At 34.7% G+C, this 132872-nt stretch overlaps 14 protein-coding genes and 3 pseudogenes across 16 annotated transcripts; 16 read left to right on the top strand and 1 right to left on the bottom strand.

The window, feature by feature from the left end:
• Positions 1-21332: 21332 nt before the first annotated feature.
• On the bottom strand, positions 21333-23248 carry LOC125186032 (ferruginol synthase-like). Its single transcript, XM_048082334.2, has 2 exons — positions 22370-23248; positions 21333-22123 (listed from the first exon to the last, which is right to left on the bottom strand). Exons 1-2 carry the CDS (start codon positions 23246-23248, stop codon positions 21512-21514), a joined length of 1491 nt encoding a protein of 496 aa, XP_047938291.1. The 3' UTR covers positions 21333-21511.
• Positions 23249-24974: 1726 nt separating this feature from the next.
• Positions 24975-26130, top strand: LOC125190019 (putative F-box/kelch-repeat protein At1g12870; annotated as a pseudogene).
• A 643-nt stretch (positions 26131-26773) lies between these two features.
• Positions 26774-27946, top strand: LOC125190020 (F-box protein At3g07870-like). The gene has a single exon (XM_048087221.2). The coding sequence runs from the start codon at positions 26774-26776 to the stop codon at positions 27944-27946; it is 1173 nt and encodes a 390-aa protein (XP_047943178.2).
• A 720-nt stretch (positions 27947-28666) lies between these two features.
• LOC125191204 (F-box protein At1g11270-like) lies at positions 28667-30615 on the top strand. The gene is made up of 2 exons (XM_048088713.1): positions 28667-28737; positions 29264-30615. Exon 2 carries the CDS (start codon positions 29282-29284, stop codon positions 30494-30496), a length of 1215 nt encoding a protein of 404 aa, XP_047944670.1. The 5' UTR covers positions 28667-28737; positions 29264-29281; the 3' UTR covers positions 30497-30615.
• A 2528-nt stretch (positions 30616-33143) lies between these two features.
• Positions 33144-35017, top strand: LOC125190435 (F-box protein At3g07870-like; annotated as a pseudogene). Its single transcript, XR_016130490.1, has 2 exons — positions 33144-33242; positions 33726-35017. The product of XR_016130490.1 is annotated as an F-box protein At3g07870-like (transcript).
• Positions 35018-37551: 2534 nt separating this feature from the next.
• LOC125186166 (F-box/kelch-repeat protein At3g06240-like) lies at positions 37552-39564 on the top strand. The gene is made up of 2 exons (XM_048082511.2): positions 37552-37619; positions 38151-39564. Exon 2 carries the CDS (start codon positions 38169-38171, stop codon positions 39441-39443), a length of 1275 nt encoding a protein of 424 aa, XP_047938468.1. The 5' UTR covers positions 37552-37619; positions 38151-38168; the 3' UTR covers positions 39444-39564.
• A 5961-nt stretch (positions 39565-45525) lies between these two features.
• Positions 45526-47285, top strand: LOC125186173 (putative F-box/kelch-repeat protein At1g12170). The gene is made up of 2 exons (XM_048082515.2): positions 45526-45635; positions 46001-47285. Exon 2 carries the CDS (start codon positions 46037-46039, stop codon positions 47159-47161), a length of 1125 nt encoding a protein of 374 aa, XP_047938472.1. The 5' UTR covers positions 45526-45635; positions 46001-46036; the 3' UTR covers positions 47162-47285.
• Positions 47286-47786: 501 nt separating this feature from the next.
• Positions 47787-49902, top strand: LOC125191126 (F-box protein At3g07870-like). The gene is made up of 2 exons (XM_048088598.1): positions 47787-47872; positions 48379-49902. The coding sequence occupies exon 2, from the start codon at positions 48398-48400 to the stop codon at positions 49652-49654; it is 1257 nt and encodes a 418-aa protein (XP_047944555.1). The 5' UTR covers positions 47787-47872; positions 48379-48397; the 3' UTR covers positions 49655-49902.
• Positions 49903-54177: 4275 nt separating this feature from the next.
• Positions 54178-56113, top strand: LOC125187646 (F-box protein At1g11270-like). Of its 2 annotated transcripts, none has more exons than XM_089058460.1 (2): positions 54178-54296; positions 54752-56113. In XM_089058460.1, exon 2 carries the CDS (start codon positions 54770-54772, stop codon positions 55910-55912), a length of 1143 nt encoding a protein of 380 aa, XP_088914586.1. In that variant the 5' UTR covers positions 54178-54296; positions 54752-54769; the 3' UTR covers positions 55913-56113. The 2 variants fall into 2 exon arrangements, with proteins under 2 accessions (XP_088914586.1, XP_047940232.1); XM_048084275.2 differs by having other exon boundaries at positions 54207-54283.
• Positions 56114-60117: 4004 nt separating this feature from the next.
• On the top strand, positions 60118-61227 carry LOC125190022 (F-box protein At3g07870-like). Its single transcript, XM_048087222.2, has one exon. It carries the CDS (start codon positions 60136-60138, stop codon positions 61225-61227), a length of 1092 nt encoding a protein of 363 aa, XP_047943179.2. The 5' UTR covers positions 60118-60135.
• An 8423-nt stretch (positions 61228-69650) lies between these two features.
• On the top strand, positions 69651-70850 carry LOC125190024 (F-box protein At3g07870-like). The gene has a single exon (XM_048087224.2). It carries the CDS (start codon positions 69654-69656, stop codon positions 70755-70757), a length of 1104 nt encoding a protein of 367 aa, XP_047943181.1. The 5' UTR covers positions 69651-69653; the 3' UTR covers positions 70758-70850.
• Positions 70851-74336: 3486 nt separating this feature from the next.
• Positions 74337-75470, top strand: LOC125190025 (F-box protein At3g07870-like). The gene has a single exon (XM_048087226.2). It carries the CDS (start codon positions 74337-74339, stop codon positions 75468-75470), a length of 1134 nt encoding a protein of 377 aa, XP_047943183.2.
• Positions 75471-78157: 2687 nt separating this feature from the next.
• Positions 78158-78802, top strand: LOC125190026 (F-box protein At3g19890-like). The gene has a single exon (XM_048087227.2). The coding sequence runs from the start codon at positions 78158-78160 to the stop codon at positions 78800-78802; it is 645 nt and encodes a 214-aa protein (XP_047943184.2).
• A 6066-nt stretch (positions 78803-84868) lies between these two features.
• Positions 84869-85957, top strand: LOC125190027 (F-box protein At3g07870-like). The gene has a single exon (XM_048087228.2). It carries the CDS (start codon positions 84872-84874, stop codon positions 85955-85957), a length of 1086 nt encoding a protein of 361 aa, XP_047943185.1. The 5' UTR covers positions 84869-84871.
• Positions 85958-105952: 19995 nt separating this feature from the next.
• LOC125190028 (F-box protein At3g07870-like) lies at positions 105953-106597 on the top strand. Its single transcript, XM_048087229.1, has one exon. It carries the CDS (start codon positions 105953-105955, stop codon positions 106595-106597), a length of 645 nt encoding a protein of 214 aa, XP_047943186.1.
• Positions 106598-116332: 9735 nt separating this feature from the next.
• On the top strand, positions 116333-117386 carry LOC125190029 (F-box protein CPR1-like; annotated as a pseudogene).
• A 3256-nt stretch (positions 117387-120642) lies between these two features.
• Positions 120643-121695, top strand: LOC125190030 (F-box protein At1g47340-like). Its single transcript, XM_048087231.1, has 2 exons — positions 120643-121112; positions 121176-121695. The coding sequence occupies exons 1-2, from the start codon at positions 120643-120645 to the stop codon at positions 121693-121695; spliced, it is 990 nt and encodes a 329-aa protein (XP_047943188.1).
• The last annotated feature ends 11177 nt before the right edge of the window (positions 121696-132872 follow it).

Raw genomic sequence — 132872 nt, 5'->3', positions numbered from 1 at the left:
GAATTGAATGGTACCTTACTGATGCATCCCGACTTTTGTATTTTGCAGGATATTCGGACGAGGAGGATACTTGGGCACGGCACTGAGAACAAAGGACTCTACTACGTGGACGAGATAGCTCAACAAGGAAGTGTGATGCTGGCTCACGGGTCCACAAAAGGGAGATTTGGCTTTGGCACCAACGACTGGGACACCCCTCCCCTGGTTATTTTAGTTTACTTTTTCCTAAACTTTCTATTCCTAAAGATTTTGCTTGTGAGACTTGTGTTTTGGCCAAGAGCCACAGACAATCGTTTAAACCTACGAATACTCGTATGAATTCCATTTTTTCCCTTGTTCATGCTGATGTTTGGGGTCCTGCACCCGTTATTGGTGGGAATGGTTTTAGATACTTTGTGATATTTGTAGACGATTGCACTAGGATGACATGGATATATTTTCTAAAGCACAAATCTGAGGTGTTTGATAAATTCATTCTCTTCTTTAAACTTGTTCAAACCCAATTCCAGACCACTATAAAAACCCTTCGATCTGACAATGGGAGGGAATTTGTGAACTAAAAAATGAATGACTTTTTTACCGAAAAAGGGCTGATCCACCAAACTTCCTGCCCATATACACCTGAACAAAATGGGGTAGCTGAGAGAAAAAACCGAACCATCCTTGAGATCACCCGAGCCTTAATGATTGAATCCAAAGTCCCCAAATCTTTTTGGCCCGAAGCTGTAGCCACCTCGATTTTCCTTATAAACAGACTCCCCACAAAAATTCTAAACAAAAAAACACCTCTTGATATTTTGACCAAGCTTACCAAAATTCCCGAACATTTGAACCTCCAGCCCAGAGTTTTTGGATGTACAGTATATGTCCATATCCCAAAACACGAAAGAACCAAATTATCACCTTGTGCCACCAAATGCGTCTTTTTAGGTTATGGGATTAATCAAAAGGGGTATAGATGCTATGACCCAATCACACGAAAAGTCGTAACCACAATGAACTGTGATTTTTTGGAAACAAAATTCTTTTACCACACCAACTTTAGTAGTCAGGGGGAGAGTGAGTCAGAAAAAACATTTGACTACCTAAGTTGGTTTGTGCCTCGGTCAAATCTCTCCAACGAGGACTCAACAGAAAAGGTTAGCACGGCCACCGAGCATGTCTCAACCACGGAGCCCTCTCAACCACCACCGCCTGATGATCCTCCTCAACCGGTATCCGAGGCACCTGAGGTAATTCTCGATCCTCCTCATGAAATTACTCTTCCTAACCCCGTTGATTCAGAAACTGCTCTAGATGAGACCACCGGGAGGTACATACTTCCCTATCGCATCACTCGGGGGGTCCCCCCAGAAAGATATTCTCCGGAAAAGATAGGAAGAAGGAGTCAGTATGCAATTGCAAATTTTGCACAGGCGAACCTAACCAAGATGGCGAGAGCCTTTGAGGCGGCTCTCTACGAGGAGGAAGAAATTCCTTATACTGCAGAAGAGGCTTGGCAGAAAAAGCATTGGAGGGATGCAATGCTTGTGGAGATGGATGCACTGTTGAAAAATAAAACTTGGGAGGTCAGCAAACTACCCAAAGGAGCCGCAACTGTGGGATGTAGATGGGTGTTTACTATCAAAAGAAGACCAGATGGGTCTATCGATCGATACAAGGCTAGGTTGGTAGCGAAAGGATACACCCAAACTTACGGCGTGGATTATGCTGAAACCTTCTCACCGGTAGCTAAAATCAACACAGTGACGGTGCTATTTTCAATTGCAGCTAACCGAGAATGGCCTCTTCATCAATTTGATGTAACAAATGCATTCCTACATGGCGAGTTGACCAAGCCTGTCTACATGGAACCTCCACCAGGCTTTGAAGGAGATTTTTTAAATGGGGATGTTTGCAAACTAAAGAAGACCTTGTATGGTTTGAAGCAATCTCCGAGAGCTTGGTTTGGAAGATTTACTGAAGTGATGAAGAAGTATGGATACAAACAAAGCAACTCGGACCACACCTTATTCCTCAAGAAGAGAAATGGTAAGATTACATGTCTTATTATTTATGTTGATGATATGATTATTACTGGTGATGATAAAGAGGAGATAAGTCAGCTAAAGAAGAATTTGTTTAAAGAATTCGAGATGAAAGACCTTGGTGCCTTAAAATACTTCTTAGGCATTGAGGTAAAGAGATCAAAACAGGGTATCTTCATCAATCAACGGAAGTATGTGCTTGACATCCTCGCAGAAACAGGAATGATAGATTGTAAACCAGCGGACACTCCAATGGTTCAGAATCACGGATTACAGATCCGAGAAGGAGCTAAGCGGGCTGATCGGGAAAAGTATCAAAGACTAGTGGGAAAGCTCATTTATCTATCTCACACCAGGCCGGATTTGGCCTATGCTGTAGGAGTGGTAAGCCAGTTCATGCATGCACCTCAGGAAGAACATTGGGAGGCTGTATTGAGAATAGTACGGTACTTGAAGGGCACACCAGGACATGGAGTGTTGTTCAAGAAGCATGGCCACTTAGAGATACATGGATATACAGATGCGGATTGAGCAGGGAATCCGAATGATCGCAAGTCAACAGCTGGGTACTTCACCTTTGTAGGGGGAAATCTTGTTACATGGAGAAGCAAGAAACATAAGGTAGTAGCTCTGTCCAGTGCTGAGGCAGAATTTCAGGGGATCAAGAGTGGGTTAACCGAAGTACTATGGCTTAGGAGACTCATGACTGAGTTGGAGCTCAAATCGACCCAGCCATGTCGATTACTGTGTGATAACAAGGCAGCCATTAGTATCTCTGAGAATCCGGTTCAACATGATCGAACCAAACATGTAGAAGTGGATAGACACTTTATAAAGGATACAATTGATGCCAAGATCGTGGAGCTACCGTATGTCAAGTCAGAAGATCACTGGCAGACATCTTGACGAAGGCTGTGAACTCCCAATCTTTTCATGGAGTATTAGACAAGTTAAGAATCGGTAATCCTGTCACTTAACTTGAGGGGGAGTGTTGGAAGAAAAGATCCTACACAATCAAGGGAGATCCTACACAATCAAAGAATGAGAGAATAATTAGTAATTGATTGATATCTTTTGTATACCTTGTTTAGAATTAGGTATAGCATTAGTAACTTACCATATGTGGGAGAAATTGGAGCCTATATGAGGCGTGTAAATCATTGTAATTCTCAACAAATAATGAAATCAATTCCCTCAAAACCTAGTTATATCACTGCTTGGAGAAGAGAATTTCCGACACGGCGTTGGTTGTGGTGATGAACGAGGCCTCGGAGAAATTAAGGGCCCTGCCTTCCTCCGAGCATTTCTGGGCGTGGTCGAGCAGCTACTGCAGCTTCTGCTTGCGGAGGTCCTGGCTTCTCACCAAGCTCTGGCTCGAGAACATCTGCTCCTTGCATAACTTCCTCATGTCGCGCCACTCGTCCCCAATGGGAACAAACCCCAAGGAGGTCTCCACGTGGTCGTGCACACGCATCGCCTGCACCGCGGTTCGCCCGGAGAATACCTGCCCATTTTTTAGCAGGATTTCCTTGGCCATCTCCGGGGAGGAGACCACAACGATGTATTGGCTGCCGAGGTGGATGGACATCAGAGAGCCGTATTGCTTTGATAATTTAGTGAATGTCTCGTGGCGTTGGGGCCCGAGCTGCAGCATGTTTCCGATGATGGGGAGGGGCGTTGGCCCGGGCGAGAGGCTCCTCCAGCGCCGGAAGGAGATCAACCATGTTGCGGCGGTGATGATCAGGATTACAGCAGCCAGGAAAGGGAAGGAATCCATTTTGTTTTTTATAGGTCTACCAACTTGGTGGGATTGCCTTAACTTTTATAGCTGATTATGTTATGTTGGTACCACTTATGTGCCTAACAAATTTAATTTACATGTACAGGGATTAGAGATATGTAGGTTGCACAGACTACACATCAGTCCACCTAGCTGGTTACTGTGTTCTGGCGAATTACTTTGTTAAACACGATTTTTAGAAAAAGAAAAGGGCTAGGGTTTGCATAGACTACACATCATTCACACCTACCGCCCCCTACACTTTACACATTCCAAGAACACTTTTGAGAGAGAGATTTGAAGATTAAAGACTCTACATCAGAAGATTGAAGCTTCACTCCATAGATCTATTTCACAGGAGTAATTAGTACTCCCTTCGTCCCATAAAAGATGTCACACTTTTGGGACGGCACGAGATTTTAGGAGGTTTGTTTTGTGTGTTAAATAGAGAGAGAAAATATAATTTTCATATTCATGTGAGAGATAACTTTTTCCATAAAGGAAAATGCGACATCTTTTGTGGGACAAACTAAAAAGGAAAGTGTAACATCTTTTGTGGGACAGGGGGAGTAGTATCTTTTATTCATGTATTTGTTGGATTCCTTGGTGTTAAACTTGGTTTTCTCCATGAATATGAGTAGTTTGGTGGTGATGCACTAATTTCATAGTGTTTATTTTGTAGTTGTTTGATTATTCTTGGGTTTATTCCTTTCAATTGCTTGATCACTACTTGATTGTGTAGGATTAGTTAGATTAATCGGGAGGTGAAATAATTAATTTGGAAAAAAGAATATTTCACACCTTAATTCAATAGAACTCGAGAGAGTTGAGGTTTTGAGTGAGGTCTTCGATCTTTCGTGCTTTTGAAACTTAGGGGTTTAGGATTAGAAGGGGACTTCAATCCTAGCAACTAATCACAGGTTTCTCACCTCGGGAGGGGGTTTAATTTATAATTGTGATCGACCTAATAACTCTAGGGACACTAAAAGGTAAGACAAATTGATTGGATAAGAGCTTGGAATTGTGCATCGGATCCTTGAGTTTTACAATTTCTCCATATTATCTTTTCACTACTTGTTTATTTGTTCTTATTTGTTTACTTGCTTATTTTATGCTTTCATTACTGATATAACCAACCAAACCATTTTTTGATTGTCTAGATAGTAGTTGAAATTTGTTCGTAGTACTTAAGTTGATACAAATTTGTTTAGGTCAGATATGATACTCTTTCTTACTAATTGCTGCACTAGCCCCGTACACTTGTAGGTATTATTTGTGTTAAAATAAGTTAAGTCAAGTTTTTATCGCTTAGTCATTTGATTGTATGGGTTTTCTTCAATTATCACTTAAATTTATATTTATTTTGTTCCACTAAACAAGGGACCCTATATTACATGCGATCTATTGAATTACCATATCTAAGTTACTTAGGATAAATCTAGATAGATATGATCTATCCAATCCCTTAAATTTAGGTACTCCCTTCGTTCCAAGGAAGATGATTCGTTTCTTGAATGACACGAGAATTTATGAAACTTTATTTTATGTGTGAAGTGGAGAGAATAAGTAAAAGAGAGAATAAAGTACAGAGAAATGTGTTTTCAGTTTTAGTAATGAGTCATTTTGATTAGGACAAACTAAAAAAGAAAGTTAGTCATCTTCAATGGGACGGAGAGAGTAACTAATTCAAATCCGTCTCATTTAGAAAGTCCATCTTTCCTATTTATTTTGTCCTACCAAAGATGCTCACTTTTTATATTTGAAAATAAATAACTCTCTCTTCTCTTCTCATTAGAATATTCAATAAGCTTTTCCAATTTCATTTCACACAACTACTTCACCTAGAATCGTATGATTCAAGAACGTGGACATTTTGATTTACGGCTCATTTATTGCTAGAAATTAGTTATACTCTATAACTAGGGTGGGTTAATTGGTGGCCATGGAGCTAATTTGTAGATCAAATTTTTGGTAAATATAGTTGCAATAGTAATGTTTGTATCATCTTAATTAAATAGGGAATAAATAGAAGAGCATAGGATATGAACAGTTCTAACCTTAGCAAGATGATATTTCTAGTTTCAAAGGCCTTGGATCACTACTACGTATAGATTCACCTAAGTTTGGTATATCATAAATATAGTACGGATATAAACAATTCTAACCTCAAGCAAGATGATGTTCTAGTTTCAAAGGCCTTGGACAACTACTGCGTATAGATGTATTCACCTAAGTTTGGTAGTATATCATAAATATAGTACTGATATAAATAGTTCTAACCTTAGCAAGATGATATTTCTAGTTTCAAAGGCCTTGGATCACTACTGTGTATAGATTCACCTAACTTTGGTATATCATAAATATAGTACGGACATAAACAATTCTAACCTTAGCAAGATGATATTCTAGTTTCAAAGGCCTTAGATCACTACTGTATAGATGTATTCACCTAAGTTTGGTAGTATATCATAAATATAGTACTGATATAAACAGTTCTAATCTTAGCAAGATGATATTTCTAGTTTCAAAGGCCTTGGATCACTACTGTGTATAGATTCACCTAACTTTGGTATATCATAAATATAGTACGGATATAAACAATTCTAACCTTAGCAAGATGATATTCTAGTTTCAAAGGCCTTAGATCACTACTGTGTATAGATGTATTTACCTAAGTTTGGTAGTATATCATAAATATAGTACTGATATAAACAGTTCTAACCTTAGCAAGATGATATTTCTAGTTTCAAAGGCCTTGGATCATTACTGTGTATAGATTCACCTAACTTTGGTATATCATAAATATAGTACGGATATAAACAATTCTAACCTTAGCAAGATGATATTCTAGTTTCAAAGGCCTTAGATCACTACTGTGTATAGATGTATTCACCTAAGTTTGGTAGTATGTCATAAATATAGTACTTGATATAAACAGTTCTAACCTTAGCAAGATGACATTTCTAGTTTCAGCTAAGTTTGGTATAGCGTAAATATAGTACTAATATAAAATCTATACATATATAAAGGGGGAGTTTTAGGGGTATTTATGATATTACCGAGGAGAGTTTTGGGGTATTTATGAAATTACAATTTAAGCTTAAATATATAATTTAGATACTATAATGTAGACATTTAGACGTTGCCTTCCCATGCTTTGAATCATTTCACGCTTTCCATTCAATATTATTAATACTGGAAAATTAAATAATAAGTTTTTAATTATATAATAAAGTTTAGACGTTTTCCATTGATTTAATAATAAGTTTTTAATTAGCTAATAAAGTTTAGGCATTTTACGTTATAAATTTTTTTATGACTATTGAGAAATCATGTAACCGCCTATTCCATGGCCCCTTTGAAGTTTGGACCAATCAATTGACAATCTATACATATAATTTTGAATGATTTCAAGCATGAATAGAATATTAAAAAATTGTAACAAATTGATAATATGAAATGCTCCGTATAAATTTGGGACTCATGTGCATAAATGGCGTGAGTAATGGAATATGATCATGGTAGCCCTTTGCGTTTTCACCTCTTTTAAACTTAATTATCTTAATTTTATTGTTTAAGGCGTGCCTTTCTATATTCTTATTTTATGCCTATAAAAGGCTAGAATTGTATAAGGAATACACACCACTAGAAGCATCCTTCCTCATTTCTCAAGTGTTCTACATTGCGTATTTTATAAGGAGCACTATATTGCTTGATTTTCAGAGTTCCAACAACTTTTTCAGCGCGTAGCGGTTTTGAGGTGTTTTTACATGCTAGGAGGAAGTCATTTTATTTTTGGAGATAATACGTCAATCCGAGAGTTTTAGCACAAAATAATTTGTCTTGTGGAAAGATGACTTTCCTCGACTCGACTTACAGTTCGTATTTTTTTTTTTTAATATTTTCATTATACTTTTAATTCCTTGTACGATTGCTTTTTTTCAATTGTAATAGTTAGAGTATCAATTGTATATGGTTAAAGAATATTATCTAAATATTTCTAACAATTCTTAAGGGAATTGAGACATCCCTAATACATGTTCATCTTTACGCAATTTATTAGTAGTACTATTTTTTATTAAAATTGAGAAAGCGAAAAAGTTTTAATATTTAAATTTTTGATAATTAGAAAAAAGTAAAGTGGAAAAAGTTTTTAAAGAATTTGTCTAGAATATTAATAGAATATTAATTGAGTAATTCTCATAAATTTACTAAGTACATACTTACAATTTACTAGAATGATTTCATAATTTAAATGTAAACCCACCACAATTTTAATCTTCTTTTTGGATACAATAATTTTTGTGTATCTACTAAAAATATTTTTATGTACCCAAACTTGCAAAGTATAGTTTAACATACGTATTTAATACAATGTTATAAACTTACAATTTCTCATAGAAAAATATACTTATTTATTTAGATAGTTATATACATATATACTTATTTACTTCTGAATATCGTAGTATATGAAAATGAAATTAGTAATTTAAAAAATTTGTACATCTAAGACCATTTTAAAGCTTAAAGTCGTGAGAAATAATTTGGTGACGTTAGAACTATTTTTAATTTATATCATAATGAAACTATCACTTTTAAATCATATTCGGAGGATCATTCTAACTGATGTTAGTTCATATTTAAACTTTTTTTTACAAGTATAGCTTCAACAAAATACTACTTCGGCTCCAATAAATAATACCATTGGGTGAATAGATGCTTGGATGAATGCAAGCAAGATTTTTTTTTTTTACCGTTCACATAGCTCTATTGTAAAACACTTTCTTGATATGAACATTTATAGCCAAGATTCAGGTAAAAAAAAACCTCTACTATCAGTAAGGATTATCAAGTAGGCCGACCCAGTGTAAGATATCGAATATCGAATACAGATCTAAAACCTCAAAATAGATAAGTGATCAACAAAGTAAAATTGAACTGGGACAGAGGGAAAATTTTATTGATATTTGGCTCATTTGTTGGTCATGATGAGTATATTTTAAAGTTAAGGGTTGAGGATTTAGGTTTCAAGGTTAGGGTTTTTAGTGTATAGGGTCACTATATTGCAATGAAATGAAGCTCGACTATAATGGAGTATCTTTTTATAAAATAGATTTCTTAAGAATAAGTAATGTTTATACACTAATAAAATTTACTACTTTTATCAAATGTATTATTGTGAGTATATGTTTATAATAAATTTACATTTATAGATCCACATAATAATATTTTTTTTTATTTAAAATAAATATCTCATATTTTGAAGAAAAAAATAAACCCATATCTATATCTATAATTTATATAAAAGGGGAGTTTTGAGAATAATTACATGAATGCCATTGATAGTATTGAATTTAAATATTGTGTTAACTTAAATGAAATATTAATACTATGACTCTTATTTTTTCCATGATTAACTACCCACTAATGACATTCATTGACACTTACCCACTAACTTTCATTATAATAATGATTTAATAATTCTATTTCTCCTTAATTCGTTTGCATATACAATAGAGAATTCCTCCAGATTTTGTAGATAAATTTGGTGAGAATATTCCGACAAGATGCAGGATGCGAGGGGAAAGAGAGATGAGTTGGGAAGTTGATGTGAAGAAAGTGAATGATTGTTGGTTTTTGGAAATGGGTTGGCCTAATTTTGTACAAGAAAATTCTCTACAAGATGGTGATTTTTGTGATGTTCCTCCCCCTTTTTATCTCTTCAATTATTCCATTTCAATCGTTTTTCTATGTGATCTCATTATATTCCTTTTGTTTTATTGATTTTTGAGCGTTTGTATTTATACACACATTTGTGTTCTGACTTTGCAATTGCGGGATGATTTCGAAGATGAAATTTTTAATTCTTATTTTTACAACTTTAATAATTGCGTGTGTGAACTGTGAACTGCATATGCTTTTATGCTCTGTTTACCTTATTTTTTCTTTTAATACTGCTGCTCTTTAATGGTTGATCATGGTTGATCATCAATCGTGTTGTTTATGTTGTTCTCCTTGCAGGTTTTTATGATGGAAGTGATGTATGTTTTGAAGTGTCGAGTTTAATTATGTGATTGTTTTTTCCTTTTCTTCATGTACTATTATAAAGTGTCAAATGTATAAATTTTTCATGTAGTACTTTATATGAATATTAGGTTGGTGGCAACTCTTATTCATTTGTTTTTCTTGGACATGGTATGGGTGGTAGATGCGGGATATTTTATTAGGGTATGCAACCAATTTTTGTTGTTTTTCGGCTAAATGCATGCATATTGATATCGGTTGTATATTCCATGCTATTTTGTTGTATTTTTGTTGATGCTTTTGATCGATATGGCTATCTTCTAATATATATTTATATATTGTTTTTATTGACATGTGTTTGTGATTGATCTTTTGTAGTATGAATCTAAAAGTGATTTAAATGATACGTGATTTGTGTGCAATTTTTGGGTTATAAACTTATTTGGTTATATGAGTTTTATGGGTACAATAAATTGCTATTGTATAAATTTGTGATTTTAGAACTTGAAATAATAATATTGTTTCTCATTCGGTATATGTGTTTTTTTTCTTTGTTTGATTTTATATTTTTTAATAATTGTTTTTATTTTACATATTTATGATTTCAGATTTCATGATATTTTTATGAATTTATAAAATCATTTTACAGCATAAAATAAGTTTAAATAAAAGAAAATGAGTCGTGCATCGTGCATCGCACGTGGGTGATACTAGTTAATATAAAATTAGGAGTAGTGATTTTAAGACATAATGTTTCTATGCCATATATAATATCATTTTTTTTCCCCATAATTACGATTTATATTTTGCGTATTATGCCCTCATTTCCACCATACTTATCATGTACCTTAATTCTACCATATTCATGTACTCCTCAATATTCTCTCCATTCCGACCACACCTCCGAAGAAGGATCCTCTGTTGTTTTGTAAATCACTGCACGACCTGTTGTGCATTAAACGCAAGAAATATTGAATGAAACGATAGAAAATGTGACTTATAAGTTTCTTTTATTTTTAATCGTTCCATATAATTATTATCTTTAGGCAATTAGTAATTCAAACATCATTCCATCCACATTAAAATTAAGATATAAAATTTTAAATAAGGTAAATACTAAATATCAATAAAACAAATGAGTTTTTAGCTGTTAGTTAATACTCCATCTATCCGCGAATAGGAGTCTCATTCCATTTCGGTACGGATTTTAATAAATGTTAAGAAAAATGGGTGGAAGAGATTTAGTCGAATATGGGTTCCACTTGTGTATATTAGTTTTAAATGAATGTGAGTGGAATGAGTAAGTGGAATGTGAGTATATTAGTTTTAAATGAATGTGAGTGGAATGAGTAAGTGGAATGTGAGCTCCCTTTACCATTTATGGTAATTATGAACCGGGACTCCTATTCGCGGACGGAAGGAGTAAATGAAAGAGGTATAGGTTCGGTGAGGTGGGCCCATGTGGATGGAATGATGTTTGAATTACTAATTGCCTAAAAGCATCTCCAAAAGGAAAGGTAAATAAAGAGATAAAGTCACATAACTACCATATTTACTTTTTTCTCATAAAAAAGCTTCCTCCAAAGGAAGAGATATTTGAGAAGGTATTATACATTTTCTCAATTTGAAGAAGTATCTTTACCTCTCCAGGTAAAATCTTAGACTACCATATTTGTCTTCTTTTCACGAAAAACCATTCTCCAAAGAGGAACGTATTTGAGAAGGTATATATACTTTATGTTTTTCAATGCATTTTGTAGTACTCCCTACGTCCCACAAAGATTGTCTCACTTTGACCGAGCACGGATTTTGAGAAATAAAATTAAAAGTAAGTTGAAAAAGTTAGTGGAATGTGGGTCCTACTTTTATATATTAGTTTTATAATAAAATTTACGTAGGAGTGAGTTAGTGGAATATGAGGTCCACTGCCAAAAATGATAAAAAAAAATGAAATAAGACGAATTTTATGGGACGGACGGAAATGGAAAAAATGGGACAATCTTTGTGGGACGGAGGGAGTATTATATTATTTTTTTAAAATTATTTACCTTTCTATATACTTCCTCCGTCCCGGATAATTCGTCTCAGTTTTCCATTTCGGTCCGTCCCACATAATTTGTCACATTTCACTTTTACAATTTTTGGTAGTGGACCCCATATTCCATTAACTCATTCCTACTCACATTTTATTATAAAACTAATATATAAAGGTAGGAGTCACATTCCACTAACTTTTTCAACCCACTTTTCATTACAATTCTTAAAACCCGTGCCCGGTCAAAGTGACCCGAATTATCCGGGACGGAGGGAGTACCTTTTCTCTTTGGAATGTGCATGATACTTTTTAGAAGGGTAAATTTCAATTTTGAAGAAAGTAAATACATGATATATCTTTTCTATATATCTTTTCTCCTGGACATGCTCTAAATATTATTAAATGGAATAACAATTAAAAATGAAAGAAACTTATAAGTTACATTCCCTACGTTTTATTCAATACTAGTGTTAACCCACGCGATATGCATGACTTAGAATATTTTCGTACTATTATTTTGATATTATGAATAAATAAAATAAGTCACAATATTATTACATAAGATTAAAAAATTGTAAAAGTCGAGAATCACTCAACGATGGCTTGATGACCAGACGCGATTAAACGGGCGTCGTGTTCCCACTCCCCAAGTATACGATCAAAGAAATTTATAAGTTCCCTTTTTGGAAAGCCTTCCTACATACTATTGGCTAGTACTCACACTGTTCTATAATAATAGAGTCATTTTTCCATTTTGGAAGTTTCATAGTAGTAGAGTCATTTCCTTTTTTTAGTAAAAAGTATCACATTTTCTCACTCTTACTTTTTCATCTCTCTACTTTTACCTCTCTTCTACTTTATTATCTTTTTATTTAATACTTTCTCCGTCCCAAGGAAGATGATCCCTTTCTTGGACGGCAATGTAATTTATGCAACTTTATTTTGTGTGTGGAGTGGAGATAATAAAGTAAAAGAGAGGGATTAAAGTAGAGAGAAAGGTATTTTCATTTTTAGTAATGGGCCATCTTGGTTGGGATAACCAAAAAGGAAAGTGTGTCATCTTCAATGGGACGGAGGGAGTACATTACACACCTTTTTCTTAATTTTCGTGCCGGAAAGAAATACCTCTACTACTATAGAACAGAAGAAGTATAAGGCAAGCCGGGATGTCAAACCCACAAAGAACGGTAACTCTAGCATAAGAGGATTAATCGCGGGAGGTGGTTGGCAGTGCAGCCACGCTTTATCTTTTTGGTTTCGTTTCTAATTGACTACCTAGACGGGAACTGATCAATAGAAAAGGTAACAACTTGGGCAAGTAAATTAACTAGGCAAGAACATGTGAGAAAGTACTAACACTTAAGCATTTAAGGAAAGAAGTAAAGTTGGGCTCGTACATGTGAATAGACATGCTAACTAAAGTGTGCCGATGGTAGAGAGTAGACATGTAGTCACATACAGTTGCAAACATTGGACATTGCAATGTACCTTGAGGTATGAAAGGGAGTAAAATGCGGAAAAGAAAAAGGTACTGAGTTACGGTGAACAGTGGGCGCAAGGTTCCACGTCCGAAAAACAAGGGGAGCAGCAAATTGTGCTGTCCTTCATGCTGAAATTAAGGAAACCCTAATTAACACCTAGGAAAACACGAAAATATACTTTGAAAGGATTTAAACACATAAATTAACTATAACGAAGAACAATCAATAATGTCTTCATCACTTTAGATATGAATCTTGAAGAAAAGAAGACCTAAACGCAAAGTGAGGCACGAAACGTTGACCAATTCAACTAACAGAAGCAGTTTACGCTAATCTAATCTACTCCATCTGCCTGCCACTAGGAGTCTCATTCATGGGTGGCACGGGATTTAAGTAATGTTAAAAAAAGTGGGTATAAAAAAGTTAGTGGAATAGAGGTCCTATTTGTATATATTAATTTTAAATAAAATGTGAGTGAAATGAGTTAGTGGAATGTGAGACCCTATTACCATTTATGGTAAAAGTGAACCGGGACTCTTATTCGCGGACGGACTAAAATGGAAAAACGGGACTCCTATTCACAGACAGAGGGAGTATCTAGAACATGAAAATACATATACTAATTAACTATGCATTGCGAGAAACTTGAAGTAAATGTTGAACAGAGACTTAACTACCAAACTTTGAGCTTTTAAAACTGAAATCGGTCGTCGTGAAAGCATTTAAGATTTCTACTAGAAAGCATAATGAATCACATAGCACGAAACATAACAACATGCATAGCTTGAGCAGAAATTGAATAAATTGGCGAAAGCTTGTAAACTTGAAATCTAGAGAACGATCTTGAAAACGTAGAGAATGCTTGTAGATAAAAACTAAGAAATCGAGTAAAGAAAGCTTGTAAATTAACTAAGAAAGCACATTGAAAGTTTAATGCAAGTCAAGTAGTATGTTACTAAATTTAACTAAGGAAAACGATTAAAAGTCTTCTTGAGCACACCCTCTTATATAGTTTTCAGCCAAGAGACAAGGAGCCCGGATCACGTGTGTCGCACATCCAATAGAGAGCACAGTCTTCAAGAAGTCCACCCTTTTAGTTTGCAGCTAGAACCGTTTGCTGGATTGAGTTCATGCCCCAAGTTGGCCAACTCTCTTGGCTTGAGCACCTGGAACCACTTGATCATCCTTCATTAGCGTGCAAAACCCTTCAATCTTCTTCTCTATCCCGGATCGTTCTATTTACCTAGTGCTTTCACATATCCTTCCCTTTTCGCACTGAAACCTTGCATCTAAACATGTAATTAACCTCATTATAGCGCAGAAGTGAACTAAAATACGTGGCACAATTCATCCTATCACTTGACATGACTTTATTTTATGAAAATATACTCGACATAAGTTCAGTGAGTGCATCAAGTACTCAGCCTTGCATGTGTTTATGAACGTGCAGGTTGACCTGTGACGAGCGCAGTGGGTGTTGAGCATAAAAGTAATGGAGATGCCTGTCAAATGTTCAAATATGTTGTATCTTCGAACATGACATTATTCTACTCTCGAATGCTTCCACTAAAGTTGTTTCATTTATCGTTTGATATTGTTGAATATTGTTTCTTTTAGTTGTTGAAGTACTGAGATTGGATACTCTAATTTGAATCCAAGTTTCGTGCCCGTTGATTGTTTTTTCCTTTCTTTCCCGCTTTTTTAGTCCCACACTAGTCACGATCAACTGAACTTTCTACCCTTAGAAAAAGAGCGATCTTGACATGATTTTACTTACCTTGAAAAGTATGAACTCTTTCTTTTTTAATCCGTCCCTCAAAAATATAAACATTCTAATTTTGGAAATAAATCACTCTCTCTTCTCTCCTCATTAAAATCCAATCACCTTTTTCAATTTCATTTCACACAACTACTCCACCTAAAATCGCATCATTCAAGAATGTGGACATTTTGAATGAGACGGAGGAAATACTAATTTTGAATACTCCTCCCGTCCACGTTTCTTGAAGCGTTTTTTTTCATCACGGGATTTTAGAAAGTTGTGTTTAGTGGGTTAAATAAAGTAGAGAGAGAATAAAGTAAGAGAAAAAAGAGAGAGTAAAGTAAGGGCATTAGCAATGGGGGCCGATCCCCATAGCCAATGGATCAACCCCCCACCCCCCCTGCCTTCCATGGGTCACCATTGTGGGGAGGGATCCCATCTCCCTTCCCCTTCGCCTCCGCCCTTCCGCCGATAAATCGGCCAAGCCGATGCCCCTATCGGCTCTGCATCGGCCCGCGATAGGCTTCCATTGCAGAAACTCGGGCCGATGACGGAGCCGATTATCTTTTTTTTTTAATTAATTTTTTAATTTTTTTCTCCTATATAAATACCTCAATCCTCTTCATTTCACACACCCACATGCTTTACTTCACAATTTATCTCACTATAAATGTTTAATTTCACCTACAATTCGGATTCCGATTCCGACATTGACATGCGCCAAGCCGAAGCCCATCATGCACTCCAACGTGATATGATTGAAGAACTTTGGTCACGGAGGGGCTGATGTTTTATTTAAATTCGTTTCTCATTGTATTCTGTTTCCCAATATTGTAAAACATCGAAGAATGAATTTATTAGTTTTTGAAATGAAATGAAATGAGATAGGCTCTGGGATGGGCTCTCCATTGCAGGGAGATAGGCTCTGGGATGGGTCTGCTGACGTAGCAGGAAAAAATAGAGATAAGCTCTGAGGTGGGCTCCAGAGAAGGGGCCTTATAGCTAATGCCCTAAAAGAAAAAATAAAGTAGGTGAGATTAGATGTTCTGTTTTTAGCCAAAAAAAATAAATGACTCAAGTTGTAATAGCCTGGATTTCTAGGGTATAATAAATATGGCGACTGCTAATAAGGCGGACTTAAAAGCAATAAGGACATAGGCTAGAGTTTCATTTAAAGAGATTTGACCAAGGTATTAAACGAACTATCAAAGCAATAAGTCAATGGTTTAATCAAGAAAATCAATGAAGAATAGATATCATAAACTATGATAAAAAATCAAGGGTTTGACATAAATCCAACAAAACACAATATGTCTCAATCTTCTAATTCAAAAGGAACAAGTTCAAAACAACCAAATGATAATAAGTTTCATATTTAGCGGAAGCAACCAAGAGAAAAGTGAAGAACGTGTATGAAGACACAACTCTACTTGATGTTTCAAACGATCAAATCATTATTCAATTTATTAGCTCAACACCGCCACCCGCTCGTCATTGCTCAACCTACACATAGGGAAAACACATGCAGGGCTAGAGGTGGCCAAACCCAACCGGACCGGAGGTTAACCGCCGGTTCCCAACCGACGGGTCGGAACCGGAACCGAAACCGGACGACGGTTCCGGTTCGAAATCCGGTTTAGGGTTTATAACGGGCCGGTTACGGTTCAAAAAATATGAAACCGGAACGGGCGGTTAACCGCCGGTTAACCGGGAAAATATAGCCGTCGCCGGTAGGTTCCTAGGGTTGCAGACGTAGGGCTGAAAAAGGTCGAAAAACCACCGGTTTGTGTCGGAAAACCGCCGGTTCCCGACGGTTCAGGGCTAGGGTTGCAGGTGTAGGCGTAGGGTTGCAACGTAGGGTCTGAAAAGGTGTCGGAAACCGCCGGTTTTTGGTCAGAAACCGGCGGTTTTATGACACAAACCGACGGTTTTCGACCGTTTTCAAAGTCTCTTTGGATTTTACTATAAAATTTAAAAGTTATAACTATAAGATTTAAATAAAAAATAAAAATAAAAAATAAATAAGAACCGGAACCGAACTGGAACCGGCCCGGAACCGCCGGAACCGCTGAAAAACCGGCGGTTAGTAACCGGAATCGGAACCGGCGGTAACCGGCGGTTAAACCGGAACCGGATAACCGGTATCCGGGCCGGTTACAGTTCAAGCATTCGACGAACCGGAACCGGCGGTTTTTGAACCGTGGTCATGTCTATGCAGGGCTGAGTATTTTAAACATACTCAATGGACTCGTGTCAAAACATTTTAATAGTTATGCCACCCTTACCATAGTGAACTCGAGTTTGCATTTATTTAAAAGAATATCATCGAGTATCACAAAATAATCTCATGGACTGGCCAGTCAAACAATACCTCCTATTTTCTCATCCATCAACAATTTCATGGTGCGACAAAAGTATGATTATCATATCACTTTTATTCGCAAGTAAGTCTCAATCATTGATCAAAATCATGCATGTTCTCAACGTTTCCCGTTTTCCTATTAATTCATTTTAATATCACCATTCAAAATCAAAGTATGATTATCATATCACTTTTATTCGCACCACAACTCCAGATCTATCATCAAAATATGTCACGCATGAGTGTTTCACAACACACTTCACACGCACATACATGTGCACGCACACCGAGGCATGCACACACACACACGGTTTCACACACACACACACATATGCATCCCATTCATCAATTAATTTCCCCTTCACTCAATCTAAATGCATGTGGACTCAAGAACACCGATTAATCGGTAGATGAAGAAAAGATCAAAATATAAATACCTTTTTCGATAGAATGAACGCTAGAAACAAAGTAGTAGCCTTGATTCTTCAAAGATTCTTGAGTTTCAACTTCAATTCTTCTCCAAAGATGAAGAAATTTTGGTGAATAGTAGAACAAAATTTTGAGAGAGTGGGGAGAGAGGGGAGAGACGTGATTTTGGGGTGTGGGGCGTTTTTTTGTGATCTAGGGTTAGGGTTTTCACTCTTATTTATAGAGTGCAAGATATAATCCCATAATTAAATAAATAAAAGATTTGGAAGAGATTTGGGAGAGGGATGGTGTTAAATCTGGTGAGATATATGGGGATTTCGAATTCCTATGCTATTTATTAGCATATGATTTAATTTGGATATTTCATGGAGTAGAATAAAATATCACGGAGCAGAATAAAAATAATAAATCCCCCACTAAGAATAGGAAATAGGCGTGATTTATTGATTCCTCCACAAAGAATAAATTTCAAATATTATTTAAAATAAGATATGGCAAGATCTCCTTAGATATGGTAAGATATGCTAGGATATTTGAATTTATTTATGGAAGAGAATAAACAAGAGATCAAATAATATAATAAAATAATCCCTTCTCCCATAAATAGGAGATTTTCGAAAATCTCCTTGAAATCATCATAGGGGTCGAATTCCATGTAAATAAATAATGCTCCTAATCAATTCTCACTCATCCCTTAGGAAAATAATTCACCCCAATATTATTTCACCCCGTATCAAAGTATTCACATATTCGCATCACAAAATCCACCATTCAAATTTCACCTCCACGTCACCTTTTCATCGACTTTGACCACGGCCACGTCATATTTTCCACAATATTGACTATTCAATAGCCACGTCATATATTCAACAAGTTTGACCATTCAACTCCATCTCAACTCCAAATCGCAATTAGGTCACAAGAAATCATGCAATAAATTACTCATAATTAAATCCACATATATCATAGCATTAAAAGCATTTAATGCAAAAAATTTCACGCCTCAAAAATTAGGGTTCGAAAAAGTGGGATGTTACACAAGTAACTTGGGACAACCCAAAATGGAGTATGACTCAAGTAACTTGGGACGGAGGGAGTACGATTTAGTGAACAATTCAAAATTTATCGACAAACGATACGAGGACGTCTCATCCGCCATCACACATGCAAACATGCAAGATGCCGCATCATGAACTGCGGTCGTTTGCAAAGCACAGCAGCTGTGCCGCGCAGCTCTCGGCCTGCTCGTTACACCTCGGTACAACCCTCAACAAGGACTTCCGGCAGCTCCCATTACAACCGCTGTCATCAACATCTATTGCACCGATCAGCTCTCTGTGTCCTTGATACGAGCATTATTTAGTTAGTTAAATTAGGGATTTGCGTTGTTTTTCTATATCTTTGTTTTCTTGTTCATTAAGTTAGTTACTAGTGTTAACCCACGTGCGATACACGACGAAATATTTTTTGGTCATACGATTTTAAATTGTTAATCGATTAATTAAAATAAGAAAAAATATAATTATATAAGATTTAAAATGGAAAAATATACTACTATATAATAAAAAATTCAATAAATATATACTCCTCAACTCATTTTACATCTAAAGACATTAAATTAAACATATTTAAAATGGAATTAAGACAAATACAATTATTTGGACAATGATAAAGAGACTATATTAAGTGTTGACATTTTTGAAATATATGTTTAGAACAATCCTTCATATTTCTCTACTAAAAATAATAAATTGTGTAAAGATGAAGATAAATACTATGTATGTTTGAGTTAAGGATGTTACAATTCTTCCCTCTCTAAGAACTGTAAAAAATATTAGGAAAAAATTCTGGAACTATATACACGCGGTACTCTAACTATTGTAATCAAAGAAAAAAACAACAATAAATGAAATGGAAATTACAATGAAAATTAATCAAGAAAAATCCTCTTTCCGCAAGACAAAATTACATCACGGTTAGTGCTCTCGGATCGACGTATTTTCCCCAAAGATGAAACGATTTCCTCCTAGTGTATATAACATCTCAAACCTGCTAGGCACCTATAAACTTGATGGGGCTCCAAAATCAAGAAAATCAATGTTCCTAAAATGTGCAATAAAATGTTGAGAGCTTGAGAGAGAATGAAGAATGTTTTATTAGTGTGTATTTCATCCAGAACTCTATGCCTTTTATAGGTACAAAATTAGTACATGAGAGATCATGAAATTAAAACATCATAAATTATAAAATCAAGACAATATAGGTTACAAAATTTGTTAAATGATCCTTATTCTATTTAAATATTTGTAACCACCAATGAGTCTTGTAGTGCTTTAAGAATTAGTCAAATGCTCATTAAAATATCTAATAAATATTCATAAGAGTTACTTAAAATGTTCAAATTGGTCCATAACTTATAAATATTCCATAATAAGGACAAAACATATAAATATTTCAAAAAAGACCAAAACTCGCATTTTATATATGTATAGATTAGCATTATATATAGGAGTTATTGTAATAATTTGAAAAATCAATCAAGAATATCAGTATTATTTTTCATTCTCTTCTCCAAAGTGAGAAAACCGTCTTGCCCGAAGGGCGAATCGGGCACTCACCCGCGACATATATTTATCGATCGCCGATCAGCCCGATAGGAAGTTTATCCTACCAGTCCTCGCCATCTACTTATGTTGGGAACTGGCACGTGCCTAAAAAATTTGATTTACGGCTCATTTATTGCTAGAAATTAGTTATAGTCTATATAGGGTGGGTTAATTGGAGCTATAGGGTGGGTTAATTATACTCTATATAGGCCATGGAGCTAATTTGTAGGTCAATTTTTTGTAAATATAGTTGCAATAGTAATGTTTGTATCATCTTAATTAAATAGGGAATAAGTAGAAGAGCATAGGATATAAACTTTTTCTATCTCTCTCTTACTTTCTCTGTCCGTCTTTTTCTATCTCTCTCTTACTTTCTCTGTCCGTGAAATGTTGTCCACTTTATTTTATTTTTTTCTTTTTCCATTTTTGATAAATGGATTCCACTTTCCACTAAATCATTACACTCACATTTTATTATAAATATAATATATAAATGTATGGCCTACATTCCACTAACTTTTTTATTCACTTTTTTTCACATTTCTTAAAATCCTTGCCGAGTCAGACTTGGACAATATTTTGTGGATGGATGGAGTACTTTACTAATTAAGAATTAAAAATTATGCAAAACCAATTGTTCATACTTTTTCAGGGACATCAGAGGGAGTATTGTACTACACAAGTGCATTTACTATAGTGGGACGGGGGTAGTAATATTTTTGATAATAGTCCTCATTTCCATTATATTTCTTGAAACTCGTACCCAATCAAAGTGTGATAAGCCGGAGGGAGTAACTATATTTTACAAAACCGGATCGAACGGATTTATTCGAGAATGTATAAATTGCTAAAAGGTGAGCTTTCGAATTTCAATTTACATATGTTACGTTGTCGTACAATGCTTATACATGGAAGTGTAAATAGAAATTCAATTACATGAGGGTAAATAGTAAATACAGATATTGAGGTTGAATAAAAATTTATTTAGAGATGGAAGTGGAAACATCATGCCTTGTTGTTATATGGGATGATCTTGAGCGGACGTGCCCGGCGAACCGAAAACCCACAAAACACACCCTTGGCTTCGTCATTGCTCGCGTCCGGCCGCTCAAGTTTCCAATCAAAGTTGTGAACCAGAGTTGCCGGCACCGTATGCAGAATCCTGTTGGCCAACGGCATACCCGGGCAGACCCTTCTACCCGACCCGAACGGAATCAGCTCGAAATCCTGGCCTTTAAAGTCTATCTTCTGATTGAGGAATCTTTCCGGCTCAAATGCAAGCGGATTCTTCCAGATTCTGGAGTCCCTCCCCATAGCCCACGCGTTGACCAGCACCTGTGTTCCCTTGGGAATGAGGTAGCCGTTCACCACTTGATCGCTCTCTGCTTTGCGGGGAACGAGCATAGCAGCCGGAGGGTGGAGCCGCAACGACTCCTTCACCACTGCCTGCAGATACGGAAGCTTCGATATCTTTGATTCCTCCACCACCTTCTCCTCCCCCATCACGCTCTTCAGCTCCGCCTTCACCGTTGCCATTTTCTCCGGGTGCGATACTAGCTCTTGCATTATCCACTCAATCACCGTCATGTTCGTCTCTGCTCCTCCAACGAACAATTCCTGATCCATCCAACACAATTTAAGATTACGACTCACGATTTTTTACTTTTTTCGCGTAATATCATATTTTGGTCGTTATGTCAAGCTAAATTGGTAGTAACTTACAATCATTTGAATTATTTTTTTGTGATGATTTCAGGTTAGGTTAGGATATGACCTTATTGAGTTAGATCGATATCGATTTGACCTAATAGCTACCAAATCCACATGATTTGTGTAGAAATAATTTTTTTTAAAAAAAATTACCAGCAAGAGATGGTTAAAATGTGCAGCCGTCAAGTTGTTATCTTTGGCCTGAAGAGAATCCACAATGACATCCAAGAAGTCATCCTTCTTGGGAGCATTGGGATTCTCTCTTCGGAATTGGATCCTCTCATCGAGATAGCCCTCGATTAAATCCAGTAATCTACCGAACTTAGCCTCGGACAAACGCTTGACCCCCTGCAGGTCGAACGGCCTCAAGATGGGGAAGTAGTCGGCATAGTTAGGCACGCTGGCGATGCTGGCGACGCCTTCCATGATCTCCTTGAACTCCATAGTGACTTCGGAGTCGAACTCTGTGGCCTGCATCGAGAACAGAGTGGCTGACATGAGGTTGAGCGTGGTGATGAATGCGGCCTCGTTGATATTAACGGCCCTGCCTTCCTCCGCGCATTTTTGGGCTTGGCCGAGCAGCTGCTGCAGCTTCTGCCTGCGGAGATCTTGGCTTCTCTCCAAGCTCTGGCTCGAGAACATCTGCTCCTTGCATATCTTTCGCATGTCGCGCCACTTGTCCCCCACGGGAATGAACCCAATAGAGATCTCGCTGTGGCCGCACGCCTCAAGTGCCTGCACTGCGGTTCGCCCCGAGAATACCTGCCCGTGTTTGAGCAGGATCTCCTTGGCCATCTCCGGGGAGGAGACCACAACGGTGTATAGGCTGCCGAGGTGGATGGACATCAGAGAGCCGTATTGCTTCGATAATTTGGTGAATGTCTCGTGGGGTTGGGACCCGAGCTGCAGCATGTTTCCGATGATGGGGAGGGGCATTGGCCCGGGCGGGAGCCTCTTCCGGCGCCGGAAGGAGATCAACCATGTTACGGCGATGATGAGGAATAAAGCGGCCAGGAAAGGGAAGTAATCCATTTTTTCCTCTTTTCTGTCTTAAGGACTAGATTTGACTTGTTTTATAGAGGCACATAGGCCACCACACTATCGTCCTAAGGAGTACTTATTGTCATACTTACATGTGATTTATATGTGATTTGTTTTGACATAGGGTGGGCTGATTGGTGGCCATGGACTAATGAGTAGCCTTAATTTTCTACAAATAGAGTAGCTTTATTTAAGCGAGCTAAGGGAATAAACCATTCTCATTTTAGTCAAATACTCTCTCTGTCCCACTAAAAATGAAACGTTTTCGTTTTTGGGTTGTACCATTAAAACTATAACGTTTATTAAAATAGAAATAACTTTCTCTCTACTTTTCTTTCTCTCTTACTTTACTCTTTTTTCTTTAAGTCACAAAACAACACTAAATAAAATCATATCCCGAAAAGCAAACGTTTCATATTTATTGGGACGGAGAGAGTAATATTCTAAAAGTAATTCTCATCATGATCATTTCGTAATTTTTGATGCGACACGATAATCTAGCATGAATGCGTTTCAATTTTTGTATTATTAAAAAATAATTTTTTTTAGTCTGAGTCTGACATAAACAAACAAATACTCATGATATGCTATGTATAATGCTAGCTTAATGTTTCTGTTTAAATTCTAGCTGATGATGTATGGGCCTAATTAAATCCTATTTATACTTAATGTGGTATAAAATACAATCACAAAAGTATCTATCTATTCCTTTTCTTTCAATATCTTACATACAAAATTTCACGAAAATATATTAGTATTTCTTATGAAAAAATAATCTTATTTTTCTATTTAGATCTATCCATCAAAACAAATCTCAATCTATTAATAATAAATTTCTCTAATAAAGTGAGTCCAATTTTTCCACTAATATATACATAACCACTTTTTTTTCTAAATATTTTTCATATACTCCTCAGCGGCGCCGCTCTCAAGATCCGCCTCTCCACTGCATTCAACACGAAGGTGAATCTCATTACAATAAGCTTCCTTATTTCACATTTAAGTTTTTCTTATATTCAATTTTGTTGTTATCATGCAATTTGCTGCTATAATATTGACATATTTTGTTGCTCCATTTTATGCATATATAACCTAGAACCGATTTCTTTTAAAGAGAGATTTCGGAAAAAGAGATTAATTTCACCGATCTTTCGAAATTAGGGATTAAATTCATCGACTTTTCAAAATATGGGATCGAGACATGCGAATTTTTCAGAACAGGGGTTTTTTGAGTTTTTCTCTTTTTTCTATTCTTTTTTCTTATTACTTTACTAACAAAATATATGAAATGACCAAACTATCCCATAAATTATTGACCCCAATAATTTATACATCACTCAGGTAGGTCTGCAAATAGAATTAGGGTGAATATATTATGGGATAATTTGGTCATTTCATATATTTTGTAAGTGAAATAATAAGAAAAAATAATAGAAAAAAGAGAAAAACTCAAAAAACCCCTGTTCTGAAAAATTCGCATGTCTCGATCCCATATTCTGAAAGGTCGACGAATTTAATCCCTAATTTCGAAAGATCGGCGAAATTAATCCCTTTTTCCGAAATCTCTCTTTTTTAAACGGCTTAGGGATTTGGCCTAGTTTCAGTTTATTGTAATATTAGGATTTGGCGACCTAAATTTTGTTTGATGTTGTAAATTAATATTTTGGTGTTGCCCTGTTTTACTTTTTTTTTTTTTGTTAATGATCAAGGGGTTATGCAAAATGGGCGAAGATTTCTTCCAATATCTACCATCAGATATCATAGTAAATATCCTCTCAAGACTCCCCACTTATGCTGCTATGCTCTGCAAGTGTGTTTGTAAGTCATGGCGCGTTCTTCTCGCTTCCCCCGAGTTTGTGAATTCCCATATATCTAGATTAGTCCTGTGCATTGCCGTTGAAACACACTCAAAGTCATACGAAGTCATGGAGATCGTGGATGAGCTTGCCGACTTTGATGAGGAGTTTAGTTGGTGTGCAGACTTCAACTTCGAACTCCCCTTTGATGAGCCAATCCATAGTTCGGTCAATGGTTTGATCTTTCTAAGAGGCGTCGGTCATGAAGATCTTATCATGTGCAATCCAGTCACACGTGACTATTTCAAGCTCCCTCGACAAACCACCTCAAAAGATCAATTTGCGTTGGAGAGTTTTGGATTTGGAGTGAGCAGAACGACCAGGCAGTATAAGGTGGTTAGGGTTTTCGAGGAAAAACCTAAGTACAAATTCAAGTGCCAAGTATACACTGTTTGAACCGGAACGTGGAGAAAGGTTTCCTCTGGTAGCTCTCACAGGCTTTTTGATGGCCGTGGAGGGTTACTTTTTAATGGAAATCTTCATTGGGGGTACTTGAGAAAATTGCGGGTGATTGGGTCGAACGGATTTCTTGCCTTGATCTTGAAACGGAGCTCTTTAGCACCTTTTCTGCACCTTATCCGTGTGATATAATACCTTTTTTTGAAGACACTATGTGATCTAGAGCTTGCAATTTGGTCGATGAAGGAATATGGAGATGAGAAAACTTGGACAGAGGAAGTTTTAACCGGCGATTCCTTAAGGGGGCATGCTGTACATCATGTTTGCCCAATCAAAGTTTTCAAAAATGGTGACATCTTGCTAGAATGTGATAGGGACAAACTATTTTACTACAACAAGACGAAAACTCACTATGAGTTCTTTATTCAAGAGGATAGTGATGTGTATATCTCTACGACCGGGTATTCCCCAAGCTTTCTCACTCTCAAGAATTTTGTGACGGAGAATGTGAGCTCGTTTTGAGCTGTGACTGTTGTTTGATGAGATACATGGATGGTGAGGGGCATGCTTGTAACTCTTTTGCTAAGAAGATAACTAGTATTTGTATTTTCTCAGATTTTATAGTGATCTATTGAGTAGCTGTCTTGCCTTATTAGTTCTATTATGGAGTTCACAAAATTGACATGAATTTCGAAACTAATTGTATACATATATTACATATATCACTATTGCATTCAGAGTCTTGCACTCTTGCTATTTAAAATTTCACGTAGCATTGTAATGTGCATTCAAGACTTGGAGGCTAAGCAAGTCTATTTTATATTTATTTATTTCCTAATTAATAGAATTGGTATATGGAAAAATATTAAAGTTTCCTTTCCAGTTTAATTTTTTCCATAAGTTTGATTTTCTTTTGCTTATATAAAGATCTTATTGTTGGACTACAAAGCCATAGCCATACCTTTGAATAATAATTTTATTATAGAATTTAGTCAAACGATCCAATCTCCTGCCGTGTTCTTCGCTGAATCCTCGGTAAGCACATCACTCTCTTTATTTTATTTAATTTTTACTTTGTTCTCTTTATTTAACTTTTCAAACAACATTGCTTGAGATCTTAAACGAGATGAGTGTCCTAATTTTAGGATTCTATTCAATTTTGTAATCTGCAAATTTTGTAAGACCAAAGCAATATTAATATTTTGCTGCTGCTCTCATTTCACTTTTTTGATAATGATGAAGGGTGTTATTAAGTTGAGAAATGAAAACTGTCGATAATTCCAAAATGGGTGAAGATTTCTTCAAATATCTACCATCAAAAATCGTAGTAGAAATTCTCTCAAGACTTCCCACTCGAGCCGCTATGGCCTGCAAGTTTGTTTGTAAGTCCTGGCTTAGTCTGCTGGCTACTCCCGAGTTTGTGAATTCCCATATTTCTAGATCAGTCCCTGGCCTCCTTGTTAAAACACACTCAACAAGCTCATACGATGTCATTGAATTTGTGGATGAACTTCGCCTCGACTTTGATAAGGAGCATCGTTGGAATGTAGCCTTCAACTTCAAACTCCCTTTTGACGAACCAACTCATAGTTCGGTCAATGGTTTGATCTTTCTTAGAGACTTTGGTCGTGGTGATCTTATCCTGTGCAATCCAATCACTCGTGAATATATCAAACTCCCTTGTCCTCCCAAAACTACCACCGCAGTTGATCTTGAAATGGATACTTTTGGATTTGGGGTGAGCAGAACGTCTGGCCAATATAAGGTGGTCAGGGTTTTCGTTGAAGCACCACGAAAAGAGGCATACAAACATGATCACCTATTACCGTTTGCATGCCAAGTATACACCGTTGGAACCGGATTGTGGAGAAATGTTCCTTCTGGAAGCCCGCCGCTTAGGTTTTTTGACTTCCATGGCGGGGTACTTTTGAATGGAAATCTTCATTTGATGGCATTGGAAATGACAACAGACGGCTTGGTTGAACGGATTTGTTGTTTTGATCTCGAAACAGAACTTTTTAGCACATTTTCTGTACCTCCTCCTTGTGGTATCGGTGAACGCTATTGTAAGACGCCATCTGTTTTCAGGGATTGCCTCTGTTTAAGCCATATTTCATCCGATGGGGAGATTGTGATCTGGTTGATGAAGGAATACGGAGATGACAATTCTTGGACAAGGGAAGTTTTCGTTTGCGAAGTTGATATAGGATTTGTTGGTGAGCGTCATGTTTGGCCAATCAGAGTTTTCGAAAATGGAGATATCTTGATGGAAGAGGAAGACAAGCCATTCTACTACTCCAACAAGACGAAAACTTTCGACAATGACATCTCGTTTCGAGGGGATCGTGGTTCTTACTATACCTCTATGACCATGTATGCCTCAAGCTTTCTCACTCTGAAGAATTTTGTGACGGAGAATGTGAGCTCATTTTGATGGTGACACAAATTGTGTTATTTCACTAGGAAGAAGACTTAGTTTTATTTCTACAACAAATTTTTGCCTTATTCATTTCTGGTTTTTGCTTTTAGCTTTTTGTTCTGTTTCCAGTCCCTCACCTTTTAAATTTCTTCTACTTCAAATACAATTTTATTGATGTTTCACCCACTTTTGATAAATTTCAAATTATGATTACAAATTATCTATATTAAAGCGTGAATATTGTGGAACAAAGATGTGCTACCATGACTCATGAGGATTATAAGATTATTAGTTATTCCATTCTTATTTAGAAGATGATAATTATTAACAATTTTTTTAGTAAATGTCGAAGGGGAACTGCTCAATCTATGTTACAAATAGGAGTAATTTATTGTCACAAACTTTAATATATCCTCATATAAAATTGAAGGTTTTGAATTTAATCGATTATGCAAAATTCATGGCAAACTTTATGTTTTCTTCAAATGTAATCAACTTGCATCTGTATTTAAAAAATGATTGAAAACTTGCAAAGGTTTTAATAGTTCTATTCAACTTCTCCCGGTATTTTCTTTATTAGTACGACTATTTTATACCCATAATACTCAATATTAAAATTGTCGTCATATTTATTAAAATTTGCGTCATATTTAGAAAGCATTTATCTATTAAAAAAATTCATTTTTTTTCTCATTTAAAGTGGCGGAAAAAGCGTCATTTTAAAATCTCATAACATTTCGAACCATTTTCACTGCAGCGGCGCCGCTCTCACCAGCCGCCGTCTCCACCGCATTTTCCACCAGAAGGTGAATGAACTTTCTTATTCAACACTCCACACTTTCTATCACTCTGTTTTTAGCTCATTTCCTATCTGCTATGCCTTTGTTTTTGGGATTTCGCTGCAAATTGAAGGTTATTTTACTCTTTTTTTTGCCGTTTTTTTTGTAAAACTACAGCATCCTTGTATTTTGATTGTTGTAGAAATTGTTTTAGCAGTAACAAATTTTCCAATTTAAGTATTGTAGAATGCGTTAGGGTTTTAGGCTGATATTCAATTATGTTGTAATCCTGCATTTTGATGTTATAATACTCAATTAAGATTATGTTGCTGCAGATTTTAGTATATGTATAACCTATAACCTAAAGCCGAGTTAGTATTGCATTATTTGTACTTTGGTTTGGGACCAAATTATTTTTTTGGGGGAATGGATTAGGGATTAGGCCTAAATTCAATTTTGTCATAGTATTAGGATTTGGAGACCTACATTTTGATGTTGTAAATTACACTTGCAAGTGTGTTACTCTGACTTTACTTTTTTGTTAATGCTGAAGGTGTTATTAAGCTGAGAGATGAAAACTGCTGATAATTCCAAAATGGGTGAAGATTTCTTCAAATATCTACAATCAGAAATTGTATTAAATATCTTCTCAAGACTCCCCACACGAGCAGCTATGGCCTGCAAGTGTGTTTGTAAGCCATGGCTCAGTATGCTCACTACTCCTAAGTTTGTGAATTCACATATGTCTAGATCAGTCCCGAGCATTGCTATTGAAACAAACTCAAAGTGTTACGATATCATTGAATTTACGGATGAGCTTGACCTCAACTTTGATGGACCAATTCGTAGTATGCCTAATGATTTTGATAAGGAGCATCGTTGGGACGTAACCTTCAACTTCGTACTCCCTTTTGATGGAATACTTCAGAGTTCAGCTAATGGTTTGATCTTTCTAAGAGACTTTGGTCATGATGATCTTATCCTGTGCAATCCGGTCACACGTGACTATCTCAAGCTCCCTTGTCCTCGACAAACCTCTCCAAAAGTTCCGAATGCAATGGATAATTTTGGATTTGGAGTAAGCGGAACGCCCGGACAATATAAGGTGGTTAGGATTTTCGCTGAAGCACCTGAACGACGAGAGGGTTTCAAAAATGCTTGCCAAGTCTACACAGTTGGAACCGGATCGTGGAGAAATGTTCCCTTTGGTAAGCCGCTCGGGTTTTGTGACGACATTGGAGGGGTACATCTGAATGGAAATCTTTATTGGATGGTAGCAAAAACAACAAGTGGCTTTTGTAGATGGATTTCTTCCTTTGATCTTGAAATGGAACTTTTTATCACCTTCGCTGCACCTCCTCCTCGTGGTAGAGATTTTCTCTTCGGTAGGTCACTCTGTGTTTTGAGGGGTTGCCTTTGTGTAAGCGACATTTCACACAATGGGCCCGACATTGACGATGATGAGGACGACATTCCAAACGATGGGCATGTTATAATCTGGATGTTGAAGGGAGATGACAACAGTTGGTCAAAGATATTTGTCATCCCTAAAGTTGAACGGTCTGCTGGTTTAGGTAATGTTTGGCCGATTATAATTTTCAAAAATGGTGACGCGTTGATAGAATGGGACGATGGCATGATATTCTTCTACTCCAAAAAGAGGAGAAATTTTGACTGCGAGGTCATGTCTCTAGAGGGTCGTGAACCGTTCACCTCTACGATCATGTATGCCCCAAGCTTTGTCTCTCTCAAGAGTTTTTCGATGGAGAATGTAAGCTCATTTTGAGTCGTGACTGTAGTTTGTGTAGCTTCTTTCATGTCTGGTGCTGTAATGCATGAATGGTGAGGAACATGAGAGATTAAACCTCTTTTGCCAAGATAATATTATTAGTTTCTTGGGTTTTATTTGTGATCTGGAGTAGCTTTCTTGCTCTATATATGTGAAAAATAGATTGATGAATTAATTAGTGTTTATTTACACCCATATATATGTGATTCAAAGAAATATGAAATTTTATATAGGAAAAATATAAAAACTAATGGATATTGAATCTTATTATTAAATTTTTATCATTTGTTTAGATATAATATTCTGTGTAGCAGAAGCATGACGATCATCAGTTCAAAAGAATTGTGTGTTTTGGTGTGGCGATAAAGTAGTTAGGGATATATATTTAAGTTAATAATCGGTTCATAATATAACCCTTTTAAATATTGTAATTATAAGAAAAACCCAATGAATAAATTTCAAACCTCTAGTAATGAATATATTAATTTATAGTTTATTGAATCGTATTTCTTATTTTTTATACTTTTCAGAGGAAGATAAATCAATTTAATTTTTGGCAAATGTTAACATTTTTAATCATATCTTATTACTATGTGTCAACACACAACATCACACTGGGATGGGAGAATATGTATTTTTAATTTTTTACTCCACCATATATTCCACTGTTTTCTTTACCAGTGTTAACACCTGCACTATGCACATGACAAAAGATTTTTAAATAATAAAGATATATTAATTTAAAATAAAGAATATAAAGTAAATAAGTATAAAAATATATTTACAAATAAGTACTAATTAAAATAAATATTTGTAATATTATAAGCAACAACAAAAAATTATTTGTACAATTGTACTTCTCTCAACCCACTCAATGAAACATTTCATATTTTAGTAGATGATTATATACTATTTTAATATCTGATATGAGTGTAGTATAAAATAAAAGAAATAACAAAAGAGGAGATGTGTGGATGACACAGAATAAGACATACAAATAAAGAAAAATGTAATACTGTTTACAAAAGAATAAAAAAAAGCAAACTATTTGAACGAATAAATAGTAGTAGTCAAATAAAAAAACATATTATATAAAATTTAATAAATAGGGAGTAGTAGTCAAATAAAAGTACACAACAACAATTAATGTTATGCAATATTGTTCTTTGTTTGATAATGATATTAATTTAGTTTCACTTTATATCATTATTTATTGGTGTTTCAAAATAATTTGGTTTAGCCATATTTGAATTCAATATAAACATATTTCAAATTTTTGGGAAGTAAAAAAGAATAGAAATTTGAGTAAATCTAAAATGAGAAATATGAATAATCAAAGTTAACTCAATTCTAGCTATATACCGTGAATTTAATTACTTAGTAAAAAGACTTCAAAATTTATTTTTCCTCTTAAGTAGAAATAACACCAAGTGTATGATCTAACATCAAGAAACTAACACATAATAAATCAAAGTCAACTCAATCCTAACTATATATAGACTTAATTACTTATTGAAAAAAATAATTTAAAAAATATATACTACTATATTATACAAAGTCCAATAAATTAAATCTTCACTTTCTAGCCCATCTATTTAAAAGGGGTTTAAATCTTCTTCAAGAAGTTTGCATTTGATTGGATTCATTTTTCCTCAATAGGAGTTGTCTTTTTTCTATCCAATCGTCGCTATTTTTCAAAATGACCAAAAGGATAAACAAAATAGCTTCACAATTTCCCTCCAAAAAGGTCAATATTGACTTTCTATCTAACTCTCCCTTTCAGTAGTATAGATTACTACTACTAATCAAAACACTCGAATCACTTTTTTTTTTTCTTCGATTCTTCCTCTGAAATTACCCCTGGAAGGTGAATGCACTTTCTTATTCAGCACTCGATTGTTTTCGATCTCTCTGATTGAGTCGTTGAGTGGATGGGGCGAGCGATACACTAGGACTGAAAGGCGAGGCCGGGGCAACTGGTGTGGCAGCGACATTTTCCTCTATTTCCAATACAGTTTTTTTTACATGTAGGCGCAATGCAACATGCTAACATCTCATTTGATAAATAATCCATTTTCTACAAACTGGCTATGTGATTTAAAAATTGAAGGGTTTGAATTTAATCAAAAATAATGTCAGCCTTCACATGTAACCAACTCCCAATAGTTCTAAATTCTAATCAACTTCGCAATATTATAATGGGATATTGACATCTAATATCATGAAACTTTTAAAAAGTTGGATTTTTCTCACGAACTTTAAAATTGGCAAATAATATCATAAACTTTACCCCGGGTTTGTTTTTTCCCACGAATGAAAAAATTTATGTTATTTTAATAGTATGAAGAACAATTTTGGAGGGTGTGATTCAAGAAAAACTATCTTTAAAGATTGAAAAACTTGAAGCTTTCAAAATTGTTGTCGAGAAATTACGAAAAAAAATCCTTATCATAATATTATTTGTGGGAATTTTTTTTTTCGTGGGAAGAAAAATACGGGATAAAATTCGTGATATTATTTACCAATTTTAAAGTTCATAGAAAAATCCAACTTTTTAAAAATTTCGTGATATTAGATGCCAATATCCCTATTATAATCTATGTCATATTCATTAAAATTTGCGGCGTTTAAATTACATTTTCTTATTATAAAGTGGAGTATTTATTATATCTCAATGACACAGACACGACTGCAGCGGCGCCGCTCTCAATATCCGCCGTCTCCACCGCATTTCCACCGGAAGGTGAATGAATTTTCTAATTCAACACTCGACAGTCTCTATCACTCTGTTTTTAGCTCATTTCCTATCTGCTATGCCTTTGTTTTTGGGATTTCGTTGCAAATTGAAGAGTGTTTCTCTTTTTTTTGCCGGTTTTTGTAGAACTACAGCATCCTTGTATTTTGATTGTTGTAGATTTTGTTTTAGGAGTAACAAATTTGCCGATTTAAGTATTGTAGAATGCGTTAGGGTTTTAGGCTTATACTATTCAATTATGTTGCAATCCTGCATTTTGATGTTATAACCTAAAACCGATTTAGTATTGCACAATTTGTACTTTGGTTTATACACAATTTGGTTTGGCACCAAATTATTTTTTGTGGAATGGATTAGGAATTTAGGAATTAGGCCTGAATGATGTTGTAAATTGCACTTGCAAGTGTGTTACTTTGACCAGATTAATGATTTTGCTATTTCTCTGATTTCACTATTTTGTGAATGATGAAGGGTGTTATTAAGTTGAGAGATGAAAAGTGCCGATAATTCCAAAATGGGTGAAGATTTCTTCAAATATCTACCATCAGAAATCGTAGTAGAAATCCTCTCAAGACTCCCCACTCGAGCAGCTATGGCCTGCAAGTGTGTTTGTAAGCCATGGCTCGGTCTGCTCGCTACTCCTGAGTTTGTGAATTCACATACGCCTAGATCCGTCCTGGGCATTGCTGTTGAAACACGCTCCCTGTCATACGAAACCATTGAATTTGTGGATGAGCTTGACCTCGACTTAGATGAGGAGCATCGTTGGGATGTAACCTTCAGCTTCAGACTCCCTTTTGATGGACCGTTATCGTAGTTCAGCTAATGGTGTGATCTTTATAAGAGACTTTGATCGTGGTGATCTTATCCTGTGCAATCCGATCACACGTGACTATATCAAGCTCCCTCGTCCTAGACTAACCCCCCCACAAGTTCAGGATGAGTTGGATAATTTTGGATTTGGAGTGAGCAGAATGACGGGAAAATATAAGGTGGTTTGGATTTTCTCTTCAGTAAGCCACTCTGAAGATCCACCGCTAGGAGCATATTCCCGAAATGCGTGCCAAGTATACACAGTTGGAACCGGATCATGGAGAAATGTTCCCTTTGGTATGCAGCTCAGGTTTATTGGTGACAATGGAGGGGTACTTTTTAACGGAAATCTTCATTGGACGGTAGCGAAAAGAAGAAGTGGCGTTGATAGATGGATTTCTTGCTTTGATCTTGAAACGGAATTTTTTAGCACCTTCTCTGCACCTCGTCCTCATGGTAGAGGTTATTACAGTAGGTCACTCTGTGTTTTGAGGGATTGCCTTTGTCTAAGCGATATTTCAAAGGAAGGGTGCGTTATAATCTGGTTGATGAAGGAAGACGAGCACAGTTGGACAAAGATATTTGTCATCCCTGAAGTTGATAGACTTCCTAGCAACAGCGAAGCTGAACGACTTACTGGCGCTGTTCATATTTGGCCTATTAGAATTTTCGAAAATGGTGACGCCTTGATGGAATGGGAAGATGGCACGCTATTCTACTACTACAACAAGAGGAAAATTTTAGACTACAAGATCATGTCTCTAGGGGATCGTGATCCGTTCACCCGTACGATCATGTACGCCTCGAGCTTTGTCTCTCTCAAGAGTTTTGCGATGGAGAATGTGTACTCGTTTTGAGTTGTGACTGTGTAGTTTCTTTCATGTCTCATGGTGATGAATATGAGAGATTGTACATCTTTTGCCAAGATAAGTTTCTTGGGTTTTATTTGTGATATGGAGTAGCTTTATGTGTTTATTAAATTAGTTACACCCATATGTGATTCAAAAATATTTATATATTGCCACATGATTTAAAATTCTAACTATACTTATTCTTCCGAGCAAATAAAACTAGATCAAAGTGAAATTCCAATTTTGGAATAGCTCAGTTCATCAATGGCTGATCAATTGCATCGTCTATGATGCATGATTTATGAACTGATGAAAGAAACAGAGAAAAGAGGGTGATGATGTGGAATTTATTTTTTATTTCTTAAAATTATTTAAATTAAAATCACATCATTTTGTTTGTCACATATATTCTATTTTGCCACATTAGTTATCATTTTTTTTGTTTTGAGGACAATTAGAAAAATCTAAAGATCATGTATATGCACTGGCGGACTCAGGACTTTTAATTCGGGGTACGACTTTTACATTGATTTAGAGCATTAAAATTCGATCGATCATTTTGCTTCGTTTTATTAGATGTGAATATCGTATATCAATATTTTTATTAATTGTGAATGAATTATATATATAAATAGATAAAAATATAATAACTTTGTTCCATACGTTCCAAGGAAGATGACCCCTTCCTTGAGTGACACGAGAATTTATGCAAATTTATTTTTGTGTGAAGTGGAGATAATAAATTAAGAGAGAGGGAATAAAATAGAGAGAAGGGTGTTCTATTTGTAATAATGGATCATTTTAGTTAGGACAAACTAAAAAGGAAAATGAGTCATTTTTAATGGAACAGAGAAAGTACAAATAGATAGAAACATAATAGCTATGAAATAGAAAGAAAAAATAATAATAAATAGAATGAAATAAGAATTAAAAGAAAAAAAATGGAGCAAAATACCTAATATTTACAAATAGCAAAGCACAAATCAAAATGTGAGCATACTAGAGACTAGAATGCCCCACCGCTAGGAATTGACCTCGGATCTTTAACACAGACTTAGCACATTCCTACCGCTGGGCTAAACTATAACGTATACTCCCTCTGTCCGCCATTAGGAGTCCCATTCATGGACGGCACGAGTTTTAAGAAATGTTAAGAAAAGTGGGTGGAAAAAAGTTAGTGGAATAAGGGTCCCACTTATATATATTAGTTTTAAATAAAATATGAGTGGAATGAGTTAGTGGAAGGTGGGGCCCTATTACCATTTATGGAAAAAGTGAACCGGGACTCTTATTCACGGACGGACTAAAATGAAAAAATGGGACTCCTATTCACGGACGGAGGGAGTGCCTGTTATTAATGTCTAAGCAATATAAAGTAAGAGCGTCTCCGGTGGCGCTCTTCCCACTAGGACTTCCCACAAAAACTTTTTGTCACGTCATCACTAGCCCCTCCCATTTTACTGCCACATCACTAGGACTTCCCATGCACTAGAACTCCCCGCAATTATTCAATTTACGGACTTAAAATTTACGGAATTAAAATGTCGACTCAGAATACAGGAGAATTCGAATACTTCATTAAAAAAATTACATAATTAAAAAAAAATTACATAATTTTAAAAAAATTTACATAATTTAAAAATAAAATTACATAATACCTAAAAATTACATAATCATAAAAAGTCGAGAAACACAACCCTCGGCTCTCACTCGTCCCCGTCCTCATCCCCGTCGCCCGTGCCGCTGCCGCCTCCGACGTCCACGCCCGCAATCTCGACGCCATAATCATCAATGGGTGGTATTCCTAAATCGCGCCGACATGCATCGACCACATCCTTGCACAACCTTTTGTACACAGGATCGTGCGTGCTAAACCACCTACTCGTGCTCTGCATCAGGGTCTTCGTTAGCTGCGCGCGGGCGAGACGGTCGTTACCTGGGCCTTCTGGGGCCTCCGATTCGACCTCGTAGGACCCGCTGCCGCTGCCGCTTCCCCTCGCCCTCCGCTACGAAGCCTTTTGTCCCATCGGGCGACGACGACGGTGAGAGTCTGATCGTGGCAGCAGGGCCACTTCCTCGGCTTCGGGGAGCTCGTGCGAACCAGCACTGCTGCTGTATCCACCGGAAGAGTTGATCTTCGTCCGCTTCCAGCCCGAGTCGACACCCACAGCAAACTTTTGCGAATCCCTGTCCCCGAGAAAGGCTTCCCATTGGTCAAAATGTTTGAACTTCAATTTTTTGTCGGGATACTGGACCAAGGCTCGTTTCTTCACATCATTTGGTATATTTAAAAAAACAAATTAACTAATAGTATATTATTTGGTGGTATACCAACAATGAAAATACTTTTTAATTCGTTGGTGGTATATTTAATTAGATCAAGTATTAAATCTCAAAGACAACTATATAGAAACGGCAAATCCTGCTTGATTTTGAAATTATAATTTTGGATAGTTCTATTCAACTTCTTTAACTCCCCCTATTTCATACCCATAATAATACTCTATTTTAAATTTCGCGTCATATTTATTAAAATTTGCGTCATATTTAGAAAGCATTTATCTATAAAAAAAATCATTTTTTTTTTCATTTAAAGTGGCGGAAAAAGCGTCGTTTAAAATCTCAAAACATTTCGAACCATTTTCAGTGCAGCGGCGCCGCTCTCACCAACTTCTGTCTCCACCGCATTTTCCAGCAGAAGGTGAATGAACTTTCTTATTCAACACTCCACACTTTCTCTTGTTCTGTTTTTAGCTCATTTCCTATCTGCTATGCCTTTGTTTTTGGGATTTCGCTGTAAATTAGAGATTATTTTACTTTTTTTTTGGCGTTGTTGTAAAACTATATTATCCTTGTATTTTGCTTGTTGTAGATATTGTTTTAGCGCTAACAAATTTGTTGAGTTAAGTATCTTGGAATGCGTTAGGGTTGCAGGATTTTATTCAATTTTGTTGTAATCCTGCATTTTGATGTTATAATGTTAAGATTTTGTTGCTGTAGATTTTTGTTTATGTATAATTGTAACCTAAAACCGATTTAGTATTACATAATTTCTACTTCACTTTCTGCAAAATTTAGTATGTCATCAAATTTGCCTAAATTCAGTTTTATTAGTGATAGGATTTGGAGACCTACATTTTGATGTTGTAAATTACGCTTGCAAGTGTGTTACTTTGACCAGATTAATGATTTTGCTACTTCTCTTATTTCACTTTTTTTGGTAATGATGAAGGTGTTATTAAGTTGAGAGATGAAAACTGCTGATAATTCCAAAATGGGTGAAGATTTCTTCAAATATCTACCATCAGAAATTGTAGTAAATATCCTCTCAAGACTCCCCACTCGAGCCGCTATGGCCTGCAAGTGTGTTTGTAAGCCATGGCTCGGAATGCTCACTACTCCCGAGTTTGTGAATTCGCATATGTCTAGATCAGTCCCGAGCATTGCTATTGAAACACACTCAAAGTGTTATGATATCATTGAATTTGCGGATGAGCTTGACCTCAACTTTGATGCACCAATTCCTTGTGGTGTCGACTTCAACTTCCTACTCTCTTATGATGGACCAATTTATAGGATACATAATGATTTTGATAAGGAGCATCGTTGGGACGTAACTTTCAGCTTCCGTCTCCCTTTTAAAGGAAGAATTCAGAGTTCAGCTAATGGTTTGATCTTTCTAAGAGACTTTGTTCATGATGATCTTATCCTGTGCAATCCGGTCACACGTGACTATCTCAAGCTCCCTTGTCCTCGACAAACCTCTCCAAAAGTTCCGAATGCCATGGATAATTGTGGATTTGGAGTGAGCGGAACGACTGGAAAATATAAGGTGGTCAGGATTTTCGCTGAAACAAAAGAACGACGAGAGGGTTTCAGAAATGCCTGCCAAGTCTACACAGTTGGAACCGGATCGTGGAAAAATGTTCCCTTTGGTAAGCCGCTCAGGTTTTGTCATGACATTGGAGGGGTACATCTAAATGGAAATCTTTATTGGATGGTAGCGAAAACAACAAGAGGCTTCTGTAGATGGATTTCTTGCTTTGATCTTGAAATGGAACATTTTAGCTCCGTCGCTGCACCTCCTCCTCGTGGTAGAGATTTTCTCTTGGGTAGGTCACTCTGTGTTTTGAGGGGTTGCCTTTGTGTAAGCGACATTTCACACCATGGGCGCGACCATTCCGACGATGAGAGCGACGAGGACGACATTCCAAACGATGGGCATGTTATAATCTGGATGATGAAGGGAGATGACAACAGTTGGACAAAGATATTTGTCATACCCGAAGTTGAACGATCAGCTGGTTTAGGTAATGTTTGGCCGATTATAATTTTCAGAAATGGTGACGCGTTGATAGAATGGGACGATGGCATGATATTCTTCTACTCCAACAAGAGGAGAAATTTTGACTGCGAGATCATGTCTCTAGAAGGTCGTGAACCGTTCTCCTCTACGACGATAATGTATGCCCCAAGCTTTGTCTCTCTCAAGAGTTTTGCGATGGAGAATGTAAGCTCATTTTGAGTCGTGACTGTGTAGTTTGTGTAGTTTCTTTCATGTCTGGTGCTGTAATGCATGAATGGTGAGGAACATGAGAGATTGAACCTCTTTTGCCAAGATAATATTATTAGTTTCTTGGGTTTTATTTGTGATCTGGAGCAGCTTTCTTGCTTTATATATGTGAAAATGCTGGATCTACGAGAAAAAATATAAAAACTAATGGATATTGAATCTATTATTAACATTTGATCATTTGTTTAGATATAATATTCTGTGTAGCAGAAGTATGATCGTCATCAATTCAAAAGAATTATGTGTGTTTTGGTGTAGCGATAAAGTAGTTAGGGATGTATATTTAAGTTAATCATAGATTCATAATATAACCCTTTTAAATATTGTAATTATAAGAAAAACCCAATGAATAAATTTCAAACCTCTAGTAATGATAACCTTGCAATAATATATTACTCCCTCCGTTTCTAATAATTCGTCATCATTTGACCTGACGGGTTTTAAGAAATGTAATAGAAAATGTGTTGAAAAAATTGGTGGAATGTGGATCCTACTTTTATATATTAATTTTGTAATAAAATGTGAGTGTGAATGAATATGTGGAATGTAGGGTCCCTTACCAAAAACAGTAAAAGTGAAAGATGACAATTTTAGGGATGAACGGAAATAAAAATAGGTGATAAATTTTTAGGGATGGAGAAAGTATTATTTACTTCATATAAATATTCCTTATCAAACACATGTCACTAATAATTAATTATTTAACTAGTTTATCATACATATTAAGTAAAATCAATTTGTTCCATAACATGGATCTAAATCTTGATTGGGCCCTACCTTGGGCATATCCCACCAATCAAACGACTCTTTAAAATTGAAAACGTTAAACAATTAAATTTTAAAAAAATCATTATTCTTCAGAAATTATAAATTACAACGCTGAATTTTTTAAAAAAAATTACAAACCCTAAAAAATAAAAAATTATAAATCCTAAAAATTCAAAAATTGCAATTCTTAAAAATTTAAAATGTGAGAAATTGTACTTTGAAAAATTCGTAGGAATAATACAGAAGGAATGAAAATAATGTGGAGTTTAGACATGCAAAAAAATTATATTTTTTTTAAAATGGAGTTGGGGTCTGGCATTGTGCTCACAACTGTGCGTGTGGCCTCAGGCCTCTCCAGCGTCGCCGAGCGCATCTCGGGCCTCTCCACCGCCACTTCCAACTCGCCAGGCCCGGTGCGCTCCAGTCCCATTCTTTTGCCTTGAAACTTTGATTTATTAGTTAGAGGGAAACGTCTTTACTAAATCCTAGAATTAGTGTTTTGATATATATACTCCTTTCTCCGCTAATAGGAGTCACGTTTTTCCATTTTAGCCCGTGAATAGGAGTTCCGATTCACTTTTACTATAAATGATAATAAGGTCTTACCTTCAACTTATAACTTATTCTACTCACATTTAGTTTAAAACTAATATATATGAGTGTGAATCTTATGCCACAAACTTTTTTCTCACTCATTTTTCTTAATATTTCTTAAAACTAGTGCCGCTAAGAAATGTGACTCTAGGTGACGGACCGAAACACAAAAATTAGTACTCCAATAGTTATCTAATGACGTCAGCAGCTTTCAGCACAAATGATTTTGCAGTTTTTTTCTCTAGCGGCGTACTATAAATAATCCTCGTACGTTTAATAACCAGTGTTATTTTGAATGGAAAATCATAAAAACACCAATATCGATTCATTTACTCAAGCATAACTTCTGCCTATAAGGTAGAGAATCTCATAAATATACGATATATTTATAATGCAATATATGGAAACTTATTAAAAGAAAAATCTATATGGGAAGTTTGGGCCTATTCTAGTAAATAGAATTATATGGCCCATAAGTTGGAATTAACAGGCAATCCACAACTGCAATAACCAAATTTCATGTATCCCAAAAAAATAAACAACAAATTAATTTGACCTATATATCCATCAAGTAGATAGCTAACGACACGAACGCTTTGACTACGAAAAATAATTATAAATATTCCACTACAACAAGCTCAAATCCAAGCTTTATTACATTTCCAATTAAGACCCTATATATGAATTATGATATCACCCATGTGTGATGTTTTTGAAAAAATAAGTTTAAACAAGGATATCATCCTCTATATATTTTCAATCTTGAGGTAAAGAGTGGTGATGGGTACACCTTTTGGAAGCAGCAAAGTACAACTCCTCACTGCGTCGCTTTGCCTTTTCTTGAAAATAATTTGAAGCCATTGAAGAATGATCACTCTCCTTCACAATCAAGATGGCCCCCGGCCTAGTCGCAATGCAAGAACTCCATGTATTAATGAGAAGGAGAGCAATGAAGATTAGAGTTCTGAACGACGAAGATGAAGAATAAGAAGAAAACGAAACCATGGTAGAGTAATTTTTAAACTTTTTCATTTTTTAATTTGTTTTTGCTTTTAGAGAATTTTTAGGAATGATGATGAAGAATTAAACTAGGGATTTATATATACATATAAAATGTGGATGATTTTTATTGAGGATTTGTTTTTGCATGGGGGGGCCGAGAATAGGTTAGTCGGAAATGTCATGTCAAGAGTTGAGAATTATCTAATAATTTGAGTAGTACTATATTTATGAAAGTATTAAACACGCAAAAGAGTGTTGAATATTCGTAATTATGAAAGAATTAAACCGTACGTGTATATAATTTCTTGTACGTCAAATATTGTTTCTCAATTTTTTTTGTCTCATATAGGAATAAGTGTGATATTAGTTTTTTAAATTTATACGTGTATTTATTGGATTTTAGATTTTGGTGTAATGGAGGCACGATCACGTGACGAGACATATGGTACTCTTACACTCTTACCCTTACCTATGGTCATCAATTTTCAATGTGAACTACTCCCTCCGTCCCAAGATAAGTGACCTACTTTTTTTGACATGGGATTTAAGGAATGGTATTTAAATAAGTTAAAGTGGAGAGAGTAAAGTATGAGAGAGGGAAAAGTAAAGGAGAGAAGAGAGAATAAAGTATGTGGAGAATAAAGTAAGAGAGATGACTTTTTGCTAAAAATGGAAATAGGTCACTTATAGTGGGACACCCCAAAAAGGAATACAAGTCACTTATCTTGGAACGGAGAGAGTAGTATTTAATTTACAAAAGATTAAGAGCATTAGAGCATCCCCACGTGCTCTTAGCTAAGAGCACGGAGGTGGGCCCGGACCCACTTTACTCCTTGTCCTTAGCTAAGAGCACAACACCCACATCCGTGCTCTTAGCTAAGGACAAGCTCAAGGGTCCCACTATTCTATTATTCAATTTAAATATTTCAATTACTAAAACATTTTTACATTATAAAAAATATATTAAAAAATAAAAATTACATAATTAAAATCCTAAAAAATAAAAATTACATAATTAAAATCCTAAAACATAAAAATACATAATTAAAATTCTAGAAAATAAAAAAATAGTACATAATTAAAATCCTACAAATTAAAAATTCCTATAATTAAAATGTTACGGGAATTTTTTGTGTTGAAGTGAGGGTATTTATAGATGAAAATGTGAATTTTGGGGGAAAAAAATTGAAAAATAAATTAAAAGTGGGTAGAAAACGGATATAATTTTTTGGGAAGTGGAAAAATATTTTTTTTTATTTAAAAACATTTTTTTAAATAAATTTCGAATTTAAAAAAAAAAAAAAAAAAAAATCGAATTTAGCCGTTGGCCAATAAGAATACGCCACGTAGGGCTGCTCAGCGGCACGGACGCGCTCTTAGCTAAGAGCAGCACTGTGCCGCTGGCACGGACGGACGCCACCGCTGCGGATGCTCTTACGTATCTAGGCTACATATCTAATCTTAAGCACTAATCTATCCAAGTGCTTATCTTTCTACATCCATACGTGCATAAGGGCAATTAAATCTTAAGCACTTAATAGTAATCACATTACTTTCAAAAAAAAAAAATTCTTGTTAAAATAATATTATATAAATAAAATAAATAATTTCATTATAAAAGAACAATACATAATTGAACTTACATAATTTCAATGAGAATGAAACTTCAAAACAAAAAATGAAATAATACATTTATTAAACATACGCATATATATGTTTGTGTCATTGTGTGTGTGCGTATACCTATGCCATTATGTGTATATATCTAACTATCAATACACGAGTTCCTTAATTTGCATGTTTGGTGCATTAGCATGAATTTATTGAAGGAAAAAGCTACCAAAAGCTACACATGGGCCACTAATTACGATTAATAATCACTTTACTATTATTGGTTCAAATCTTATCAATCTAAATGAGACTTGTACAAATAATGAAATAAATTCGGTTTGCAATAATCGAAGTTGAATAGTTATAATTATTGTTTAGAATATGATACTTAGCTTGTTTGTTGTATGCGGCAGCTTTATTGACCGTATCATGTTCATACAAAAATTCTCTTTTTTCTTAACTAAATACTCCCTCTGTTCCCCAAAATTCATCGCTATTTGATACGACATGAATTTTAAGAAATATAATAAAAAGTGGGTTGAAAAAGTTAGTGACATATGAGTCCTACTATTATATATTAATTTTAAAATAAAATGTGAGTGAGAATGAGTTAGTGAAATGTAAGGTTCATTGCCAAAAATGATATAAGTGAAAGGTGACAAATTCTTAGAGACAAACAAAAAAGAAAATAAGTGATAAATTTTCAGGGACAGAGTGAGTAGTGAGAATGAGTTAGTGAAATGTAAGGTTCATTGCCAAAAATGATAAAAGTGAAAGATGAAAAATTCTTAGAGACAAACAAAAAAGAAAATAAGTGATAAATTTTCAGGAACAGAGTAAGTAATTAATTGAATCGTATGTCATATATTTAGACTTCTCGAGGAAGATAAATCAATTTCATTTTTTGGCAAATATTAACATTTTTAATCTTATCTTATTATGTGTCAATACACGATTATGTATTTTTAATTTTGAGTGAACCTACATGGTACTTGATCTTTCAATTTCGCACATAAATGGACTTGATCTTTATTTTATATCATTTTTGGTATCTCATGACAAAATAACCTAGATACCAAACATGTGATTTTTTTGTTATGGATGATATTTTTGGAAATTTCAATTGAATAGAACCAAATATGTGAATTTTTTTTCCTCCTTTCTTATTTCTTTTTTTCTTCTTTAGTTTATCCTTCTTTTTTTTTCTTCATATTTTTCTTTCTTTTTAGTATTTTATCTTCCCTTCTTCTTTCTTTTTTTCTCCTTAGTTTATGTTTCCTCTTTTTTTCTTTTCTATTCTTTTTCTTCTTTCTTTTTAGTGTTTTATACATATATCTAATTGCATCCATAATATAAATCAATACCAAAACACCTAATTAAATTAATTGTTTAAATTAATTAAATGGTTGAATATTTTTAATTAAATTATCTATACTCATTTTAGGGTTGAAACACCTAACTAAAATTATTCAACTCTTTATCATTATAAATACAATTCACAATTTTAAATTTTGATGAAGATTATATTGATTAGTTATTAATTTAATATAAAATAATTATTATTATTTATTCATTACTGCTAGTTTTTAATATTATACAATAATATTAATATATTAATTAATTATAATTATAACTATAATTATTATTAAGTATATTTAAATGATATTAAAAATTAAATTAATTATTAATTTTTAACATCAAAATAATAATATTAATATTGATTAATAATAATAGTATAAAGAGTGAGGAGAATGAGAGAAGATATTATAATATCACTTTTGATACTAGTTTTGTCAATGCCCAAAATATCTTTTATAACATAAATGGAAAAATGAATTTGTTTAAAGGGTATTTTGGAGTGAAAATTGCATCAGATATCAAATATATAATTTATATGTACCAAAAATTATATAAAATAAAGATCAAGTACTCTTATCATTTACGTGCGAAAATAAAAGATGTGCGAAAATGAAAGATCAGGCAGGAGTTTTTAATTTTTCGCTCCACCATATATTCAACTGTTTTCTTTATCAAAACACTTGAATCACATTTTTTTTTGTCTTCGATTCTTCCTCTTAAAAATTGTCAGATATATTTATTACTAAAAAAATGTCATCACATTTCGACTTCAGCGGCGCCACTCTGAAGCAACCCCGTCTCCGCCGGAAGGTGAACGCACTTTCTTATTCAGCACTCGATTGTTTTCGATATCTCTGATTGAGCTCATTTTCTAGCTAATATGCCCTTCTTTTTGGTGTAAATTTATGCTTATTTTACTCATTTTCTGGCGTTGTTGTAAGAATAGAGCATTCATGTATTGTTTTTAGGCCATAATTAATTTCATGAACTCAATCTTGTGGAATGCGTTAGGGTTTTAGGCTTAAATTCAAATTTTCAATTGTATCATCAGGATTTGTGTAAATATTTTGTTGCTGCAAATTTGTGTATATACATAACCTAAAACTAAAACCGATTTTTAGTATTCTACGTCAGATTAATATTTTGGTGTTGCTCTGTTTTACTTTTTTTACTAGTGATCAAGGGGTTAATAAACTGCGGGTAATTCCAAAATGGGCGAAGATTTCTTCCAATACCTACCATCAGAAATCATAGTAGATATCCTCTCAAGACTCCACACTCTAGACGCTATGGCCTGCAAGTGTGTTTGTAAGCCATGGCTTGTTCTTCTTGCTACCCCTGAGTTTGTGAATTCCCATATATCTAGATCAGTCCCGGGCCTTGCTGTTGAAACACACGCAAAGACATACAACGTCATTCAATTTGTGGATGAAATTGACCTCAACTTTGATGAGCAGCATCGTTTGAATGTAGACTTCTACTTCGAACTCCCTTTTGATGAGCCAATGCATAGTTCAGCTAATGGTTTGATCTTTCTATGTGGCGACGACCATGATGATCTTATCCTGTGCAATCCAATCACAAATGATTATATCAAGCTCCCTTGTCCTCGGCAAACTTCCCCAAAAGATCTGATTTATGTGGAGACTTTTGGATTTGGAGTGAGCAGGATGACCGGCCAATATAAGGTCGTTAGGATTTTCGGTGGCACATCACTACAGAAGGAGTACAAAAATGAGTGTCAAGTATACACTGTAGGAACCGGATCGTGGAGAAAAGTCCCCCCTGATAGCTCGCTCTGGTTATATGAAACGGTTGGAGGGGTATTTCTGAATGGAAATCTTTATTGGACGGTCGAGAAAGCAACAAATGGCTCTGGTAGATGGATTTCTTGCTTTGATCTTGAAACAGAAGTTTATAGCTCCTTTCCTACACCTCCTTATTTCTATCCAGATGTTCTCTTTGGTAAGACACTCTGTGTTTTGAGGGATTGCCTCTGTGTAAGCGATCTTTCAGATGATGGGACTGGGAGTATTGTAATCTGGTTGATGAATGAAGATGATCAGTGTTTCGTAAAGGAACTAATTATCATCCCCGGATTTGGTTATTACTTTGATCATTATCTTCATGTTTGGCCAATAAGAGTTTTCGAAAACGGTGATGCCTTCGTTGAAGCAGATGGAGATCTATTCTACTACTCCAACACTTCGGGAACTTTTGATGGAGATCTATTCTACTACTACAACAAGTCGAAAACTTACACCCTTACGACTATGTATGCCTCAAGCTTTCTCTCGCTCAAGAGTTTTGTGATGGAGAATGTTAGCTCATTTTGAGTTGTGACTGTAGTTTGATCGTTATGATTGGTTTTAAACCGTAGGCCTCTTTTGTAGGATCGTCTTGGACCTCTTCGAATATTGTTTTCTTTAAGTTAAATTACAGTTCTTGACTTCTTTTTTTCGCTTGGTTCTTGTTAGTTTTGGGTTCAAATATCTTTACTCGATAATAGTTTGGGTCGGTGAGCAATACTGATTTATATATAAATAAAATTATTCAATTTAAATCTTTATGATACCAACAATGAAAATATTACTTTTTAATTCGCTGATGGTATATTTAAAAAACAAATTAACCAATAGTATATTATTTGGTGGTAATACCAACAATGAAAATACTTTTTAATTCGCTGGTGGTATATTTAATTAGATCAAGTATTAAATCTTAAAAGGCAACCATCCACAAACGGCATATCCTGTTTGACTTTGAAATTATATTTTGGATAATTCTATACAACTTCTTCAACTCCCCCTTTTTTATACCCATAACAAAAGTCTATATTAAATTTCGCGTCATATTTATTAAAATTTGCGTCATATTTAGAAAGCATTTATCTATAAAAAAATTCATTTTTTTTTTTTCATTTAAAGTGGCGGAAAAAGCGTTGTTTAAAATCTCAAAACATTTCGAACCATTTTTTCACACACGGAGACGACTGCAGCGGCGCCGCTCTCACCAACCGCCGTCTCCACCACATTTTCCACCAGAAGGTGAATGAACTTTCTTATCCAACACTCCTCACTTTCTATTGCTCTGTTTTTAGCTCATTTCCTATCTGCTATACCTTTGTTTTTGGGATTTCGCTGCAAATTGAACATTATTTTACTCTTTTTTTGTAAAACTACAGGATCCTTGTATTTTGCTTGTTGTAGATTTTGTTTTAGCGCTAATAAATTTGTTGAGTTAAATATCTTGGAATGCGTTAGGGTTTTATCCAATTTTGTTGTAATCCTGCATTTTGATGTTATAATGTTAATATTTTATAATGTTAATACTTTGTTGCTGCAGATTTTTGTTTATGTATAATTGTAACCTAAAACCGATTTAGTATTACATAATATCTACTTCACTTTCTGCAAAATTTAGTATGTCATCAAATTTGCCTAAATTCTGTTTTTATAGAGACCTACATTTTGATGTTGTAAATCACACTTGCAAAACCAGATTAATATTTAGCTGTTGCTGCTCTGACTTCACTTTTTTGTGAATGATGAAGGGTGTTATTAAGTTGAGAGATGAAAACTGCTGATAATTCCAAAATGGGTGAAGATTTCTTCAAATATCTACCGTCAGAAATCATCGTATTAAATATCTTCTCAAGACTCCCCACTCGAGCAGCTATGGCCTGCAAGTGTGTTTGTAAGCCATGGCTCGGTATGCTCACTACTCCTGAGTTTGTGAATTTGCATATGTCTAGATCAGTCCCGACCATTGCTATTGAAACACACTCAAAGTGTTACGATATCATTGAATTTGGGGACGAGCTTGACCTCAACTTTGATGAACCAATTCCATGTGGTGTAGACTACCTCTTCTTACTCTGTTTTGATGGACCAATTCATAGTATGCCTAATGATTTTGATAAGGAGCATCGTTGGGACGTAACCTTCAACTTCCGTCTCCCTTTTGGTGGACCAATTCGTAGTTCTGCTAATGGTTTGATCTTTCTAAGAGAATTTGATCGTAATGATGATCTTATCCTGTGCAATCCAGTCACACGTGACTATCTCAAGCTCCCTTTTCCTCAACAAACCTCTCCAAAAGTTCCGAATGCCATGGATAATTTTGGATTTGGAGTGAGTGGAACGACTGGACAATATAAGGTGGTCAGGATTTTCGCTGAAACACCACAACGACGAGAGGGTTTCAGAAATTCTTGCCAAGTCTACACAGTTGGAACCGGATCGTGGAGAAATGTTCCCTTTGGTAAGCCGCTCAGGGTTTGTGACGACATTGGAGGGGTACATCTAAATGGAAATCTTTATTGGATGGTAGCGAAAACAACAAGAGGCTTTTGTAGATGGATTTCTTGCTTTGATCTTGAAATGGAACTTTTTAGCACCTTCGCTGCACCTCCTCCTCGTGGTAGAGATTTTCTCTACGGTAGGTCACTCTGTGTTTTGAGGGGTTGCCTTTGTGTAAGCGACATTTCACACAATGGGCGCGATGAGAACGACAATCCAAATGATGGGCATGTTATAATATGGATGTTGAAGGGAGATGACAACAGTTGGACAAAGATATTTTTCATCACCGGACTTGAACGATCTGCTGGTTTAGGTAATGTTTGGCCGATTATAATTTTAAAAAATGGCGATGCATTGATAGAATGGGACGATGGCATGATATTCTTCTACTCCCACAAGAGGAGAAAGTTTGACTGCGAGATCATGTCTCTAGACGGTCGTGAACCGTTCACCTCTACGATCATGTATGCCCCGAGCTTTGTCTCTCTCAAGAGTTTTGCGACGGAGAATGTAAGCTCATTTTGAGTTGTGACTCTGTAGTTTCTTTCATGTGTGATGGTGAAATGCATGAATGCTACCTCTTTTGCCAAGATAATAGTATTACTAGTTAGTTTCTTGGGATTAGGCCTAAAACCATTTGGTATTGTGCTTTGCAGAAATTGTTGTTATACATGCCAAATGTACCAAATTATTTTTTGTGGAATGGATTAGGGATTAGGCCTAAATTCAATATTGTAATATTAGGATTTCATAATGAAGACTTGCATTGATGTTGCTAGTTAGTATTTTCTTTCATTTAAATTGCAGTTCTTGTCTTTCTTTTTCTTCTTGGTTCTTTTTAGTTTTGCATTCAATTGTCTTTACTCAATAATAGTTGGTGTGCGGTGAGTGATGGTTGAAACACGTTCCTTCGGTCAAACGGTTGCGTGTTGATAGTTTGGAGAAGGCAGTGGCGTAACTTACTGCTCATGTCTGCTCTTTGGAATTGACTCTTTGAGGAATTCTTTATTGACTTCATGGTTTTGATTTTAAAGAATTCCATAAATTTTTATAGACTGGACTATGCGTTTATCTCGTCAGACAACCCTGGACTTTAAAAATATCTCCAGACAACCCTGGACTAAGCGTTTATCTCAAAATTGGTCCTTTTTCACTGTTTTGTACCGAAAATACCCTTTTAGGGGTTTGGGTAATTCGTCATTTCCAAAATTTGACTTTTTCAGCATGTCAGCACATTAATTGATTGTGCAGGTTGTCTGATTTTTTATCTCTCTCTCTCATACTTCTCTCATCTATTAAATAATCCTCTCATTCTCTCTCTCGCCTTCTCTCCTCCATCTCTCTTCCCTTCTTCTTCCTCCCCTTCCTTCCTTCCTTCAGAAAAGTCGACGCAAAATCTTGACTCAATTCTTTGCCTTCATGTCTTCGCTATCTGTTACAAATTCGTGTGATGGAGGAGGCGAGACTGGTTGTGACAAGTAGATTGTAGTTTGTGGGAAAAAAGTTTGGTGAAGATTGTAGTAGCGCATGAACTTGCCGAAGAATTGTAGTGTTCAAATCAATGTACTTTGATTTTGATTTGTGTGTTCTAAGTACAGAGTATTAGTTTTTTAAGTTTCAATGTTGTTTCAGAAATTGTGATTTGAATAATTTATTTCTAAATTTGACAATAAAATTAACCATTGTTGAATGAGTTTTCTTCGATGGGTATGAAAAGAATATGAAATGAATCTTGTTGAAATAAGGAGTACTAAGAAAAGTTACTGAAATAATAACATATCTAGTATACGGCGAAATAAACATAAAATAATTTCATATTGGATACCTATACCTGATAGTAATATCAGATGTAGTCCAAAAAATAATATCATATTGGGTTTCAAAGAAATATCAGATGTAGTTCCTGGCAGAGTACTGTACATTTTAGGCTTTTGAAAATGGCCGGTTTAATTTTATGTAGTCTTGGTAATTTCATTAACCCATTGCTGTTTTCATTTTGAAATATACTACTAATACTTATGAAAATATTAAAATTTTACTAAAAATTATTACCAAGTACCAACTTACTTACAAATTTGAGAATTCATCCAAAAAAAGGCACTGTCTTGTCTTGATATTAATGGATTCAAATCCACCAACTCACATCTTACAAGGGTGACGGATGGAAAAGCAAGAAAACAGACAATGGATTTTTTTGAAATAATCAAATAAAATTCAAGCGAATCACAAATTTCCCCAAAACTCACGAACTGCAATCTATCTATCAAACCTACTTGCTTAAATTATCCAAATTTGCCCAACCAAGTCAAAATCCACACAATTCGGATAACACCACTGAAAATAAACCTTGTCCTTTTTTCGCAACATTCCATTTGAAGTCGAGATTTTGCGTCGACTTTTGCAGAAGGAAGGGGAAGAAGAAGAAGAAGAGAAGAGAGATGGAGGAGAGAAGGTGAGAGAGAGAATGAGAAGGGTATTTAATAGATGAGACAGCCTGCAACAATCAATTAATGTACTAACATCTGAAAAAAGTCAAATTTTTGAACTACCGAAATTGCCCAAACCTTTAAAAGGGTAGTTTCGGTACGAAACAGTGAAAAAGGACCAATTTTGAAATAAACGCTTAGTCCAGGGTTGTCTGGGGATATTTTTAAAGTCCAGGGTTGTCTGGCGAGATAAACGCATAGTCCAGGGACTATTTTTGTAGTTCACTCATTTTTATAAGTTTGTTGTGATAGAATAGAGCAATTGTATAATTGAGATAAACAGAAACGGAAAGAAGACACAGATTTACGTGGTTCACCAATGTTGCGAACGGAGAACCGATATTATTCAGAGTGTTTTCAGATTACAGAGTTATGCGCCGTACTTGCATATAAATAGGCACACAGACGACGGGCTAGGCCCAATACAAAATTAGGACCTAAAATATTGATTTATATAAAAATTAAATTATTCAATTTAAATTTTAGGAGCATTCACTATAAAAAAACTTTTTAAGTATTTTTAGGACGTAAAAAATGGAGAAAAAATTACACGTGTTGAAATTTTTTGAAAGTATGTCACTTTTTAAAGCTTGTGTGGTATTTTTAAAAAAATAATTAACTTTTTTAATCCCATTAAAAATATCTTAGCCATTTTCTTAGTGATTATAGTCCTACAACTTATTTACACTTGTCTTTATACTTTTTAGATTTGAGTTCAACCTTAATATATGATATCATTTAATGGGCAAGCAAAGCAATGTTGATTGTCTTAGCAATGTTGTTTGTCTTAACGAAATTTGCCTTAGCATTCATTTTTTGCAATCTTCTTCATTTCTTTGAATTCCATGGACCATTTTAAATTCGCATCAAAGTAAATAAATATTGGAGTATTCAAATGTGCATGACAATAAATTGGAATACAATTTAACCACTAGTAATATTGCAGACAAATTCTCGTTACTAATAGAAATACAATTCGATTAAAGCTACCGCCACGAAATATATTTCTTCAAAGATGATTCGGAGTTATCGTGTGCCAAATAAATACCATCGCTCTTCATTGCAAACACATTGAAAGACTTAGTAATATTAGGATCTTCACTCTTGTAAACATCAAAAGCTATTTGTTTCGTATCCCACCAAAAGTGACAGAAGTATAAAGTAGTACCAAAAATATTAGGGCAGAAATTCCATTTAAATTCTTGACCTACAATAATATTGTGAAATCCTAAATCGTCATCACCGACTGCACAGTGCAACCTCAAAGGTTTGGAATTTTTTGGGAGAAGATTCACAATACGAACCCAATTATCCTCGCGTAGTTCCAAGTAACATCCATGTGATGCAAATGGCTGCAAAATGATTGCTATTACAAAAACAACCAAGTGAATCTTGAACATGTTGAAATTGAGAGAGGGTGAGATAATTCAACAATTCACCTATTGATTTCGTTATATATACGAAAATAAATCATTTATTAATTTTTAACTATAATTTTAACACATATCTTAGATTCAGATAGTGCAATTCTTGTTTCATATATATTCAATTAATTAATCAGATCAAGTATTAAATCTTAAAGGCAACGATCCATTAACGGTATAACCTTTTTTGACCTTGAAATTATGTTTTGGGTACTCATACTACCTTTATATTTTTATTCCATAATTATATATCAGGACTAATATGCCCTAATGTTATTTTTATGAACTTCTTTTCAAAATTCAGTTTCTTGCCTTTTGAATTAATTGTCCTTGGATTTACTTGCTAATTTGTTGATAGTGCAAATATTAAGTCAACTTATTCTATATCATACTCATTGTTTTTTTTCTCTTTCCTTTTTTCTTATTTGTACACTCTGAAACTTTTTACATGCGTTCTTCTTAAGTTTCAAATTTTAAGAATTTTAAATAAAGTAAAATTTTGGAAAGTAAAAAATTAAAATAAGAATTATACTCCCTCCGTCCCGGATAATTCGGGTCACTTTGACCGGGCACGGGTTTTAAGAATTGTAATGGAAAGTGCGTTGAAAAAGTTAGTGGAACGTGAGTTCTACCTTTATATACTAGTTTTATATAAAATGTGAGTAGGAAAGAGTTAGTGGAATATGAGGTCCATTACCAAAAATGGTAAAAGTGAAGTGGGACAAATTATGTGAGACGGATCGAAATGGAAAATTGAGACGAATTATCTGGGACAGAGGGAGTAATTTTAAAAAAAAATTAAAATCGTACATTTAGTTAGTATTAATATTATCATATACTATTAAATTTTAATTTATTATATATAGTGAATTGAACTAAAAATTCTAATATTTTATAGAGAAATATAGAAAATATTAATTATGAATTTTTAAAATATTATATAAGTAAGTACGAACATGTAATTATTTTCTTGATCGAGGTTCAACTGTAAAGTTCCAAAAATTAAGAATTTAAAAAATTTAAATATTATCAAAATTGTGTTAGTTGTAGTTTTAGTGATGAAGATGGTATTATGTACTAACATCAAAATTTATTTATTTTTCTATAATACCTAGTATTTATGAACGACCCTTCGCATTTTGCGCAAAAATTGTGACTATTTTTCGAATACTTCACATTTGCATTTGGGCGACTGCGGCGGCGCCACTCTGAAGATCCGCCGTCTCCACCGCATTCCCCCGTTGGTGAATCATTACAGTCAGCTTTCTTATTTTACACTCCATAGTTTTCAATCTCTCTGTTTCTCTCTACAATGCCTTTGTTTTTTTGGATTTTGCAGTCAATTGATGCTTAATTTACTCATTTTTTTGGCGTTATTCTTAGAATGTAGTATCCATGTATTTTGATCTTGTAGATCTTGTTTTATACTCAATTTTATATTCAATTTTGTAATCGTATTATTAGGATTTGTAATTCTCTACTCAATTTTTGCATATATATTAACCTAAAACCAATTTAGTAGTATAACTTTGGTTTCTGCAAAATTTGTTATTAGCCTTAAGATTTTTTTTGTGAATTAGGGATTATGCCTAAAATTCAATTTTGTAATATTAGGATTTCGAAGATGCTGTAAATGACACTTGCAAGTGTGCTACTTTGATCACAATAATATTTTGATGTTGCTCTGTTTTCATTTTTTGTTAATGATGAAGGTGTTATTAAGTTCAGAGATGAAAACTGCTGATAATTCCAAAATGGATCAAGATTTCTTCGAATATCTACCATCGGAAATCGTAGTAAATATCCTCTCAAGACTCCCCACTCGAGCAGCTGCGGTCTGCAAGTGTGTTTGTAAGCCATGGCTTGGTCTTCTCGCTACCCCCGAGTTTGTGAATTCCCATATTTCTAGACCAGTCCCTGGCATCGTTGTTGAAACACGCTCAAGGTCATACGACGTGATTGAGTTTGTGGATGAACTTGGCCTCCACTTTGATGATGAGCATCGTGCAATTGTAGCCTTCAACTTCGAACTCCCTTTTGATGTGCCAATGCATAGTTCAGCCAATGGTTTGATCTTTCTAAGTGGTGTCGACCGTGATGATCTTATCCAGTGCAATCCAATCACACGTGACTATATCAAGCTCCCTTCTCCTCGACAAACTACCTCAAAAGATCAGCTTGCGGTTGAGAATTTTGGATTTGGAGTGAGCAAGATGACCGGCCAATATAAGGTGGTTAGGCTTTTCGGTGAAAAACCACTACATGAGGAGTACAGAATTGAGTGCCAAGTATACAATGTTGGAACCGGATCGTGGAGAAAAGTTCCCTCTGGTAGCATTGATAGCTCGCTTAAGTTATATAAAGACGTTCGAGGGGTGCTTCTGGATGGAAATCTTCATTGGATGGTCGACAAAACAACAAATTTCTCTTGTAGATGGGTTCTTCGCTTTGATCTTCAAACAGAACTTTTTAGCGTCTTTTCTGCACCTCCTCCTATCGGTATAAATTTTCTCTTTGGTAGGTCACTCTGTTTTTTCAGGGATTGCCTCGGTTTAAGCGATTTTTCAGACGATAGGAGCATTTTAATCTGGTTTTTGGTTGAAGATAAGGGGATTTGGGACAAGGACTTTATCCGTGAGTTTGGTAGACGTGATCATTATAATTATGTTTGGCCAATAAGAGCTTTCGAAAATGGTGATGTCTTCATGGAATCGGATTTTGGAAACCTACTCTACTACTCCAACAAGTCGAAAACTTTTGACTATAACGTTGTGGTTCGAGAGGATCGTGATACTTACACCCCTACGACCATGTATGCCTCAAGCTTTCTCTCGCTAAAGAGTTTTGTGATGGAGAATGTTAGCTCATTTTGAGTTATGACTGTAGTTTGATTACTATGATAGTCGTTAAACCGTATGCCTCTTTTGTAGGATTGTCTTGTAACTCTCTGAACATTGTTTCTTGCCTTCCTTTTTTGCTTAGTTTGGAGAAGGCAGTTGTTCAATGTTTTGTTCATGAAAATCTATTAGAAACAATGATATCAATGGAGCTTTTGCTATAAGCCTTCTTTTTTCCTTCTTTTTCTTCTTCATATCTTTATCAAGAAGGCTATGCAAAGCCTCAAACAAAATAATTAATATTGGAGTATTCAAATGTGTTGAGCAAGAAACAGGATATACAGGAATACAAATTAATCACTAGTAATACGACAAATAATGCTAAATAAACTCTCGTTAATGAGTATTCAAATAAGTACTAAAAATCAAAGATGAATAATAGTATAAGATTTATTAGAATACAAATTAATCACTAGTAATACGACAAATAATGCTAAATAAACTCTCGTTAATGAGTATTCAAATAAGTACTAAAAATCTAAGATGAATAATAGTATAAGATTTATTAGAGTACAAATTAATCACTAGTAAAGCTACCATGTGACATATTGCTTCAAAGACGACTGTGAGAGATCGTTTGCAAAGTAAATACCATCACTCTTTGCCGCCCATACATTTAGTGATTTTTGAAGAGTGGATTGATCACCCTTATAAACATAGAGAGAAATTTGCTTCGGAGCCCACGAAAACTGACAATTAAAGAAAGTAGTACCCCAAATATTAGGGCAGAAACTCCAGTGATAGTCTTGACCTTCAGTAATATTATGAAAGCCAAAATCGTCATCGTGAGATGCACAATGTACCGTCAGAGGCAGGGAATTTTTCGGGAGAAGATTTAAGATATGAACGTTGCGCTTCTTAGTACGGAAGATGCAGCCATGAACATCGAATGGCTGCAAAATGTTTGCTATTACAAACACAACAAAATAAATCTTCAACATGTTCAAATTAGATAGGTGAGATGATTCAATAATTCACCCTATTGGCTTCATTATATAAGCGAAAATGAGTTATTTATTTCTAAAATTTATCACAATTCGAAATATTTAGATGCTAAATAATCTAATTTCACATTAATTCAATACAAATCTGGATATTGTATTACTCCCATCATCTTATCATTAAATGTGCCAACTCAGCATAAGGTGTCAGATGAGAAAAAAGGAAAATTGAGATAAATTTAGTTTGCTTGTTTGGTTAATTCTTTAAATTTTGATTGTACAATTAATAATATTGATAGTTTTCTCAATTAAGCTAGTCTATCAAAATTTGTTATTGGATTTGGCCCAATTGAGACCAACCGACGTCCTCGACCAATTTTATTTATTTTATATTTTCATCTATAAATACACATATTCTAAATTTTGTTCTTCCATTATTTTTATTTTTTATTTAATAGGAGTATATACTTAGTATAAATTTTAAGAAAAATTGAATTTAGTAGTATGATTTGATCCTAATAAATGGGCTTCACATGAAGTGTTGGTCCGGTCCAATGAGTATAATTCGAATGTGTGAACAAAATTCCAGATTGGGCTTGTTTTTTCTCGGGTCAGCCTGACCGATACTCAGAATAAAATATTGTGCTAACTTATTTGGTAGTAAATTGATGCTTATTTTATCATTTTTTCGCATTGTTGCAAGATTATAGTATCCATGCATTTTGCTTCTTGTAGATCTTGTTTTAGGCCATAATGATTTTGATAAATTCAATCTTGTGGAATGTGTTAGGCTCGGTTCGGTATCACGGAATTGAACATGCGGAATTGGAATTGGAGCTTCCAATTCCAAATTCAATGTTTGGTACCACAAAATATTTGGATTTGGAATTGAATTACAATTTCAATTCCGCTCAAATCCACAATTTGAATTCCAAATGAGGAGTAGATAATTGGAATTTCAAGTAGTAATAAAATTGCACTTTCACATTGCTACACACACACACCCCTGCACATATACACACACACCTGCACATACACACACACACACACCTGCACACACACACACACACACACCCCACACCCCTGCACGCGCACACACACACACACACACACACACACACACACCTGCACATACACACACACACACACACCTGCACACACACACACACACACCCCACACCCCTGCACACACACACACACAAACACACCCCTGCACATACACACACACTCACACCTGCACACACCTGCACACACACACACACACACACAAACACACACACACACCTGCACATACACACACACACTCACACCTGCACACACACCACACACACTTACACCTGCACACACACCCCTGCACACACACACACGCACTGCGCACACCGTCACACACACACACACACACACCCCTGCAAATACACACACACACACGACACACACCTACACATTCCTGCACACATACACGCACCGCCCACACACACACCTGCCCACACACATAACACATACCATCACAGACATACACACATACACATACTGCATATTTTTTTTGTATTCAATTTCTCATCGATTATCATTTTACCAAACAAAAGATTTGGAATTGAATTATAATTCAAATCTTTCAAATTCAATTCCGTAGAATTCTAATTCCAATTCCATGTACCGCACACACTACATAATTTTTTGAATTCAATTTCTTATCAATTAGGGTTTTAGGCTTAGATTCGATTTTGTAATAGTATCAATGGGATTCGTGTTTCTATATTTTGATAGTATAATGTATAGTAAATATTTTATTGCTGCAAAATTTTGAATATATATAACCTAAAATGATTTAGTACTTTGCAAAAATTATTATTAGCCAAACCAAATTTACCAAATTATATTTGTGGAATGGATTGGGGATTAGGACTAAATTAATTACAGCCATATGTGATGCAAAGAAATATCATATATGGAATGTTACTATTAATATTTTATCCTTTGTTTGCACTGGGGCAAATCTAACCATCTAGAAGTATGAACATCATCAATTGAAAAGAATTACGCGTGTTGGTCTATCGCGCGATATGGTAGTTAATATCAGATATCTAAGTTATTATGATCGAGTCCGTCATCATAATATAACCTTTAAATTTAATGTTGCAGTTAAAAGACCGGCGAATAGTCATCATTATTACGAGTACATAATATGTGACAGGTGGCTTGATGTTCTTCCAACTTGAGGAGACTACACCGGCATATATGAGTCTATGATGCACATACCCGGTGATCTAGTCTCGAATGCAGATGCTTCCTATCGTGTTCTCACAACTGGTATTCCATCAACAATGCATTTTCCTTTGTTCGACGATACAAATACCCTTGATTGGATTGTGAGGGCCGACATAAGTGTGGTTTCAAACTCTCAGGCAATGATACCGTTCGCTCTCGTGAGATAAACTCACTACTGGATTTATATGGTCACACATGACGAGTACAAATAGCATTTGGTTGCAGGAAAGTATTTCCGCTGCGGTCTTAGATATAACCCTACTCGTCACTGTCCTCCAAAAACCGTACAAGTCATCATGGATATCAGAAAGAGTATTCCGATATCCAAGCATGATGGTATCAATCGCACTATACTTTCGTGAACTCGGCTCAAACCTCGAGGACAAGGTTATTTTAATCTCTCTTATTTTATTTAGTAAGTATTTCTAAACTTCTATGTCAGGGGTTTGACGTTTAAGTGGGTCCACAATTGATTCTCTGAAAAAAAACCACTTAAATACAATCACTTTCTTAACATGGTCAGACACATTTATTATTTCAAATCTCAAAACACATTTCGACCTCAGCGGCGCCACTCTGAAGATCCGCCGTCTCCACCGCATTTCCATCGGAAGGTAAATGAATTTTCTTATTCATCACTCACCACTTTTCAATCTCTCTATTTTAGCTCGTTTTCTAGCTACATGCCCTTGTTTTTGAGATTTCGCCATAAATTGTTTTGCTTTTTTAGGCCTTAATAATTTTTGATGCATTCTGTCCTGTTAAATTAGGGTTTTAGTAGATTCAATTTTGCTGTAATCCTGCATTTTTGATGCTATGATTTTAAGATTCTGTTGCTCCAGATTTTTGTGTATATATAATTATAACATGAAACCGATTTGCAATTCTGTTTCAAATTTGTTATAAGCCAAACCAAATTTACTAAATTCAATTTTAATGATGAAGGTGTAATTAAGCTGAGAGATGATAAAAACTGCGGGTAATTCCAAAATGGGCGAAGATTTCTTCAAATATCTTCCATCAGAAATCGTATTAGATATCCTCTCAAGAGTCCCGACTCGAGAAGCAATGGCGTGCAAGTGTGTTTGTAAGCCATGGCGCGGTCTGCTCGCTACTCCTGAATTTGTGAATTTACATCTATCGAGATCAGTCCCGGGGTTTGCAGTTGAAACACGCTCACGGTCATTCAAAATGGTTGAAATTGTGGAAGAGCTTGATGAGGAGCATCGTTTGGACGTGACCTTCAGCTTCAAACTCCCTTTCGATGAAATAATTCGTAGTTCAGTCAATGGTTTGTTCTTTCTAAAAGAATTTGCTTTTGGTGATCTTATCCTGTGCAATCCGATCACACGTGACTATATCATGCTCCCTTGTCCACGACAAACCACCCTAAATGTCAAGATTAACATCGAGAATTTTGGATTTGGAGTGAGTAGAATGACCAGAAAATATAAGGTGGTTAGGATTTCCGGTGAAAAATCATTGGAGGAGGAGTGCAAATATGGGTGCCAAGTATCCACGGTTGGAACTGGATCGTGGAGAAAAGTTCCCTTTGGTGACTCGCTCAGGTTATGTGACGATGTTGGAGAGGTACTCGTGAATGGGAATCTTCATTGGACCGCCAAGGAAACAAGAAGAGGCTCTGGTGAATGGATTTGTTGCTTTGATCTTGAAACGGATCTTTTTAGCACCTTCCCTGCACCTCCTCTTCCTAGTAGTACAGGTAGGTCCCTCTGTGTTTTGCGTGATTGCCTTTGTGTAAGCGATATTTCAACCACTGATGGGTGCATTATAATCTGGTTGATGGAGGAAAATGAGCACAGTTGGACAAAGATATTTGTCATCCCTGATGTTGATAGGCTTCCTATTGTTGATGTTTGGCCGATTAGAATTTTCGAAAATGGCGACGTCTTGATGGAATGCGAGGATGGCACGCTATTCTACTATTCCAATAAAACAAAAACTTTTGACTACGACATTGTGTCTCGAGAGTATCGTGCACCGTTCCCCTCTACATTCGTGTATGCCCCGAGCTTTGTCTCTCTCAAGAGTTTTGCTATGGAGAATGCATGGTCATTTTGAGTTTTGACTTTGTAGTTTCTTTCATGTCTGATTGTGAAATGCATAAATGGAGAGGAACTTGAGAGAGTGTACCTCTTATGCTAATATATTATTTGTAGCTTCTTGGTTTTATTTATGATCTGGTGTCGCTTTAATTTTCTTGCTATATTCTGATGAAAAACAAATTGATGAATAAATTATTAGTATGTTTATTAAATTAGTTGCGCTAATGTATGTTGTCTAGCGATATGGTAATTAATGTCGTACATCTAAGTTAGAGCTAGCAAATCGTGCGGATTGGGTCGCTATCGGGTCAACCCAATATCGACCCAACCATATCGGGTCCCAACCCAACCTAACCCGAAATCATCCTGGTTCTTATCAGGTACAACCCAACAGATTCGTGTTGGATTCGTGCGGATTTCGTGTCATCCAAAAAAATATCAGTCATGTTGGATTCGTGCGGATTTCGTGTCATCCAAAAAAATATCGGTCATTTTTTAACGATAGTAAATTACAATATAGTTCAACGCTATACGATAACGACCGACATATGATATTATATAATTAAAATTTGATATTACACGGTAAAATAAGATATTACAAAATTAAAATAATTAGTTTAAATAATTTTTGAGTCCAAATAATAAGATTGAAGTATATTAAAATTGAATCTAAATAATAAAGTTAAAATAATTTAAATAATTATTTTTTAATAAAATTTAAGTATGCAGTAATATTTTTTTATCATAAAAAAATAATTAATAATAGTATTAATCATATTTTTATTAATACAATTAAAATATAATATTTTTTAATTAATAAAAATAATTAAAATTTAAATTTAAGATATTATTTTAATTAATAAAAATAATAAAAATAATTTTTTTTTCTTAACGGATAATCCAACCCGACCCAAATCCGACCTAACCCAACCCAAAATTTTCGGGTTCTTATTGGGTCGACCTTATAAGGACCCAAATTCTAAATGTGCGGTTCGTGTCGGGTTAACTTCGTTTTCGTGCGGATTAGTGTCGGATCAAAAATTGCCAGCCCTAATCTAAGTTATTATGATCGAGTTTATCATGGTACTATCTTTAAATTTAACCGATCATGTTCGAATGCGGATGCTGCAATTCTGATGAGGACGTAGTGTTCAACTTCGAACTCCCCTTTGATGAGTCAATCCATCATTCAACTAATTAATGGTTTGATCTTTCTACGTGGCATCAATCATGATGATCTTATCTTGTGCAATCCAGTCACACGTAACTATATCATGCTCCCTTCTCCTCGGCAAACTACCTTAAAAGATCAACTTGCAGTTGGGAATTTTGGATTTAGTGTGAGCGGAACGACAGCCTATTAAAGGTGGTTAGGGTTTTCATAAGAAAACCACTTTGTTGACGAGTACAAAATGAATCCATTACCATCGTGCCAATATGAGTGCCAAGTATGCACCGTTGGGATTGACACGTGGAGAAAAGTTCCCTCTGGGCCCACTAAGATTTTTCGACGACCTTAAAGGGGGTATACTCTTTAATGGAAATCTTCATTGGACGTTAATTGAGATATTGCATACAACTGCATTTTTCCTTTGGACCGTTATAGATGAGCAAAAAGATAAAAGAGTGAGAAACTATGAAGATGGATTATTTAATTGTGGAGTAATTTAATTTGAATCACAAAAATCGTCATCGTGAGATGCACAATGCACCGTCAGAGGTAGGGAATGTTTCGGGAGAAGATTTAAGACATGAACGTTGCACTTCTTAGTACGGAAGATGCAACCATGAACATCAAATGGCCGCAAAATGTTTGCTATTACAAACACGACAAAATAAATCTTCAACATGTTCAAATTCAGATAGGGTGAGATGATTCAATAATAATTCACCCTATTGGATTCATTATATAGGCGAAAATGAGTTATTTATTACTAAAATTTATCACAATTTGAAATATTTAGATGCTAAAAAATCTTATTTACATTAATTCAATACAAATTTGGATACTGTATTATCCCATCATCTATCATTAAATGTCCCAACTCAGCATAAGGTGTCAGATGAGAAAAAAGTAAAATTGAGATAAATTTAGTTTGCTTGTTTAGTTAATTATTTAAATTTTGATTGTACAATTAATAATATTGATAGTTTTCACAATTAAGCTAGTCGATCAAAATTTGTTTTCCACAAATTTTCGATTTGGCCCAACTGAGACCAACCGACGTGCTCGATCAATTTTATTTATTTTATATTTTCATCTATAACTACACATATTCTAAATTTTGTTTTTCAATTATTTTTATATTTTAATTAATATATAGTATAAATTTTATGAAAATTTGAATTTAGTGGTATGACTTGATCCTAAGGTGTCCACAATGTTGGCCCCCCTTGGCATGCCCAAGTCACCAAAACTTGGGCAATGCCCAATAAACTTGGCCCTTCCCTTAAAAACATGGCCACCACAATGATGGCCTCCTAGCTCCAAATTAAAATTAATTTTTTGAATTTTTTTATATGTTTTAATTTAACGAGAATAAAAATTAATAGAATATAATAATTAAAAAAAATTACATAATTTAATAATGCGTGAATTGAAACCAAACTTTTGTCGTATTATATATAGGGGAAAATTATAAAACGAAAATTTTATAAAAACACTAAAAAAATGACGCCACCGCCGCGTACGGAGTGGCGTCATCAGAATCCGGCACATCTTCTTCAACACCTTTGTTGCCGCCTCCACCGTCACCACTGCCGCTTGCGTGTCCCGTCTCCGACCCTTTGCCCCACCCTAACTTCGACCTCAGTCTCAGTATGAGGTCGTAGTACATCCTCTTGGTCTCCGGGTCAGTCGACTTCTCGTACAAGGACAAGTTATCCTGAAGTTGCTTCATCATCTGCACCTCTAGGGTATGAGCCAACGCCGCCCTCGGTGTTGAGCCGATTGCAGACATGCTCGTAGCAGAGACTTGGGAGGCGGATCTAGCTTCCCAGACACGCTGGCCCTGCAGACGTGGGCGCCTGGAGAGTGACGAGGGGGCCTCTTCCAAAGCATCGTCGTTCAGGTCGAAGGCACGTGAGTTGCTACTACTGCTGTAGATGCTGGCTACGCCGAGTCTTGTCTGTTTCGCACCAGGAGCACGCTCCTCTTCCTCAATGATGGCCTTGAATTTTGGGAAGTCCCGCAGAACGAGGTATTCATCCCAGTAGGTGAACTTGGGCCACTTTACAGTATTAAACAACTGATGCGACAACGCCCGTACGTCGGCTTCGCTGCGGCCGCTCTCAGCAATGCGGAGTTGGATCTCGTATATGCCACTGAACCTCTTCACCGTTCTACTGATCCTGCTGAACTTCTTCCAGATCTGGCTATGTGTACGCTCGACGGTGCCTGGTGGTTTGAATCTGTTGTACACCCCTAGGACGCGCTCCCAGAAGCAAACGTCGGTCTGATCCGTACCAATGAGGGCATTCGTCATGACCGCCTCCCAGGCCCCGGCTACAGCAATGGATTCCTCCGGGATGTAGAATACCTCCACCGCTTCGCCCGCAACTTCCGCCGGCCCCTGCTCCCCGTCGCTGCCGGCGCCTCACCCACGGCCTTGGCTTCGCCCCCCACCACCGCCGCCTCTCCCACTGCCCCCTCTCTCCATATCCACGCTACCAGATGTCGGGGTCTCTGGTGTCCCCATCAACTGTTCCCATGTGAATCTATCCGATTCAGACAGAGGAGATTCGGTGTATTGGAATTGGGAGGATTGGAATTGCTGAGAAGAGTTGTTGATCGAGTCCATATTGGTCTAGTAGTCACCCAACCCCGATTGGGTACGACCCACGTTCCTCTGCTGATGAGAGGAGGACTGACCCCGGTATTGGGGTGTATGTTGCCCCGGCGAGGGCGATTGCGGACTCCACATATGATTTCGAGGGAGGGTGGGACTCGATCTTCACGGTTGGGAAGATGGAAAGTTTCCGCATCCCGAGTCTCTATAGTCGGGGGAATCATCACCTCCACCTTGCATTTTTGATAGTATGAAAATTGTATAAAAGGAAATTTAGAGTGTAAAAATGAGTGTGAAGTGAAAATTGGATGGAAAAGATATATATAAAAAAATTTTGAAAAAAAATAAAAATAAAATCGGAATGCCCAAGGGCCACGACTCTCGGCCCCCTGCAGTGGAGGGTCGCGCCTCGCGCACAAGGGCCGAGCTTGCGCCCCTCAGTTGGTCAAACCCCCCCCCCCGCGCCTCCATGCGCCTCTAGTAGTGGGGGGCCGCGGCCCTCCCACTGTGGACACTGTAATAAATGGGCTTTACATGAAGAAGTGTTGGTCCGGCCCAATGAGTATAATTGAGCGTCATGGCCCAACATGAAATTGAATGTGTGAACAAAATTCCGGATCGAGCTTTGCTTTTTTCTCGGCCCAGCCCGACCGATACTTCATAATAAAATATTGTGCTAATTTATTGCGCAGTAAATTGATCCTTATTTTATCATTTATTCGCATTGTTGTAAGACTATAGTAACAATGCATTTTGCTTCTTGTAGAACCTGTTTTAGGCCATGATGATTTTGATGAATTCCATCTTGTAGAATGCGTTAGGATTTTAGGCTTATATTCGATTTTGTACTAGTATCATTAGGATTTGTGTTTCTATATTTTGATAGTATAATGTAGTAAATATTTTATTGCTGCAAAATTTTGTATATGTATAACCTAAAATGATTTAGTACTTTGCAAAAAATTTTATTAGCCATACCTAATTTACCAAATTATATTTTGTGGAATGGATTTGGGATTAGGACGAAATTAATTGCACCCATATGTGATGCAAAGAAATATCATAAATGGAATGTTGCTATTAATTTATTATCCTTTATTTAAAGAGTAGTGCTAAATGACCACATTATGACCAACCATAAAAATAAAAAAAATTAATAAAAGATAGTGTATTTAATGCCATTTCGTTGAAATCAATACTTCTAAAAAGTATCAATTTTATTTGCACAATTGTACCCTTAGTTTTGGTGATTGTTATTTGTATCTTACAAGACTAGATCTTTTAACTGTTGATGTCTTGCATCTCGAGCTTGAAAATTAAAGGCCAAAATTGAGTTTTACATTACAATAACTTTTATTGTGAAAATATTTCACACAGGCTGGCATAATAAATTATAGAGTGGTATGAATAATACTATAGCTTAAAAGACCATAAATATTGATGTTGCATTATAAATCATAGAGGAGTTGCATGAATAATATAACTAAAAAGACCATAAATATTGATGTTGCATTATAAATATTGATTTTTACACAATTGATGTCTCTGGCGACGCCTATTAGAAACAATGATATCAATGGAGCTTTTGCTATATAAGCCTTTTTATTTTCTTCTTTTTCTTCTTCTTCTTCTTCATATCTTTATCAAGAAGGCTATGCAAAGCCTCAAACAAAATAATTAATATTAATGGAGTATTCAGATGTGTTGAGCAAGAAACAAGATATACTGGAATACAAATTAATCGCTAGTAATACGGCAAATAATGCTAAATAAACTCTCGTTAATGTGTATTCAAATAAGTACTAAAAATCTAAGATGAATAATAGTATAAGATTGATTAGAATACAAATTAATCACTAGTAAAGCTACCATGTGACATATTGCTTCAAAGACGACGGTGAGAGATCGTTTGCAAAGTAAATACCATCACTCTTTGCCGCCCATACATTTAGTGATTTTTTAAGAGTGGACTGGTCACTCTTATAAACATAGAGAGAAATTTGCTTCGGAGCCCACGAAAACTGACAATTAAAAAAAGTAGTACCCCAAATATTAGGGCAGAAACTCCAGTGATAGTCTTGACCTTCAGTAATATTATGAAAGCCAAAATCGTCATCGTGAGATGCACAATGCACCGTCAGAGGAAGGGAATTTTTCGGGAGAAGATTTAAGACATGAATGTTGCGCTTCTTAGTACGGAAGATGCAACCATGAACATCAAATGGCTGCAAAATGTTTGCTATTACAAACACAACAAAATATATCTTCAACATGTTCAAATTTAGATAGGGTGAAATGATTCAATAATTCACCCTATTGGCTTCATTATATAGGCGAAAATTAGTTATTTATAACTAAAATTTATCACAATTCGAAATATTTAGATGCTAAAAAATCTAATTTCACATTAATTCAATACAAATCTGGATATTGTATTACTCCCATCATCTTATCATTAAATGTCCCAACTCAGCATAAGGTATCAGATGAGAAAAAAGGAAAATTTTGAGATAAATTTAGTTTGCTTGTTTTGTTAATTATTTAAATTTTGATTGTACAATTAATAATATTGATAGTTTTGTCAATTAAGCTAGTCGATCAAAATTTGTTATTCGCAAATTTTGGATTCGGCCCAACTTAGACCAACCGACGCGATGTTCTCGACCAATTTTATTTATTTTATATTTTCATCTATAAATACATGTATTCCACATTTTGTTTTTCAATTATTTTTATTTTTTATTTAATACTATAGTATAAATTTTAAGAAAAATTGAATTTATCAGTATGCCTTGATCCTACTAAATGGACTTTACGTGAATAAGTATTGGTCCGGCCCAATTAGTATAATTGAGCCGCCATGGCCCAACATGAAATCGAATGTGTGAACAAAATTCTGGATTGGACTTTCTTTTTTATCGGGTCAGCCCGACCGATACTCAGAATAAAATATTTCGCAGTAAATTGATGTTTATTTTATCATTTTTTCGCATTGTTGTAACTTGTAAGATTATAGTATCCACGCATTTTGCTTTTTGTAGATCTTTTTTTAGGCCATAATGATTTTGATGAATTTAATCTTGTGGAATGCGTTAGGGTTTTAGGCTTATATTCGATTTTGTAATAGTATCATTAGGATTCGTGTTTCTATATTTTGATAGTACAATGTATAGTAAATATTTTATTGCTACAAAATTTTGTATATGTATAACCTAAAATGATTTAGTACTTTGCAAAAATTGTTATTAGCCATTCTTAATTTACCAAATTATATTTTGTGGAATGGATTTGGGATTAGGACTAAATTAATTACACTCATATGTGATGCAAAGAAATATCATATATGGAATGTTACTATTAATATTTTATCCTTTGTTTACAGTGGGGCAAATCTAACCTTCCGGAACCAACTGAGCTACACCCTGGCATTATCCTTTGCTAACATGTAATAGTACCGTGTAGTAGAAGTATGAACATCATCAATTGAAAATAATTACGTGTGTTGGCTTGATCTTCCTCCAACTTGAGGAGACTACACCGACATCTAAGAGTCTATAACGCACATACCTGGTGATCTAGTCTCGAACGAATGCAGATGCTTCCTGTCGTATTCCCACAACCGGTATTCCATCAACAATGCTTGTGAGGGCCTACATATACTTCATGATCTATAATGTGGATTTCACCATCATGCCTTATTTGGTCCAAACCTTATGTAGATTCAAACTCTCAAACAATGATACCCTTCGCTCTCGTGAGATAAAATCGCTACCGGATTCGTACGATCACATATGACGAGTACAAGTTGCATTTGGTTGCAGGAAAAGTATTTCCATTACAGTCTTAGATATAACCCTACTTGTCACGGTCCTCCAAAAACACTACAAGTCATCAACCTTGAGGACAAGGTTATTTTAATCTCTCTAATTTTATTATAGTATTTCTAAACTTCTCTTAATTAAGTTGGTAAAAAATGTTTCTTTCGGACCAAACATGTGAAGGGTTTGACATTTGAGTGGGTCCACTATGGATTCTCTGAAAAGAAAAACACTTATATATAAAATCACTTTCTTAACATCGTCAGAAACATTTATTATTGCAAATCTCAAACCATATTTAGACCTCTGCGGCGCCACTTGAAGATTCGCCGTCTCCACCGCATTTCCACCGGAAGGTAAATGAACTTTCTTATTCATCACTCAACATTTTTTCAATCTCTCTATTTTAGCTCGTTTTCTAGCTACATGCCCTTGTTTTTTTAGATTTCGCTGTAAATTGTTTTGCTTTTTTAGGCCTTATTGATTTTTGATGAATTCTGTCTTGTTAAAGTTTTCGCTGTAAATAGATGTTTTTTTGGTGGCGTTGTTAGAATATAGCATCCATATGTTTTGCTTCTTGTAGATCTTGTTTTAGGCCTTAATGATTTTGATGAATTCAGTCTTGTTAAATTAGGGTTTTAAGCTTATATTCAATTTTGTTGTAATCCTGCATTTTGATGCTGGAGATTTTTGTGTATATATAATTATAAATTAAAATCGATTTGTAATTCTGTTTCAAATTTGTTATCAGCCACAAACCAAATATACTAAATTCAATTTTAATGATGAAGGTGTTATTGAGCTTTGAGATGAAGAAAATTGCGGGTAATTCCAAAATGGGTGAAGATTTCTTCAAATATCTTCCATCAGAAGTCGTATTAGATATCCTCTCAAGAGTCCCCACTCTAGATGTTATGGCGTGCAAGTGTGTTTGTAAGCCATGGCTCGGTCTGCTCGCTACTCCTGAATTTGTGAATGCACACATATCGAGATCAGTCCCGGGGTTTGCAGTTGAAACACAACCACGGTCATTCAAAATGGTTGAAATTGTGGAAGAGCTTGATGAGGAGCAAGAGTGGGACGTGACCTTCAGCTTCGAACTCCCTTTCGATGAAATGATTCACAGTTCAGTCAATGGTTTGTTCTTTCTAAAAGACTTTGCTTTTGGTGATCTTATCCTGTGCAATCCGATCACATCTGACTATATCATGCTCCCTTGTCCACGACAAACCACCCCAGATGTCCAGATTGACATGGAGAATTTTGGATTTGGAGTGAGCAGAATGACCGGCCAATATAAGGTGGTCAGGATTTTCGTTGAAAAATCATCGGAGGAGGAGTGCAATTATGAGTGCCAAGTATACACTGTTGGAACTGGATCGTGGAGAAAAGTTCCCTTTGGTGACTCGCTCAGGTTATGTGAAGATGTTGGAGGGGTACTTGTGAATGGGAATCTTCATTGGACCGTCGAGGAAACAAGAAGAGGCTCTGGTGAATGGATTTGTTGCTTTGATCTTGAAACGGAACTTTTTAGCACCTTCCCCGCACCTCCTCTTCCTAGTAGTACAGGTGTTTACTCCAGTAGGTCACTCTGTGTTTTGCGGGATTGCCTTTGTGTAACCGATATTTCAACCACTGATGGGTGCATTATAATCTGGTTGATGGAGGAATACGAGCACAGTTGGACAAAGATATTTGTCATCCCTGATGTTGATAGGCTTCCTGATGTTGATGTTTGGCCGATTAGAATTTTCGAAAATGGCGACGTCTTGATGGAATGCAAGGATGGCACGCTATTCTGCTATTCCATTGAAACGAAAACTTTTGACTACGACATTGTGTCTCAAGAGGATCGTGCACCGTTCCCCTCTACATTCGTGTATGCCCCGAGCTTTGTCTCTCTCAAGAGTTTTGCTATGGAGAATGCATGCTCATTTTGAGTTGTGACTTTGTAGTTTCTTTCTAGTCTGATTGTAAAATGCATAAACGGGTGAGGAACTTTGCTAAGATATTATTTGTAACTTCTTGGGTTTTATTTATGATCTGGTGTAGCTTTTCTTGCTATATACATTCTGATGAAAAACTGATCGACGAATATATTATTAGTATGTTTATTACATTAGTTTCACTAATGTGTATTGTCTAGTCTAGAGATATGGTGATTAATGTCGGATATCTAAGTTGTTACGATCGAGTTTATCATGATACAATCTTTAAATTTAACCGTTCATGTTCGAATGCGGATGCTGCAATTCTGATGAGGATGTAGCGTTCAACTTCGAACTCCCCTTTGGTGAGTCAATCCGTAATTCAGCGAATGGTTTTATCTTTCTACGTGGCGTCAATCATGGTGATCTTATCCTTTGCAATCCAGTCACACGTGACTATATCAAGATCCTTTCTCCTCCACAAATTACCTCAAAAGATTAGCTTGCAGTTGAGAATTTTGGATTTGGTGTCAGCGGAACGACCGGCCAATATAAGGTGGTTAGGGTAAAAACAACTTCATTGACGAGTACAAAAAAATCCATTACCATCGTGCCAATATGAGTGCCAAGCATGCACCGTTGGGATTGACACGTGGAGAAAAGTTCCCTCTGGGCCCACTAAGATTTTTCGACGACCTTAAAGGGGGTATACTCTTTAATGGAAATCTTCATTGGACGTTAATTGAGATATTGCATACAACTGCATTTTTCCTTTGGACCGTTATAGATGAGCAAAAAGATAAAAGAGTGAGAAATTATGAAGATGGATTATTTAATTGTGGAGTAATTTAATTTGAATCACAAAAATCGTCATCGTGAGATGCACAATGCACCGTCAGAGGTAGGGAATGTTTCGGGAGAAGATTTAAGACATGAACGTTGAAGATGCAACCATGAACATCAAATGGCTGCCAAATGTTTGCTATTACAAACACAACTAAATAAATCTTCAACATGTTCAAATTCAGATAGGGTGAGATGATTCAATAATAATTCACCCTATTGGATTCTTATATAGGCGAAAATGAGTTATTAATTTATTACTAAAATTTATCACAATTTGAAATATTTAGATGCTAAAAAATCTTATTTACATTAATTCAATACAAATTTGGATACTGTATTATCCCATCATCTATCATTAAATGTCCCAACTCAGCAAGGTATCAGATGAGAAAAAAGGAAACTTGAGATAAATTTAGTTTGCTTGTTTTGTTAATTATTTAAATTTTGATTGTACAATTAATAATATTGATAGTTTTCTCAATTAAGCTAGTCGATCAAAATTTGTTATTCGCAAATTTTGGATTTGGCCCAACTGAGACCAACCGACGTGCTCGACCAATTTTATTTATTTTATATTTTCATGTATAAATACACATACTCTACATTTTGTTTGTCAATTATTTTTATTTTTTATTTAATATATAGTATAAATTTTAAGGAAATTTGAATTTAGTAGTATGCCTTGATCCTAATAAATGGGCTTTACATGAATAAGTGCTGGTCCGGCCCAATGAGTATAATTAAGCCGTCATGGCCCAACAAAATTCCGGATCTGGCTTGCTTCTTTCTCGTGTCAGCCTGACCGATACTCAAGAATAAAATACTGTGCTAACTTATTTCGCAGTAAATTGATGCTTATTTTATCATTTTTTTTCGCACTGTCGTAAGACTATAGTATCCATGCATTTTGCTTCTTGTAGATCTTGTTTTAGGACATACTCCCTCCGTCCCAGATAATTCGACTCAGTATTCCATTTCGGGCCGTCCTACATAATTTGTCCCACTTCACTTTTACCATTTTTAGTAGTGGACCTCATATTCCACTAACTCATTCCTACTCACATTCCATTAGATTTCTTAAAACTCGTGCCGGGTCAAAGTGTCCCGAATTATCTGGGACGGAGGGAGTAATGATTTTGATGAATTCAGTCTTTTGGAATGCGTTAGGGTTTTAGGCTTATATTCGATTTTGTAATGTCATTAGGATTTGTGTTTCTATATTTTGATAGTATAATGTTAGGATTTGTGTTTCTATATTTTGAAAGTATAATGTAGTAAATAATTTATTGCTGCAAAATTTTGTATATGTATAAATCTAAAATGATTTAGTACTTTGCAAAAATTGTTATTAGCCATACCAGTTTTAACAAATTATATTTTGTGGAATGGACTGGGGATTAGGACTAGATTAATTACACCCATATGTGATGCAAAGAAATTATCATATATGGAATGTTACTATTAATATTTTTATGCTTTGTTTAAATTGGGGCAAATCTAACCTTCCGGAACCAACTGAGCTACACCCTGGCATTATCCTTTGCTAACATATAATAGTACCGTGTAGTAGAAGTATGAACACCATCAATTGAAAATAATTACGTGTGTTGGCTTGATCTTCCTCCAACTTGAGGAGACTACACCGACATTGAATAGTCTATGACGCACATACCTGCTAATCTAGTCTCGAATGCAGATGCTTCCTGTCGTATTCCCACAACCGGTATTCCATCAACAATGCATTTTTCTTTGTTCGACGATACAAATTCCCTTGATTGGCTTGTGAGGGCCCACAAATACTTCATGATCAATAATATGGATTTCACCATAATTGCCTTATTTGGTCCAAACCCTATGTGGATTCAAACTCTCAAACAATGATACCCTTCGCTCTCGTGAGATAAAAACGCTACTGGATTCATACGATCCACATGACGAGTACAAGTAGCATTTGGTTGCAGGAAAGTATTTCCGTTGATGTCTTAGGTATAACCCTACTCGTCACCGTCCTCCAAAAACACTAAAGTCATCAACCTTGCCTCAAGGTTATTTTAATCTCTCTAATTTTATTATGTATTTCTAAACTTCTCTTAATTAGGTTGTTAAAAAATGTTTCCTTCCGACCAAACATGTCAGGGTTTGAGTGGGTCCACTGTGTATTCTCTGAAAAAAAAAACCACTTATAAATACAATCACTTTCTTAACATCGTCAGACTCATTTAATGTTTCAAATCTCAAAACTCATTTCGACCTCAGCGGCGCCACTCTGAAGATCCGCCGTCTCCACCGCATTTCCATCGGAAGGTAAATGAACTTTCTTATTCATCACTCTACATTTTTCAATCTCTCTATTTTAGCTCGATTTCTAGCAGCATGCCATTGTTTTTGAGACTTCTCCGTAAATTGATGCTTTTTTTGGCGGCGTTGTTAGAATATAGCATCCATATGTTTTCCTTCCTGTAGATCTTGTTTTAGGCCTTAATGATTTTGATGAATTCAGTTTTGTTAAATTAGGGTTTTAGGCTTATATTCAATTTTGTTGTAATCCTGCATTTTGATGCTGCGATATTAAGATTATGTTGCTGCAGATTTTTGTGTATATATAATTATAACTTAAAACCGATTTGTAATTTGTTTCAAATTTTTTAACAGCCAAACCAAATTTACTAAATTCAATTTTATAGCAATAGGAGTTTAAGATTAATATTTTTGTTAATGATGAAGGTGTTATTAAGCTGAGAGATGATGAAAACTGCGGGTAATTCCAAAATGGGCGAAAATTTCTTCAAATATCTTCCATCAGAAATCGTATTAGATATCCTCTCAAGAGTCCCGACTCGAGAAGCTATGGCGTGCAAGTGTGTTTGTAAGCCTTGGCTCGGTCTGCTCGCTTCTCCGGAATTTGTGAATTCACACATGTCGAGATCAGTCCCGGGGATTGCAGTTGAAACACGCGCACAGTCATACAAAATGGTTGAATTTGTGGATGAGGAGCATCGTTGGGACGTGACCTTCAACTTCAAGCTCCCTTTTGATGAAATACATAGTTCAACTAATGGTTTGATCTTTCTAAAAGACTTTGCTCGTGGTGATCTAATCCTGTGCAATCCGATCACACGTGACTATATCAAGCTCCCTTCTCCGCGACGAACCTCCCTAAAAGTTGAGATTGACATGGAGAATTTTGGATTCTGGGTGAGCAGAATGACCGGCCAATATAAGGTGGTTAGGATTTTCGGTGAAAAACCAGCAGAGGAGTACGAATATGAGTGCCAAGTATACACTGTTGGAACTGGATCGTGGAGAAAAGTTCCCTTTAGTGACTCCCTCAGGTTATGTGACGATGTTGGAGGGGTGCTTGTGAATGGGAATCTTCATTGGACCGTCAAGGAAACAAGAAGAGGCTCTGGTGTATGGATTTGTTGCTTTGATATTGAAGCAGAGCTTTTTCGCACCTTCCCAACACCTCCTCTTCCTAGTAGTTCAGGTTTTTACTCGAGTAGGTCACTCTGTGTTTTGTGGGATTGCCTTTGTGTAAGCGATATTTCAACCACCAATGGGCGCATTATAATCTGGTTGATGGAAGATGAGCAGAGTTGGACAAAGATATTTGTCATCCCTGATGTTGATAGGCTTCCTGAGAGAGAGGAACGGCTTTTTGGATTAGTTGATGTTTGGCCGATTATAATTTTCGAAAATGGCGACGTCTTGATGCAATGGGAGAATGGCACGCTATTCTGCTATTCCAATAAGACGAAAACTTTTGACTACGGCATTGTGTCTCGAGAGGATCGTCTAATTTTCCCCTCTACAATCGTGTATGCCCCGAGCTTTGTCTCTCTCAAGAGTTTTGCGATGGAGAATGTAAGCTCGTTCTGAGTTGTGACTTTGTAGTTTCTTTCATGTCTGATTGTGAAATGCATAAACGGAGAGGAACTTGAGAGATTGTACCTCTTTTGCTAAGATATTATTTGTAACTTCTTGGGTTTTATTTATGATCTGGTGTAGCTTTAATTTTCTTGCTATATTCTGATGAAAAACAGATTGATGAATATAGTATTATTAGTATGTTTATTAAATTAGTGTGTGTTGTCTAGCAATATGGTGATTAATGTCGGATATTTAAGTTATTATGATTGAGTTTATCATGGTATAATCTTTAAATTTAACCGTTCATGTTTGAATGCGGATGCTGCAATTCTGATGAGAATGTAGCGTTCGACTTCTAACTCCCCTTTGATGTAGCTAATGGTTTTATCTTTCTACGTGGCGCCAATCATGGTGGTCTTAAACTTTGCAATCCAGTCACACGTGACTATATCAAGCTCTCTTCTCCTCGACAAACTACCTTAAAAGATCAACTTGCAATTGAGAATTTTGGATTTAGTGTGAACGGAACAACGGCCTATATAAGGTGGTTAGGGTTTTCATCATAAAACCACTTCATTGACGAGTACAAAAAGAATCCATTACCATCGTTTAGGGATTGACACGTTCCTTCGTACCATACTCTTGCGTGTCAATAGTTTGGAGAAGGCAGTGGCGAAGCCTATTGCTCATGTCTGCTCGTTGGATTCGGCTCTTGATGAAAGAATTCACGGTTGTTTTGAACTTGTTCTATGCGGGCATTGAGCTTCAGATGCCTCCGGTCTTATTCCTACAACTATATTTCATCAATAATGCCTTAAACTTTCATTTTTACGACACGGATGCTCTTAGTTGGCTTGCGAAGCTCGACCGATACTTCACAGTTAATAAATCTTCAACATGTTCAAATTCAGATAGGGTGAGATGATTCAATAATAATTCACCCTATTGGATTCATTATATAGGCGAAAATGAGTTATTTATTACTAAAATTTATCACAATTTGAAATATTTAGATGCTAAAAAAATCTTATTTTCATTAATTCAATAGAAACTTGGATACTGTATTATCACATCATCTATCATTAAATGTCCCAACTCAGCATAAGGTATCAGATGAGAAAAAAAGGAAACTTGAGATAAATTTAGTTTGCTTGTTTTGTTAAATATTTAAATTTTGATTGTACAATTAATAATATTGATAGTTTTCTCAATTAAGCTAGTCGATCAAAATTTGTTATTCGCAAATTTTGGATTTGGCCCAATTGAGACCAACCGACGTGCTCGACCAATTTTATTTATTTAATATTTTCATCTATAAATACACATATTCTAAATTTTGTTCTTCCATTATTTTTATTTTTTTATTTAATAGGAGTGTATACTTAGTATAAATTTTAAGAAAAATTGAATTTTGTAGTATGATTTGATCCTAATAAATGGGCTTCACATGAAGTGTTGGTCCGGTCCAATGAGTATAATTCGAATGTGTGAACAAAATTCCGGATTGGGCTTGTTTTTTCTCAGGTCAGCCCGACCGATACTAAGAATAAAATATTGTGCTAACTTATTTGGCAGTAAATTGATGCTTAATTTATCAATTTTTCGCATTGTTGTAAGATTATAGTATCCATTCATTTTGCTTCTGGTAGATCTTGTTTTAGGCCATAATGATTTTGATGAATTCAATCTTGTGGAATGTGTTAGGCTCCGTTGGTATTACGGAATTGAACATGCGGAATTGGAATTGGAGCTTCTAATTCCAAATCCAATGTTCGGTACCACAAAATATTTGGATTTGGAATTGAATTACAATTTCAATTCCGCTCAAATCCACAATTTGAATTCCAAATGAGGAGTAGACAATTGGAATTTCAATTAGTAATAAAATTGCACTTTCACACTGCTACATACACACACACCCCTGCACATACACACACACCCCTGCGCGCACACACACACACACCTGCACAGACACACACACACACACTCACACCTGCACACACACACACACACACTCACACCTGCACACACACACACACACACTCACACCTGCACACACACACCCCTGCACACACACACACACAAACACACACACAGACACACACACACACACCTGCACATACACACACACACACACTCACACATACACACACACCACACACACTTACACCTGCACACACACACACACACACACACTGCACACACAGTCACACACACACACACACACACCTGCAAATACACACACAAACGATACACACCTACACATTCCTGCACATATACACAGCAGCCCCCACACATACACGCATCGCCCACACACACACCTGCCCACACACATAACACATACCATCACAGACACACACACACATACACATACTACATATTTTTTTTGTATTCAATTTCTCATCAATTATCATTTTACCGAACAAAAGATTTGGAATTGAATTATAATTCAAATCTTTCAAATTCAATTCCGTAGAATTCTAATTCCAATTCCTTGTACCGCACACACTACATAATTTTTTGATGAAATAATTCGTAGTTCAGTCAATAGTTTGTTCTTTCTAAAAGAATTTGCTTTTGGTGATCTTATCCTGTGCAATCCGATCACACGTGACTATATCATGCTCCCTTGTCCACGACAAACCACCCTAAATGTCAAGATTAACATCGAGAATTTTGGATTTGGAGTGAGTAGAATGACCAGAAAATATAAGGTGGTTAGGATTTTCGGTGAAAAATCATTGGAGGAGGAGTGCAAATATGGGTGCCAAGTATACACGGTTGGAACTGGATCGTGGAGAAAAGTTCCCTTTGGTGACTCGCTCAGGTTATGTGACGATGTTGGAGGGGTACTTGTGAATGGGAATCTTCATTGGACCGCCAAGGAAACAAGAAGAGGCTCTGGTGAATGGATTTGTTGCTTTGATCTTGAAACGGAACTTTTTAGCAACTTCCCTGCACCTCCTCTTTCTAGTAGTACAGGTAGGTCACTGTGTGTTTTGCGTGATTGCCTTTGTGTAAGCGATATTTCAAACACTGATGGGTGCATTATAATCTGGTTGATGGAGGAAAATGAGCACGGTTGGACAAAGATATTTGTCATCCCTGATGTTGATAGGCTTCCTATTGTTGAAGTTTGGCCGATTAGAATTTTCGAAAATGGCGACGTCTTGATGGAATGCGAGGATGGCACGCTATTCTGCTATTCCAATAAAACAAAAACTTTTGACTACGACATTGTGTCTCAAGAGTATCGTGCACCGTTCCCCTCTACATTCGTGTATGCCCCGAGCTTTGTCTCTCTCAAGAGTTTTGCTATGGAGAATGCATGGTCATTTTGAGTTTTGACTTTGTAGTTTCTTTCATGTCTGATTGTGAAATGCATAAATGGAGAGGAACTTGAGAGAGTGTACCTCTTATACTAATATATTATTTGTAGCTTCTTGGTTTTATTTATGATCTGGTGTCGCTTTAATTTTCTTGCTATATTCTGATGAAAAACAAATTGATGAATAAATTATTAGTATGTTTATTAAATTAGTTGCGCTAATGTATGTTGTCTAGCGATATGGTAATTAATGTCGTACATCTAAGTTAGAGCTAGCAAATCGTGCGGATTGGGTCGCTATCGGGTCAACCCAATATCGACCCAACCATATCGGGTCCCAACCCAACCTAACCCGAAATCATCCTGGTTCTTATCAGGTACAACCCAACAGATTCGTGTTGGATTCGTGCGGATTTCGTGTCATCCAAAAAAATATCGGTCATCTTTTAATGATAGTAAATTACAATATAGTTCAACGCTATACGATAACAATCGACATATGATATTATATAATTAAAATTTGATATTACACGGTAAAATAAGATATTACAAAATTAAAATAATTAGTTTAAATAATTTTTTAGTCCAAATAATAAAATTGAAGTATATTAAAATTGAACCTAAATAAAAAGTTAAAATAATTTAAATAATTATTTTTAAAAAAAATTTAAGTATGCAGTAATATTTTTTTATCATAAAAAAATAATTAATAATAGTATTAATCATATTTTTATTAATAAAATTAAAATAAAATATTTTTTAATTAATAAAAATAATTAAAATTAAAATTTAATATATTATTTTAATTAATAAAAATAATTAAAATAATTTTTTTTTCTTAACGGATAATCCAACCCGACCCAAATCCGACCTAACCCAACCCAAAATTTTCGGGTTCTTACTGGGTCGACCTTATAAGGACCCAAATTCTAAATGTGCGGTTCGTGTCGGGTTAACTTCGTCTTCGTGCGGATTAGTGTCGGATCAAAAATTGCCATCCCTAATCTAAGTTATTATGATCGAGTTTATCATGGTACTATCTTTAAATTTAACCGATCATGTTCGAATGCGGATGCTGCAATTTTGATGAGGACGTAGTGTTCAACTTCGAACTCCCCTTTGATGAGTCAATCCATCATTCAACTAATGGTTTGATCTTTCTACGTGGCATCAATCATGATGATCTTATCTTGTGCAATCCAGTCACACGTAACTATATCATGCTCCCTTCTCCTCGGCAAACTACCTTAAAAGATCAACTTGCAGTTAGGAATTTTGGATTTAGTGTGAGCGGAACGACTGCCTATCAAAGGTGGTTAGGGTTTTCATAAGAAAACCACTTCGTTGACGAGTACAAAATGAATCCATTACCATCGTGCCAATATGAGTGCCAAGTATGCACCGTTGGGATTGACACGTGGAGAAAACTTCCCTCCGGGCCCACTAAGGTTTTTCGATGACCTTAAAGGGGGTGTACTCTTTAATGGAAATCTTCATTGGGCGTTAATTGAGATATTGCATACAACTGCATTTTTCCTTTGGACGGTTATAGATGAGAAAATGATAAAAGAGTGAGAAATATGAAGATGGATTATTTAATTGTGGAGTAATTTAATTTGAATCACAAAAATCGTCATCGTGAGATGCACAATGCACCGTCAGAGGAAGGGAATTTTTCGGGAGAAGATTTAAGACATGAACGTTGCGCTTCTTAGTACGGAAGATGCAACCATGAACATCAAATGGCTGAAAAATGTTTGCTATTACAAAAACAACAAAATAAATCTTCAACATGTTAAAATTAGATAGGGTGGGATGATTAAATAATTCACACTATTGGATTCATTATATAGGCGAAAATTAGTTATTTATTACTAAAATTTATCACAGTTCGAAATATTTAGATGCTACAAAAATCTTATTTCACATTAAATCAATACAAATTTGGATACTGTATTATCCCATCATCTATCATTAAATGTCCCAAGTCAGCATAAGGTATCAGATGAGAAAAAGGAAAATTGAGATAAATTTAGTTTGCTTGTTTTGTTAATTATTTAAATTTTGATTGTACAATTAGTAATATTGATAATTTTCTCAATTAAGCTAGTCGATCAAAATTTGTTATTCGCAAAAATTTTGGATTTGGCCCAACTGAGACCAACCGACGTGCTCGACCAATTTTATTTATTTTGTATTTTCATCTATAAATACACATATTCTACATGTTTTTTCAATTATTTTTATTTTTATTTAATATATACTTAGTATAAATTTTAAGAAAACTTGAATTTAGTAGTATGACTTGATCCTAATAAATGGGCATTACATGAATAAGTGTTGGTCTGGCCCAATGAGTATAATTCGAATGTAGGGTACACTATGGTCCTAATGGCTCCTTAGTGTTAAGTTCAAATTTAATAATAACCTTTAGATCAAGATTATGGGCGGATGAGATGTATTCTACAGGTCATACTCCGTGTTACATTATTAAGAGGCTCTGGCTACATTATGAGGGTAAAATTGGAACATCATAATCATAATTCAGTTTAATAACGGAAGGAGAGACATTTTCGCCATTTAATTTACACGTTCATATCAATCAACATTCCACATACCACTCTCTCTCCTGATTTCTGTATCACATTTTTCACAATCGAAGAAAACCTAATTTCAACATTCTCTCTCGATTTTCAACCCTAGTTCCGTCGACTCTTCGTCTTCTGAAAATCTGGAGGCGGCATTCGGTCATTGAAATCGGAAAAAAAACCTTTCGACGACCGGCAAAGTGTAGCAATCCTCTAAACACGGCGGCGGCAATATCAATTGACTTCTGCGACTGTCGTTGCCCAGAAATCTACATTTCAGGATTGCACAGTACGGCAATTTTAAGGTAATATACACACTTGATTCTATCAACCAACTCCCGTATACATTATTGTATAGATTGCCCGAATTGAAGGGTTCAATTTTATATTTAAATTGATTACGAATTCTAGAATTTTCGTGAAAATTAATAATTTTGTAGTTAAAGCTTTGGTTTTTGTCAGGAATAAGGTAATTTACATTATTCAATATAACTTTGGGTAGCTTTTGTTTGTTTGTTTGCTTTTGGTTATTTGTTTGAACTAGTCCATGGTTTTGATGTTGTGAAGTGACGGTGGGCATGAGTTGTGGTGTTTTGTTTAATTGTGTATTGTCTGTTTGGTGGGAGTTATGTATTTAGAGCAAAATTAATATCGTGTGTTACATTATCAACAAGAATGAGTTACATTATCAACTAGAAAGCATGAAATAATGTATCGTATCGTTGTTAGTAATGTAACTTAGGATGCGCCCTGGATTAAGTTGTGTGTTGACATTCTCTGCATGCCCTTTGTTTCATTATTAACCACCGTTCGATACATTATCCAATAGACAACCGATAATAATGTATTGCATGTTTATCAACACTGTAATCATGCGTATGAGTTATGTTATGCAAAGTGTTTGTGTTGCACATTACATTATTACCCACAATTAGTACATTACAGCAGTCTTTATACACTAATGTATACTATTAATAGCAATAATGTAAACGGGGTGCGTACATTAGTCGCCATGTTTGTACTACATTATTGTGAATTGTTGTGTTCATTTTTTAAGTCTATAATTTACATTATTTACCCCAGTTTGATACATTAATACAGATTCATTTTCAGCATGTCTTTATTTTAACACATATATGACGTACATTGTTCAATATGCGATAATAGTCTCACTTTTATTATTAACTTTTGAACAGGATGGAAGAGGACAAGAGTAGATTATGAAGATAACTTTGATGATTACTTTGAAGAGATGAATATAGAAGATGTAGGGGACGAAGGTCGTCGAAATAGGGATGATGTACTCTATTTTAGGAGAACATGAACAGGATGGAAGAGGATGGAAGAGGACAAGAGTAGATTATGAAGATAACTTTGATGATTACTTTGAAGAGATGAATATAGAAGATGTAGGGGACGAAGGTCGTCGAAATAGGGATGATGTACTCTATTTTAGGAGAACATGAACAGTGTAGCATGATTTTGTACTGTGTTTAGTATTGCAAATGTAATGTAGATATTGTTTTCTGTGTTGACATTATTTGTGGAACATGGTACATTATTTAACAGATTATGTTACATTATAATGTATTCATCATGTATTACAGTTTGTTATCTTAAATAATGTAAACTTATGTTATCAATAATGTAAGTCGTCACAGCTTTGATGTATGAATTGCTAAATTAAAAAAAGTAAGTAGTATATCTTAAAAAATAAAATTTTCTAAGCTTTCAATTATAAATGCAATAACAATTTTATTGTAGAAAGATGTGGTTTAGATTAAGATAATTAATTAAGAAAATCAAATCTTGGTAGCCTTGAATTTAGGAAGCATATATAACGTAAATCATGGAAGGAAACTAACTAAATTTCTCATACCAAATCTACCCTTTCTTGAATTAAAATAATAGTTTTATTAATAAAAGGAGCATGTGTCTTGGCCGTTAGATTGATAAAATAAAGGGATGAGATCAAAATGGATATTTGACATAAATTGGGTTATGGATTTGAGCACTCCCCTGTATGAACAAAATTCCAGATTGGACTTTCATTTTTCTCTATATTTTGATAGTATAATGTAGTAAATATTTTATTGCTGCAAAATTTTGTATATGTATAACCTAAAATGATTTAGTACTTTGCCAAAAAAATTTATTAGCCATACCTAATTTACCAAATTATATTTTGTTGAATGGATTGGGGATTAGGACTAAATTAATTGCACCCATATGTGATGCAAAGAAATATCATATATGGAATGTTGCTATTAATATTTTATCCTTTTTTAAATTTGGGCAAATCTAACCTTTCGGAACCAACTGAGCTACGCCCAGGCATATTATCCTTTGCTAGCATATAATAGTACCGTGTAGTAGAGGTATGAACATCATCAATTGAAAAGAATTACGCGTGTTGGTCTATCGCGCGATATGGTAGGTAATATCAGATATCTAAGTTATTACGATCGAGTCCGTCAAAATAATATAACCTTTAAATTTAATGTTGCAGTTAAAAGACCGGCGAATAGTCATTATTATTATGAGTACATAATATGTGACAGGTGGCTTGATGTTCCTCCAACTTACTATATCGGCGTCTATGAGTCTATGACGCACATACCTGATGATCTAGTCTCGAATGCAGATGCTTCTTGTCGTATTCCTACAACCGGTATTCCATCAACAATGCATTTTCCTTTGTTGTCTTAGATATAACACTACAAGTCATCAACCTTGAGAACAAGGTTATTTTAATCTCTCTAATTTTATTATGTATTTCTAAACTTCTCTGAATCAGGTTGTTAAAAAAGGTTTCCTTCCGACCAAACATGTCAGGTTTTTGAGTGGGTCCACTATTGATTCTCTGGAAAAAAAACCACTTATAAATACAATCACTTTCTTAACACTTTTATTATTTCAAATCTCAAAACACATTTAGACCTCAGCGACGCCACTCTGAAGATTCGCCGTCTCCACCGCATTTCCACCGGAAGGTAAATGAACTTTCTTATTCATCACTCAACATTTTTCAATCTCTCTATTTTGGCTCGTTTTCTAGCTGCATGCCCTTGTTTTTTAAGATTTCTCCGTAAATTGTTTTGCTTTTTCAGGCCTTAATGATTTTGATGAATTCTGTCTTGTTAAAGATTTCGCTGTAAATTGATGCATTTTTTGGTGGCTTTGTTAGAATATAGCATCCATATGTTTTGTTTCTTATAGATCTTGTTTTAGGCCTTAATGATTTTGAAGAATTCAGTCTTGTTAAATTAGGGTTTTAGGCTTATGTTCAATTTTGTTGTAATCCTGCATTTTGATGCTGTGATTTTAAGATTATGTTGCTGCAGATTTTTGTGTATGTATAATTATAACTTAAAATCGATTTGTAATTCTGTTTCAAATTTGTTATCAGCCACAAACCAAATATACTAAATTCAATTTTAATGATGAAGGTGTTATTGAGCTTTGAGATGAAGAAAATTGCGGGTAATTCCAAAATGGGCGAAGATTTCTTCAAATATCTTCCATCAGAAATCGTATTAGATATCCTCTCAAGAGTCCCCACTCTAGATGTTATGGCGTGCAAGTGTGTTTGTAAGCCATGGCTCGGTCTGCTCGCTACTCCTGAATTTGTGAATGCACACATATCGAGATCAGTCCCGGGGTTTGCAGTTGAAACACAACCACGGTCATTCAAAATGGTTGAAATTGTGGAAGAGCTTGATGAGGAGCAAGAGTGGGACGTGACCTTCAGCTTCGAACTCCCTTTCGATGAAATGATTCATAGTTCAGTCAATGGTTTGTTCTTTCTAAAAGACTTTGCTTTTGGTGATCTTATCCTGTGCAATCCGATCACATCTGACTATATCATGCTCCCTTGTCCACGACAAACCACCCCAGATGTCCAGATTGACATGGAAAATTTTGGATTTGGAGTGAGCAGAATGACCGGCCAATATAAGGTGGTCAGGATTTTCGTTGAAAAATCATCGGAGGAGGAGTGCAATTATGAGTGCCAAGTATACACTGTTGGAACTGGATCGTGGAGAAAAGTTCCCTTTGGTGACTCGCTCAGGTTATGGGAAGATGTTGGAGGGGTACTTGTGAATGGGAATCTTCATTGGATCGTCGAGGAAACAAGAAGAGGCTCTGGTGAATGGATTTGTTGCTTTGATCTTGAAACGGAACTTTTTAGCACCTTCCCCGCACCTCCTCTTCCTAGTAGTACAGGTGTTTACTCCAGTAGGTCACTCTGTGTTTTGCGGGATTGCCTTTGTGTAACTGATATTTCAACCACTGATGGGTGCATTATAATCTGGTTGATGGAGGAATACGAGCATGGTTGGACAAAGATATTTGTCATCCCTGATGTTGATGTTTGGCCGATCAGAATTTTCGAAAATGGCGACGTCTTGATGGAATGCAAGGATGGCACGCTATTCTGCTATTCCATTGAAACGAAAACTTTTGACTACGACATTGTGTCTCAAGAGGATCGTGCACCGTTCCCCTCTACATTCGTGTATGCCCCGAGCTTTGTCTCTCTCAAGAGTTTTGCTATGGAAAATGCATGCTCATTTTGAGTTGTGATTCTGTAGTTTCTTTCTTGTCTGATTGTGAAATGCATAAACGGTGAGAAACTTGAGAGATTGTACCTCTTTTGCTAAGATACTATTTGTAGATTCTTGGGTTTTATTTATGATCTGGTGTAGCTTTTCTTCCTATATACATTCTGATGAAAAACAGATCGATGAATATATTATTAGTATGTTTATTAAATTAGTTTCACTAATGTGTGTTGTCTAGCGGTATGGTGATTAATGTCGGATATCTAAGTTGTTACGATCAAGTTTATCATGGTACAATCTTTAAATTTTGCCGTTCATGTTCGAATACGGATGCTGCAATTCTGATGAGGATGTAGTGTTCGACTTCGAACTCCCCTTTGGTGAGTCAATTCGTAGTTCAGCTAATGGTTTTATCTTTCTACGTGGCGGCAATCATGGTGATCTTATCCTTTGCAATCCAGTCACATGTGACTATATATATCAAGCTCCCTTCTCCTCGACAAATTACCTCAAAAGATTAGCTTGCAGTTGAGAATTTTGGATTTGGTGTGAGCGGAACGTCGGCCTATATAAGGTGGTTAGGGTTTTCATCAAAAAACCACTTCATTGACGGGTACAAGAAAAATCCATTACCATCGTGCCAATATGAGTGCCAAGTATGCACCGTTGGGATTGACACGTGGAGAAAAGTTCCCTCTGGGCCCACTAAGGTTTTTCGACGACCTTAAAGGGGTGTACTCTTTAATGGAAATCTTCATTGGACGTTAATTAAGATATTGCATACAACTGCATTTTTCCTTTGGACGGTTATATATGAGCAAAACGAAAAAAGAGTGAGAAATTATAAAGATGGAGTATCTAATTGTGGAGTAATTTAATTTGAATCACAAAAATCGTCATCGTGAGATGCACAATGCCGCCAGAGATAGGGAATTTTTCGGGAGAAGATTTAAGATTGCGCTTCTTAGTACGGAAGATGCAACCATGAACCAAATGGCTGCAAAACGTTTGCTATTACAAAACACTACAAAATAAATCTTCAACATGTTCAAATTCTGATAGGGTGAGACGATTCAATAATTCACCCTATTGGCTTCATTATATAGGAGAAAATGAGTTATTTATTACTAAAATTTATCATAATTCGAAATATTTAGATGCTAAAAAATCTTGTTTCACATTAATTCAATACAAATTTGGAGAAAGTATTATCCCATCTTCTATCATTAAATGTCCCAACTCAGCATAAGGTATCAGATGAGAAAAAAGGAAACTTGAGATAAATTTAGTTTGCTTGTTTTGTTAATTATTTAATTTTGATTGTACAATTAATAATATTGATAGTTTTCTGATCAATTAAGCTAGTCGATCAAAATTTGCGAATAACAAATTTTTGATTTGGCCCAACTGAGACCAACCGACGTGCTCGACCAATTTTATTTATTTTATATTTTCATCCATAAATACACATATTCTAAATTTTGGTTTACAATAATTTTTATTTTTTATTTAATATATAGTATAAATTTTATGAAAAATTGAATTTAGTAGTATGACTTGATCCTAATAAATGGGCTTTACATGAAGAAGTGTTGGTCCGGCCCAATGAGTATAATTGAGCCGTCATGGCCCAACATGAAATCGAATGTGTGAACAAAATTCTGGATCGGGCTTGCTTCTTTCTTGGGTCAGCCCGACCAATACTCAAGAATAAAATATTGTGCTAACTTATTTCGCAGTAAATTGATGCTTATTTTATCATTTTTTCACACTGTTGTAAGACTATAGTATCCATGCTTCTTGTAGATCTTATTTTGCGGGATTGCCTTTGCGTAATCGATATTTCAACCACTGATGGGTGCATTATAATCTGGTTGATGGAGGAATACGAGCACAATTGGACAAAGATATTTGTCATCCCTGATGTTGATAGACTTTGTGAGAGCGGTAGAGATGAATGGCTTTTTGGTTTTGTTGATGTTTGGCCGATTAGAATATTCGAAAATGGCGACGCCTTGATGGAATGGGAGGATGGCACGCTATTCTGCTATTCCAATAAGATGAAAACTTTTGACTACGACATTGTGTCTCGAGAGGATCTTCTAATGTTCCCCTCTACAATCGTGTATGCCCCGAGCTTTGTCTCTCTCAAGAGTTTTGCAATGGAGAATGTAAGCTCGTTTTGAGTTGTGACTTTGTAGTTTCTTTCATGTTTGATTGTGAAATGCATAAATGGTGAGGAACTTGAGAGAGTATACCTCTTTTGCTTAGATATTATTTGTAGTTCTTGGGTTTTATTTATGACTTGGTGTAGCTTTTCTTGCTATATACTTTCTGATGAAAAACAGATTGATGAATTAATTATTAGTATGTTTATAAAATGAGTTTCTCTAATGTGTGTTGTCTAGCGATATGGTGATTAATGTGGGATATCTAAGTTATTATGATCAAGTTTATCATGGTACAATCTTTAAATTTTACCGTTTATGTTCGAATGCGGATGCTGCAATTCTACGTGGCGTCAATCATGATGATCTTATCTTGTGCAATCCAGTCACACGTAACTATATCATGCTCCCTTCTCCTCGACAAACTACCTTAAAAGATCATCTTGCAGTTGAGAATTTTGGATTTAGTGTGAGCGGAACGACTGACCGATGTAAGGTGGTTAGGGTTCGCGTCAAAAAACCACTTCGTTGACGAGTACAAAAAGAATCCATTACCATCGTGCCAATATGAGTGCCAAGTATGCACCGTTGGGACCGACACGTGGAAAACAGTCCCTCTTGTTAGTATGCCTTGAATCTGTATAGGATTAGGTTTCCTAATTGGGATAGGATTATGTTTCCTAGGCCCAGTCTGTCATGTGTGCCTATTTATATGGGAGTAGAGCACATAATTTTGTGATCTGAAATCCAATCAGATCCAATCTGTAGCCATAATCCGAAAACACTCTGAATAATATCTGAACCACGTAAATCTGTGTCCATTTACGTTCTTTTGTTTCTCGATTCACAATTGCCCTATTCTGTCATAAAAAACTGTATCAGAGCCAGGTTAGGTGGCTATGGGTCGGGACGCGACCCATGTTTGTATCGATTGTATCGACCCATTTAAGGTATTTTGACAACCTTAAATGGGGTGTACTCTTTAATGAAAATCTTCATTGGACGTTAATTGAGATAATTGCATACAACTGTATTCTTCCGTTGGACGGTTATAGATTAGAAAAAAGATAAAAGAGTGAGAAATTAAAAAGATGGAGTATTTAACTGTGGAGTAATTTAATTTGAATCTCAAAAAATCTCAAGATTAATAACAGTAATGCGTATAAGATAAATTGGAATACAATTTAATCACTAGTAAAGCTACCACGAAACATATTGCTTCAAAGACGACTCTAAGAGATCATTTGCAAAGTAAATACCATCACTCTTTGCCACCCACACATTTAATGATTTTTGAAGATGATACTGATCACCTTTAAAAACATAGAGAGAAAATTGCTTCGGAGCCCACCAAAAATCACAAAGAAAGAAAGTGGTACCCCAAATATTAGGGCAGAAACTCCAGTTATAGTCTTGACCTTCAGTAATATTGTGATACCAAAAATCGTCATCACGAGATTTACAATGCACCGTCAGAGGCAAGGAATTTTGTGGGAGAAGATTTATGATATGAACGTGGCGCTTCTTAGTACTGAAGGCGCAGCCATGAACAACAAATGACCTCAAAATGTTTGTTATTACAAACACAACCAAATAAATCTTCGACATGTTTAGATTTCAGATAGGGTGATATGATTCAATAATTCACCCTATTGGCTTTGTTAAATAGACGAAAATAAGTTATTGATTTAAAAATCGTCACATTTTTAAATATGTAGATGGTAATAAATCTGGTTTCACATTAATTCAATACAAATTTGGATACTTACTATATTACTCACATCATCTATTAGAAATGGGTCACTCACCCCTTAAAAGGCCTTATAAGGGGGGGTTATCCATACTTATATAGAAGAGATAGGATCATCACCAAGCCGATGTGGGACAAGATATTAGAAATTTAACACGCCCCCTCACGTGTGGGCCGGAATGACACATCGGACTTCCATCACGTGGGTAGGCAAGAGAAGAGAATAAGAGATAAACCATCATCGACTTGGGCCCTGCTCTGATACCATATTAGAAATGGGCCACTCACCCCTTAAAAGGCCTTATAAGAGGGAGGGTTATCCATACTTATATAGAAGAGATAGGATCATCACCAAGCCGATGTGGGACAAGATATTAGAAATTTAACATCATCTATCATAAAAAAAGAAAGCGTGAGATAAATTTAGTTTGGTTAATTATTTAAATTTTGATTGTCCAATTAATAATATTGATAGTATTCTCAGTTAAGCTAACTTACTTTTTTGGTCGGATTTGGCGCAACTGAGACTAGGGCTGGAGAAAAATACCGAAAAAATGATATATCGCTCGTATCGTATTGAAAAATATCGAAAAATTATCGAATTTTCGATATATCGTAATTTTCGATACGATACGATATTGTATCGAAAACTTTCGATACGATAACGATATGAATTTCCTTATATCGCGATATATCGTTTTATATCGAAAATACGATATATATCGAAAATTTTCGATATATCGATATTTTCGATATATATCGATATTATATTTTCGATATATATCGATATATATTGAAATTTTCGATATATATCGATATTTAACGATATATCGAATTTCGATACGATATATCGAAATATCGATACGATAACGATATGAAATTATTTCATATCGATATTTTCGATACGATACACGATACAACGTTTTCGATACGATATATCGTATCGACCCACCCCTAAACACATAGCAACACACTCACACAGAACATACACACAAAAACACATGGCCTAATTCCATTCCATTATACCAAGCATGGCCTAATTAGTTTCCAAACCCTAATTTTGTTTGGGTAATCCTAATAAAGGTACATGTGTAGAATATGGATATTTCTATAGAATTGTTATATTAATATTGAGGTTGCGGTTGGTAGATTGATAGTAGTACTTATGTTAAACCTATAATTTAATGTTTTAATAAAATTATCTTACTTTTAATATTTTGATCAAATAAAAAAATAGAATGTTAATTTATTTTGTCTTTTGTCTTAATTTTGTCACGATTCTAATCTCAATTTTAATCTTGAAAAACTATCAAACAAGTACTATAACACTTTCTATTTGTTTAGAGTGTAGATTGTTTGAAAAAAAAACTGGTCAATTTTATTTTTAAAATAACCAATCATATAGTACTTTTTGCAATCATCTTATTGATTTGAATTTTTAATACTATAAGTTGGAAATTAAATACCTATATTAAATCAAATACATGAAAATACTTTAGTTGAAAAAGCCCATCTCAATAGCTTAATTTTCTGAACTTAAATTTCTTACTTCGCATTTAAATATTTCCATGGAGATAACCCTTCCATTAAATTGAGTCCAACTCGTTTGAATTGTTCAACGGTTCGTGAAGGCATGCTAATTCTCCCCCAACTTCACTCTATTTCTGAAAACTCTTGGAGAAAAATGAGGATTTGGGCTCAACAAAATTTATTTGATTTATTGGGCTCCAAAATTGTTCTTGGGCTCAAATAGAATATGAATTGCATTAATTCAACTGGGCTCAATTAAATAGCTTCCTCAAGAAATAATTGGATTAAAGTGAGTAAAAAAATATACTCCATTCATCCCAACGAAGTTGAATCGTATTCTTTTTTGTGATGTTCCAACTAAATTAAGTCATTTTCCTTTTTAATAAAAAACAAAACATCTAATCACTCTTACTTTATTCCATCACCTACTTTACTCTCTCTTTATTTCTCCTGCTTTATTCTTCTCTCTTACTTTTCAATACAATTTCTTAATATCCGTGTCCAAAAATTTTGTCTCAACTTAGTTGGAACGGAGGGAATATAAAATAATTGTTAGTTCCCAAAAGATCGTTATTCGATTTGGAGTCTATCATTTAAAATAGACAAGTCCAAATGCAAAAGAAATTTCTCTTGCTCGACTATAAATGAAACAAGGATTAAATGAAAAAAATGATGTCGTTTTGAGCTCAACTAAAAAGATGATAGTGATGACTTTAAATAGATACGGCCCTGCTTATTTTCTGTTCTTTTTTTGCAAAATATGGAGAATATTATAGTGACATTAATAATACGTATACTATTATAGTGACATTCAAATTACAAATATTTGTTAAATATAAATACTTGTCCGTGTGCAAAATTTGTGTGGTTTATTGAACAATAGCTACTCTCGTGTGCGTTGATGTAATAAAATATAGGATTAAAAGTATCGGGGAAGATGAGCCCTAGATGAATCAATGTTCCATTTCCAATGTCCAATTCATTTTTGTAAGTAAGAATCGCATGTTTATTGTAGGCTCCAATTCATTGCTATTCAAAAACAACTAGGTAAATGTTGAACATGTTGCAATTCGGAGAGCTGGTGAGATGATTCAAGAATTCATCCCATTGATTTAATTATAGAGGGGAAAAAAAACCATTTATTGATTTTTAATGCTTAATTGAACATAATTCTAAGGTCATCTCACTAAACTCAAACTCATTTTTAGGTATAATGGAGGTGGATCCTGTGCTGTGGTAAATAACACAGCAGAGGATGATGTGCTTGAAACGCAGCATAAAACGAATGAAACGCAGACAATGCATATTTTAGTTTTATTTCCTTTTCCCCTCTATTTACCTGAAGCAAAACTAAATCATATCACACCACCGCCTGGCCCCGCTCTCTCACATACAATAATATTTGAATATATTATGTAAAAACAAGTATCTCACATACAATAATATTTGAATATATTATGTAAAAACAAGTACTACTTCAGTACTCCATTATCATGGACCATGGTATATGAAATTCAAAATTCAGGTGCATGGATTAAAAATTTGTAATAGTATATATCCAAATTTACTATCACGTTATACACAATGGTGGACGCAGAATTTTTATATGGGGAGATCCAACTACTACATGTTTTTAGTGTCAATGCACCCTAAACAATCCTGACATAAACACTACGTGTATAACGAATAATTTGAGAATGGACAATAGTAAGTATAAATTAAAGATACATGCGATGAAATTTGAGAGAAAAGGATTATGTATATGGAGCATAATTATGATCATACAATAACAAGATTTACACAGATTAGAAATAAAATAAAATTTATTCAAATTTACTAGGGTAAAAAACCAAAAAATTATACTCTATAAATGAATTAAATATGAGCATTGGATAAATAAGTTAATTTATCTATAATAAAATCTATTATCATGACTGTGTGAGAAATTAAAAATATATACGTATATAAACAAATTACAAAACAAATGTTGTATCTATGCAAAAAATTTATGGCTTTAATAACTAGGCAAATGATTCTACTCATGTGAGAAATTAAAATTTTAATTATCAAACAAAAGTAGCTATGCGAGACTTAATTACAATACATATGATTAGTGTGAAAAATTAATAATTAATCACCAAACAAACACCATATAATGCAAAAAAGAACTAAAAGAAATTCAAAAAAGAACTAAAAGAAATTAATAATTAATCACCAAACAAACACCATAAAACGCAAAAATAATCACCAAACAAACACCACTAAAAAACGCTGCCACGGGGATATAACCGCCGATCTGTAGGATAAAAGCCGCCTATGGAGACTAGATCCGCTACATGTTACTTTATTAACTTGCAAATGCATATAATATATATAGTCTTATTTCAAATGGTTGGGGGTTCCATGGAAACCCGTGCCCCCAAACGTGAGTTCGCCCCTAGTTATACATATATCTATTTTATCTATTTTGATAGAAACCTAAAATCAATCAGTGATAGGAGGAAGTTTTTTCTTATCTATTTTATCTATTTTGATAGAAACCTAAAATCAATTAGTGATAGGAGGATGTTTTTTTTTTATCTATTTTATCTATTTTGATAGAAACCGAAAACCAATTAGTGATAGGAGGAAGTTTTCTCTTGATACCGATGTGAGACAGTTATATGTTATATTTTTAGTTTCAATTGTCAACACCCTTCCTCAAACCCTTCAAGGTGAACCTTGGAGGTGTTAGACTTTTTTTCTAATCGATTGAACAATTGGCCAAATTTTTTTAAAATCGGTTGGACCACTTGGCCCAAATTATAAAGTCCAGATATACCTGTTGGGTCAGTCATTTTTTCGATTTCGGCCCAGATATACTGCCTGGGTCAGTTAAATTTGACCCACAGTCGGCGACCCGCTCAGATACCATGATAGAAATCCATGGGTTATATCCTAAAACCAATTGGTGGTAGGAGGAGGAGCCCATGAGATTTATACACTAGTTTCAGTTTTCTCTTAACACCGATGTGGGACAGTTATGTGTTATATTTTTAGTTTCAATTGCCAACATATTTTACTCCGTATAATATTCAGAAAGATAAAATAATCTATTCTAGTTTTTTCATTTAAACTTTGAATATTTTTTCTAAAATAGTCATATCTTAATTTCTATAAATCAACTAACCCTTATACTTCACCCGTTTCAATAAAATAGACTAGTTTAATCATTTTGGGTCGTCCTCTAAAATTATATAAAGTCTAAATATGGAAAGTTTTCAAAATAATAATCATATACATCATTTATAATATGGATTCCACAATCTACCAATACTCATTTCACCAATTGCATATTAAAATTCGTACTATTTATAACTTTTCAACTTTTTGGGGAAGGGGGAGTTCTATTTTTCAACTTAATAAATATTCATTGTTGATCTTTATGCTGAATAAAATTCTTTTCATAATATTTGTTATGATAATATATTTTTATATCAATAATACTTAGTTTTATGTAATTTTAGTATTGGCCCAGCGGTGGTCTGCGTAGGGGTGATTTTTATTGTATGTGAGAGAGCGGGCCCAGGCGGTGTGATTTGATTTAGTTTTGCTTCAGGTGAATAAAGGGGAAAAGGAAATAAAACTAAAATATGCATTGTATGCGTTCCATTCGTTTTATGATGCGTTTCAAGCACAACATCATCTGCTGTGTTAGGGTTTCAAGCACAACATCATCTGTTATTTACAGAGGATCCACCTCCATATGTTAATAGCAAAAGTAATTTTACTCTATTCATTTACACCAAACTCAAATCTAAAAGAATATTTCATATCCACCTACTTTTTATACCTTTTCAATTACACCTACATATTTATTTAAATTACACATAAATCACACAACATTATATCAATAATTTAAATTAAATTTATTAACTAAATAGTTTTTCTTATTATATACTTTATCTGTCCAGTTAAAAATGGAACGTTTTCGTTTTTTTATTGTCCCGTTAAAAATGAAACATTTCCTAAAATAGAAACAACTCTATCTCTACTTTTTCATCTCTCTTACTCTACTCTCACAAAATAACACTACATAAAATCTTATGTCGATTCTCAAATGTTTCATATTTAATTGGACGGAGGAGTATTAAACACACTTTATATTAAAAAAATACACTAACTTGTAGTTTAATATACATTTCACCATACTATAGTAAACTTATAACATAAATGAAAACATATATCACAATTTTGAAAAATTTAGGCCGCAAAAGAAATCATCCCTAAATTGACAATAAATTATCTTAATCTTACGTTTGTACATGACACTTCCATTTATTGATTTACATGTTTGTGACATCAACAACGAAAACACTTATTAAAGTGTGGTAGTATATTTACAATTACACATCAACTCTTTTAATGCATTAAAAATGTCACATAAGCGTATAATATGAGTGAAAGTTCCCTTTGGTGGCTCGCTCAAGTTATATAACGATGTTGGAGGGGTACTCGTGAATGGGAATCTTTGTTGGACCGTCAAGGAAACAAGAAGAGGCTCTGGCATATGGATTCGTTGCTTTGATCTTGAAACGGAACTTTTTAGCACCTTCCCTGCACCTCCTCCTACTACTACAGGATTGCCTTTGTGGGTCCTCTGTGTTTTGCGGGATTGTGGGATTTACTTTAGTAGGTCACTCTGTGTTTTGCGGGATAGCCTTTGTATAAGCGATATTTCAACCACCAATGGGTGCATTATAATCAGGTTGATGGAAGATGAGCACAGTTGGACAAAGATATTTGTCATCCCTGATGTTGATAGACTTCCTGAGAGCGGTAGAGATGAATGGCTTTTTGATTTTGTAGACGTTTGGTTGATTAGAATTTTCGAAAATGGCGAAGCCTTGATGAAAAGTGATTTGATGTTATATATACACATGTAAGACGCTTTTTGTCATATTCTGTCAACTACAAATGTGGTTTATAACATTGTATTTGGCTATTAAATGAACTATTGGAGTTTGTTGCTAGAATTGTGACTTGTGTTTGTAGGAAGAAGAAACAGGGAGAGAGATGTAGTTGTGAGAGAAAAGATATTGAGCTCCACTTATCTCGTGTATTATTCAATTATTCAATTACTAGGGTTTAACCTTATACATATGGTACCGTGCAAATTTCAAGTCACGTACCGTGCAGATTTCAAGTCGTGCAAATTTCAAGTCACGCACCGTGCAAATTTCAAGTCGTGCAAATTTCAAGTCACGCACCGTGCAAATTTCAAGTCATTTTTTCACGAACGCAATGCAAATTAAATACTACACATTAATTATTTAATTATTAGCGTTTATCTAAAATATTATAATCATAACAGGAAGCAACATATTTAAAATTTATTCTTAAACATGTCATGTTTTCAATAATTAGTGTTTTTTAAATTGCAATCAGAGTTGAGTTTTTATAGAGTTAAGCTATATATGTGAATATAAACACAAAACAATGCATTTGCGACGATGTATGAGTTAACTAAAACAATTCAATATTAATTCTAAAATTGTGTATTTTATTTTATATTTAAGTTTTTATTACTATAAATTAGAAAAACTGAAATGCTCGTCTCTATGTGATTTAGAGTCAATTTATATACTAACGCAATTGATTATTTTACGTATTTGCTTCTTTTCGTGATTGTGTAACAGATAATAAATGCATGGAATGCATGGAGTACTATAATTTACCTAATTTTGATTGTGGCAGGCAGCAGATGACTCAGCCAATTTTCAGAAGCATGTTCAACAATCACTTGAAGATGATTTCAAAGCAGTCATCGGTATACAGTAAGTCAAGGAAATCATATTAATCACCATTAAAATATACTATATAATTAATTTCCTTTTTGATTTACTAATAATATTTTATTTATTTGTTAACAGCCCAATCATGTATATGCTGGTGGTCATATTCATGTTTGGTAATCTACTTGGTAAGTTCAATAGTACATTATTTATGATTTAAATGAGTAGTATATCATTAGTTAATCTAATTACTAATTGTTATAGGAGGGTGTTTCTTCATATGGCAGAGTTCCCATTTCTACCTCTACTTGTGAGTATATTATTAATTTTCTCAAAAACAATTTTCTATTTTAGGAATAGAAATGATGACAAGTACTAATATTAGTATTATGTTTGTAATAATGCAGGCAATGCTGATTGTCGGAGCAAAAGTGGAAACCATAGTGGAAAAAGTGGCTTCAGGCCATCTTGACTCTTCAACAATCAACCAACTCTTCTGGTTCAATCGCCCCCAGCTCGTGATGACATTTCTCCGTTTCATCCTATTTACGGTAAATATAGCTTCAAGTTTCTTAACTAATAGTAGTAATTATTAGAGGTTGATTAATACTTAATTGATTATTGTTTTTATGACAGAACACCTTTAATATATCTTTCACAATATGGGTCATAGTAAGTAATCGTCTACTAATTCATTACTACTATACTTTTTCCTTTTCTGACAACAAATTATTTAATTGAAATAATAACGTTTCGTATTTTTGCAGTGGCAAATATGGGATCGATAACTGTGTTCTTGTACCGTATGACGTTGGGTTTATTATCAGGATTATTGTAGCGTAAGTATATATAATATAGTTATTAGCATTTCTACATCATCTAACATATTTTTAACACTCTTCCCTTCTATGAATTTAAGTAACGTGTTCAATGAATTTAATGCAGGGTGATAGTACAAGTCCTTGGCAGCTACAACACTCTTCCCTTCTATGCCCTTGTTATTCAGGTTTTGCAATCACTTTCAGTTTTGTAACTAATACTGCTACTGACCTACCGTAAATCTTTATCTAATGCGGTCTTTAATGAATTTGCAGATGGGGTCAAAGCATAAAAGCACAGTGCTTGAAGAGCCAACAGATGCCCCCACGTTGCAACAATCACTGCCCCCGCCCACTTGTACGGAGGTTGTACATAGTGATGAAGAGATAGTTGAAATACGATGTGAGGGACTGCGGATGCCTCCACGTCCCATCAGTCACCGCCTACGGTGTCTATGCCTCCACATCTCATCAGTGACACACCACCAGAGGATGCGGAGGTAGAGATCACGGTTGAAGAGGATGCGGAGGTAGAGATCACAGTTGAAGAAGATGCGGAGGTAGAGATCACAGTTGAAGAGGAATATGTGGAGGTGTTGCCGGTTCTAGAAGAGACCGGCGAAGATGCTAGCTCAGGGACGAAGTCGGACGCCCAAAGCGTCAGTCTAGGAGACCAGCTGGACGCCCAAAGCGTCAGTCCGGGAGACTCGGCATTGAGCGAAGTTTAGTTTTGTTGCTTGAGCGTGTTTTGTTGTTAGATTTTGTACATTTGATAGATTTGAGTTGTCATAGTGACTTTTGGTTTATGGAATATATACTAGTTAGCCTCTCATCTTGGCATGCTTAAGTAACAACATCAAGGCTATACATCGACAATAAACAATTCTAAATATAGCCTTACTCCCCAAAAAATAGATATCCGACAACTGAACAGATTAATTGAGCAAAAGAAAACGGTCTAAACAAACATCACCAAGTCTATCTGCAATAATAGCAATCACCAACAATAGATCTCATAGAGATGAACGGCTTTTTGATTTTGTAGATGTTTGACTGATTAGAATTTTCGAAAATGGCGAAGCCTTGATGAAAAGTGATTTGATGTTATATATACACATGTAAGACGTTTTTTGTCATATTCTGTCAACTACAAATGTGGTTTATAACATTGTATTTGGCTATTAAATGAACTATTGGAGTTTGTTGTAAGAATTGTGACTTGTGTTTGTAGGAAGAAGAAACAGGGAGAGAGATGTAGTTGTGAGAGAAAAGATATTGAGCTCCACTTATCTCGTGTATTATTCAATTATTCAATTACTAGGGTTTAACCTTATACATATGGTACCGTGCAGATTTCAAGTCACGTACCGTGCAAATTTCAAGTCACGTACCGTGCAGATTTCAAGTCGTGCAAATTTCAAGTCACGCACCGTGCAAATTTCAAGTCAGGCAAATTTCAAGTCACGCACCTAGCAAATTTCAAGTCAATTTTTCACGAACACAATGCAAATTAAATACTACACATTAATTATTTAATTTATTAGCGTTTATCTAAAATATTATAATCATAACAGGAAGCAACATATTTAAAATTTATTCTTAAACATGTCATGTTTTCAATAATTAGTGTTTTTTAAGTTGCAATCAGAGTTGAGTTTTCATAGAGTTAAGCTATATATGTGAATATAAGCATAAAACAATGCATTTGCGACGATGTATGAGTTAACTAAAACAATTCAAAATTAATTCTAAAATTGTGTATTTTATTTTATATTTAAGTTTTTATTACTATAAATTAGAAAAACTGAAATGCACGTCTCTATGTGATTTAGAGTCAATTTATTGGCCGGCGATAACGAAGAACGGGCCCTCCTGTTAACCCCCGTCTGGGCCGTTGCCACAACTTGTCTAATCTTCATCTTCTTCGGCACCTCGGCCAAACAACTGATCCATCGCGTGAGCAGGGTAAGTTTTCACACTTGACTAAAGTCATTTCCTTTTCAGGAAATAATTAGGGGTTTTAATGATAATTAGACCATTAAGAAATCCCTCCCTTATTACAATTAAAAACTTAATTAAACTATTAAAAAAACTAAAAAATGAAACGCTGCAATTTGATAAATTTTAATTGAGAAGAACAAAAACTCGTCTTATATAATATTGATAAATTTGATAATTTATGTATTTTTAAAATGCACTGCGTTTGTGAAAGAATAACTTGAAATTCGCACGGTATCATAGGTAGGGGTGTGCTTAACCGAGGTGACTTAAAATTCGCATGGTCCAATAAGTCGTTTCATAGTTACTCCCTCCGTCCCCCATTAGGAGTCTCATTTAAGAAATGTTAAGAAAAAAGAGAAATGACATTGTAGTTGCAATTTGATAAATTTTAATTGAGAAGAACAAAAACTTGTCTTATGTAATATTGATAAATTTGATAATTTATGTGTTTTTAAAATGCACTGCGCGTTTGTGAAAGAATAACTTGAAATTCACACGGTATCATAGGTAGGGGTGTGCTTAACCGAGGTGACTTGAAATTCGCACGGTCCAGTAAGTCGTTTCATAGTTACTCCCTTCGTTCCCCATTAGGAGTCTCATTTATGGCTGGCACGGGTTTTAAGAAATGTTAAAAAAAGTGAGTGGAAAAAAGTTAGAGGAATAGGAATCCCACTTGTATATATTAGTTTTAAATAAAGCGTGTCATCTTAAACGGAACGAAGGGAGTAATTTTTATCCACAGTAGCATGTAGGATAAGAAAATTCACCTCTATTGCTTTCCAAGAATTTCGGAAATCATTCTTCATTTCTTAAAGTTACTCTCCTCGTGGGTCTCGAAAGATACTAACTTGAATTTGATGACATGCATTCTATTTTCTTCTACGTCTCCTTTTAGTCTTATTGTAATAATTATTGGAGTTATAAATTAACCTGTAGACTAATTTATAAAACGTAAGATCGAAACAAGGGGTTTTCATTCTCACCTCCATTCTTTACTCAGAGATTCGATCATGTTCAACAAGGAATTATTTTTTTCTTGTCTGGGTGATTGTCCTTTGATCATTTCGAATTTCATATGTTACTTTGATAACATAATCCGAAGATTAATTTCTTACTCGAATCCAACACCTTAATTTCACGAATCACTTGTTAATAAAGAAAAGAATCACTTGTTAATAAAGAAAAAATTAGTTGAAACAGTGTTAATGAAATATCTCTATCTTTGACCAACATATATCTATCCATCTATACATCTATATAAAAGGCGAGTTTTGACTTTATTTTAAAATATTTACAAGTTAGGGGATGAATTTTAATATTTAAAAGATATGTCATCATCAATATAGAAAATGGAATGTTAGAAAAAACGGTTCATTGCCTTCTATTTTACAATATTAATAAATAATTACACAATTCATAATGATACTTATGGCCATTTAATATTGCCGGGTGGAATGATTGCACACGATTTCTATATTGACTGCTAACTTGAAACGCATATTCATATTTGCTAATTAAACCATAAATTAATATTTGATTTAATTGTTATTGATTAGCTAAAATATGAGACTTTTTCAAATTCTCCTTTGTCTTTTAATGCCCGGCCCCGCTCCCAATTAATTCTCCTATCATAAATGTACACACAAACATGTATATAATGGGGTTGTATTTTAGAAATTAGAAATAATGTCTTGCATATTGTTCTACATGTTTACTGAATTCGGAGGTCCGGTTCCATACCGACCATATGAAGTCTGAAGACCTGGCCTTTTCCATTGCCAAAGATGTTAGAAAAGGAGGCTCTTAAATTGTTATATGGTAGTAAATTGTTTTTTTCTTTAAACATGCTGACTATATATGAAACTCATGATAAATTACTTGGACTATTGGTGGTCCGTTTATAGCTACCAGCTATGACTTTGATGCGCCTCTTGATGAATATGGCCCGTGCACGAATTTATTTATGTTGATGTTTTATGCTCTAGATACGATTGACTCCCTATTCGATCAGTTTAAACATTTTATTTTATCGACTTTACGACTAGATAGTGGATTGACATCTTAATTTTACGTGTGTAGGATTGATGAGGAAACCTTAGTGGAGCCATTTGAAAGATTTCATAGAGCCATCAAGCTCTGTGAGCCAGGTTTTAGATATAGATATTATTATAAAGATATTGGAAGATGAATTGAATAAGGAATATTCAGAATTGGCCTAAAATGCCTCAACAAATCTCTATTTAAAGATATGAGTTTGAACAAATTGAATCCAAAATTATGTACAAATTCCCTGAGTTAAAAATAGTTAGCAAATTCAGGGCTTAGATACGCAACGGTGGAGAAGGCTAGCGTCTTGCTCCGTCGGATTTTTCTTCTCCATTCTTTTTAGATGTTGTTCCTTCTAACAAATATATTAGCGTCTTGACCAATTTTGATGATTTTATATACTAAGTATGATTTATGTAATTCATTTTATGTCACAAAATGTGTATACTTGATGAATAAAATTTAAAGTAATACTAGTATTCCTTTATACTATAGACATGTGGAACTCGGTTTTTTTTTATTTGCGTATGCACATATGTATAACATTTCTGTGTAATATTTTATGCCAAGACTTTAAATTTTAATTATCTTTGCAAAATATATTATGATTCAAATCATTTCAGTTTTATGGATTATATACCATCCTTTTGATAATTATAACAAAATCTTCAGATGATTTGGAGAATATACAATTTAAAATTAATAGTGGATTTCGATTCATGATTTAGTGGAATATACTCCATATAAAACTATATATTAGTTTTATTAAGTAGATTCCGATTCATGATTTAGTGGAGTATTGCTACATTAGTTGTTTTACATTTATTCTATATATTTATATGGAGCATATATATACTATGATTCTATATATGTCTTTTATATCACAAATCATGAAGATTGTTTAGTATTCCAAACATATCTTAATTAGAGATTAATTATAACAATAAATCACACATTTATTAGTTTTATTCTTCCGGCAGACTAATTACAAAAGATCTTGACTCTATTTTTGGTAGATTATAATTAATTAGGATCAATTTATAATTTTAATTCCTTGATTTCTGATTTCTTTCCAACGATGCATATCACATTTTCATAATTTTTACCAAATAAGTACAGATTCCCTTTATTAATCCCAATAATGCAATAATCATTTCAATCAAACATATTCTATAAAAAGGAGTAGAAACAAACAAAAAATAAAACACACAAATCAATCTCATTCTATCATACCATTGCAAACATGTCCAAACATCAATTCCTCTTTCTTGTCTTCACTATGTGTGTTGTCTCTTTGAGCAACGCCTGTTTAGAGAGCAAGTTAGAGAAAGTGATTCACGTTATGAATAGAACCCCCGACAACATAGTGGTGCATTGCAAGTCTAAAGACAACAATCTCGGATTCCACACACTCGTTCCGGGCCAAGACTATAACTTCCAATTTTGTGTGAATGTTTTTGAGACAAACTTCGATTGTACCGTGGAATGGGCTAACAACAAAAGAGGGTTTGATGCTTATACCAAGACTTGGTTAGTGAATGGCTATCCATGTGGCGGTCGTGATTGTATTTATGAAGCCAAAACAGATGCTATATACCGAAATGGGAAAGAGAAATACCCATGGGAACCCAAAAATTAGTCTTAAAATTTAGTCTTATAGTACTATAATTTTATGTGTAGTCAAAGCTAGGTTTCATTCATTATGATGTACTAGTACGCTTTTATTTGAATGTTTTTGAGTTTTATGACTTTTATCTTTCTTTATTTTATTTTGAATTTTCAATTTCCTAAGAAATTTGTCTAATTTATCAAACGAATTTTCACACTTGTTTATTGCATCAATGATTCGCAAATTTCTATTTGTGTCATCCCATCTAGAACCAATTTTCATTCATATTCCATATTACATCGCGATTATCTCAAGTAGTATTCTGATAAGTAGCTCCGGCAGCGAAGAGCGTGATCGCACCTCACGTTGAACCACACCTTCGACTCCTTAAGCAGCGCGTCCATCGGTTTTCCGGTAGCCGTATGTGCCCCTTCCTCCCTCTAGCCAAGAGGGTCGAGTTTGTAAACTGAATATAGTGAGAGAGAATTTCATAGGAGAGAAAGATCTTGGACGGTATTATAACTAGTGTTAGCCCATGCGCTATGCGCGACACATAGTATTTTTATTCTATTAATTAAACATTGTGAATAAACAAAATAAAAAAATAACATCATTGAATAAAATAAAATAAAAAAATATAGTACTATATAGTAACAATATGTTAAATAATTATAGATATAAAATTAAACTAACATGAAAATATTTGTCAATTACGACACTTACAGGTCAGGTCTCTACAGCGAATAAAATTATCATCATTAAAACATACATACTTCAAAACTAAAATACTATCAATATTAAATTGATAGCATAAAATATTTAATATATAACTAAAAAGTATGATGAGAACAATAATATCGTCATAAAAGATAAAATGATGTACAAAATAAATAAAAAACACACATATAAACATTAGAAAGTTTCTATTTTTAAGGGATGACCCTAAATGAAAATAGTTTCTATTTTTAAGTGACGAAGGTAGTAGTTCGTAAGACATGAAAAATCTTATATGCAACAACTTTAATTGTAAAATAATAAGAATAACAAACTAAAGAAAAAATAAATAATAAAATACAAACTCCAATTAGCAAAATAAAGAAAAATTTAATAATAAAATACAAAATACAAATTAATGATTATGCATTTGCGCGAAACAAATATAATAGTTTATTATCTTCATCTTCTTTGTTTCCTTTCGTTATTTTGTTGTTTTAGGTATTTTCTTTGCATGAAAACTATGGAGTGACAAAGTTGGCGATAAATGTGTAAAATTGTAGCTCCAAAATATTGTACTCCCTCCGTCCCGGAGTATTAGACTCACTTCTTTTGGGCACATGATTTAAGGAATTAATATTTAAATAGTTAAAGTGGAGAGAGTAAAGTATGAGAGAGGGAAAGAGTAGGGGAGAGAAGAGAGAAAAAAGTAGGGGGAGAATAAAATAAGATAGATGCTTTTTGCTAAAAAAGGAAATGAGTCTAATATGTTGGGACATCCCAAAAAGGAAAGTTGGTCTAATACCTTGGGACGGAGAGAGTAGATGTTAGTCACAAGGTGTACCTAAAAAAACCTACTCTCGAAGTCAGTTTTCGACATTAGCTCGTGATAACGCTTAGTTTCAAAGATAGTCAAAATTTCTTAGCCTGGAGTCCGCCCTTCCAACTTAGGCAATTTTCGTCTACTGATCTTATTGCCTTGACTCCTACTGTCCTACCAGATTTCTATATTCGTGAAAAAAGAACTGTTATAGACTGGACAGAAAAATTAAAATAAAACTAATAAAAAATAAAACAATCTAACATCAAGAAAAAACTTAAAAATGAACTAACATCACTGAAATAAAATAATCTCATATAAATGTACTACTATAGGTAAAGAGTAACAACTATACCGTGAAAAAATCTTCTTTTTGCAGAGAATTTCGTGATGCAATGGGACAAGACAATGAAGAATGAATAATAAGATAGCAAATGTATTTACAGACAAAAAGTTGAAAGTATTTTGTGAATTCCTCGGAACCGAGCCTTAAATCCTTGTTCCCTGCCTGGAAAAACAAACAATGAAAATTTTTAATTTTAGATAAATAACTAAAAATAATACTTCTATTGTGGAACACACATTCCAAGGGAATTACATTGGTTTGTCCATGTTTAAATAAACATGCACACACCGCATTCAAATCACTGACGAAGTATTGTTAGGTTGTAGATCGTTAAGAAATGTGAATTCCATGACTATATCATGCTCCCTTGTCCACGACAAACCACCCTAAATGTCAAGATTAACATCGAGAATTTTGGATTTGGAGTGAGTAGAATGACCAGAAAATATAAGGTGGTTAGGATTTTCGGTGAAAAATCATTGGAGGAGGAGTGCAAATATGGGTGCCAAGTATACACAGTTGGAACTGGATCGTGGAGAAAAGTTCCCTTTGGTGACTCGCTCAGGTTATGTGACGATGTTGGAGGGGTACTCGTGAATGGGAATCTTCATTGGACCGCCAAGGAAACAAGAAGAGGCTCTGGTGAATGGATTTGTTGCTTTGATCTTGAAACGGAACTTTTTAGCACCTTCCCTGCACCTCCTCTTCCTAGTAGTACAGGTAGGTCACTCTGTGTTTTGCGTGATTGCCTTTGTGTAAGCGATATTTCAACCACTGATGGGTGCATTATAATCTGGTTGATGGAGGAAAATGAGCACGGTTGGACAAAGATATTTGTCATCCCTGACGTTGATAGGCTTCCTGATGTTGATGTTTGGCCGATTAGAATTTTCGAAAATGGCGACGTCTTGATGGAATTCGAGGATGGCACGCTATTCTGCTATTCCAATAAAACAAAAACTTTTGACTACGACATTGTGTCTCGAGAGTATCGTGCACCGTTCCCCTCTACATTCGTGTATGCCCCGAGCTTTGTCTCTCTCAATAGTTTTGCTATGGAGAATGCATGGTCATTTTGAGTTGTGACTTTGTAGTTTCTTTCATGTCTGATTGTGAAATGCATAAAGGAGAGGAACTTGAGAGAGTGTACCTCTTATGCTAATATATTATTTGTAGCTTCTTGGTTTTATTTATGTTCTGGTGTCGCTTTAATGTTCTTGCTATATTCTGATGAAAAACAAATTGATGAATAAATTATTAGTATGTTTATTAAATTAGTTGCGCTAATGTGTGTTGTCTAGCGATATGGTAATTAATGTTGTACATCTAAGTTAGGGCTAGCAAATCGTGCAGATTGGGTCGCTATCGGGTCAACTCAATATCGACCCAACCATATCGGGTCCCAACCCAACCTAACCCGAAATCATCCTGGTTCTTATCAGGTACAACCCAACAGATTCGTGTTGGATTCTTGCGGATTTCGTGTCATCCAAAAAAATATCAGTCATGTCGGATTCGTGCGGATTTCGTGTCATCCAAAAAAATATCGGTCATCTTTTAATGATAGTAAGTTACAATATAGTTCAACGCTATACGATAACAACCGACATATGATATTATATAATTAAAATTTGATATTACACGGTAAAATAAGATATTACAAAATTAAAATAATTAATTTAAATAATTTTTGAATCCAAATAATAAAATTGAAGTATATTAAAATTGAATCTAAATAATAAAGTTAAAATAATTTAAATAATTATTTTTTAATAAAATTTAAGTATGCAGTAATATTTTTTTATCATAAAAAAAATTAATAATAGTATTAATCATATTTTTATTAATAAAATTAAAATATAATATTTTTTAATTAATAAAAATAATTAAAATTAAAATTTAATATATTATTTTAATTAATAAAAATAATTTTTTTTTCTTAACGGATAATCCAACCCGACCCAAATCCGACCTAACCCAACCCAAAATTTTCGGGTTCTTATTGGGTCGACCTTATAAGGACCCAAATCCTAAATGTGCGGTTCGTGTCGGGTTAACTTCGTCTTCGTGCGGATTAGTGTCGGATCAAAAATTGCCAGTCCTAATCTAAGTTATAATGATCGAGTTTATCATGGTACTATCTTTAAATTTAACCGATCATGTTTGAATGCGGATGCTGCAATTCTGATGAGGACGTAGTGTTCAACTTCGAACTCCCCTTTGATGAGTCAATCCATCATTCAACTAATGGTTTGATCTTTCTACGTGGCATCAATCATGATGATCTTATCTTGTGCAATCCAGTCACACATAACTATATCATGCTCCCTTCTCCTCGGCAAACTACCTTAAAAGATCAACTTGCAGTTGAGAATTTTGGATTTAGTGTGAGCGGAACGACAGCCTATTAAAGGTGGTTAGGGTTTTCATAAAAAACCACTTCGTTGACGAGTACAAAATGAATCCATTACCATCGTGCCAATATGAGTGCCAAGTATGCACCGTTGGGATTGACACGTGGAGAAAAGTTCCCTCTGGGCCCACTAAGGTTTTTCGATGACCTTAAAGGGGGTGTACTCTTTAATGGAAATCTTCATGGCGTTAATGAGATATTTCATACAACCGCATTTTTCCTTTGGACGGTTATAGATGAGAAAGAAGATAAAAGAGTGAGAAATTATGAAGATGGATTATCTAATTGTGGAGTAATTTAATTTGAATCACAAAAATCGTCATCGTGAGATGCACAATGCACCGTCAGAGGTAGGGAATTTTTCGGGAGACGATTTAAGACATGAACGTTGCGCTTCTTAGTACGGAAGATGCAACCATGAACATCAAATGGCCGCAAAATGTTTGCTATTACAAACACAACTAAATAAATCTTCAACATGTTCAAATTCAGATAGGGTGAGATGATTCAATAATAATTCACCCTATTGGATTCATTATATAGGCGAAAATGAGTTATTAATTTATTACTAAAATTTATCACAATTTGAAATATTTAGATGCTAAAAAATCTTATTTACATTAATTCAATACAAATTTGGATACTGTATTATCCCATCATCTATCATTAAATGTCGCAACTCAACATAAGGTATCAGATGAGAAAAAAGGAAACTTGAGATAAATTTAGTTTGCTTGTTTAGTTAATTATTTAAATTTTGATTGTACAATTAATAATATTGATAGTTTTCACAATTAAGCTAGTCGATCAAAATTTGTTATCCGCAAATTTTCGATTTGGCCCAACTGAGACCAACCGACGTGCTCGATCAATTTTATTTATTTTTTATATTTTCATCTATAACTACACATATTCTAAATTTTGTTTTTCAATTATTTTTATATTTTAATTAATATATAGTATAAATTTTATGAAAATTTGAATTTAGTGATATGACTTGATCCTAAGGTGTCCACAATGGTGACCCCCTTGGCATGCCCAAGCCACCAAAACTTGGGCATGCCCAATAAACTTGGCCCTCCCTTAAAAACTTGGCCACCACAATGATGGCCCCCTAGCTCCAAATTAAAATTAATTTTTTGAATTTTTTGTTATATGTTTTAATTTAACTAGAATAAAAATTAAGGGAATATAATAATTAAAAAAAATTGCATAATTTAATCATGCGTGAATTGAAACCAAATTTTCGTCGTATTATATATAGGGAAAATTATAAAACGAAAATTTTATAAAAACACTAAAAAAATGACGCCACCGCCGCCTACGGAGTGGCGTCATCAGAATCTGGCACATCTTCTTCAACACCTTCGTTGCCGCCACCACTGCCGCTTGCGTGTCCCGTCTCCGACCCTTTGCCCCACCCCAACTTCGACCTCAGCCTCAGTATGAGGTCGTAGTACATCCTCTTAGTCTCCGGGTCAGTCGACTTCTCGTACAAGGACAAGTTATCCTGAAGTTGCTTCATCATCTGCACCTCTAGGGTATGAGCCAACGTCGCCCTCGGTGTTGGGCCGATTGCAGACGTGCTCGTAGCAGAGACTTAGGAGGCGGATCAAGCTTCCCGGATTGCAGCACGCTGGCCCTGCAGACGTGGTCGCCTGGAGAGTGACGAGGGGGCCTCTTCCAAAGCATCGTCTCGCTACTACTGCTGTAGATGCCGGCTACGCCAAATCTTGTCTGCTTCGCATCAGGAGCACGCTCCTCTTCCTCAATGATGGCCTTGAATTTCGGGAACGAAGTATTCATCCCAGTAGGTGAACTTGGGCCACTTTACAGTATTAGACAACTGATGCGACAACGCCCGTACGTCGGCTTCGATGCGGCTGCTCTCAGCAATGCGGAGTTGGGTTTCGTATATGCCACTGAACCTCTTCACGTCTCTACTATCGTGCTAAACTTCTTCCAGATCTGGCCATGTGTACGCTCGACGGTGCCTGGTGGTTTGAATCTGTTGTACACCCCTAGGACGCGCTTCCAGAAGCAAATGTTGGTCTGATCCGTACCAATGAGGGCATTCGTCATGACCGCCTCCCAGGCCCCGGCTACAGCAATGGATTCCTCCGGGCTTTAGAATACCTCCACCGCCTCGCCCGCAACTTCCGCCGCCCCCTGCTCCCCATCGCTGCCGGCGCCTCTCCCACGGCCTTGGCTTCGCCCCGCACCACCGCCGCCTCTTCCATCGCCCCCTCTCTCCATATCCACGCTACCGGATGTCGGGGTCCCTAGTGTCCCCATCAACTGTTCCCATGCGAATCTATCAGATTCAGATAGAGGAGATTGGGTGTATTGGAATTGGGAGGATTGGAATTGATGAGAGGAGGATTGACCCCGGTATTGGGGTGTATGTTGCCACGGCGGCGGCGATTGCGAACTCCACATCTGATTTCGAGGGAGGGTGGAAAGTTGCCGAACTCCACCTTGCATTTTTGATAGTATGAAAATTGTATAAAAGGAAATTTAGAGTGTAAAAATGAGTGTGAAGTGAAAAATGGATGGAGAAGATATATATAAACAAATTTCAAAATAAAATCGGAATGCCCAAGGGCCGCGACTCTCGGCCACCTGCACTGGAGGGTCGCGCCTCGCCCCTGCCCCTAAGTTGGTCAACCTCCACCCCCCCCCCCCCCCCGGCGCGCCTCCATGCGCCTCTAGTAGTGGGGGGCCGTGGCCCTCCCACTGTGGACACTCTAATAAATGGGCTTTACATGAAGAAGTGTTGGTCCGGCCCAATGAGTATAATTGAGCTGTCATGGCCCAACATTAAATTGAATGTGTGAACAAAATTCCGGAACGAGCTTTGCTTTTTTCTCGGGTCAGCCCGACCGATACTTCATAATAAAATATTGTGCTAATTTATTGCGCAGTAAATTGATCCTTATTTTATCATTTTTTCGCATTGTTGTAAGACTATAGTATCCATGCATTTTGCTTCTTGTAGAACTTGTTTTAGGCCATGATGATTTTGATGAATTCCATCTTGTGGAATGCGTTAGGATTTTAGGCTTATATTCGATTTTGTACTAGTATCTTTAGGATTTGTGTTTCTATATTTTGATAGTATAATGTAGTAAATATTTTATTGCTGCAAAAATTTGTATATGTATAACCTAATGATTTAGTACTTTGCAAAAAATTTTATTAGCCATACCTAATTTACCAAATTATATTTTGTGGAATGGATTGGGGATTAGGACTAAATTAATTGCAACCATATGTGATGCAAAGAAATATCATATATGGAATGTTGCTATTAATATTTTATCATTTATTTAAAGAGTAGTGCTAAATGACCATATTATGGCCCACCATAAAAATAAAAAAATTAATAAAAGATAGTGTATTTAATGTCATTTCGTTGAAATTAATACTTCTAAAAAGTATCAATTTTATTTGTACAATTGTACCCTTAGTTATGAAATATAAATATGAAGAGACTAGAATTTATACAATTCGATCATTCGTTATTGCATGAAATTTATATAAACAAAAATCAATATTTATTAAGGTTACATGATAATTAATTTAATTCTTTCTTATATTTATAGGGATGTGATCAAATGAAACTCTAAATATTGTACAAACCTAAAACTATGATTTGGATAATTGAAAAATATCAACAGATCACAAAAAACATCAACAGGAAAATGTCAACAGAATTTCAACGGTAGTCAATGATTGATGCTGTGTTGATATTGTGTTGACATTAAAATCTTGAAATTTTACACTGTGTTGATATTGTATTGAAACTGTGTTGAAGCTGTGTTGAGGAGTTTTGAGTTTGTACAATATATAAGTTTCATTTTATCACTACCCTATATTTATAATACCAACGCATCGTGGTAATACTTTTATTTTTCATATTTACTTAAAATACTCTAAATGTTTGTATATTTACAAATAAGTAAAATTGATCTTTGATCAATATACTTATTTATATTAATAATCATGGGTTAATATTATAAATGATAAATAAACTACTATCAAATTAGTTCCTAAATCAATTTATTTCATAAGGATTACTAAACTTTATATTTCATTTCATTTAATGTTTTTATTTAAATTTCTCAATTACTTTATTTTAAATGGAAATTAAATTCTCCATAATCTCTTCTATATATTTAAATTAAATTACTGAACTTTTGGTCAATTGGATCTAGTATAAAACAATTATTAGTATATTGATATATGAAATTATATTGTAATACACTATATTTTTAGTATAATTAATTGTTTTTACAATATAACATAATAAAATATTATAGACAATCTAATCGTGTTACAACTTAGTTAATATTGATTCCAACTTGGTATAATAGGAAAACAATTTTAAAAGGACAAAAACTTAATCTTAAATTAAAAAATAGTGTAAAAATAAATTATTGAAAACAGAAAATTAAAGAATGAATGAATCTAATAAAAGAAATACGTATAAAAGTGTAAAATTTGGATTAGAGAAATGAAATAAAAATAGAAGGGTAATAGTGTAAAATTATTTGAGCAGTAAATGACTTATTTGAAACATTAATAGCCATACCATCTAAATTTACTAAAATGCCATTTTATGGCCAGCCATGATGTGGCCACGTAGCATTACCCTTGTTTAAATTGGGGCAAATCTAACCTTTCGGAACGAACTGAGCTACGCCCAGGCATATTATCCTTTGCTAACATATAATAGTACCGTGTAGTAGAAGTATGAACATCATCAATTGAAAAGAATTACGCGTGTTGGTCTATCGCGCGATATGGTAGTTAATATCAGATATCTAAGTTATTATAATAATAATAATAATAATAATAATAATAATAATAATAATAATAATAAAACTATATCATATTGCTTAAATATGTAAGAATCTTAAAACTGGGAAAAAGAATATCTAAGAAAAGTTAGGATTCAGAATCCTGGAAAGTTGTACTAACTTTCCTTGTTCTCGGATTCTGATTACTTTCTCAGTTTGATTTAAAACCAAAACAAACACAGGAATTTAACATGTGAAGAATATGAATATTTCTATTAAAAATTAGAGGCATTATATTTAGGGAAATGCTATGTAGCCACATTATGGCTGGCCATAATAGGATATAATGGTCAATAAATTACTAACTCTCTTTAATGTCTTGTGTATTTTTACAAAATAACCCTTTTCTCAATATAATTAATGTACTACTGAAGAATCTAACTGATTATGGAAAATGGCGTCTGAGAAGTGGAGTTGGAGGCATAAAAATCAATTTTAACTTAATCTTTAGTTTAGCCTAATTTATGTATTTTTAGACACTTTCATCATACTGTTTAAAATCACAGAACTTATAAATTAAGTTATATTTCAGTATTATCAATTATTTTAAATATGTATATTATAATATTAACATATTCCTATATTAGTATTCTTTATATAGGTATAAAAATTATAGTACAATGGAGTGTTAATATTTTGATTTATTAGTTATATTTATTTAAACGAATCATATATTAATTAAAATTTGTGATTAAATTCGAGAATAACTACTTAATATTAAAATTCTCATTTGAATCGATATAAATTGAGACCACAAATAAGTTGAATAATCTAATAGTGCTAATATAAAAACCCATAAATGGCACAACTTAGATTTGCAAATTATTATAAAGATCATTACATTTTTTTTTATAAATAATTGATTTTTTTTTTATAAATAATTGAATTTGAGCCGTAATATGTCTCAATGTACATTATAGTGATGTTTGTAGATATTTTATATATATATATATATATATATATATATATATATATATTATATTATATTGTAACGAGGTCCGCATATTCTACTAATTAATTGATTATAGATTTTTCGTCAATCTTGTAATCAACATAAAAACCAAATTATATTCGATTCCTACGCTAAGTTCTCGGTTGATAACTGACTAATGAATGTAAGAATCAAAATATCCAATAACCAATACTTAAAAATTCAATGCTACTAATTCAACAATATATTACTATCAAATAATATTCAATAATTTATTCATAATAACCTAAAAAAAATAGGAATTAATCCAAGATCCATTAAAATATTCAATTTCATCGAATATTTATAGTAGTATATATTTCTTGACTAGTAAGTATACTGTGACATAATACTACAATGTATAACACCACTATATCATGAAATGTTACAAAATCAATAATAATATTTTATATATAAAAGTATATTATGATATTATATTTTCTCCGTCCCAATTAAGTTGTGTCAAAACTTTTGGGCACAGAGATTAAAAAATTGTGTTAAAAAATAGGATAGATGAATAAAATAAGAGAGATAAAAAGAGATAGTAACGTAGATGGTGGATTAGAATAAAGTAAGAGTGATTGAATATTTTTTTTTTTGTTAAAAAAGAAAATGACTCGACTTAGTTGGAATATTCAAAAATAAATACGACTAACTTAGTTGGGACGGAGGGAATATATATAATTAATTAATTGATAATATCAAAATATGACATTATATTTTAACATTGAAATACTCTTCCTCGAAAAAAATATTAAAATAATATTTTTATTATTATTAATATTTATAAGTTACTTGAATATTCTGATTAAACGTATTTTAAATCAAGATTATTTAAAATTAAAATTTTATTCAGTAACTAAAATTTATTAGTTGGATTCTACATAAGTAAATATATTCTACTCCCTCCGTCCCATAAAAGTTGAGACAAAACTTTTGGGCACGGAGATTAAGAATTTATATTAAATAAATAGGAGAGATGAAAAAAGTAGGAAAGATAAGAGAGAGTAAAGTAAATGATGGAATAAAGTAAAAGTGATTAGATGTTTTGTCTTTAGTTAAAAAAGGAAATGACTCAACTTTGTTGGAACGGACTAAAAAGGAATACGACTCAACTTTTATGGGACGGAGGGAGTACTACATAAGTATTTAATATTTAAGGATAAATTAGTCTTAAAAAAATTGTTACTCTCTAGATGCATAAATTTTAACAATAGAGCATTAATTACACAGAATTTTAATAATATTTTAAGATTATGGCTGGTCATAATGTGGCCATTTAGCATCACTCTTATAAGTGGGAGTTGTGTGAAATAGTTTAGAAATGCCATTGGAGGTGTTATTGGAGGGAAACGTTATTTTATGTGTTCTCTCATATGCTAACATCGTAACTAAGCTTTACAAGATATATATGGAAACCTGTGCTGTATAATTTAAAAATATTTTATAGCATAGAAAATAGACATCCAGGATAGCATTAAATCCTATCCTATGACAATTACTATATAGCTTCCATTTTCCAAAGCATATCCAAAGCACCTTTGCCTGCAAAAAAAAAGTTCACAATTAGTTATAAATAGATAAGTTGTTGCAATTACACATTCGAACTAATACTTAATTGGAGTAACTTAGGGGATGTTCGATTGGCAAGATTAAATCTAATAATTAAATATGTATTATGTTTGGTTTATAAAATTGAACCCTACAACTTAATCCTAGATAGATAGTCTCTGTTTCTTTACAAATTTGTTCACTCCATTGTTGGATGTCTGTTCCCTATTTCATTTCTCATGTTATTTACAACGTCATCATCTTTTCATTTACTTGGCTCTTTTCTTTCTTCCTGCTTTGGAATTCGAAGGAGTGTATATATCTTGTTCAAGTTAACTTACCATTTTTAGATCATGTATTCATGTTATATTACTAATTCCTGCAGATATCTAACTTGAATATGGTATTTCTTCCATCATTAAGTCATGTTTACTTTTGTTTCTACAATCTCTCTTTCTTCTTAATATTCAATTCAGTTTAATGAAATTAGGCATTTCCTTCCGACCAAACATATCAGGGTTTGAGTGGGTCCACTATGGATTCTCTTAAAAAAAAAAAAAAACCACTTAAATACAATCACTTTCTTAACATGGTCATGGTCAGACACATTTATTATTTCAAATCTTAAAACACATTTCGACCTCAGTGGCGCCACTCTGAAGATCCGCCGTCTCCACCGCATTTCCATAGGAAGGTAAATGAACTTTCTTATTCATCACTCAACATTTTTCAATCTCTCTATTTTAGCTCGTTTTCTAGCTACATGCCCTTGTTTTTGAGATTTCGCCGTAAATTGTTTTGCTTTTTTAGGCCTTATTGATTTTGATGAATTCTGTCTTGTTAAATTAGGGCTTTAGGCTTATATTCAATTTTGTTGTAATCCGGCATTTTTGATGCTATGATTTTAAGATTCTGTTGCTGCAGATTTGTAATTCTATCTGTTTCAAATTTGTTATAAGCCAAACCAACTTTTATAAATTCAATTTTAATGATGAAGGTGTAATTAAGCTGAGAGATGATGAAAACTACTGATAATTCCCAAATGGGGAAAGATTTCTTCAAATATCTATCGTCGGAAATCGTATTAGATATCCTCTCAAGAGTCCCGACTCGAGAAGCTATGGCGTGCAAGTGTGTTTGTAAGCCATGGCTCGGTCTGCTCGCTATTCCTGAATTTGTGAATTCACACCTGTCGAGATCAGTCCTGGGGATTGCAGTTGAAACACGTGCACAATCGTACAAAATGGATGAATTTGTGGATGAGGAGCATCGTTGGGACGTGAGCTTCAACTTCAAGCTCCCTTTTGATGAAATAATTCATAGTTCAACTAATGGTTTGATTTTTCTAAAAGACTTTGCTCGTGGTGATCTTATCTTGTGCAATCCGATCACACTGTGACTATATCAAGCTCCCTTCTCCGCGACAAACCACCCCAAAAGTTGAGTTTGACATGGAGAATTTTGGATTCGGGGTGAGCAGAATGACCGGCCAATATAAGGTGGTTAGGATTTTCGGTGAAAAACCAGCAGAGGAGTACGAATATGAGTGCCAAGTATACACTGTTGGAACTGGATCGTGGAGAAAAGTTCCCTTTAGTGACTCCCTCAGGTTATGTGACGATGTTGGAGGGGTGCTTGTGAATGGGAATCTTCATTGGACCGTCAAGGAAACAAGAAGAGGCTCTGGTGAATGGATTTGTTGCTTTGATCTTGAAACGGAACTTTTTAGCACCTTCCCTGCACCTCCTCTTCCTAGTAGTACAGGTTTTTACTCGAGTAGGTCACTCTGTGTTTTGCGGGATTGCCTTTGTGTAAGCGATATTTCAACCACCGATGGGTGCATTATAATCTGGTTGATGGAGGAATACGAGCACAGTTGGACAAAGATATTTGTCATCCCTGGTGTTGATAGACTTTGTGAGAGCGGCAAAGATGAATGGCTTTTTGGTTTTGTTGATGTTTGGCCTATTAGAATTTTCAAAAATGGTGACGCCTTGATGGAATGGGAGGATGGCACGCTATTCTGCTATTCAAATAAGACGAAAACTTTTGACTACGACATTGTGTCTTGAGAGGATCTTCTAATGTTCCCCTCTACAATCGTGTATGCCCCGACCTTTGTCTCTCCTCAAGAGTTTTGCGGTGGAGAATGTAAGCTCGTTTTGAGTTGTGACTTTGTAGTTTCTTTCATGTCTGATTGTGAAATGCATAAATGGTAAGGAACATGAGAGAGTGTACCTCTTTTGTTAAGATATTATTTGTAGCTTCTTGGGTTTTGTTTATGATCTGGTGTAGCTTTAATTTTCTTGCTATATACATTCTGATGAATAAATTATTAGTATGTTTATTAAATTAGTTTCACTAATGTGTCTTGTCTAGTGATATGGTGATTAATATCGGATATCTAAGTTATTATGATAAAGTATATCATGGTACAATCTTTAAATTTGACCGTTCAAGTTCGAATATGGGTGCTGCAATTCTATGTGGCGTCAATCATGATGATCTTATCTTGTGCAATCCAGTCACACGTAACTATATCATGCTCCGTTGTACAAACTACCTTCAAAGATCATCTTGCAGTTGAGAATTTTGGATTTAGTGTGAGTGGAACGACCGACCTATATAAGGTGGTTAGGGTTTGCGTCAAAAAACCACTTCGTTGACGAGTACATAATTAAGAATCCATTACCATCATGCCAATATGAGTGCAAAGTATGCACCGTTGGGACCGACACGTGGAAAAAAGTTCCCTCTGAGCGCACTAAGGTTTTTCAACGAAACGTTGGAAAACTACTCTACTACTCCAACAAGTCGAAAACTTTTGACTATGACGTTGTGGGTCGAGAGGATCGTGATACTTACACCCCTACGACCATGTATGCCTCAAGCTTTCTCTCACTGAAGAGTTTTGTGAAGGAGAATGTTAGCTCATTTTAAGTTATGACTATAGGCCTCTTTTGTAGGATTGTCTTGAGGTTAAATTTCGCTTGGTTCTTGTTAGTTTTGAGTTCAATTGTCTTTACTCAATCACATTTGTTGTGGTGTGAATGATGGTTGGAGCACGTTCCTTCGTGTCATACTCTTGCGTGTCGATAGTTTGGAGAAGGCAGTGGCTAAGCTTACGGCTCATGGTCTGCTCTTTGGATTCAGCTCTTGATGAAAGAATTCAACGTTGTTTTGAACTTGTTCTATGCGGGCATCAAGCTTCGGATGCCTCCGGTCTTATTCCAACAACGATATTTCATCAATAATGCCTTAAATAAAACACCTGATCATCTATATCCTTCGTTGTCTTGGGATCGTTTCATGCTTTGACGACGACGACCCCTGTGACGGGTTATACTGAAAAGTAAAAAGAGAACATAATATATGAATGTATTTTTTTTATATAAAAAAAAAACGAAATGACGTAATAACATAGTATATTAAATATCCGAAGCACATAGAGACTACTATTGCGACGGCGCCGCTCTCGAGATCACCGTCTCCACCGCATTCCCCCAAAAGGTGAATCAATGCAGTCAGCTTTCTTTTTTACTCGCCACAGTTTTAGCCCATTCCTAGCTAACTATGCCTTAGTTTTTTTATTTTCCCAATAAATTGAGGCTTATTTTACTCATTTTTTTGGCGTTCTTGTAAGAATATAGCATCCATGTATTTTGATCATGTTTTTAGGCCATAATTAATCTGATGAACTCAATCTTGTGGAATTTGTTAGGCAATATTGTAATCGTATCATTAGGATGTGTAATTCTATATTTTGTTGCTACAACTTTTGCTATATATTAACCTAAAACCGATTTAATAGTATTGCATAACTTTGGTTTCTACAAAATTTGTTATTAGCCTTACAAGATTTTTTTGTGCATTAGGGATTATGCCTAAGTTCAATTTTGTAATATTAGGATTGGGAGAATGGAGACTTATATTTTGATGTTGAAGATAACAATTGCTTTAATGATTTTGATGAATTCAATCTTGTGGAATGTGTTAGGGTTTTAGGCTTATATTCGATTTTTTAATAGTGTCATTAGGATTTGTGTTTCTATATTTTGAAAGTATAATGTAGTATATATTTTATTGCTGCAAAATTTTGTATATGTATAAACCTAAAATGATTTAGCATTCTGCAAAAATTGTTATTAGCCATACCAAATTTATCAAATTATATTTTGTGGAATGGATTGGGGATTAGGACTTATCCATATGTGATGCAAAGAAATTATCATATATGGAATGTTACTATTAATATTTTATCCTTTGTTTACATTGGGGCAAATCTAACCTTCCTGGAACCGACTGAGCTACGCTCTTTGGGCATTACCCTTTGCTAACATATAATAGCTTGTAGTAGAGGTATGAACATCATCAATTGAAAAGAATTACGTGTGTTGGTGTATCGCGCGATATGGTAGTTAATATGATATCTAAGTTATATGATCGAGTCTGTCATCATAATACAATCTTTAAATTTAATATTGCAGTTAAAATACCGGTGAATAGTCATCATTATTACGAGTACATAATATGTGACAGGTGGCTTGATGTACCTCCAACTTGAGGAGACTACACCAGCGTCTATGAGTATAATTCATCCTAATAAATGGGCTTTACATGAACAAGTGTTGGTCCGGCCCAATGAGTATAATTGAGCCGCCATGGCCAAACATGAAATCGACTGTGTGAAAAAAATTCCGGATTGGGCTCCCGACCAATACTCGGAATAAAATATTGAGCCAACTTAATGCGCAGTAAATCGATGCTTATTTTATCATTTTTCTCGCATTGTTGTAAGATTATAGTATCCATCCATTTTGCTTCTTGTATATCTTGTTTTAGGCCATAATGATTTTGATTAATTCAATCTTTTGGAATGTGTTAGGCTCGATTCGGTATCACGGAATTGAACATGCGGAATTGGAATTGGAGCTTCCAATTCCAAATCCAATGTTCGGTACCACAAAATATTTGGATTTGGAATTGAATTACAATTTCAATTCCGCTCAAATCCACAATTTGAATTCCAAATGAGTAGTAGATAATTGGAATTTCAAGTAGTAATAAAATTGCACTTTCACACTGCTACACACACACACCCGTGCACATACACACACACACACCCCACACCCCTGCACACACACACACACACACACCCCTGCACATACACACACACTCAAATTTTTGTGTATATATAATTATAACTTGAAACCGATTTGCAATTCTGTTTCAAATTTGTTATAAGCCAAACCAAATTTACTAAATTCAATTTTAATGATGAAGGTGTTATTAAGCTTTGAGATGAAGAAAATTGCGGGTAATTCCAAAATGGGCGAAAATTTCTTCAAATATCTTCCATCTGAAACCGTATTAGATATCCTCTCAAGAGTCCCCACTCGAGAAGTTATGGCGTGCAAGTGTGTTTGTAAGCCATGGCTCGGTCTGCTCGCTACTCCTGAATTTGTGAATGCACACATATCGAGATCAGTTCTAGGGTTTGCAGTTGAAACACGCCCACAGTCATTTAAAATGGTTGAAATTGTGGAAGAGCTTGATGAGGAGCATCGTTTGGACGTGACCTTCAGCTTCAAACTCCCTTTCAATGAAATGATTCATAGTTCAGGCAATGGTTTGTTCTTTCTAAAAGACTTTGCTTATGGTGTTCTTATCCTGTGCAATCCGATCACATGTGCCTATATCATGGAGAATTTTGGATTTGGAGTGAGCAGAATGACCGGCCAATATACGGTGGTCAGGATTTTCGTTGAAAAATCATGGGAGGAGGAGTGCAATTATGAGTGAGAAGTATACACTGTTGGAACTAGATCGTGGAGAAAAGTTCCCTTTGGTGACTCGCTCAGGTTAGATGTTGGAGGGATACTCGTGAATGGGTATCTTCATTGGGCCGTCGAGGAAACCAGAAGAGGCTCTGGTGAATGGATTTGTTGCTTTGATCTTGAAACGGAACTATTTAGCACCTTCCCTGCTCCTCCTCTTCCTAGTAGTACAGGTGTTTACTCTAGTAGGTCACTCTGTGTTTTGCGGGATTGCCTTTGTGTAACCGATATTTCAACCACTGATGGAAGCATTATAATCTGGTTGATGGAGGAATGCGAGCACAGTTGGACAAAGATATTTGTCATCCCTGATGTTGATAGGCTTCCTGATGTTGATGTTTGGCCGATTAGAATTTTCGAAAATGGCGACGTCTTGATGGGATGCGAGGATGGCACGCTATTCTGCTATTCCAATGAAACGAAAAATTTTGACTACGACATTGTGTCTCAAGAGGATCGTGCACCGTTCCCCTCTACATTCGTGTATGCCCCGAGCTTTGTCTCTCTCAAGAGTTTTGCTATGGAGAATGCATGCTCATTTTGAGTTGTGATTCTGTAGTTTCTTTCATGTCTGATTGTGAAATGCATAAACGGTGAGGAACTTGAGAGAGTGTACCTCTTTTGCTAAGATACTATTTGTAGCTTCTTGGGTTTTATTTATGATCTGGTGTAGCTTTTCTTGCTATATACATTCTGATGAAAAACAGATTGATGAATATATTATTAGTAAGTTTATTAAATTAGTTTCACTATTGTGTGTTGTCTAGCTATATGGTGATTAATGTTGAATATCGAATTTCTTATGATCGAGTTTATCATGGTATAATCTTTAAATTTAACCCTTCATGTTCAAATGCGGATGCTGCAATTCTGATGTGGATGTAGTGTTGGACATTGAACTCCCCTTTGATGAGTCAATCCTTCGTTCAATTAATGGTTTGATCTTTCAACGTGGCGTCAATCATGATGATCTTATCTTGTGCAATCCATTCACACGTAACCATATTAAGCTCCCTTCTCGTCGACAAACTACCTTATAAGATCAACTTGCAGTTGAGAATTTTGGATTTAGTGTGAGCGGAACGACTGTCTGTATAAGGTGGCTAGGGTTTTCGTCAAAAAACCACTTCGTTGACGAGTACAAAAAGAATGCATTACCATCGTGCCAATATTAGTGCCAAGTATGCACTGTTGGGATTGACGCGTGGAGAAAAGTTGCCTCTTGGCCTACTAAGGTTTTTCGACGACCTTAAAGGGGGTGTACTCTTTAATGGAAATCTTCATTGGACGTTAACCTAAATCCCATTCTTCTGATTCACTAAAATAATTCTTGTTTTTGTTTCAAAAATAAACAACGTAGTATTCCTGGAACCATGTCTAATTATTTCATACACAATTTTATTGAGTCAACTCACTTTCTATTTGATGTTCCTTGAAATTCTTGACATTGTCACCTTCAAAAAAGTGGATGTGCTTCATTATTTCAACATAATTGAATTTGTGGATGAACTTAGCCTCAACTTTGATGATGAGCATCGTGCGAATGTAGCCTTCAACTTCGAATTTGGCTGTATGAATTGGACCTTGTCCACTCCAATTTGGCTATATGAATTGGACCTTGGCTTTATCCATCCAACAAAGTACAAATCCTAACGAATATGAATTCTCACACTTAAAACTAAAAAATATGATAAAAAAAAAAGGCTGTTATGCCTCACCGGCAAAGATTATACTTATGAATTAAAATGCATTGAAAAGATGATTTAACCACTTAACCACAACAAGCAGTTTTTAACAGAACATCTTTTATATTTTTAACAAATATTTTGGTTTGCTGATACTCTTAATATTTGTATACAAAATATAATTGGAGTTGATGCATTCCTGCATTAATACAAGGGAAAAGAAAGAGGAAATTGATCTAATTAGACTTATAGATTTTGTAATATTCAGCTAATAACATTAATACAAGCGAAAAGAAAGAGGAAAAAAAGCAGAATCTTATAGTGCGTGATATCACAAGTTGATTTAAAGTGAAATTGAGAAAGACTTTATTGGAAATTGATCAAATTCTCCAGTGAACTAGTTTTAGAAAAAAGTTACCCCACAATGCAGGCTAAGCAATTCAAAATTAATTCTACAAATGTGTATTTTATTTTAGATTTAAGTTTTTATTACTCCATAATTTAGAAAAACTGAAATGCCCGTCTCTATGTGATTTAGAGTCAATTTTATATACTAACGCAATTAATTATTTCAACAACGTTTATGAAATAATAACTTGAAATTCGCACGATGACTTGAAATTTGCACGATGACTTGAAATTTACACGAGAGAAGAGCAATATTGATGTTCATTTGGCTAATTGCTAAAGCATCCTTGTAAAGTGTTTGAATCCATGGGTGTGATTTCATTCGGCTAATTGCTTGTGGTTCACACAGCACCCTGGCCCTCACTAGTGCGAACCTTAGTGGGCAGTCTAGTAGGTAGATGTGAAAGATTTTGAGAACCTTTGTAATATTCAGTTAATAACATTTATACAAGTGCAAAGAAAGAGGAGGAAAAAGAGAATCTTAATACATAAGCATGTACTATACTGCATGGTTGATATCACTCGCTGAATTAAAATTCCATTTGAGAAGCACTTTATTGGAAAATGATCAAATTCTCTGAACTAGTTTTAGTAATTAAATTTATTGGTTCTTATTTTTGAAACCCAAAATTACTGTAAATCAGAAAAAGTTACCCTACCTGCAGGCTAAGCAATTCAAAATTAGTTCTAAAATTGTGTATTTTATTTTATATTTAAGTTTTTATTATAATTTAGAAAAACTGAAAGCCCGTGTGTATGTGATTTAGAGTCAATTTTATACACTAAATGCAATTAATTATTTCAACAGCGTTAATTTGTAGTCCAATGGGCAAACACGTATATGTATAGATTCCATATTGCAATTTTCAGCATGCATTTCTCTCACTAACTTGCTTTCTCTCTCTATTGCCTGAATCTTTCTCTACCGAACCCTCTTCCCTCTCCCTCTCTCCCGCCGGTCGCCCAGCCCCGTCATCGCCGCCTCCGGCCGATCTGCCGCTGTCCCTCCTCCGTCGCTATAATCCCCCCTCCCTCTACATTCCCCTCCACTCTCTCTCTCTCTCTCCCATTTCTCTCACTACAGTCCCTCTCTCTCACTAAATCGGCGGCTGTCCCTCCTCCGTCACTAGCCTTCCACCAAAGCATGGCCGGCGATCACGGAGAACAAGCCCTCTTGTTAACCCCGTCACGGGGAACAAGCCCTCCGTGTTAGTAGTACGTAATAATTAAATAATTTATGTGTATTTAATACGCACTGCGTCTGTGAGAGAATAACTTGAAATTCGCACGATACCATAGGTAGGGGTGCTTAACCAAGGTAACTTGAAATTTGCACGATACCATAGGTAGGGGTGCTTAACCAAGGTGACTTGAAATTTGCACAGTACAGTGACTTGATATTCGCACGGTGACTTGAAATTCGCACGATGAATTTAAAAAAAATCATTTTTTCCGATGAAAATATGAAAAACAAATTTGTATCGTTGTAGGGAATGAGAGTGGAGTGAAGAGAAAAATGAGTAGTAAAAATCAACGGTCACCTAGTTTTTTTGGCCTTTGGTCTTTAGAGAAAGCGAGAGGGATTGTTCTTCAACTGTGGGAGAAATGCCTAAGAGAGAGAGAGGGATGAAATGCTTGAGAGAGAGGGAGATTGCTCTGTAACTTGTGGAGAGTAGTAATAATACAGCTTGCTCCTTAAAAAATGGAAGGCAAGTGCTTAAAGCATAGACACATCACACATTAAAACCCATGCCATTTTCAAATTTTTCATTGTTTTAGGAAGGATGGAGTATATTAAATAATGTTGCAGTTTTCATAAAAGATACTATAAGTTTAGTAAAATAAAATTAGCCAACTTTGAGAAACAAGTAAACAAATGAACCGTGAAAATTGGGACATACCTTAACTTAATGCTAGAAGGTCGGTTTCGGATGATGCTGCAACTCGAGACAGAATATCCATCATCAATTCACAAGGAATAATTTGAAGATATGAAACTTAATTTATTCTTCTTCGGAGATCTCTTAACCCTCATCGTTGATAATTCTCTGCGTTTCTTGAATGAATTTTTGTTATAAATTTTAGACGCTTGTTTTATGATTATAACTATGTCATTATATACTTCTACCTAGCCCTATACTACTCCATCCACTAACTTCAATAATTATATTATGCGTATGACATTAACAAGGCTATTAAAAACTAAATTCCACTTAAATGGAAAATAACCTTAAATACTACTACTAGTCTACTACAATAATTATTTTCCTAAAATATATATTATTTATTCCTTAGTGGCATTGTAATTTCCTTCTTAAAAGTTCGAGTGCATAGCTTGTTGGATATTTTAGTGTAATTGGATTAACTTGATTGATCAGTGTTGTTATAATGATACATCATTTAAGTATGGAGGTGCGGAGTGCACGCTTATTTGAATACATTATAATGTTAGGGGCGAAGCCCCTAAACAGATGAACGGGGGTCCGGGGGCAGCGCCCCCGGGTAGCGGGGTCCAAGGGGCGGCAGCCCCTGGCTGGGGTCGAGCTGGGGTCGGTTATTTTCAGTTGATTTCCCAACAGATGCACTGTTTCGGCAACAGCTGCATTGGTTCATCTTTTTCTTATTCTGATCAACTCTTCTGGTTCATGATCTCGAATATATACACATCTGAATATTCTGAATTCTCTGAATTTTATCCGATCAAATAACTTTGGTAGAACCATCGAAATTGATTTGATCTGAAAGTGTATTTGCACGACTTTCAGAAATCCGTTTTCTGTTCTCTTTGTTGTATCTCCCTAACATAGCTCACTGAATCATAATGTCATCGAATTAAATACCATAACTATAATGACATATAATAAATCAGCAATAGAAATATGAGTATATCTCATTGGTGCATTTTAGGCTTTCAGCATATTCGTGTATTTATTTCTATCAGATACGAATATATTTCATATATTTTTCAAAGTGTAAAGTCTAAGTACACAAATAATTGAAAATGACCTAAATAAGTTTATAAGGTATTATTCTGAGTTACTGAAAGAAGTAGTAATAAATTATCCCCCACATACGTATACATACGATGACACACACACAGCCCACTTCCTTATAAAATAGCATCAAATTATCATATTTCTAGATTCTAAATAATATACTAATGATTATTATCTCCTTTATTAATTATCTTATGATCCTGCTAGAACCTTCTTTTTCGATGATTTTAGTCACACTATGTGACCTTATTTTGAGTTGTGACTTTGTAGTTAAATGTGTGACGAGGAACATGAGAGATTGTACCTCTTTTGCCAAGATATTTAAGTAGTTCATGCCAAGATAGTTATGTTGTTTCTTGGCTAAAACTATATTCCGAGCATCATCTCATCTGTAATTTGAAGTACCAACATCGACTCCTAAATGTTAGCTTGTTTGAGCTCGAAAAAACCAAAATAAAGTTCGTAGAATTTAAATTTAAATGTGCAAGAGCTAGAAATAAGATAAATTGGAGTATATATATTCTTATTAATGAGTATTCAAATAAGCAAAAAAAAATCACGATTAATAAAAGTACTGCATTTAAAATAAATTGGAATACAATTTAATCACCAGTAAAGCTACCACGAAACATATTGCTTCAAAGACGACTCTGAGGGATCATTTGCAAAGTAAATACCATCACTCTTTGCTACCCACACATTTAATGATTTTTGAAGATTATACTGATCACCTTTAAAAACATAGAGAGAAAGTTGCTTCGGAGCCCACCAAAAATCACAAAAAAAGAAAGTAGTACCCCAAATATTAGGGCAGAAACTCCAGTGATAGTCTTGACCTTCAGTAATATTATGATACCAAAAATCGTCATCGCGAGATTTACAATTCACCGTCAGAGGCAAGGAATTTTGCGGGAGAAGATTTATGATATGAACGTGGCGCTTCGTAGTATTGAAGGCGCAGCCATGAACAACAAATGACTGCAAAATGTTTGCTATTACAAACACAACCAAATAAATCTTAAACATATTTAGAATTAAGATAGGGTGATATGATTCAATAATTTGCCCTATTGGCTTTGTTAAATAGGCGAAAATAAGTTATTTGATTAAAAATCATCACATTTTTAAATATTTAGATGGTGAAAAATCGCATCTCACATTAATACAAATACAAATTTGGATACTATATTACTCACATCATCTACCATCAAATTTCCCAACTCCATAAATTTAGTTTGCTTGTTTTGTTAACTATTACATTTTGATTGTATGATTAATATTATTGATATTTTTCTCAATTAATTAAGCTAACATATTTAGTTACTTTTTTTGGTCGATCAAAATTTGTTGTTCGCAAATTTTGGATTTGGCCCAACAGAGACTGACCGACTTGCTTGACTAATTTTATTTATTTTATATTTTCATCTATAAATACACATGTTCCACAATTTTTTTTTCAGTAATTTATTATTTTTCTTTTTTATTTAATACATGAAAATTTTAAGAAAATTTGAATTTGGTAGTGCGCCTTGATCCTGATAAATGGGCTTTACATGAATAAGTTATGGTCCAGCCCAATAAGAATAATTAGCCGACGTGGCCCAACATGAAAATGTTATATGTGGATAAAATTTTAGGTCGGGCTTGCTTTTATTTTGTGTCAGCCTTACTAGTACTCAGAGCATCTCTAATGGCTTTAGGCCAACTATAGGCGAGCAATAGCCTAGCCAAAAACTCCTTCTGTCACAATCAGGACAAGAAACTGGACAAACAAATAGCCTAGTCATAGGCCAGCAATATTATAAAAAATAAATAAATTACAATCACACAAAATACGGAATTAAATTTACGACACAGATACGGAAAAATGCAATAATTTTATATAAATTAAAAAAAAACTACATCCTAAAAAAATTACTCCCTTCGTCCCGCTTTAGCAGTCCCATTGACATTTCTGCCCTCTTTTTGTAAAAATGATAAAAAATAGTTAAAGTGAAGAAATGGTAAAGTAAGAGAGACAATAATGTAGATAAGACTCTTCTCTATATTATTTTCTCTTTTAATTTACCATTTCTCCTCTTTAACTATTTTTTATCATTTTTACAAAAAGAGGACAGAAAAATCAATGGAACTGCTAAAGCGGGACGAAGGGAGTACATAATTAAAAAAAATTCATAAAAAAATACATTAAAAAATGCAATAAAATAATGCATAAAAATACATAAAAAATACTCCCTCCGTCCCCGATAAGGAGTCACGCTTTGACCGGGCACGGGTTTTAAGAAATGTAAAGAAAAGTTGGTTGAAAAAGTTAGTGGAATGTGGGACCCATTTTTTATATTGGTTTTATAATAAAATGTGAGTGAATTGAGTTAGTGGAATGTGGGACCTACTTACTATATATGGTAAAAGTGAAGTGTGACTCTTAATTAGAGACGAACCGAAATGGAAAAGTGTGGCTCTTAATCAGGGACGTAGGGAGTACATTAAAAAAATGCAATAAATAAAAAAAAATGCATAAAAAAATACAATCGACTAGCGGAAATTGAGCCTGCTATGGCGGCTAGCGCATCGGCCAGTGGATCGGCTAGCGCCCGCGAATCGGCTAGAGCTCGCCGATCGACTAGCCTAAATTGCCGCAATGGAGGCTAGCGGATCGACTAGCGCCTGCGATCGGCTAGCCTATCCGCTAGCCTCCATTGGAAATGCTTTCCTACCAATTCAGCTGTTAGTTATCGGAATGAATTATTGTGCCAAAACACTGAAACATAATAGTATATTTTATTGTAAATTAGTTTCCAATCCCTAATTTTTTTGGGGCAATTCCAAAATAACATGTGAAGAATATGAATATTTCTATTAAAAGAATTTATGCTTTATAAGAAAATAATGAGATAAGAAAATTTATTATATTAATAAAATATATTTTAAAAATTTATAGTAATAAAAAATTAGGCATTATATTTATACTAATATGAAGTGGGAGTTGTGTGAAATATTCTAGAAATAATTACTTGGTGACTTAAAAATTAGAATTAAAAGTCTAATTTGATCAAAATTGGGTTAAATTCGTTGACTGTTATAAAATTAACGGAACTATTGACGGAGGACCAATTGTGATCCGATTTGAAATGTGCAGGACCAAAAAATCCAAAAGATAAAGTTCAGGACCAAAATCGTAAAATGGTCATATGTTCAGGACTAGTTTAGTTTTGGCCTTTACTCTTAAATATTTGCAACATAAGATTTTTAGCTTTAGAAGTCGTACAAAAACTCGGGTTGTCACAAGAGTGATCCATAGAAATAATGAATTGATTAACCTCATCAACAACCTATAAAGTGGGAGCAAGAATTGCACGATCTCGCAAACAATTAGTGAACTTTTCGTGATTCATATAAGACAGATAAATGCAAAAACAATGGTTTTAAGAGGATCACCACCATTAGGTAAAACAATGTCAGAAGGAAGATGAACATTCACTTCACCATCATTTGGACTACTAATGACACCATCACCAATAGATGCAATCCAAGAAGAAAATTGATTCAATTTTGAAGCTTCATCGTCAGATTGAACTCTAAAAAGTCTCATGTTTTTAGTTAACTTCAAAAGTTTGCAATATCTCCAAAGTAAGAAGACTTAATGATAGCATATACAACATTTTATTGACTAACTTTAGGAACAACTAACTAAGTCACCACAAAAAAACTAGTTTTTTCACCAAATGACTTCTCCATGCTCAACGCATTACATACACGCATACTATCCTTTAAACTTCGATCAATAACTTCTATGCAATGTTTGTGAACCCTTGGAGCTTCAACCCAAATAATAAACAATCAAAACATTTAATGTCTAGTAAATCCCTTCACAAAACAATTATCAATAAATTTTCAACCTTAGTAACTAAAAATGTAGTACAAGTAAATGCACCATAAAATATGCAGTAGATAACAACACCTCATTAAAGAACTACAAATATAAAATTAAATATTTTAGAAATTAAAATAGCATAATAAGGGGGAAAGTGTATAAATACCTCCATCTTGATCAAATCTCGACGAATCGAAGTTACTCTCATTCAAATTATACAAACTTTGTTGTTCACTAACAGCATCACTTATAATTATGGGACTGTAAACAGATTCACCAACATCAGCTACATAAATAAAATTTATTAGTAGTATAAATAAAATAATTCAACACAATTATATATAAAAAGATTAGAACTTCAAATACAGCCATAAATTTAAATTAGAATGTATAAAAAAATTTAGTATAATTTTTCATTTTTAACATTAATGGGCTACAGAAAAAATACAAATTTGGACATAATTTATAGAACTAATACAACAGCCCAATTAAATTAATACGAAATGACCCAATTAGATTATCCTGCATTGAGCCACATAAATTATCCTGAGACCAAATACAAAGAAATCAACACCCAACCAATTAATAATTAAACTTATTCACTGAAGGATTCACTAACTGATACTCCGCTCCACATAAATAAATTACACTTATTAAAATAAATCATATACTATGATTAATTAAACATTAGGAATAATTAACATTTCTTATAAGCATATAAATGGATTTTTTCTTCATTCACTTGCGCCCTATACCTCCTAATCCTGTGCTCGGTTTCTCCGAGTTTGATTGCCTATATAGTCCTAGATATCCCATCCTATCCTTAGGTTGTTGAGTGTTTGTTTGCCATGAGAGTCTAGCACTATATATGACCCGGTATGAACAAGCAAACCCGGAACTATTCACATTGTTTAACCCAAAAAAGTCGCATATGACTAACCCCCAAAAAGCCACCGATTGTCTAATATTTCTAAATTCATGATATACATTTCCACTTGTACATACTAAATTACCTCTGCAATTATTGCCTAATAAAGTAAAAAATATAGGTTAAGTGAATCTTTAACATATTTTACGTAATGGCAGCATCAAATTTACCGAATATAGTGCATTATAAGTTTACCATAAATACTTTATTAGTTCAATAAAGTAGGAAAATTAACTTATGGACAAATTTACCAAATATTTGTATGATTTCAATCGGACAGGATATGAAGTGAACTGTATAAAATGAGTGTAAGTACAAACGAGACCATTTGCAAAAAATAAATTATAAAGTTTGTCGGTCAATAAACGCAATTACAATAAAAGAAGGTTTTTTTAAAAAAATTTATAAGCACATTTACCAATTAAATAGTAAAAAATTATGTCGGACAATTTTTGAATCTAGCATTATTTATTATTTAGATATTGGACAAAAGTTAATATTTTCAACTACTAATTCAGTCGATCAACACATGAATTGAAAAAAAAATGAGTGGGTGTACATAAGACCACATTTGTGTTTATCAAATAGCAAATTTGTCGGTCTATTAACTAATTGAAAATAAATACATGTGCTATTTTCTTCATAACCACATATACCAAGTTTTTGGTAATCAATTATGTTGGCCACTATATGAAATTAACATAACAAATGAGTTTGCAATGGAGCTGAGGAAGAGAGGTGATGGTGATGGCAAATGATGGTGGAAGGGTATTGAAGAGATTCACCTTTTAAATGTCCCTTCTTAAAAAGACAAGACTAGAAGCATGTTGAAAATTTTTGTTTAACTATCTTTGAGATGGCTAGAAACAAGTTTGAAAATTTGTATGGCTATCTTTGTATTTGAAGCTATCAATGAAAATGGATTAAAAAAAAAATAAAAATAAATAAACAAATGAGTAGTTGAATATAAGGTTATATTCACCTATTTTATGAAATTAACATAAACAAATGAGTAGTTAAAGTTTAAACATATATTCTATTAGGAAAGGCGAATTGATATTACCAACTAAATGGCACGAAAATTAATGAGAACAATTATGTTACTATTTATCTATAATAGTGATTGTACTTTCCATATCAAACAGAAAGTTAACAAAATATATAAAAAATATCGGAGCAACCAAACAACATACCACTATAGCTACTCCATATCTAATCATAAATAAATAAATAATGGAGTGTTTCTATCAAACTCTATATAGGCAATCAAATCAGCGCCAAGATTATTTAATATTATTGGGCTGAATATAATTATATAAAACATTTTTAAATATGAATCACTCATTTATGAAATAATATAGATATAGAATAGGAAAAAGAGTATGACTTCATTAAAGTTTGGTCCATTTAATTTGATAAGGTTAAAAGCTTATAACTGAGGCCCTTTTGTCTTATTCATATATATAGGTGGAATATCTAGTGAAATAAAAGCCTAACTAAACCTTTCAACTCTACACTCTACAACATAAAGGACCCACTCTGAGAAGCTAAAAGGGAAAATAAGAAGGTGAGATGAGAAGTAATGGTACACAATCATTACTTTAGCAGAACACACTATTCCATTATCAATCAAAGAACATACTCCCTCTATCCACGAACATGTTCGTGAATAGGAGTTCTGTTTTTCCAATTCAGTCCGTTCGTGAATAGGAGTCTCGATTCACTTTTAACATAAATAGTACTCACTTCGTTCCATAGTAGTAGAGTCATTTTGCCATTTTGGTAAGTTGCATAGTAGTAGAGTCATTTCCTTTTTTTTGGTAAAAGTAA

The sequence above is a fragment of the Salvia hispanica genome, chromosome 5 (assembly GCF_029641045.1).
Source record: "Salvia hispanica isolate PSC_SH4W2 chromosome 5, Shi_PSC_v1, whole genome shotgun sequence".
In the NCBI taxonomy this organism is placed as follows: Eukaryota; Viridiplantae; Streptophyta; class Magnoliopsida; order Lamiales; family Lamiaceae; genus Salvia; species Salvia hispanica.
This window is presented reverse-complemented; position numbering and strand designations above follow the sequence as displayed.

Coding starts and splice junctions, on each gene's coding strand:
- LOC125187646 (XM_089058460.1), top strand. CDS start 54,770: ATGAAAACTGCTGATAATTCCAAAATGGATCAAGATTTCTTCGAATAT.
- LOC125190022 (XM_048087222.2), top strand. CDS start 60,136: ATGGGCGAAGATTTCTTCAAATATCTTCCATCAGAAATCGTATTAGAT.
- LOC125190024 (XM_048087224.2), top strand. CDS start 69,654: ATGGGTGAAGATTTCTTCAAATATCTTCCATCAGAAGTCGTATTAGAT.
- LOC125190020 (XM_048087221.2), top strand. CDS start 26,774: ATGAAAACTGTCGATAATTCCAAAATGGGTGAAGATTTCTTCAAATAT.
- LOC125191126 (XM_048088598.1), top strand. CDS start 48,398: ATGAAAACTGCTGATAATTCCAAAATGGGTGAAGATTTCTTCAAATAT.
- LOC125190030 (XM_048087231.1), top strand. CDS start 120,643: ATGGGCGAAAATTTCTTCAAATATCTTCCATCTGAAACCGTATTAGAT. Junction 121,113..121,175: donor GAGGAGGAGTGCAATTATGA/GTGAGAAGTATA, acceptor TGACTCGCTCAG/GTTAGATGTTGGAGGGATAC.
- LOC125190026 (XM_048087227.2), top strand. CDS start 78,158: ATGACCAGAAAATATAAGGTGGTTAGGATTTTCGGTGAAAAATCATTG.
- LOC125186166 (XM_048082511.2), top strand. CDS start 38,169: ATGAAAACTGCTGATAATTCCAAAATGGGTGAAGATTTCTTCAAATAT.
- LOC125190025 (XM_048087226.2), top strand. CDS start 74,337: ATGAAAACTGCGGGTAATTCCAAAATGGGCGAAAATTTCTTCAAATAT.
- LOC125191204 (XM_048088713.1), top strand. CDS start 29,282: ATGAAAACTGCTGATAATTCCAAAATGGGTGAAGATTTCTTCAAATAT.
- LOC125186173 (XM_048082515.2), top strand. CDS start 46,037: ATGGGCGAAGATTTCTTCCAATACCTACCATCAGAAATCATAGTAGAT.
- LOC125190028 (XM_048087229.1), top strand. CDS start 105,953: ATGACCAGAAAATATAAGGTGGTTAGGATTTTCGGTGAAAAATCATTG.
- LOC125190027 (XM_048087228.2), top strand. CDS start 84,872: ATGGGCGAAGATTTCTTCAAATATCTTCCATCAGAAATCGTATTAGAT.
- LOC125186032 (XM_048082334.2), bottom strand. CDS start 23,248: ATGGATTACTTCCCTTTCCTGGCCGCTTTATTCCTCATCATCGCCGTA. Junction 22,124..22,369: donor ATTTTAACCATCTCTTGCTG/GTAATTTTTTTT, acceptor TGGATGGATCAG/GAATTGTTCGTTGGAGGAGC.